The sequence below is a fragment of the Drosophila erecta genome, unplaced genomic scaffold (assembly GCF_003286155.1).
Source record: "Drosophila erecta strain 14021-0224.00,06,07 unplaced genomic scaffold, DereRS2 tig00000000-arrow-pilon, whole genome shotgun sequence".
Classification (NCBI taxonomy): domain Eukaryota; kingdom Metazoa; phylum Arthropoda; class Insecta; order Diptera; family Drosophilidae; genus Drosophila; species Drosophila erecta.
In genome coordinates this window covers 15,352,513-15,489,935 of record NW_020825194.1, presented here as the reverse complement: position 1 = coordinate 15,489,935, position 137,423 = coordinate 15,352,513, and the positions used below count along the sequence as shown (strand labels likewise).

Here is a 137,423-nt window from a genome sequence, read left to right as displayed (position 1 = left end):
CTTTAGCGCAGCTCTTGACACTGATAACACATGTCGTCTGAGAGTCCCAGGTCCGAAGTCCTGGCGCATTAAATGGACAAAGGTTCTGGGGGCTTGACATTCTGCAGCCAGTTAGTCCTGCTGCCACCGTGAGCTCGGTTCATTTCATTTTCAGGTAATTGCGCCATTTAGTTGAGTGCTGTAATTATTCCAATACTCGTACATATATGTAAATGAGTGTTGAATATTAAAAAAGGGGGCCGATACGCCTTTTGAAAAACAAATCAAAAGAACATAAATAGATCATAGATATAGAAAGACAAATCTGTTGAAATTATTCAAGATAATTAACTCTCTATCAATTGTTGAATAAATGAAAATAACATTATTATAAGGCACATTAATATTCAGCTGGAGTCACTGTGCCCCTTACAAACAATTGAGGTCCTTTTCTTTCGGCCTTCCTGTCACATTCTACTCCGCATGTCTGTCCCATCCCCTAGCCCCAGCACCTCGCCCTCGTATCCTGTGCTGTCCATCTGGGAAAGTGTCTCTGTCTTTTCTTTCCCAGCCGCCTTTGTCCCGATGTTGCATTCAGCCGGTATTTACTTTACTCACAGCATTTGCATGGCATTGTGCAGCGCGACTGCGGCTGTAACCTAATTTTGTGCACTTAATTGTTTCATTATGGCGCCGCATCAACAAAAGGCCCGAAACCAAAGGCTGGGAAAGGTGGCCGCGGGGAAGCGGGGAAGCGGGGAAACGGAGAGTGGAAAATGGGAAAATGTCGAAAGAAAATGCTCGGCAAAGTGAAAGAGAAGATTTGAAAATAACGTAACGTGTAATGTGGCTTTGACTTGATTGGCCGGCCTTTTGTTGTCGTTGCAGGGCAACCGCATGCAACCTACTTTGTGCGACCATTGTTTGTTTTTAATTAGCCGCAATAAACGCACTCACTCACACACACGCAACGGAGAGAGGAGACACACACACGTACGTGCAATGGGCGCACTTAAAATAAACAATAGTAAATGGTATTGCACTAAGCAATTCAATTGCAGCCAAGGCCTTGAAACACTTTGTGCACAAAATGCGAGCAGCCTTTCGCTGTTGTATAGGTAATACACTGGACAATACATTTCGAGTGTCTAAATTGGCTATGAATGTGGTACTATCTATGTTGACTATATCATAAAAATATTGGCATACTTCGGTATAATCCATTGACATATAAAATCTTGGTTTAATCTTGGTTTCTTAAAGCTCAACATGTTTATGAATACATTTTACATTTTGAATTCCCAGTGCTTTTTTGCTTTGGTGTACAAGTCCAAATATCAACCCCCTCAAACTCTCCCATCTGTTTGTGCTAATTAACTTGCACAACATGTCCCTAACTTTGAATCCATTTCCATTTAAATGGGCTCTACTCTCTCTTTTCCGAATATGTGTGCGGTCTCAAAATCAAATTAGTCAGACGGCGCGTAGTTGGGTGAAATATAAATCTGCTGATTTACACAGAAATAGGGCCGAAGTCGACCGTTTTTCGTGCCCATAAAAACAAATTAGGCCAAAATGTTAAATAAACAAGTTTCGGCAAACGCGATGACAGCCATAAGCCAGCGGCTGTCGTGGCCTGGCCAAAATTGAGACAAAAGTTATCTTATTAATTCCTTGCCGCATCACACACTCCCCAATGAGTTTTCCCCGCTCAGATTTTCCCGACTTTTCCCTGTCATCACGCCCCACTAAACTCGCCGTTAATACGCACAATCAAATGTGATAAATATAACGGAATATTGTAGCATAATTTTGGGGGCAAGCTAAGCCGACAGAAATAACACTTGAGCAAATATTAGATCAGCCGTGGCTCACAATCTTAGCCTGCTTCTGGCCAACCTCACCATCTCTTCTTCATCTGCTGTCCCTTTCTATTGGGCAAACATACAATTCGTTTTTTCCATTTGCCCGCACAGAGAACCAAACTGAGGATATGCTGAATTGATATACTCGTACGCTTGATTACTATCTACATATATCGTTTCTCTGTTTTTATATTATTATTACAATGTGATGATACCTAAGAACATTTAAGGCGGTTTTCTTATTTAGCAAATGCATTGATATAGTGTATTTTATCAGTGTACCTATTAGCCAGTGTTTGTTGTGCCAATTTCTGTTTTGGCAAAAAAGACGGAAAGGGGGAACGGAAAGTTGGTCGGAGGAGTCATCTATGTATGAGTAATCGCTTTCATGGTTGATGACCGAAATGATTAATGGGTTTCGGCAAATCGAGCCAAGTCCAAGATTAAACGCAACAGTTTCCAGCATTGATCATTTGTTATGGCCCAGCAGAAAAACATCTATACCATTCGCAGGGTTTTTCGAGATGGAATTAAGCTCTTAAATGCTGCCGGTAATCATTTCCAAGGGGAATTTACAAAATGACCAACAGCTTGCAACCACACTCCCCGAAAGTACTTAAAGTTGGCTTGCAAATATTACTAAATTAACTTTAATTTTAAGCATTTTAGTCTTGAAATTTAATATATCGACTTGCACAAATGAGAAACATAATGCCCTCGGGCATCAATCAAAATTTAGCACCAAGATAAACTGTGCACACGGATAATACAATAATAGACAAGCGTACAAATCACACAAAGATCACTTAAACGCTTCTAAATTCACCTGAAATTAATCATGCATTCCCAGCTAGGTTCGAAATCAATTTACTGAATTCATAATTATCAACAAGAGAGTCAGTTCTAGTTGCATTTGAATAATGTATACTTCCGAGACGACAGGCAGGCAAACACGAACGATAGCCATAAACAAGCCAAACCAGCAATGCAAAAATTACTCTTTTTCTGGCCTTCTGAAGCCAGCCGCATTGGCTGCTGTTTTAACAAGCAACTTTTTTCCTGCGTTTCAGTTCATAGCAGTGCCGTTCTGATTCTAATTTTTGTGCTCTTGCTTGGGCCACTGGTTTTGTCATTGTTTTTGGCTTGGCGTTTGCTTCGTTGCTGCTATCTCTGGCCGCAAGGATTAATGGGGTCAATTTGGCCGTGACACGCACCACCCGCCACCCACTGCACAATGGATATCGCAGCTGCAAGTGCAACTGGCTCATAAAAAGTGCACAAGAAAAAATATGATAGTCACATGGTTATTTGCTAGCTCTTGGGCATGGCTTCCGTTATTTTTATTAATATTTTTGTACTGATACAATACTGATTTAAAATAAAATGTTAAGTTATTTGTATCTTTTAAATTAAATAACTAAACGTCAATTTGTTCATACGAAATTTGTTGCGCCTTGTAATCACTTTTAAAGCTGTTAAAAGTAGTAATTATGCAGCAAGAAATATTTAACTTAAAAACGATAATGACTTGGTTTTGATTCTTCCGATTCTCTTAGTGTTTCAACGGGATGCGGATCATTTCTCGCCAGTTCCGAGTGCATTTGGCATCGAGAGCAAAAGCCATGGCAACAAAACAGGGACTCATCCAAAGACAAAGATTCCATTTCAATTTACTATTTTAAATTGCAAACTTTTGCGACAAGTTTAAGCTACCACACACAAATATTCATAGACCCACACACGCACTCGTTTTGGAAAAGGAAAAGCAAACATTCCCCAGTAACACACACACACGCACATCGCCAATAACACGCAACAAGAGGAATGCGAAAAGAAAGTTGAAAAACGAAACGAACCCAACGGAGGACGACAAATTCAACATGTCAGGCATTAGAAAGGGATAGATAGAAATGAAATGAGGAGAAAGAGACGGAAGAGCGGAAGAGAGATGCGGAGCTGTCACGAAGATGAAACTATTATCCACGGAAATTAGCGGGTTCCAATGACAAAAACACATGAAATGCAAAAACTTTCCGCCCTTCGCTTCAAGCTCAATTTCCAAATTGTTGTCGACATTGTTCTTGTTCTTTTCCTAGTTGCCACTGCCGCCTTGTTGTTTTCCCATAAGAGGTTTTGTTTCCTCGTGGAACCCACTAATGCGCATTTAAGTGCGAGTGGGATCTACTAACCAACTAACCAACCAGGAACTTTAAATATTCAGTTGTTCCTAGTAAAACTGCAAGATTAAAATGGAGTGCTTTAAAGATCGGGCTTATCTATTTAATAGATTAAAATGGAGGCTCTTACGTAAAATACTACACACGACATTTTTTATATTGGTATGCATTATCTGTAAAATATTTTCGGAATCCTTAATTCCTAAGGATACCTAGAGTTTTGGCAACTTTATACTTATTCTTTAGCACCTAATGGGTTTTAGTTGTCGGAAATAAATACTATATTTAAATATACTATGTCAAATAAACTCGAAGTCCTCTTTAGGTCACGGCACATATATGACTACCAATAATTTCTGCCGCAATCAATTCTTTCCCTAGTCAACCTCTTAAAGTCGCGTTTTATACATATTTACAAGTATATTTATATGTATCGCATCTGAGTTATTTTGTATCTTTATTTGTGAGTACATCTTAAACGACATGAGAATTGCGCGGAGGGCTGGTTCCGTTTGACTTTGAGGCCATAAAATGGCCATCAGGGAGAAACAAAAAGAGCGGAGGCACATAAAATATGCGTATAATATATGCGCAAAAATAGTTGGGTCATCTAATGGCTGAACCAAGTCCAAGACAAGGATAATTGCGCTAGCCCGAGTTTTTCCTCTGTGCTTTGCATTTTCTATTTGGAAATCCTCAGCCCCAGAAGATACACTCAAAATTTTTACGACCCTAAATGGCATTAAATATCCAAACGAACTTGACGCGTCTTCCTTGGCTACGTGAAGTTCTCAGCTCAACGCTATTTTCCCCCATCGCTTTTCTTTTCGTTTCGTATTCCGTTGGATACATCTGGGTTAGTTTTCTCAGTTGCAAGCCAAAGAGATGTAGGGTTCGGGGAGGAACTCCTTTTATTGCGGGCCATCAAAAAATGTTAAAAGCCCCGATTTCCATGCCCATTGTCTGAGTCCGTAATTGCTTTGGCTTTGGTCCACTGAGTGTCGGCTTAGTGTGGGAGTGAATGCCACTGAGTTTGAGTGAGTGCGCTTCAAGTCTGAGATCCTGCTGTCCTTTTATGCATGCAAACAATTTCATTCTTTACAGGAATTTATTTTATATAGTAGTGCTCAAGCTGAAGAGGTCTTAGAAAAATGCAGAGAAGTCTAACAGTCTGTATATTTATATCCCTTTAATTAATAGGGATCAATAGGAGTCTAAATTATCCCATTATAATAACAAACCGAGCTGGGTGTTATTTTAACTCAAGCAGCAAATGTCTGAAAAAGATAATAAATTATTCAAACAGGTAATATATATCCTACATATGTATATATCCTACTCAAATCGAACTAATTCCCTTAGATATAAAATCAATAGAAACAAATAACGAGATCAGGAATTTGACCAAAGATTTAATAAACATGTTTTAACAGGAGATAAGATGTCATTCTCGTTTAGAGAAAGCTGTGATTGGCCTGAAATCCGTTGGTAATATTTCTGAATTAGTAAAAAATAACCAAATTTTGTTATTTTGTTAAATACGTTAGCAGTACACTGTTGTCTGGGACTAACATAGACAATGTTATAAGAGCTAAGCAGTGCTTGCTTCCACAACAGTTTATGTGCAATAACATTTTCAGAAAGTGTTAAAGTCCAGCTACGCAGTGCAAACATTTTGGAGACTTTTTAGCAGGCACCTCACAGATATCAGTCCTAACTGACTGTTAAACCGGAAGTGCTGTTAAATGTGAATGAAATGTTAAGAAAACTGCTAAAAAATAATCCAAAATAAATTAAAAATGTTTTTAAAAATATTTTGATCAAATTGAAAATGTTTTATAATTATTTTATAATATTTTTTGTAAATACCTTAGAAAGTGGGTTATTTCAGCACTTAACTGCCTTGTAACTTGTCTCGCCTAAATGACCCAGAAACCAGAAAAGTATCGAAGAGAATGTCAGCTACACAGCTACAAAAGAGCGAAGAGCTGCTCTCCTCAGGACACGAACGCGTCTCGAACTCTTGATTGTGTCACGAAGTGCTTAACTTCGTCCTTGATATCGTCAGCATCAGCAGCATCAGAATGCTGCCCTGCGACAATATGTTGGGCTTACTACATGGCTGTTTGACTGACTGGGCCCACAGATTCTTCTTCGGCGAAAGAAGACATGCTCATGACATCAGCGATGGTGTGCTCTCCTGCATCTTCTTCATGCTCTGCCCTCGTGCTTCGTCCTTCTGCCGCAGCGCTGCTCCTGCTCTGCCACTGCCGGAGTCTGAATCGGAATGCTGAGCCGCAGGTTCGCAGAATCGGGGCTTTAGTCTCGAAAAGCCTGCTGTGCGTGCAGGGGTTTTCAACGCGCAAGCACACGCGGCGTATACGCAACACGGCTGTAGAGGTTGTTGCTAAAAAGACGAAAAATTACGGTTAGTTAAATGGAAACAAAAAAGAACCGAAGGAATATATATGTGAGTGCCCAGTTCACGAGAGTGTTTCGGACTTTTTCCATTTTATCGTTTGCCGGCTACCGGCTTTCCGGATGCAATGAACCATGCATTGAACTGTGCGCGCCACGTTGTTGTTGTGTTCACTGGAAAAATTAGTTGTTGAATTCACTAGGCCTACTATGTTCTATTTGAAATGCCTTTTGTTTCAATTAAGAGAAGAGCACTACGTAAATTATATGCTGGGTTTGTAAAGAGATATCGAAAATATATGTAAATATTTTGGATCAGGAATTGTTTGGATGCCAGACATGCAAAATCATTATTGATTATTAATTTTGTATCATTAAAATGTGGTTCATTCTTTAAAAATCAAGAAAAAAGTAAGTGCTTGCTGAAAATCTTTCTTAACTGCTTCAGATTTATTATTAATATGTTACCTTTTGATTAATGGAATTATTGCGATTCCAATCGTTCATACAATATTGTTTTCGGTGCTATTGTAATAGATGTGGGAAAAGGAATCGATTCCAATACGAAATTCTTAACAAGTGAGAAAGAAAGAGGGATTTAACCCTTGCCACTCGAGTTTGGCCTCATCGAATGCTTCTGACATTTTTGGCTGACCCCCAACATTGAGTTTTACTTTTTTTATCGGCAACCGTGTTCACTTGTCTTCTTAAGTGTCGGCAAATTAATTAACATGACAATGACGAAGGTGAATTGCGTGTTTTCAAAATGCTCCAATCAGCTCTCAACAAAACATTACCGCATTTTTAATGCGCCAACCTTTCCTTTACCAAAGTGTCGATGCCTAACGAGTCTCTCAGATTTGCCAAGGCATTCAGAAGTTTTTAATTAGATCCTTTGACAAATTACCGTTCAAAGCACGGCACAATAGCCGGTAATTAAATGTTTATTGTCGGTGTTTTTTGGGCCGACGGGCGTGATTGAAGCTACTGGGTGTGCGGTTTGCAATTGTCGGATTTTATACAAGAGGACAAGTAAGCCACTCAATGATCACTTAATCAGCAGCTAGAAGTCGAAATTAATGAAATAACGGAAACTGTCAGTATATAATTTTAAATAAATTTATGAATAATTTCGCAGATGGATTCAGTAAAAATTAAATGAGTTTAAATACTAATTGATTAATAAACAAACTATGTAACTTCTTTTATCTTTTGTTGAATAAATATCAATTTTTTTAGCAATTAAATTAACATCAACATGACTTTACACAATTTTTCTTTATCATTTCGGAGTTAATTAACGTTAACTGCAATTTATTTAATAAAGTTTAAAGTTACATTCTGGTTATTTAAATTCCTCCTAATCATTGAACCGTATTCATCAATACGTTCACATTTTTTTCGAACTCAAACGCTGAGTTCGTGTCACAACAAAGCACAATTTTCTATATTGCGTTTAGAATATCGAAATCAATATCGCATTAAATTTTCATTTTATGGTTCGTTCCGCTTTGCACTGCCGCAGGACTCGCTTTAAACTTGCGTCCTGGCAACGTGTGGAAGTTCCTTGTCATGCCTTGCTCACTTCCACCACCCCGAACCATTCAGAATTCAGAGTTCTCCCCATTCTCCTGTCGTTTTCATATTTGTCTAGTATTAGGGGTGAGGACTTTCAACTGCTGCTTTCGCCGCTACTGCTGCTGATTCTCCTGGTTCAAGTATAGCCACTTAAACCCTTTTGACAATGTCAGCCATCAGGCTCAGATGATGATGATGGCGATGACGATGACAAAGTGGATGATGATGATGTGGCTCAATTCAAAACAGCCGTCCCACAAGTTCGCCAAAAAGGAAAAAAATATACAAGCAGTCTCCATGCATGGCAAGAACATTAAAAAAAAAAGGGAAAAAACGACAGGTCCAAATGTATCCTCAAAAATGAAAAGACACAGCAAATGGATGATATGTGGATGGTTTCCACTCACTTAGCTTCACTTGAGCGCCGTTGCCTTGGCTTTGAACAGATTTCCAAGCATTCGGCTAATTTATTTTGCCAGCCTAAAACTCATTACCTCATACATTTTTAAAGCAAACAATGTCCGCGTTTTCCAGTGAAATGCACACAAACAATTCCTCAAAACTCAAGTGGGAAATGTCAAGAACGTCGAAGTGAAGGGGCAGGGGCAGAGTGTTTTGCAATAATAATTTATAAATGAACGAATAAAGGGCGCACAGCAGCGGCAGCCAAAGGCAAATAAAAATAAATAAATAAAAATGGCAATGCGGCATAAAATGTGCCGAGAAGCCGAGTTGAGCCTCCATTCCATGCCGTTTTATTTTTCTCTGTTGGTTTGAGCTGAGCAGGCCGGAAATGTAACAGTGACGCGTTTATTTTATTGCGTATACGCGGCGCAGCAAAGTAGGCAACAATTTTGTGGAGTGGGTTTTCGCATGCTTTCTATTTGCTCATGTGTGCGTTCGAATATTACTGGTGTGTGAGCGTGTTGTGGTTGTGTGTGTGAGTGTTATATGGGCGCCGCAGCAGCGGCTTAACTTATTTTCCACAAAATTAAACCATCAAAAATTTGCCAACAACAATGTTGGGGTAATTTATTTGACTCATGTGCTGCTGTTAGCTCGCCTGTTGTTTGGGCATAGGAAGGCACAGCAACAGCAGAATGGAAAAAAGAACACACTTACAACCACTGTCAGAAAATCTGTGCCTCAGCTAATTAAAAATTGAGTTCCTGGAACTCTAGGGCTTCTTGGCATACTTTTTTATTGTTTTATTTATAAAATGGGGGGTGCAAATACCTTTTTTAAAAAAAATAGTAAATGATTGGTCAGTCTTTTCTGAGAGTGTAGGGTTTACACTCTCACAGGGTCCTATCCAAGCCGTTGGCGTTAGTTGTGGCTATGGTTATGTTGGTGACGCTGCCGCAGCCGCAATGGCTAACACGTACACACACAAACGTACAGCAGTGTATGAGTATATAGCAGTACTTGCACACATGCAAGAGACTTTGACCAACTATTCACTTCGTCTTCTTCTAGCGCCCTTTTGTTGAAATTAAATAAACAGTAGGGGCATCGTAACCATTGCCACGCCCCTCTGTCTCCCAAGCGATGATGAATTGATGATAATGCCGCCGGGGACTTAGGCAAAATACGGCACTAAATTTGTCGCTGTTTTTGGAAGGATCATTCATTTTTTGGCTTTATTAACTTGGCTTTGAAAAGAGTTAAGCGTTCGTTTATTTACATACATTTTGGAGGTTTTTTTGGAGCCCGTGTTGCCCAGCGGGCTCGGTTTATTAAGTCTGGAGTGGTGAGCTTTGTTATCCGACTCTCATGCAAGCTCCGCTCAATCCAGGAACACTTTAAGTGCACTGAAAAATATTACCATTATTGCAAATCAAATGGCGAATTATTTAATTCAAAGATATAAAACTTATATTTTTTTTTTAAATAATGAATTGAGAAATATTTGGTAAATGTTACTGATAGGTATATTTTGTTTAAGCTGATCTTTGTTAAGCTAATCTTTCAATGTACTAGACCCGGTCCAAGTTAGCCTTGTTGCCATTGCCGTTGGGCAAAGCACAGCCAATTTCATGCAAAGTTGGATGCGCCCTTATTCCATCCTCCAATGACCGGCTCCACGTCCTTGATGGATGACTTTTGACGCCAGGCAACGTTTGGCGGCCAATTTGATTTGGGCCGCAACGGGGAACAGAAGAGCCCGATCCCATGGCCCCTCGGCAGTGCCTGCAGCTCACAACTGTCGATTTGTCAGATATTTGGCGTGGGACTTCAAGGCGGCCAAAATGACAGGGGGAAGGCGAATGAGCCCAAGTAGCCTGCAGTGTATTACAGATTGGCTTTTGAATTGTTGGCATTCCTGTGTGCTGAAGACAAAGCAATGGCACAAGATGGATGTGCTGGCTAACTGACTGAAAACTGGGCGATAATGCAGCATCTGGGCACGTATAAGGTCCAGAATAAATCTGTGAGCTTATGTACTCAATTTAATTTAAGGAAACTTTTTTTTTAAATTGTTTACAGTGAAGCAATTAGTTTTTTCAGTTCACGAAAGAATTTTTAATTGATAGAGTTCCGCCGCGATTTTAAGCTTGTCCTTACAACCTTTTAAGCATATAAAAGCATAGATCCAAATAGAATAAAGCAGCATTCTTATTCACACTTCCCCATGCATTGGCTCAGCTTTGAGGGCGCTCGCATGGCACAAAGACAATCCGCATGACGTATACGCCGCATGGGTCACGGGTGTCACGGCAACTGAGAACTGGTAAATGTAAGCTGCTAGGTGGGATCTGGTGTGGCATCTGTGCTGGCAGTTTTCGCTTCTACCATCAACCTGCTCTGCATGTCTCGTCTCTCCTATAAGCCAATGCTAAAACAGGCCAAAGCCATCGTCTGAAAGTCTTGCAACGAGACAGACACCAAATTCCGAAAACGCAACCGTATACAGGGATAAAAATTGGGACTTGATTATAACAAATAGGCCCGTTTCGAATGATGTCTTCTTAGGCTCTAAAACGATAAGGGCTTGTGTTTTGCCAAATAACTTTAATTTGTAAATAAATATTAACATTTTACGACATGAACGTATATGATTCACAATTTTAGAAACAAACTATATACATATATACTACCTATTTCCTTCAGAGTCTGAAACTAATAGCCAAATTTTTTTCTTGTGTAACCATAAAGCCATATAGCAACAACGAGAACAGTCACAGCAGCGACGTGGAGCCCACGAACGATAAATCTTTAACGTGGATTTCATGCATGTAAGCCAGCCAAGGACTCTCAGTCACGATATGATGCATGAGCCGAAAGCGGGTTTAATATGTAAACTTCTTAAAAGCGCAGAGTTTTCAGGAACAAAACTGCAGCAGCGTTAATTTGCCCAATAAAATGCAAACAGCCACGAGGAGCAACTAGCAACTAGCGCCGCCATAAATATCATCAGCCACTGAGAGTCGTGGAGCAATGAAACGCGTTTTCCGCGGGAAAACAAAGGAAAAACCAAGGGGGAAAAATCAACAGGGAGAGCACAGCGGGTGGGACGCCGCATTTAGAGACAGTCAAACTGGCAGCCATCGGGCACAGTCCTTCCTGAGACTGGGCTCCTTGCTCTCTTGCTCCTGCCAGCCGACTTCCTGCCGCCGCCTCCTTGAGCCGAGCATTTCCGCTTCTTATCGCGGCAATGTAAACGCGTTTCCGTTTAGGACTCAATCCCAGGCTCATTTCGCAGCATCGGGAAGGGCATTAAACTAGCAGCTCGGCGCTGGATTACAAGTAAATTGGAAAGGATTTGAAGATGAGCCTGCTGCGCCTGCTGGGTGCCCTGCTGCTGGCCACATTCAATGGTGAGTGCACTTGGAGAAAGTATTAATTTGACCCAATATCAAAGATGAAATCATTTCTTAAGAAATGTAATGTAATGCCAAGCAAAGGCTAAGAATATATTGGGTAATAACAAATTATAAAGTATATGACTAAATCCAAACTACAAAAACGTATATTAATGTTCATTTCTATCCTAAATAATGCTTATTTAATTTGACTATTTTGGGAATCTTTAAAGATTTTTTTTTTTTCTGAGTGCTATATAAAGAGCTGTTCGAAATTTATGAACATGATTAACGGTAAGCCCATCCCCACCCCAAAAGTGTCATAAACGCTTGGATTTCACCCGATCTGCGCGATTTATTTGCGCTCACAATTTATTTGCACAACTATTTACGAGCGTTGGCATTGGCAATCATAATAACAGCACAGCACGAGAGCTGTGGCAGCAACGATTCAATATATGTTGCAATTTGCATCGACAACTACAATAAATTTATCTTAAATGAACAAACATTTTTCTTCCAGCTTTGCCGCCTGACTGGCAAATAAAATGCGATATGCCAAAGGCTTATCGTTGCCACAAAAGGCTGTGCCGGCAAAAACAACAATAAGTAATAACCAAAGCTGCACACAAATTACAGCATGGCAAAACCCTCGACAGCACTCACAATGCATTTCAATTTGTTAAAACATTCACTCACTCACATGCTATACGAGGCCAGAAGTACATAAAGATCCCATGAAAACAGTTTGAAAATAACAATAAAAAATGGCAAATTTTCATCATATAAATTGGGGAATTTCGTCAAGCATATTTGTCAAATAATAAACACATGTGTGTTCATAGAGGATTTTCCTTTTCTACTCTACATTTTTGTATTGATGGGAAATAGGAGGGCCAAGATATCTCCAATCAAAATATTCATTTAGAAAATTCAGATCGAATTGCAAGATAATCTATGAGTTGGGCAATCTTGCATTAGATGTCACAATGAGTTTCCTTTCAGCTGGTTCTCTTATTGAAATAGACATCTAATTGACAATTATTTTTGGGCTGTGATGACATGCCCCTCAAGTGTGATTTAGGTTTTACTTTTTCATTTTTTGTTGTTGTAAATTTAAATGTTTTTGCTGATAATTTTAATGAATAGAAACCATTCAATGCATACTGCATAAAAATAAGTCTAAGATAAAAAACAAGTACTTTAAGGAGATCCATAAGATCGACCGAATTTAAATTCCTTTTATTAATTTTTGATATTTATTCTTTTTGCAATGCACGAATGGCTTAATGACCTAAAATAACTCAGATGTGAAGAGATTTTCGGTAGATTATAAAGCCGAACGCAGCGGCTACTGAATCAATACGAAATATTTGCCTGACGAATAAAGTATTTTGATTTCACTTGGCGCGCAAACAGGCACCATAAAAATGTGTCAAATGCAAATTACGTATATAAATAAGAGCAAATATATGAATCAACAAATAAATATGTCGCATCAAGAGATATGTGCGCTGGGCAGGGCACCCGCATCTTTGTGTAAAAGTCAATTTGCTGTCGCCGCCCGAAAGTCGCGAGTGCCATAAATATGGCGAAATGTGCGTGAGACCGCAACGCCGCAGCAAACGCCATATGCGAATAAATAAAAATCGAGCGCAAGAGCGGAAAATGCAAAATAATTGCATATTTATGTGCGCCCGGCCACTGAGCCAAAGGAACTGGCATCTGAAAAGGACGAAAGTCCTGCGAGCTCCGAACGGCCAACTGCGAACTGCGAGCTGCGAGCTGCGAGCTGCAGCCATAAATCCCAAGCGACTTGCCCGCTTTTAATACCGCGAATCCCAACCCGAAATGCGCAAATGTCTGACTGCTCGTAATATTCGCCATACGCCGTCAAAATGCTCGGCCGGAGGCGTAAATTTATTTCAATTAAATAAATATGCATTTGCCGCTCTTTTTGCGCAAGAACCCAGACTTCAAGGACGGATTTATCAATACGTTATGCAAGTCTGGCAACCAGTAAGCTTAAAATAAATCAAGTCTTAAAAATATAAAGCTACGTAAAATAATAATTACTAAACATTATTATTGATTTATTGTATTGATTTCTTCAACACTATACGTAAAACTATTACAAGTTTTCCACAATTGTCCCAATTAATTTGCTGACAATAGGAAATTTTTATGAATGCACTAAAATTTAAAGACCCAGCACAGAACCTTAAATCGTTTTAAAGGATTGCCGTAATTAGTAGAAAATTACAGAGGGTTGATTGCGCAATAATCCACCCCTTTATCACCCTCAAGTAAGGAACACAAAGCCAATGAAATTAACTAAAAATCAGTCAAGAGCATGAATGGCAGCGTTTTATCTGGTCGCTTGTCTTTCGCCCATTATCTTTGCGTTTTGTGCGGCGGAAAAGGAAGCGCATTTGATGATAATAATAATAATAATAACAGCGCCAACACTTGGCCATTGTTTTAGCGGTAGCCAAGCGAAAAAGCAGCAACAACAAGATGACACTTTAATAGCACAAATGCGGAACTAAACAAAAACCAAAATCAACGAAAAATGGGTGTGGAAAGCGACTCCCGCCAGCTGTCATAATGAAACTGTCAAGGACAATAGGGGGCCAGCGGAAATACAAAGTGTACGTGTGCCCCTCTGGAAAAGTTCCACCACGCGCCCCTGAATTTTCCCGGCACCCCCTTTCGCATCCGCCACTTTCCGGTTTCTGCGATAAAAGCGACAAACGAAAATTCTGTCTGACGGGTAGAGGCCATTTATAAGAGCATCAGTTACAATAACACTGCAGGGCGGCCGGACGGCTTGGTCTAAGGGGCGTGGCCCTCACAATAGCCTGGGCCATTGTCATAAATTAAAAATGAGGAAGTGTATGAAAATAAACAAAAAGCCAAGCGGCCCAGCAAGCTAGCCGCAGCGGAAATACAAAAAGCGTTGATAAATAAATTTCTAACAAAACAAACAGCTTCCGCAGAAAAGGAATCCCAAGACTCAAAGTCAGCCCGAAGAGCCCAAGAAAAGATAAGGCGGAAAACGTGTTGGCCAGGTCAAGACTGAACATAATGCAATTGCGCACATTAAAGTATAAAAGAAAAGTTACGTCTCAAAGTAACTGAAAACAAAAATGGTAGAAATAATTAAGACATATTTACAAAGGAAATATACAACTTTCTTGAGTTTCTAAATCGGACATGTATAATTAAATAATATTTGTGCTTATTTCATAATTCAACTTATAATCGGGAACATACTTAAAACGGTATATATTGTTCACCCAATTAAATTATTTTGGCCAACCCCTTAAAGTTGTAGCTTAGGGCAATGCCGACATTCAACGCGAGCCTCAAATTTCAGAGGACGCGTTCCATGTGTCGTAGCACTCGCACTTCGTGCCCCCCATTTCCTGGCCAATTCCTTTCATGCCTCTGCAACAGCATCAGCTACATTGGCCAAGAGAGCCTGGGCGCAGTGGCCAGCAATGTCCAAAGCCGCTGCGGCTTTGATGGAATTTGTGAAAATACTGCACAGGAACCACTAGCCACAAAAAATAAGCGAGTAACTTACATATAAGTCCGACTTGCAAATGCTCTTAGTGGCTGATTGAATTGAAGTCATACAGGTATATGGTGCTTCAGGAAATAACAAATAAGTAGAGCAGTAATAATAAATGTTTAAAGTATATTTTTTTAATAATTTAAGCTTTGAACCCAAGCTAATGATTAAGTCACACACACTTCACGAAGTTTTTTCCCAAACGTAAGTAAATGCAATTCGGTCAGCTCAGATAAGCTGACTCACTTTAATAAATACAACTATAGGGTTCGTTCCTGCCCATCCCCAGACCATTTCGACGACAGTTTCTGTTCTGCTTTTACAACCAGGAGCGTTGACCATATCCCAAACGCTTTATTCTGTATTATGTACGATATTTTGTTTCTATTTTATGCGGCTTATTTGGCTCGCATGCCACGTCCAGTTTTTAGGTTTTCAGACCAGGGTGCAGATCCTCGTGGGGCTTTATTTTGGCTTTCGGCATTTGTTTAAATTAAAGATTATGCACAAGTGAAAAAGTAGCCATGCGAGCGCCAAGAAGGGGAAATATTTGAAATTTAAATATGCCAACCAAGCACGACCTTGGGCCACGTGGCGTATGATGGATTTGGGACCGCATGACGTCAATGGGAGGGAAATCTGTTGTTCGCCCTTTTCACCCGGAACGTGTAAACAAGCAAATGGCTTTAAATTGCTGGCAAGTAGTAACTGTACAATGAGCATAATGGCTGTAATCGCAATAGGGCATTTAGCACTTCATCTTTCCTGCGAGCAGCCTTTGCATATATTTATAATTCATATTCATATTGTTAATTCTCTGGGACACCTACCCCACCCCCTGCAAACCATTTCATCCGTCGCCTAGGGTAGCTGCCATAAAAGCATCATAAACATTTTACAGCAGTTGCAGTTGCTGCAGGAAACTGCCCAGCAAGCGGAAACGGTGCCGCTCCTCAGTGCCACCCTCATAATTGCAGCCAGCCATTTCACATTTTGGCCTAGTCCCGGAAAAAGGGGGGCGTGGCACCGGGAATTAGGATGGCTTTATCGGAGGCAGGCCAACTATGTTAACGTATGTGTGGCTCAGGGATTTTTAAGCTTTCAAGCTGACTGTTTCTTTTTTTTGCCTAATCCGCCTGAAATGTTAAATATCTATTTCGTGTTATAAATATTTCGTGAAACACTCATCAGGAGGATAAACAAAAAAAGCATACTATAAACATTTACCTATTAGCATATAAATACTTTTTAAATTCTACATAGTAAGTTATTATAAGCAATTTGTATATAAGCAATATACATATATACTAGGCTAAGGCCAGTGAAATGTGAAACAACTATAAATAACAACATAATCATCGCTGAATGTATTGTGGTTTTATTAAACAAAATATGTTTATTAAAATAAAAAACCCGCCAATACTATAATGCCATGTTGACCTATTTTTTTATTCTCTCTTTGCTAAATAATACATAAACATATGTATTTATAAAAGTACAGCGATTTTCCGTGTTGCGCATATCTACAGTTTTCTGAGGAGCAAACTTGTTGTTCTTATTTTAAGGTTTTTAAGTTTGCCTTGGGCCAACTTGTAATTGGCCCAATTCCGCGGCAAACAAACTTATGTAACTGCCCTCGCGGCTCACATTGTTCAACTGCTTGTTAGCCTCAGGTGTAAATTACAAATCTGAGCGGCGCATAATGAATGAGGAGGCGCACGGCCCGTGGTGCGGCAAAAGAGGCGACTAAATGAAATGAAATCGCAGTGAAAACGCTTTCATTAAACATGCCAGAATGGGAGGTGCAAAAGTTTTCCCCTCGCCGACGATGTCGTGGCAGACAAAGAAGGCTGAAAGGGCCGGGCCGATGGGAGGGGAAAAGCGCGACAAACTGCGGCCAAGTTGATTAGAAAGCCGAGCAGAAAGTCTCGCCTGGGACTGGCAGGCAGCCTAATGAAAAACTTGGAAATTTACGGTCAACGAGTTGTCAAAGCGGCACCAGTAAAGCTGGGCACAAGTAGGGAAATGTGGGAAAATCGGGGAAAGGGGGCTCGAAGGCTGCCCATAGTTTCAGAAATGCCAAGTCAAACAATTAAGACCAGCCATGTTCGAATGGAATGGGCGACAGGCGGTTTAAATAAATAATTGCCATCGAAATTAAGCAATGGGCCGGGCCGCAGAACAAGGAGAGCCTGCTGATGGCCACCAGGCACAAAAGTTCACTGAAAAAAAATCTCCTCAAACTGGAGCATGAGTCTTAAAGGACTTTTGGGTTCCTTATTTAAGATATGTCTAAATCGAAGCAAATACTTAATTGGTTTAAACCATTTGACAATATTTAATTCATCTTGACTCCCATTTTATTTATTTACTTTTCAGTTTGATCCTCAGTTCGTTGAATATGAATTTGAACTTAAATCCTTTTGTACTGATACTTTATAAATGCAATAAAAAAGGAAAATATGAAATCTCCCACGGGGATCCTGAAGTATTTTCCTATTCACTTCGCGACAGTTTTCCTTATTTAATAACGTGTTTTATTGCCAGTGTGAGTGCTGTAATCTCGCGAGCACCGGGCAGCTGAGCAGCGGAGCCAAAGTGCGAGGACATCGTGGAAGGGACAGTGGAACAGACCAGGACAGGACAGGACGACACGGTAATGCGCGGACACGGAAGCTGGGAGACTGGGACTCGGGCGATAGCAGGAGTAATGACAGGAAGTCCCGATAAAGGAGACAAAGAAAACGCATGCATTAACACAGATAACAGGTCATGGGAAAAAGCCGACTCCGGGGGCATTACATTGCGCCGGAGGAGCCTGGGGGTCAGCTCCGCATAAAGTTCATTAGCGCTGATCAAGAGGCTACATTCACCCATTCGAAAGTTCCGATAGCCGGAGAAATTTAAGCTGGACCGTGGCCAAAAAAAAAGGAGCCCGAGCCCCACATGGCCCATAAAATGCTATGTAAATTTACCACTCATTAATAATGCCCAGCACTCCCTCCAGGAAATGGTTTTGTGGCCGATTCGGCCAAATAGCAACTATTAAATTGCAATCAAATATTGCCCAAATTATAATAGTAGCCACAAAAAACCTTTTAGTCCCCAAAAACCCCAAAAGCGAATGACAAAAGTTAATGCTAATGTGGCCTATGCAAAAATAGACATAGATAAGCACAGCATTTTTAGTGAGGAGTGTCATGAATCGCCTTTTTGGTTACGAAAATCAGAAAGCAGATAAAGTCCTTAAAGGGCTTATAATGCCTGACCATGATAATTATTATAATTTATAATTATAATGAAAATATTATGAATATATTTTCAAAATTCTATGCCTAAATATTTAGCTCTTCTGAATATTTTCTTGCAGATCAAAGGATTTTAATGCCTAGTGGTCCATCAATATAGGGTACCCTTTATCATTTAAATTTGGCACACACCCACATGGGGTCAAAGGCTAATTGCCAGACCCGCACCGTAGATTTCGTGACATGCCCATTGGTCACGTGCTCCTCGCTAGTTGGCACACACATAGCGAAATGGGAGGTGGGACTTGGAATGTGTGCCTGGCATTTTGGCGACCCAATCTTGATGCTATCATCAATTGTCAAATAACCAACTGTGTGAGATTTGCGCACCAGCTGTGGCCAGAAGCGTTGAAGCATTCATGGCCCTGGAAATCAACGAATACGCACACATGTTACACTGTTACGCAGATACACGGGGAAAAATATGTAATATTCCACTAAATAGGTTGGAAAATAGAGTGGGTTGAAATTTAAAACTGAACTCATTTCGTGTGTTATTAATCGTAGATTAAAATTCTTATCAAATTGTGTGACGGACTTAACATTAAATGTACATCAAAACAGGAAATTGAAAATTTTCCCTTTATGTACTTACGCATATAGGAGTTTCCCCTCCGAACAACTCACTTTGTGGGATATTTGTTTTGGTCATACGCTCATTTCGTTCTTGCTGCGAAAATCGAATGAAGGACCCAAAAAAACTCAGGACAACCAGTAAAGGGAAAAGGCAAAAAGGTTCCACTAAACGATTCAGGGATTCAAGCACAGAAATCAAGAGCAGCAGCAGAGTAAACAAACGAAAAGGGGAACCACAAATGTACAACGGACAACAAGCTACCAAAACCGAATCATGGCCAAAGGATCCAGCATCCCCGCCCAAAATTCCCAACTACTGGCCCTCTTTGTACAGCCAAAAAAAAAAGAACCCAACCCAAAAACCCAACCCAACCCAATCTCAAACGACGAGCAACGAGCTGAGCAATCGTAAATCTTCTTATGTGCAGCAGCATTTTAACGATAATTTGCTTTATTGAAGCCGTTTAGATTTGGCTAGCAGAGCGGTCCAGTCTGCAGCGAACCGGACCACAAGTCAAACGACAACTAGAGCGTACCCATGTGTCCAGTCTGGGGCCCAATCTTTACTCCTTCTTATCCTTGGGTACACTGCGAAAAATAGTTCTAATGAAAGGGAAATAGACAACCAAGATAAACCAAGATAGACAACCAGCAAACAAGGCGATAATAATACTGGGTTATTTTAAAATACATCAAATTAATCAATTACATAAACAATTTTTCATGATTCTCGGACTGTTTTCTATCGGTGCAGTATTTGGCATCGCTTCCCCTTTGAATGTTTGAAACGTTTCCGTTTAAATGGTTTTTATAGCAAATTTATGTAGAGGAAAACACTTTTAAGGTTGACCAAAAGGACATACGCAGGAATCCATAAAAATAGCTGGCCAAACACATGCGACCCAGACCCAGCCAAATCGAATCGAATCGGCGCTCCATCCCCCGATTTTGCAGAGGTGTGAACGAAGATTTGCCACTTTTGCCGCTCGTTTGACCGGGCTCTTGGTAGTAACTGGTAACTGGTAACTGGTAAGTGGCGACTGGTAGCCTGGCCTGGTCTCGGGTTCCTGGACCAATATGTGCCATGAATAATGGCCGGGCAAATTGCTCAGCAGCTTTCCAGCTAACTGGATTGCAGCAAATTGCCCAGTTAGCTGCTGCAGTCAGACATGCTGTTAATGTTTTGTCGAGATCACCACCCCCGATGTTGTAAAAATGTTACCACATCATTGGAAGTAATTACTGTGTCATTTGTCAATCGACTCGTATTGGTAGGTGGCCGGCGTTGATTTGTTGGCCCGACAGCTTAACTAATTACATCTTAGCCGTATTAAGTGTGTGTTAAATGTCAGAGGTTAACTGCAAGCTTTTCAATTGATTTCAAAGGCTTACATAACTTGACGGAGTCAAGAAAATAATCTCCTGAACTGCACTGACAGGTTTGGCTGTCATGAAAACATTTTAGGGCCACCTCAACGTGCAATAACTCAATTCGTCAGTATTCGAGCCCATTTAATTAAAATATTTCATTAATTTGTATCACCGTACAGAAGGCCATAAACTCGCTTTATGCCACACACACTCGTATCCACAAACACAGTAATTGTGAAAAATAGCAACGATGCACAAGCAACATAAATTCAGAGCAACAACAAGTAAGCAGAGTTGCATAAGCGAAGATATATGTATTCTTTACTCCGTTTCCAGACTTTTCTTTTTGGCCCGGGCTTTATTTAAATTAATAAATATATTTCAGTTTTACATTAAGCCCAAAATGAAAGGGTTGCTTAAGTGGAGATTCCGAAACAGTTGCAAAAAGGAATGCCAAATTATGATGGAGTGGTATTTGCAGTGGAGATGCTTAAGTAGATTTATTATTTGACGTTTTTATTTTAATGGGAAATACCAAGTAAGTTCCTGCTGCCCTTTTTAGATGCTATTGCACTGTTTTGTTTACACTAGTTTTCCTATGACTACCTGTTTTTGCCTTTTCTTTAACTTGCTGTTGCTTAAGTCGAACTTGCCGTGCAATTCATTCTTTTGTGCAAAGCCACTATGTTTCAATAAGTTTGAGCTCAAGAACTTTAATATTAGGTCTAGAAACTGCCCTTGACTCTCGCCGTCACTTTTCCATGTTGCCGAAGGGGCTGCATTCGTTGCAGATCCTCTGTTTCTGTGTCTATCCTGGTTGGCATTGCTACTGCACTCGAAAAAAAATGTAAAAGAAAATTAATAATTAATGTAAAGAAAAAAATATATATTAAAACAAATATATAAAAATAATCATAAATAATATATTTAATGTTTAGGTAATAAGTTAAAATTCTTCTTCACTTTCTCCCAGTGTACTCTCTGGCTGCTTTGCGCTGAGGGGCGTGCCTGGCATGTGACATTCGCCGGCATAAATGTCAACAACTATGTTATTGTTGTTGGCTTGCTGGCGCTGCTGTGCGCCTCTGTGTGCTCGTGTTGTTGGCGTTGCATGACTGTTGCTCCTAACTGGTTGTTGTTCTTGCTACTGCAGTTGTTGTTATTGTTGTTGCGGCAAGTGTGACGGCGGCTTTGGCTGTCAACAATGGCTGATGCCAACAATGTGACCGTCATGCCGTGGGCACTTCGCAGCGCCAAGACTTTGCCTCTGAGAGCCACTCAAACTTTGCAAAATTCCACCCCACACACAGCTTAGTGTGCTGAGCACACACCCGCGCACACATTGCGTATACGCCGCGTGGTAATTGTAATTATTCTCGCTATTCAGCCAGATTTGTTAAGCCATTAGGCAACAGGTCGACCAGCATCCATATTAATGCCATCGCCCAGCTGAGCATAACGTACTTGGAGCTCGAATGGGGAATTCCGGAATAATTAAATTCATTTATGCGAGATCCCAAGCGTAGCACCAACTTTGGCCATAAAATCCCGAAAATAGCCATAATAATGATAATGATATCAATAACAATGCGCATTACGGGCCAATAGTTGAGTGGGCGCTTCATAAAAACCAGCTGTTAATATTTTTCCATTTTCACATCGATGTATAAATAAACACCACAAAACACAGTACAAAAAAAAAAAGAAAAGGAGGAAAAGAAAAGCAAAGGAAACAAAAGTAAAATGCTTCCATATCACAAAATTATTAAATTTAATATGAAAAATTGAACCCTCCACTTATTGTCAATTGATTCATAAACCATTCGTTTATTGGACTATTTCAATTAGGATTTGCCTTAGGATTTGGTGAATAACAATTTTTCCCAATTCAACTGAACAACTTTCAATGCCAATTTAAACATTTATTCACTGTATTTATACCCCCTTCAATAATATTCGATTAGTCAACCAATTTAATTGGCTACTTCGCCAGATTAATACTTGCATCGATTATATCATCTATTCACATAACAACGCAGAGATTAAACTTCTCCTTTTAAGTGCATGCATATAACACTTTGAAAAGTAATCAAAAATATATGTATTATATTTAATATCCACCACCCAACACGAGCTTAAAGAGATCAATGCAAATCGTTTTGAACCGAATAATGTTTATTTGTACTAGCCACTTGTCCTTTGTTAAATCATTGTAACACAACACAGCTTAAAGTTGATCCTTTCCATTTATCAATGGCAGCTTCTTGAACGACTCTCGCTGGGAAATATGATTTATGTGTCCCGCAGCGCTTGACTACTCGCCTCCCCATTTCGCTCTCCACCCAATTTTCCCACAATTTTCCCGCCCAAGCCAGAGGCCGTTTGAACTGTCGAAAGTCGTAAGTGTTGCCAAAGCAGCTTGCGCTGTTGCTACTAAACGAAATCGAAATCGAATGCCATCGTAATGGCCTTTGGGCAGACAACGGGCATAATTTTACACGCAGACTTTCAGACGAATGGACGAACGGACTTGGGGCCAGCGGCTCGATTGTCTGGCTCAACTTCTTGTTATGGACTGGGGAAAAAAGTAGACAAATTGTAGACATGATATTGATATTTATAAAATAAGTACATCATGAAATAGACTGAAGAGAAAAAATAACTTAGAAAAACGTTGTTAACCTAATATTGATAAGCCTTCAGTAAACTTCTTAGGCTTTGGCTTAGCCGTAAACGAACTACAAGGTAGTTTTCTTCAAGTGCACTCCCCTTATTAACAGGGAGAATGAAATTTTGAAATTATAATGCTATCCGGCCGGGCGGCAAAGTTTTTTAACCATCCATCCAGCCGTCTGATGTCCTGGCGCCGACCCATAAATATAAATTTGATTTTTTATATAGCACTTTGATATGTACGCAGTAGAATCAACACTTTTCGCAAACTTTTCGCATCTCATCTCATTTCATCTCCGGGATTGGGATCCTGTTACAGCTGTTGAAAACTAAATGAAAAACCCACTCAAGTCGTATACGTGGGGATGTGCCAAAGGAAAAGCTTTAAATGCCGCTCAAGTTTCATTTGCATCGTTTCGATTTGCATTAGTGGCCATAAAATATGTTCAAACTTTGGCAGTAAAATCAAATGGTTTAATTTAAAAAGTCGTTAATTTTATTTACTTCAGTTTAATGGCGGCAAATAAATGCAGTTATTGTTTCGCCGCTTCGTCGGATTATCTAAGCAAGTAATTAAATATTCCTTAACGTGGCAAGTAATTGATTTAGGGTATTGACGAGAAGTTCACTCGTTCATTGACTGTCATGTAGTAAAATGTCGCACATATTCAAGGGCAGGGCTATTTATATAAATCAATTAAACTTTCAAAGATCGCACGTGTGTTAATATATATATATATGGGAAAATGCCCAAGGCCACAATGAATTGTGATTCGTCGGCGAACTCAAGCTTTGCATGCCAATTGCCGTGAATTTTGGTTATTTGGCAGAGCTACGACTGCCATTGACAGTGATTTGCGTTTGGCGAAAACTTTTCCGCCATTTCCACCGCCAGAATAGCCGGAAAAATGTTAGAAAAATACTCGGCCCACATGCGTGTTGAGAAAATGTTTGAGGTGTGGGTATAAGTGGTAGTACGGTGGGAGCAAACTTTTTCATTACGCAATTTTTGCCTATGTACGGCACAGTCAGGGACTTTTTTCAAAATCACACTCATATATCCAGCTTTGCTTAAAAACTTTTCTAATTCCATTAACGTTACGCACATGCTCAAGCTCCCCATCGTCCATTCCCCACTTCGTCCAGGCGGTGCTACTGTGGTCGGTGAAGTTTGGCCCCACGTGCACTTGGCACTGGACAAAAGGACTTCACTGAAAAAAACACTTGTGTACGAAGAAAAAACATCTTCTCTGGGGGTATACCTTATTACCATTATGGCTGAAGAAGACGATTATTTTAAAAACAGTTCTCATTTAAACAACAAAGATATCCATCTTATTAATAAACAGCAAGAGCATCCAAACTTCTTATGTTTAATTGAAGCATATTTTATACGTTTTCTTTACAATGCTCTTTTTGCATTATTAATTTTTAATATATCGGGTATTTTTCCTTCAACAATTCTTTAAGTGGCGCATAGAAAAACACAGAGCACATTTTGCGTGACTTTGCAAATTCGGAGAATATTGTTTGGCTCGTTCTCCGCTTTAAAGTGAAAAAACAGGACAACGTCTATAATGAGCCCTAGTTGCGAACAGATTTCCTCCGCCCGCCGAAAATCATTTTCTGTCCGGAGGATAAGTTTGGCTTTGTATTTTGGCGCTTTAAATCTGTGGGGAAAGTTAAGCATTTTTTCCACGTCTCATTTCATTTCTCAGCGCGATTGCCATGGTGAGGGAGTGGATTTTGGGTTCCGCTATAATTTGGCTTAATTTTTGTTAATAATTATTTTCGCATTTTCGGCATTGCTTGTGGTTGATGGCAGGCGGCGTTGCCCGGACGAGGGATCAGAGTTAATTAGTTTGTAATTATTATAAATTGAAGATGAATGCTTGTGGCAAGTTTAATTGGATATTTGATGTTTTTAAATTACGCAAAAATGAGCGTGAAATATTAGCGCCAGCTATCTGGCCAGCCCCAGTCTCTACGAGGGGTAAATTAATTTTTAATGCCTTGGCTTTGTCACTGGGCCCTATATTTATGTTCTGAGCCAAAGCAGCTGCCTTGCGACCGAGCTGCATGCTTTTTGTGTCATCGACCGCGCTGGTGTCACACGTGCCACGCCCCTCCCTACCCAGTACAGTGATACCTGGCGCAATGAAGACGAATATGTAACCGTACTCCTATTACATTGTAAGATATATTTATCTGTAATATCATGTACCAAATATTTGTGTAACCCTTTGATGCTCCACTGTATATTCAAGTGGTGGGGTCTGCATCGCGTTCGGTTTTGTAGAGAGGGCGCCGAACAATTAATCATAATCTCGTGTAGTTGCACAGCCAAGTGCCTGGGCCACGTTCGCAGCAGTTTTTCATAGTAGCGAACAATAAATTTTAGAGCCGCCGGCCGCGTCTTGAGCAGTCATAACTTTGAATCAAGAACGCCACGTAGCCTGGTACACGAACTCCTACTCCTCCGACAACTCCAAGCTGAGGGTGAAAATATGTTTAAATTTTACTTTAGTTTGCCCCAATCCTGTTATTGTATTATCATTTTCCCTATGTGCCACCGAGCCACGTACATTTGTAATAATTTAACATGAAATATGCTCCGGAGGGTGTGGGACTATGATAAAGTCGTTCGCTTTATTTATCCCCCATTGTTAATTCAATAAGGTGGCAATTGCGAGTAACTGCATGCGTGCCGAACTATTTGTCCTCATAAATCTGTTCTAAAGTTTTCATTAGGTAAAGTAAAGACATTTTACTACCGGATTAAGAACTATTATCTTTAAGCTCTTGAAAATGCCATTAGGGCTTTATATTAAATAACAAAAATCTCACTTAAATACAAACAATATTTAATTTCAATTCCTTTAACATTCATCTTCTCTTGCAAAAGAATCCTTTGAAATAATCACGCATAATTGCTTTGCAGTACTCTATCTATAAATTTAACAATTTTGAGTGACGTGTATATTTAATATGTTTTTTGTTTCCCTAAAGCACTTGCACTACACTTTTGCTAAAGATTTTTTGAAAACGCTTTTTCAGTTCCCCTGAGCCGAGAATACGTGTGGTGACCACACTGAGCCCCAAAAGTACTCATCTGTATGCAAAAGTACACAAGTTCGGTTGAAAAACTTGAACCTTTGGTGTTTGTTTTATTGGCAATGATACACACAATTGTTTGTGTGCGAGACAAACTCCATTTTCCTGGTACAGCTTCCATTTCCATTGCCATTTCCATTTTCATCTAGCACTGCCCCTCACCGTCATCCTGTTGTTTTCTTTGGATGCCCAAATTGATTCTATTGGCTTTATTGTGATAAGGTCAAAAGTTAATGTAAATGTTGTGGCCCTGTGCACTGAGACAGTTTGCTGGGGGTTTTGGGTTTCCAAATTAAAACTTCCAACTTTACTATTCTTTTTGATGTGGCCGTAAGGGTCTTTCCCTCTGATAAACTCTGATCAAAGTAAACTGGCACCAGGGAGTCGATCTACGAGGCAGATATGCAACTTGGTAGCACATGAGCTGGTGTCTGACCAAAAAATAAACTAACGGTTCTGCATGTGGCAAGAGTGACAGTTCAGTTGGATTTCGGCTGCTTTGAGCTAGATTACGACAAATTTGAAGTAGCAAAATAATAACTCGTGCTTTGACTTCTGTTTAAGTAATAGGTATTGTACTCTTTAAGGCTTAAGAAAATAATTCATTTCAGTGTTCGTAATCGGAAAGTGTTTTCTTCCAATTATAAATGGACTTAATTTCGATTTTCAAACTTTTTACCATGCATAATTATTAAATAATATTTTTCTCAATATCTTCTTAGTAATTGAAAATTTTAAAACTGACAAAGGTTGACCAACCATAAAAATCCCCTTAATTATTTTCCAAGTTTACTACTCAATAGCCAGCACTTCTTGCACTTTCTACTCTGCAAAGACCTCTGAAGCGGAGTTAAATTTAAAGAGTTAATTTCCTCTTCTCTCATGCCAGACATCCAACCACATACTATTGAAGCAGACTTTTCGGTTTGTGGATGAAGGAGTCAAACTGAGGCAGCTAACTGACAGCAATGCCGTGTCGATGTCAAAAGCATCCATTCTCCACTCAATCCGCCTGAAAACCATTGCTCCATCTCTCCCCACTGAACCATAAAAAGCAATGCCAACTCCTCCTTCCAGATCTCCGGATCTCATCCTTGTGTAGCTGCCGGAGAAGTCTCAGTGGTTGGCTTTGGCAAAGTTTTGTGCGTAACATGAAAAACTTCGATAAATTCACAGTTGAAACAATTACCATGAATTTTATCAAAAATGATACGCGCTGTTCGTATCCGACCATGCAGCAACAATATTTTTTAATGCACTTTGGGGGAAAATGAAACGCAAGAAGGATGCCGAGGCAGCTGCTCGGGATAAAGATCTGTGGGGAAGGGTGGGGCGTAAAGGAAAAGCAGCAGCCCAGTGGAAGCCCAGGAAAAACCATGAGGAAAACCGAGGGAAATGCCTGACAGATAGACCAGGAGCCAGCGTGAAGCTGCCGAGATGCTGCTGCTCCTCCGTAAAATGTAAGCGCAAAATTGCTTGAGAAAACTTTCTCAACTTTTCAGCTAATATTTGACTTTGGCAAAATAAGCAGACGATGAGGAAAAAACAACGCAGCGACATTGCATCGAATGGGAAAAATATATATTTTCTTTAACATTATGCGACGACATTTGCGCTGATGTGAAAGTATCTTATGGATACAGAAATTCCTTTTCCCTCTCTCTTCAAATTCCGCAGCATATGCAGTGGCAGGCCAATGTTTCGTTTCGACATTTATGGCTTTGGTAAAAAAAAAGTTGGTGGAAAAAAGTCCGGAAAATATTTATGCGTTGGCAAAGTTTTCGCCCTAAACGCTGCAATTGAAAATGAACATTAAAATTGATATTGGCCCGCAAGCGGACAACTTTAATAGCTGTCAATTGCAGCCGAGTGAGCAAAGTTTTCTACCTCTTGCTTGACCTTCTTTTTTTACTCGAATTTGTGTAAACTTAATATTTTGTTATTAGTTTTGCAAAAGTGTCCAATGGTTTTTATTCTATTGCAAAACCTCGCTGGCAGCGCGGGAAACTCAAATAGATTTTGAGTAGCTTTTCAGTTTGAGTCGACGTTAAATGAGAAAAGTTTCGTCGAGTGTTTGTTGCAGTTTTCCGTGTAAGTTGGTCGCTACTCCTTCGTGGCAGGTGAAGTATCCTCTTCACTGCCTTTATTTTGATTTTCCTTCCTCTCGTTTTCCAGCCGTTAATGATATTTTGGGCAACAGCTTAACACTTGAACTTATTTAAAAAATCAATGCAAAAGTCGCAATTTAAAACTGATTAAAATAATATGTCCGCTTTATAAAATAATCAGTAAAATATTAAACAGTTTAAATAAAGTTGGTCACTTAAATCAATTTCAAAGTGCTTTGCTTAAGACTTTGGTAAGTCTCTCGAAAAAAAAAAAAGTTGTTGAACAACAATAAGCTTTTAGAACAAATGTGAAGATTGAAATGTGTCAGACTACTGAGCTGTTCTTAAATTTCAATAACTTTTCCAATTGGCACACTTTTCCGTTGGATCCATTTCCACATTTTTAGGCCACCGCATCACACTCGGAACTCTTGGCACCGCCCACTTTACTAATTTTAGTTTTGCAACTTTTTGTTGTCCAAAAAGAACAAACATACAGCCATATATATACACACACACACAATAAATAAACCCCAGCGTCTGTGGAGACCGTAGAAACAAGCAAAACTATGGGACGTGGGAAATCTACTGGTAGCAAACACCACGCCGAAAAAACAAGAGGAAAACTCCGCAAAAAAAATTTTTTAAAAATATAGAAAGAAAAGGAGGAAAATTAAGAGCAAACAAAAAAGGCAAGCGTCGCTCTCGCAGAGCCGAGCATATTGTATTGAGAGTTCGTTTTAATTAAAAGCAAAAGGAACGCCAAGAATGGCAGCGGCAGATTGCGGATTGAAAAGGTTACTGCAGCGCTGAATTTATAAAAATGATTAAAAAAGTTGCAAAATGCAAAATGCAGAAGGCAGAACAAACAATCACAAAAATTGCACAGAACCCAAATAAATTTAAGCAAAACCCGAATTTGTCAGACGGCGAAAATAGCCGCGCGCAAAAGATGGAAAAAAAGAACAAATATTTGAGTGAAAAAGTATAAGCGAAACAGGAGCATAAACAATGCATTGCGGAATATTTGCATTGCGTATACGCCATGTAATAAATAAAAGTGGAATTGGGATATTGGGAATGGGGATGGGAACGGGAATAGGTATCTGGATGGAACTGAGCAAGTGGCTGCTCCTTGAGCCCGACTCTGGAACTTGGCACCGACAGTTTCCAACTGAATGGCCTTACATCCACCGACTAGAGGTGCATTTGCCACAGCTGCCTAGGATCTCTGGCTATCCTATGTTCCACCTTTATCCACTCACTTCATTCGCTTACATCGGCCATTTTATTCTGGCGTTGAATTTCGCTGTCTACTTAGGATCGTATGTCCAATTTGATACGTTTTCAATTTAAATTTATATGTGCCCAGATATTAGTAATATATTTATTTTTTCTTATTTACATTTTATTGTTCAACTTGATATTATATTTTAATTTGAACGATGACAAAAGTGGTTGAACAAATTGTAATACTTGCTATATATTACTCTTGAAATGTTTCATACAACAATTTATTTTGCAAGGGATATCACCCATTCGGTGAGTAAAGTTCTGAGTTTTCTTTAAGTTTTTCCGTGCCATCATCATCGTCATCTTCGTCTGCATTCAACTTGCAGCTCGTTTGTGCCAGTTTTGCTCGTTTACAGGCTTTTACCTGAAACTATTACCTACTTGCCCGCTGAGCTGGTCGATCCCTGCCACGCCCCTATGCCTCTGGACTTTTCTCGCCCTCCATTTTACCCTGACGAGTTTTATTTTGCTACTGCAATCAAGTGTCGAGTCGCTGCATCTTATAGTTGCGAGTATGCAGTTTTTTAGCTGCAGAGCAGCTGCAGAAAGTTGCTCATCTGATTACATATTTATTCGCAATTTATGCATAATTCTATAACAGTTCAGTTCATTCTGGACTGGCTTTAATCAGCGTAAAAGTGAGAGATAACCTCTCGGAATCGAAGGCATGCCAGAAAACAGGCCCTTGGCAATCCATCAAGGCGTATCATGCTCGGGAACCCAAGAACTAAAACCCCACCAATTCCCGAGTGTATAAAACTGTCAGGAGCTCCCATGGACTCTCCACAAAGGAGAAAGAATAACAACATAAAACACTTTACCATCTGATACTCAACGTTAAAGCCCTGCTTTAAGTCCACATATAAACACCACCGAACTATTCGTGAAGCAAAAAAAAAGATGATGTATCTTTTGTTGTTTGCCCAACCTCCGAAAGCCACTAAAAATGTTAACTAAAGTGAAGGAAGAATATATGGCCTGATATGAACAAAAAGAAAAGTAGAAGGAAAGGGAAAGTAAATGTAACCAAGATGAAATGTGCGGAACTCCACCAGCAGCAATAACATGTTGAGCAAAAAATTATGATGGAAATGGGGAGCAGATGGAAATGGGACATGGAAAGCTGAGGCAACTTTGCAGGAGCAGAGGGCATTGACAAGCAGAAAATAGACCTGGCTGTGGCTCAGCATAAAACTAACAAGAAAATTCCGAGCTATGCATTCTATTCAGGGCGTAACGAATCATGTAACGAAGCTCTCACTTTTCGTTTTCTTTAAAATTACGAAGGCCAGCAGAATCTGTCGGAAGCCAAATGAAAATTGAGGAAAGGAAATGCTTTTAACCAAATGCTAATTAAATAGTAACATTTTTGAGGGGCTGAGAATGTTGAAACTCGATGTATTTCAGCATTTGAAATGGCCATTTAGTCCGTTTTTATGGTGATATGAAATTGTTCGATAAGTTTGATTCGTGTTGTTAGGATTTTTCATCAAACGAACTATCTTAAATCCTAATTGAATATAAATTGCAGCCCAGTCCTAGCTTTCTATATTAAGTAACATATTTTTAAGTATTTTTAAAGAACATCCACTGAAATAATGTATCATCAAAAAAAAGTGCCACATGTCAATGTCAACGGCGATGACAAAGATAAATTCTCCCAGCCAGGATATCTTTCAGTTTCCCTGCCCAGCAATAGTCATTACGATTTAAATTTAAAATAGCCCTGGCCTTGCTTTAAATTTTCAATTCTGCTTTGTAAATTTAATGCGCTGTTGAAGAGGAAAAAAGCTAAATGGCGCCAAATTCCGTCCGGCAATCAACTAAATTCAAAGCAAATTGTCCGCACAATGGACCAAATGTCCGCAACGGGACGGCCATCATGAATGTCCTCGAGGATTCGAGGATACGGCAAGCCAACAGCCTAATGCTCATTATTTTGCGCTTGAGAAATTTCTGTCTCGTCACTAATTCATCATTGTTTCGGCACATTAAATCCTTGAACGTCAACGCATTCATTATCTCATCGCATGTGAGTCGAGGGTCCTGAGCCGAATACTCTGCTTTTTGGCCAACTCATCGCCGGGCTCACATGGTCAGCTGTCTGTGCGTCTCTCTGTCTTTCCGTCTGTCTGTCATCGGCGTTTCGTCGCCTGGGCATGCTTGAGTGATATTAACTGACCGACAATCAGTCAAGGGTAACTGGAGCACCAGCGGCCAAGCAAAGTTGGCCGAAAGAGGCTTATGCGAGATTTTGGCCAGTTCCGCCAGCGGAGATAAAGTGGAGCATTCGAGCAGTAGGCAAGTTGATCACAAAAAGCCCTAGTCATGTTTGCAGATATTTTGTATTTAACCCTCTGCTTACCTGTGTGCTATATTTTAGGCATAGTGATCTAATAGGGCACTCCTTCATGCAAGCTTTCTGTAATATATTTGCCTTATATAGAGATCTTATTTCGATTTAAAGTGTCTTAGTAGTATTTTGCGTTTAATAGAAGTTTATGACAGTTAAATGGTTAAACATTAATTTCAAACTCTAAGGAAGTAGTGGATCGATCCCCTTATACTAATCCCTGGCATCGGAAAACTATTTGAACGCTTGCCAACCAGAGGGTTAATACCCCCTTTCAAGGATGCCTGTGCGGCTTGCATGTTAATTGCTTTCCAAGCTAATCGAATTTTTCGCCTGTCATTATGAGTAATGTGTCTAGGATGCACAGTGCGCACATAAAGCAATTTGTCGAGAAGATTGCGCCGAATGGCAAATTGCTCTAAGCGCTCCGCAATTTAAACTATTCGGGCTTAACGACATACGGACATAAACAATAAAATCGTTTAAGTGTAATCCCCCGTCGAATCAGCAAAAAAAGGTATAAAAAATAAAGGTGTATGCGAACCCGACGTAATCATACATGTCATCTGGCCTTAATTTCATATGCAAACAAAACATGATTACAAATGGCAAACGAGCATACAAAAAAAAAACCATTTAACAGAATGGCAAAAAAAGGGTAAAGAAAAAATATTTAACACGATGGCAAAAACTGATAAACAAAGGTATGCAAATATTCAAAATAGCAAATGTCAAATGCCCTTGCGGATAAATGCAAATTATAAACGGAGTTCTACATTCGAACAGTGGAACATTGCCCAATTATGTTTAAGAATTTTGTATTATATTTGTATTGTATTTGTATTTGTGCTAGGACTTGAGATCTAATAAACAAAGTAATCATTTACCCATTCCTTTAGTGCCACAACTGTTAGGTATGCAAACTGTGTCACGCAGCTTAGTTAACTTGGCTCCTTGGGGACGAATATCAACCGTAGTTGTCGTGGCAATAAATTCAGGACATCCTGCGGAGGTGGCCAGAAAAAGTCATATTACATCGCTAATTTATGTAGCACATAAGTTAATTTCTGTTTGTCTGTTATTTGTTGTAATTAGCCGACGTTCAAGCCGTTGTCCCTGGGGCCATTAAAACTCGTCCCTGGCCGCCGGAAAAGCGCCATCCCATAAACAAACGAGAAACTGTTGCTTCCGCCGACAGGGTGTGAAAAAAGGACAGATACTGCTGGATGTATATCCTCGCGAAAGAGATGACCGTGGTCCGGGCTAATTATTTTGTCGGTCAGCCGAAGTTCATAGTTCACATGCCCCAAAAACAGCTGGAGAAAGGGGGAAGAGCGCCACCCACTCGTGGCTGGTCCGTTTATATAATTTTTACTATCTGGCCAAGTAATATAAACTTAATTAATACCCGCGTCGGCCGACGGGTCGGGCATTTGATTCATTGCCTGCATTTGCGAGGCCGGGTTTAAATGCAATAATGGATGTGGCGACGCGGAAAAAAAATAAAAGTAAACGCATTAAAATGTGCCGAGTCTGACCTCTCGCAATGTGAGAAAGCGTAAAGGTCGAGCGACGGGTCAGCGGCGCCCAAAGTCAAAGAATTAACGACGGCGACCCTTTTGGCACCTCTGCCTTTTGAAAAAAAGGTTCTTCGCTCTATACAGCAAGACCAGCTGGGGGAAAATAATTCCAGAGATTTAAGGAACTCGTTTAATTATGTAATTGTTTGCCTGCCAATTGATGTATTCTTAAATGCCCTAAGAACTGTTTAATGACTAAAAAATTAAAAAATGGTGACACAATATTGCAACGTTAAATAATTATACTATCATAACCTAATGCTTAGGGAATGTACTTTTTTATACCCACTGCTGCCGCACATCAGCCGACCGCGAATATTTCGAAATCCAAAGAGAAATCACTTAGCAAACAATGAAATCCACGCGGATAACGAAACAAAATCTATTATTTTAAGTTCTTCATGTGCAGGTAAGCCCGTCCTTCCCCAAATCGAGTCCAAAATTTTCCAGCCATGTGGCAAGCTCGCACTTATCAACAGCTTACCCAATAATGCCCGTGGAATCGGTTTCCGTTCAGGTTGCATTCAGTGCTGGCAGCCTGGCTATAGTTTAGCTAAACGGAAAATGCTGCAACTAGAAAACATAACACATATATTTGACATAGACATGGTTATCAATGATCCTGATTTTGTAATATATAAATACAAAATGCAATAAAAGGTTTTTCAAATATCTGTCTGGGAATAATAGCGCTGTTTTACTAATTGTAAATATATTTGTAAGAATTAGCTGGTATTGATGCTCGTATTGATGATCAAGCTATTTTATAAATATGAGCTTATATCTCAGCTAGCTTCTTTGTAAATTGCACTCTGATGTAAATTAGCCTATAAGAGGCATATATGGAAAATATATTCAATTTCTTTCGCTAATGCTGGCTGCACTGTCTGCTCTGTCGTTGCAGGAATGGCTCCTGTGCCCGCGGAGGGACTGCACCTGTCCAACCTGTCCGTCCCGCGCATTATCGACGTGGCCCAAAAGGCGAAACTCTTCTGCAGCTACGCGATGGGCAATCGGACGCTGAACTCTGTCAAATGGTACAAGGATGGCCTCGAGTTTTTCAGGTGAGCCAACCCGCCGGCCGTGGCTGTGGCCGTAGACCAAATAAAATTGCTCCCACCTTCCCTATCTGGAACTCTTGAGCTCGCCAACCCACCATGAAAATATTTTTCGGCATTCAGTTTGAAATAATAAAATGTCGCCAGGGAGCCCCGGAGATTGGGAGTTGCGAAATGTGCCGGCGCATTCATGCAGATTTTATGGCGCAAATTGAAAACGTCATGAAACTGCAACACTGTCCGCAACAAAGTAAATTCGCACCAACTGCCAAAAAAAAAAAAAAAAAAATTAAAAAAAAATAAAAACAAAAACAAAAAGGAAAAATTGGCAGTGGGCTGGGTGGCTTGAAAGTGTCGCAACTAATTTAAATGCTTAATTGAAATGGATTTTTATGGCTCGCCTGCAATTGCGGCCAGGTGACGCTGCCATATCGGGCCCAAATATGTGCGAAGAGGGCTTTTTATTTAACTGGCTTAATTGTTGCACATTGCATTGCCGCATACAGGTGCGCACATATCCACGTATATCCAGGAAGACCGTAGCCCAGATCCGTGCTCTCCATCCGGGACTTAATCGAGTGTGAAATTTTTAACAAAAGGTGTGTGTTTGGGCATTACAAATCTTTTTTAATGTTTTGGTTATTGATTTTAAAAGCCCCGCTACAAATACGGAGAAGTCAAGGGGCAAAAAGTGTTATTTATGCCAAATATCAGAACCATTTAACGGCTTATGGACTTTGCCAGATGGTCGGACACGCCCATATTGGTGAAAATCCTTTAGTTACTATTACTCAAATCCTTACTTCATTAAACTTAAGAAAAAACTTGTATTCAAAGTTCGTTAAATTTGCCTGATGTTTTTTTGTTGCCCTCAATTCCTTTGTTTTGAAATAAAAACAAGATTTAAATGCGTTTTTTTGTTTAACTAATATTTATAATAACACAGCTTGAATTTAGATTTATTTAGCTCAGAGCCATTTGACAACCACGCCCCCAGCAACGAAGTTCGATGCAAATTTGAAGCGTTTTGGCCACCGCACTCGATTGGTTTGCCCACCAGTTCGAAATGATTGTTTTTGACATATTCGCGGGGGGTGAGGGAAGTGGATGTGGGCGTGGCAGGTCAGGACTATTGACAGAGAAGGGGGCGTATTCTGGGGATGGCCTAGCCAGTAATTTACTGCCGTAGGCAGTTGCCTCTTATCAATTACTCTTTTGTGTGAACGTTTTGATTGTGCGGTCTGCACTCGGCTTCAATTATTCATGTGCATTTGACACTGCGGTTGCTTCCATCTGTAACAAAAAACTCCACAAAGGATACACACGCACTTCGAGTGCAATTCTGAATTTGTTCGACCGTGCTTTTCTATCTGTTAAATTGAGTGTTTACGCCGAACAAATCGACCTAACAATCCATTTGGTTATGGCGTTGACAAAGAAAGCACACAAAGTTCAGGTTTAAATAATGGCCCTTCTGATTAATTTCGCAGTGCACGTTTTGATTAGGAGATTTTCGACAAGCCCAATTATATCATTAGGAATCATTTAATTACAATAATCTGCACTTCATATTTTCTGTGGAATTAAACTTTCTTAAGTTCCATCTCCCCGGGCTCGAATTATCGACACTTCCTTACATTCCCTTAACATTTTCCACAACCCTGAACCAAATTCAACTTCGAAGCAATCTTACCCGCTTTTCCCCAATTGCCACGCTAATTGCTGTAATCAAATGCAAATGCACACATCTATGAATGGAATTTTGAATTTTGAATTTCAATTGGATTGGATTGGATGTGCTCCGAAGACAATACGAAGTTGAGTGGAACTGCATAATATTTATAATAAAATCGACAGCCCTGCCAAATTCTGTATACAATTCGACGAGTGCTGCAGCTGTAGAGAGTGAAAAAAAATATATTTTTTTAGTTTCAGATGATTTCCTCATCAATATTTCATGGTATCGGTTTTGCGCAGCACTCGAGCTCAAGCAGCACTCCACCCCCATCTCTCTCTAACGCCCTCTTGCCACCTCTTTCCTTTCAGATACTCGCCTCTAACACCGCCGACAACAAATTGGTTCCCCGTCAAAGGTGTCACCATCGCCGACGGTTCGCCGCATTGCAATCAATTCATCTGCAACGTGGAGCTGGAGAAGCTCAGTGCCCACTCCTCCGGACAGTACAGGTGCGAGGTGTCCGGCGATGCGCCCGAGTTCAAGCTGATCGATCAGACGGCCAATATGACAGTCGGAGGTAGGTGAACAAAAATTCGGTGCGATCAACACACAGTGGGCGAGGACACTCAAAAACCACATAAAAAATATAGAAAAGGGGAATGTATGTATATGGGGAAAGGCTGTTCTAAAAATGTAACAAAGTTAATTTTCAGGTTATAAAGCTTATTCTTAAATGAACCACAAAACGGAATTTCTTGGCTAGTCATATCTTTATTTGCTAAAATCACAATTTACACCATCACAAAAGCTGATAAATAATCGCTAATTTCCCACTGTCCGCCGCCTTCTGCGTCTGTTATTTTTGTAGCTGTGTTTGATTTATGTTTTGCAACAGAAAGACAACAAATTATGTGCAATTTTGCAAACACTTAATAAAATTATAAATGGTCCTTGCACGGCCAGTAGAATTCGGGGTCGGGAGTTCAGTCACCAACTCCTTTCCATTTATCAATGCCACACCGGCGGAGTGTTCTCCGGGCGGATTGGGGAGGGATTCACGGATTACCGGATACGGATAAATGGGGTGGAGTACGGGGGAGGAGCAGCGGGAGGTGCAGGAGGCGCAATAGGGTCACGAACCTAGAGCAGTAGGCAGTTCAAAAGGGCGTCGCATAAGCGCTGGAAAATTGTGACACGCGTCAGCCATTTGTATGAGTAATGATTGTTAATAAATCCGGGACGAACCATCCCGAAACGCGTACAGCCCGTACAGTGAACACCACGGCCGAATGCCCCGCTGCGCCACCTGCCGCTCTGCTGAACAAATTCAACTCAATTGTGAGTTTTGTACGAATCAATTTATAATCTACAATGCGCGGTCGTTTGCCGTTGTCACGTGCTGGGCCTACCCAACAACAATAACCAGGGTAATGGCACAAAATACAACAAATGTCCCAGGACTAACTCGTTTGTGGCACTTGTAGTTGGGTTTGTTAACGTCAACGGCGCACCGCCGCACCGCCGCACCACCGCACCACCGCACCACCACACCATCGCACCACCGCATCATCGAACCACCAAAAGCCGCTGGCAACGCATCGCCCACCATTTTGATTTCGCTTTGATTGGCAGCGTACATGACGATGATTCCGCCCAGCACCCAACACTCTGCTGTGCACTGAGCAGATAATCATGATTCTTGATTGTATTTCATAATAAAAATATTCAGTTCCTAACCGTCTGTAGGTTCGTTTTACAGACTAAACCACTTATAAAAGAGATGTTGCATCATACTCAAAATACCAGGAAGCGGAATTAAGAACATTGTTCAAAAAATGGGACTTATTCAAATTTTGCGTTGCTTAAAATATTTAATTTAAAATTTAATTAAATATTTATTATTATTTCGTTAAATTTTAAATACTTTGATATTAAGACATTTAAGGACTTTTTTTTAAGATCGATCACTTTTTCTTTTACATGTTAGCCTTTTTTTCTACAGAAAAGATGAAAATTGTGCACTTTGTTTGTCAGCAGGGAAATTCAAAAATATTTTCTAAGTGTGACAATGTCCCTTTCTCCCTTTTCTGTGGTTGATTGCGGCCAAGAGAATTCGTCAGGCAGACAGTCGGAGTTTTGGTCGCTGGGCTGGCTCTACTTTGAAATTCAAATCAATTGATTTCGGCCCAAATGGAAATGGCCTGCTTATGTCTTTTGTTTCTAGTTTCTATGCGGCTCAAAATGATTTATTTGTCGCAATTTCGCCGCTCAGCGATTTGTCTCCTTTTGTAGCCGCCAGTCCTTCACATAGATGCTAAATGGATGGCCCGAGGCCTCGAGTTTCGAGTTTCGAGCTACGAGCTTCATGCTGCGAGCTTGGGTTCGTTTTGTGGGCGGCTTATTTATTGACGTTACTTTAAGAGATATTGATTTGCATAATGCGCACTTAGGCATTTGTTTACGCGTAACAATCAAATTTGAATTCGCATTTTCGTATTTGTATTGCGTCTTTAATTGGATGTTTGGCTGAGGGCAGACTGTTTGTGTGCTCGCTATTTGCATGTCAATTTGACTTTTATCTATTCAGCGTACTTAAATAGACAAAGTAAGCCATGCTCAAGTGGTTGTACATGGAAATCCCAGTGGCTGGATTAAGTGCCAGTCTGCAGGACGAGCTTACTGAAACGTGGATGGTTTTCCCTTTTCCGCCTTTCATTTTCCCCCTCAGCCAGCACACGATCGAATTTCCCTTGCTTTTTGCCACAATACTGCTCGATTATTAGTTGGCATTTATTTATTTCTTTCTGATTTATGGTGATTGATTTGGAATTGTGAAATATTGAAAGAACTGCAGCAGCAAAAGTGCACAGACTGAATCGACATTAAATGGAGTTTCATGAGGGAAATATATCATAATATTAAGGTGTATTTACTGCACAAAGAATTCATTTGTATAGATGGCTTGTTATGGCTTGTTTAAGAAAATAAATAAAATAATAACTTAAAGCGTTATATGTTGTAAAAATTATTACAAAATATATTCCGGTCATTATTTTCCTGTGCATTCTTCCTATCCCTTCTAAAACTAGACAGATACAATCTTTTGCTGAGATAATAAAATAGTCGTAGTGGCTGCGGCGACTGCCATTGGCATGTAACAACGTTAGTGGCCATTTGGTTTCGTCATTTTAATTTATATACATAAAATTAAAAAAAAGAACAGACTGCACCAAAAAACAAAAAAAAAACAAAATACCACGAGGAAAAAGAGCCAAAACAACAAAATAAAGCCAACCAGCCATGGCATCAAACTTCATCAACGAGATAGCGGCAAAGTTTAAAGTCCTCTTTGGGCAGAACAATGTGTTTGTGTGCGGGGAGTGTGAGAAAAGCTGGGAAATGCGGGGAAAGTGTGTGGGAAAGTGTGGTTGAAGGGGGAATTGGATGCACGTAGTTTTAGCTGGTGTCGCCTGTTTTTTGTTTCAATGAAGGCGAAGCTGTTGACAGACCAACAATCGACTTGGGAATTTTGTCACTAAAGTGCCATCGCCATCGTAACCACCTTAAAACTTTGTCACAACAACATCGGCCCAAATGCTCTGCCTCTCGATTTTCAAACAGCCATCACCCCGTACGCTTTGATAATGCCAGAAACAGGGATACCCGGATACTGGGATGCTAGGTCCAGGACTACAGGGGTACAGGGATACAGAAATCCACTGAAACACGGGAACACTAGGACACAGGATCTGGCCAGGGGGCTTGAGGTTTGCTTCAAACTTTTGCCGGGCATATATTTTGTCGCTTAGCTGCGTGCCGTGTGTCATCACACTGATTAACTTTGCCAAGTTTGCACAGCTCAGCAGTGGGCCGGGAAATGTCAGGATACGCCAGGATACACCAGGCTACAGCAGGATATGCCAGGACCTGCCGGTCAACACACACTGGCCATAAAACGGTGACTGAGCCGCACTTAATTACTTCGGAGATTTGCCGCATTTCAAGGGACAAGCTGCTTAGGTTCTTTATTTCCCTCTTTCACTGAAAGAAATTTGTGACGAAAGAAGCGGAAACAACTTCTAAGGCAAATAGTCGATAATTGGGGAAGTTACATTATGAATTTCATTAGGAACATAAGATTATTTGTCTTGACTTAAGTACCCACTATTTGTATAATTACAAAAATCAAACAATTCTTAGCATAAACGTTTATCCAATCATAAATAGGTAATAGCCAAAGAACAGGTTGAATGGTAAATATTCAATTCTCAGTGATTGTGTTCAATCTGCCCCTCTGACATTTGCCATTTAATGAAAGTGGCTTATCATTCGAGGTTAGATTTACCTTTAAAATAAACTCACTCTCGAAAATGGTTACACCTGTTTAGAGTGAAAATCCTGAAAAGTTTTTTTTTTTGCTCCTTTAGCATATCAACAATACAAATTTTGCCCTGAAAGACGGACTTTGCTTTGTATTTCTTGGTTTTCCGAGGGGTTTCCCCCTTCTTTTGGGTGTGTGTATTTTTTCAATCTGGTTTCTGGTGCTTTACTAGCACTCGGGTATACAACATAGCCATTTTTGGTTTATTTACCCTAGTTGATTGCTTTGTTTTCGTTGAATTTTCATTTTTGATGCTTTTGTTTCGCCCGCAATGCAAGTCCCACAATTGGGGGCGGCAAACGGACAAAGGGGGCGAGCCACCAGGCACCAGGCACAACATGGCCGCAATCATCAACTTCAACTCTGAATTCCGTCCATTGGTCCGTCAGTCCTCCAACCCGTAAGTTGTACTTGAAACAGGTCAGAAACTTTCCACCAAAGTGGTTTGTATTAAGTCAATTAAAAAGTTTTCAGTCCTGCTGACTGCCTGACTTCTGATGCCCCACCCACAGGCACTTCCACTTCCAATCCCACTCCCAGTCCCCACCGTCCATTGTCTCTGGAGGCCTTGGAGGTCCTTAGCATATTTCCCAAATTTCCCACAACAACATTCATTTGGATTCGGGATTTGTTGTTGCCATTGTGGTTGGTTTGGTGTGCGGTGAGAGGTGGAGAGGGGGATGGCGAGGGGGCACTCGCCATAAACTAAATTACGCTTGTTTTCATCAAAAAACTTTGTCCTGGGCAATTATTTGTTAAGATTAATTAACACTTCAAATAAATATTTGCTGTTGGCGTGTCAGTAATTGTGCAAGTGCCGGCTGCACTTTCCCATGTAGCATCCATTTCTGTGGCAACTAAGCTCGGATTTCAGCCCGACTTGGGGCTCTCTAATTGGGATAAGTTTGCTGCCCAAATGGCATTATGCATTTGCCGGCATTGTTGGGCACACAAATTTACTTTTGCCACCAGAGATGAGAAACTTTATGCACTTTTTCTAAATGGACAGCCATGCAGTCATGTTAAATCCTAGACCTTTAATTGCAATTGGAACAAAGCGGAGACAACTGACCCTATGTATGCATTCCTGAAACAACTTTTAATTATTATTTAAACTTGTATTTCAGTGCTGCCCAAATTCGATCCGTTCATTTCGGGCGTGCGACATGTGTACAAATATCACGACTATCTCGATGCCAATTGCAGTACGGAATTGTCAAGTCCGATGGCCAAGTTAACGTGGTATATTAATAATAAAACGGTAAGTATGGAAGAAAGTTATTAATAGGAAAGCTTAGCTATTTGGATTTCAGTTTATTATAATAATGGTGCTCATTTTTCCGGGTGTAAAAGTAGGAACCTAATTTTTTATTTGAGGAGCACTTTGGCACAGTCGCTAAGCCCACCTTAGCCCGGCCATCGAACTTGTCCAAATGTTGACAGAGTACTGGGAGAGGTCTGAAAGGCACGCCCGCATGTGGTGCACAATTTGGCTTTTAAACCCATCGCTTTCCCATTTCCATTTCCGCTTCCGTTTGCTTCCGGCCACAGGCACCTGGGCACAGTTTGCAGCCGCAAATCAACGAAGTCTCACGCAACGTGGACGGCTTTCACCTGTTCGCCAGCCACCTGCAGTTGCGACTACACCTGGACGACCAGCGGTTCATCAGCAAGAGCGAAATGCTGGAGCTCCGGTGCACGGCGGACATCATGGGACTGGCAGCCGTCAGGAGGGAGAGCAAGGTGCGGGCTACCATCCTGGCGCTCAAGGATGCCGGCACCAAGCAGCGGCTCACCGAGAACGGATCCTGCATCACGGGCCAACCAGGTGAGTTGGAGAGCAGTTCCACCCAGAAATATCATTGAACGTGGCTTACCTGGGATAAAACATTTTGTTGGGCTTCTGAGAAAGATATTATTTATTTTATTTTTACTTACGTGTATCAAATAGTAACCATGTCTGTTGTGATTTCTAGCTTCCCTGGCCGCCTGGCTCCTGAGCCTTGTCCACATTCTGCGCTGGCAAAGCTCCCAGAGTTAGTGGCTGGCAGTGACTGGCGCTCTGTTTCTGGCCTAAGTATCCAGGATTTGCCTCCAAGTGCACACACTCAACAATTAAGGGAAATAAAATAGACACGCGCGCCAAGTGAAAGGGCATTGGGTGATTCGCAGGATTTCGAGCCAAGTGAAAAGTTAACAAGCCAAGGCAGCAACAGTTGAATTTGTATATAGTCGAAATCGAATTAGTCTAGGTCCGAGCAGGAAGGCCAGCCATTTCCTACATAAGTGTAATGCAACATTTATTTATGTGTGAACAAGCCAACGGAAATGCAAAACCAAAAATTCAACACTGAATGAAAACTATGAAGAATAATTTAATAACTAGGTATATAAACGTAACATTTGCTACCAACTACGATTATATGTCAGAATTATTTCAATAGAGGAGTAAAATTTGAATATCAACAAATTTACACATGAATATTTGAGCACAGAAAAAAGGAACACACACAATCAATGGCAAGTAAACTTAATTATTGTATGTGAATTGTTAATTGTATTAAATGATGTATGGGAAATAAATAAAAAAATTAAAAAACATACATTCTTCATGTTTTAGAACTACTTTATAAAACATACAAAGGTAAGCACGTGTGTAAATATTATACAACCGGAAAACATTCTAAATCCGAACATGATGAGCACACATTTCCACATTTTAACAATGGTTATTTAATATATTGCCTTGGGTACTGCATCTATTTACGTCCAAAAGTGCGAGTCACATACATTTATTACGACTTGAGAGTCCCCTCGGAACAGCATGATATGAGGGTTCCCTTGGCCTCGGAAAGCGTTCCCTGTACTGCAAGCCCAAACTTCCCAATTGGATCTTCGATGGAAAGGCATTCAACACCGGATGGACTTCATTACAAAAGTTACTCTTTTTCCCATCACTTGATTTACTTATATGCCAACAATTCTCACGATTTTTCGGAAGACTCCAGCAGCACCACAAGAAGCTCAAGGCCGTTGAAAGTCGAATCAGGTGCAAGTATTGGGGTAAATCACTTGTTTTCACAGCAGACAAAATTCCTTCGGCCACAAGACCTGTTGGGTTCCAAAGGAGAGCCAGAGCCAGATGGACACCCACTATGTGGAGGATTGTACGTCGAAGTAAATGTTTTTTTGCAGTAATCCTCTGATTTCCGATCATGCAAAGTGGTCCAACTTGAAGTAGATAAATGTGGATGGCAGCAATAAATATAACCGAATTTAAATCAGGATCCTGGCACCTCAATGGCGGCCAAAGTAAGGAAAATATGTAGCTCATTTCGATTAGAACTAGTAGCCCCATGTTACAGATGGTTATGTAAACACTACAACCGTGCATTCTAAATTAACAACAGAAAATTTTAACCTAATAGTTTCTTATATTTCAAAATCAAAGACTAAAAAGGAAAAGAAAACTTTGTTTATAAATTCGATGAAAACCCATGAAGTTTACTTAAGCTTACATTTTAACCAAACCATTAAGTAATTGTTGAAAGAGCTTTCGCCGAATTGATACATTAACAAGTGTACTTTAATATTTTGAGTGCTTTCCGTTTCCTAGAAACTTAGTGGATGCCTATCAGAGCCAAAAAGGAACCTAATCCGAATTCCTGAAAAAGCGGTTGGGACCCCTTAAAAAAACCGCTTATGCCCCTCATTTCCTTTCCCAAAGTCGTTTACCTAACTTATGGCAAACAGATACGAACAAACAAAAACACTGAAAAAATGAAAGGAAAATGCTAACAACGGAAAATTCGATTTAGCACCCCCCGCCAATAAATATAAAACCAAACACTTTACAGGCCAGTGAAAAATACTCAACGCATTAGACTAAATCCGGCCTAAAATATGCAATGGCCAATGGCCGCCGCAGGTAAAAATGACAGCAAAAAATCGGTAGATAAAAGAAAACAAGAACAAAAACTGTCAGGCATTGACCGAAAATTATGCATCAAATTGCCTTGGGCATCGGGAAAAATAACAACGAAATTTGAGCAAACAAAGATAAGTTCCGCCGTCTGTTGGTTTGGGCTCGCCTTGAGTCCCAGCTCCGGATCCGGATACGCCTCTGACCCACTCCATCCATCCATCCAGCCACCAACCCACCCACGATTGGCCGCGGGCACATTAAATGACGGAAGTAAATAAGCTTGACAAATTTCCACTCATCATTTTTGCATTAATTCTGCCTCCTTTCTTGGACGAACCGACAAACCAACAGCCAGGAGACACGGGCACTGCACAAAAAAATCTCCTTTGATTAATCAAAAAATTTACCACTGCCACTGGAATGGGATGAAGCAACAACAACAGGAGGCAATGGTGGCCAAAAGGAAAAAAAAAAACAAGAAGCCAACCCAACAAATTGCCAAAGAGGCGCCGCCGATGCTCGGAGGGATTTTTTGAGTCCAGGACCAGGCGCCAAAGCGAAAACCGCGCTCCTGGAACGGAAAACTCGGAGCAGTTGCTCAGCAATCTGCAGTGAAAAAATAGCATGTGTTCTGGATAACCAAGAAATATTTTATATAATAATCAGTAAAATTTCTTTAAGTAATAGTCTGCAACCGTGTACTATTTACTTTGAGTGAAGCAAACAGAATGATTAACATATTTTACTTAATGTAGTCCACAAATCGAATAGAGCTGCATTGGAACATCGGTTTATATTCACTAGATATAACAATTTTGAAATCAGAAGCGAAACTTCAAATGCGATGCTAAACACCTAATTAAGAAAACATAACACATAGTTTTATTTATTAGTGCACAAGGACTCCATCTCAGCAATGTGCAGATAGAGATGGCAGCAAACGAAGATTTCACAGATTTTTGCACGCGATTTGTCAGCCCGACATTTCCGGCGACATCACCCTGGGCGGGAATTGGATTTGAGGTGTTTTTTATTGCCACTCTTATTGCTTTATTTTTCGGATGCCGCAGTCCAAGTTGATTTAGTAAGTCACGTGGCCGCGTAACTGTAAATTGCCCCATCCGGGGTTTTCACTTTAGGTGTGGGTTCCGTTTTCCAAGTCGTGCGCCACAAAGTGTCATCCTCGCTATGCTGGCTCCCATTTCCCTCGCTTTTCTTTTGCCAGCCAGATGGTTTTCCCTCGAATTTCGCCGAAGAAACACACTCGTTTGACCGCAGGCTCTGCCAAAACACGTACAAAGGAGCAGAGCGAAATTTTAGGATGGGAAAAATTAAAGTTACTCCGCCGCATATATATATAAAATATATTTCAAAGAAACTGCTTGTACGATTATCAGCTTGGAAACATAGTCATGATCCTCGATCTTTAATATACATGTTCGGAATATTAGTGCTATATTGTGCTATATATTAGTGCGGACGAACTATTAGTGCTTTTTCTCTTTCTTTGTCTTCGATACGAATTTCCTGTAAGTAAATTGCAGTAACAATTTGAGAAGCAGCACTAGAATTAGTAGAAGAACTGCAATTAGAGCATATATATCTATATTATTGGCGGCTATGAAGCTCATGTGCACCACAGGACTCTGAAGATGGGCAGCTCCATGGTGCCGGATGACGTACTCCGTCCAGTAGACCACTGATTCCCTAGCAGTCATCGGGCGATCCCTGTACAGGGAGGAGAACGAGGCCACCTTCTCGGAATACTGCGGATTCGACAAGATCTCTAGGATGGCCTCTTGGAACGGCTGCTCCTCCAGAGAGAGAAGACTCAGGGTAAGGCCAAATCCTTGCTTGACCATGACGTCGGCATTTCCGGGCTGATCTCCAAATACGGGCAATGACAGCATTGGCTTTCCGTGATATTGAGCTTCGGTTATGCCGCCCTTTCCGGCATGATTAATGAAAAGCTTTATGTTTGGGTGGGCCAGGATATCGTCCTGTGGAAGCCACTTCGAATAGAGGATGTTATCAGACTTTCCAGGAGTCTTTTCCAGGTCCTCCCACTTCCAGATCACCCTTTGCTTCAGCTTAGACAATACGTTAAACATCTTCACCACCGTGTCTGGATTTATATGGCTTCCTTTCACGTTGGAACCCAAGGACAACAGAATACCGCCATCCGTGGCATTACCCAGGAATGCGGCCATATTTTGGGGCAAGGGATGCGGCGTGTCCTTTACTTGTATGCCTCCGATCTCAATGGCAGCAGGAACATTTGGTCGGATTGGCCCCTCACTCGGTGCGTGGGAGGCGAAGAAAATCAACGAGGTGTTCTTCAGCAGTTCGGAGTAGTCGGGCATCGTGGGATCATCGCCGAATAGTTCCCTAGAAATCGTAATTGTCGTAACTATACTAACAAAGAATGTTAGACTATCAAGCTTCCCACTTACTTGTACAATCTCTTACTACGCCGCTCGGTAAGTACATTGAAAATTCCGAAGAAGAGGCTGGAACTGTAACCAGCCAAGCGCTGCCGGAAGGTCATGCCTTTGCCTTTCTCGACGGAATCGCTAATAGAGGGCACATAGGCGACCTCAAGAGGGTTGCCGATCAAAGGGTTCAACAGTTGATTGGGAGGCATTGTGGCAACGACGATTACAGGTGCGTTCACTTTCTTGGCGAATCCGAGCTGGTAATCGTTCATGAAGTATCCAGAGAGAACCACGTCGAACTTGTTGTCCCTATTAAGGTACAGATCACGAACACGGTCGTCCTTGAGGGCACCAGCCATCTTATCGAACATAAAGTCCATCTGACTCGTCATGCGGAGCATGGACAGGATCATGTTGCTATTGTCACTCTTCGACATCGCTCCAATGATGTCACTCATTTGCTGGGCCTCCTCTTTGGTCAGTGGCACCGTGATCACTTTAATGTTTTTGTGGTTGACCACTGGCTTCAGCACCGTGATCACCGTCACATTGTGCCCCTTCTCCGCAAGAACTTTAGCCGTGCTCATTTGGATGATCAAATGCGAGGGACTTAGGCTGGGAAAGACACCCAAAATATTTGCACCGTGGCAGCCACCTAAAGCACAGATGGCGGTCGCCATGAGCAGATAGAGACCTGACTTGTGAACCATTTCGGTGGAACTTTTGCCGTATACTGATAGAGGAAACCTCTGGCAATACCTTATATTTGTACTTGGATTGCCGCTGACTTCGGATGACCATCCAGTTTGCCACCGATAAGTGAGTCGTGCTTTCCGCATTGTTGTGATAGGTTGTTTAATAAAACATTTCACAACCATATCAGCTATTTCTCTAAGGTTTAAATGTGCGCGGATCGATAGTGGGTCCCTTATCGCGCCAAACATTTGCTAATCGGTGTCTGTTGAAGCACTAGGAGTTCCGCCTTATCTTATTACTGTTTGGGGTCCGTTTGATAACGATCTGCTTTTATAAAAATCAAGTTCAACGCTTATTTACTATATGGTGGGACAACATTTTTATTCGCATTTTCTACCGATATTCCAGAAAATTATGAAATTTCTCTTTCGCACTTCCAACAGCTGAGTAACGGGGAACTCGACTATAGCATTCCATCTATTTTTTTTTAATTTTTCTGATGTATGTATGATGTTGTAGAAATTCGAAAAAATTAAGTAATGCTCCAAGGCTGAAGTTCTAAACTCCATAACTCAACTTATCTTAATCGGATATATCTCTAAAAGTTTCTGGCACAATACTCTAAAGAAATTTCCATTCAAATTTAAAAATTTTTTTTGTAATTATACCCGTTTAACTGAAGTGTATAAGATTTAAAAAAGTAATTATTAGCCACATACTATAGCTACGGTGGGTATTTAGAAGGCCTTCATGGCTGAGCTCAGCACTAGATGCACCTTGCAATTTCGGCAAAGAAAATGTTTTAAATTAAATGAAAACACGTAAACGACTCCGCTATCCGCCGGAATCTCGGGGTGGCTCCCATGTAGTTTCAGGCAAATGAAACGAAAGCAAAAACAACCGCATAAGAGTCGCTTCACAGGTGGTAACATATAGAATTGTTTTTCTTCCACTTCTATCGAAATTCCTTGATTAATTTCTTCCTTCCGAAAACTGGCTTATATCCCCGCCAGTTTCGCAATTTAAAGCAAGATTTTAATTTAAGTTCAACATGCGTGTTCCCATTTGAATTTGCGTTAGCTCGGTGTGTGTTTTTATTTAACCAGTTTACAATTGGCCCGATCATGGACATCCGTCTCTCCAACCAATTCGCCTAATGGCCAGTGACACTGATTTAAATTAAATATTTGGACAAACCGGCTGTGTCACTCTGTCAGCACGGATTCAAATAAATATAAGCACGGTTTCACATTGTAGATGCTGCTATCAATTTCCGCCTTTTTCGATTTTTTTGACTTTTTAGGTTTTCATTTTAAATCAAGCGTTCTCGCTGTAGTCAGTTGGTCGACTATCAGATATCCCACTGCAGTTATCTCGACGCTCATAGGGATAGACGGACACCATATGTTCTCTGGTAATGATCTTAGTCATGAATGTAGGGTCAGAAACTTACTTTTTAACGGATCTATTAAACCCTTTACCTAACTACTATATAACAAAGAAGATTTTATAGCGACCGATTAGACTGCATTTGGAAAAATCGAGAAAGCCCACACAATGTAAACAAATATATTAAAAAATACCCAAACTCAGTCTCTTAGTCACTGTGCAAAATAAGTCAAGTTGGGAGTCCTTTTTTGGAAAGGATTTGCTAGTGAAATCATTGATTTTACATTTTGAAAACGGGCTGTCAGTCAAAGCTTTGCGAAGTCATGATTCCTGGCTCATGACAAGGCCCCAAACCTGACATGCGTTCAACGCGATGATGGCAATTTAAGCTTGCAGGGAATCCCTATATCAGCGCTCCACTCTTCGGCTTACCATTCCTATGTTTGGGTTCCTGCATCAATAGAAGAAAGCCATAGAACACACATTAAGTTATAATTGATAGCCGCTCATCATTTCATCTTGTTGTACATATACACTTTTAAATTCTCGTTACTCTTACTGTGAATGAGTACATGTCCGTCCGTTTGAAAGTCGAGAGCTAGGGAACTAACAGTGCTAGCAAACAAAAATGAATGAAGATTCAAGTAATGCCTAGTTTATAAAAATGAACGGTTTCCTTACTGCTGTGATTAGAGACTCCTAATATATCACTACTTAAAGTACATTTTTGCAGTGCATGTTTTGTTTTAATTAATAGGCAAGCGTCGAAGGTGTGCGATGGAAAAAATCCTTTTGTGATTTCACTGAAAGAATTTCCAAAGGCAGTTGTCGTCTTGTCCAACGATTGTTAACTGTTAGCACTTGGGGGGAACTACAGTAGAGTGGGTGGAAAACTGGATGTGGGTGGATGGTTATTGGGCAGGCTGTTTTTCGCAATGCCTGCCGTATCATTGACATATTGTTACTATCGGCCATGCCAAGTGTTCTTGGGTCCCTGCGTCTGTCAAAATGTCGCGTCACGATTCCCGATCCTGCTGGAGGCAATCGAAATTGCCAATCCATATCCCATCCCCCCTGTTGTCCTGCTTTTGCCAGGATATGGCGCCCATAAAGCCTTTGGCTTTACGCTGGGCATTAAGTGGACTTATAATTAAACGATTTGCTCATTTAATCGCGTCCGTTTATCGTCCACTGAACGAGCATGAAAACGTATTTCACTTCGCTGCAGGACATTTGCGTGGCTGTCGATGGTCGTGTGTTATGTGCCTGTTTGTTGCAGTTAATGTTGTTGTCATTCCTGATTCGCATTGGCCACTAGCCGGAAGATAAGGCGCCGGGAATAATTGAGAGCTCAAACAAAAGTTTAAAGGTTTTTAACAATATAGTATCCTTAAATTGCACAACTAAAATAACTAGTCATTCGAAATTCATAGCTAAATAACGCAATGATCACTGCTAATTCACCTCTAAGTATTCCGAATCAAATTGACTGGAAAGCGCACCGTATGCTGTTAACTCACTGGAGCTACCACCACTTAAACCAAAATCGAAACAACAACATACCAATTAACTTCCGCAAAAAACGAGTAGACAGGAAGAGAACTTTCGAAATGTCAAATAGGATGTGCGACCTTCGAGCACGGGTAATATCCCACATGGGTACCATTTAAGCAATCTGTCATATGCCCGCCAAGATGCTTAACTTTTCCCCCCGCGATTCGCCGCTTTTCCTGCTCCTTTTTTATGACAGGACACGACAAGCGAGCGACAATAACAACGATAACAGGAACAGGAAAAATAAATGGGCAACCAAAGAGGCGTGCGAAAATGCTGGAAAACCTTATATCATACACTTGGGGAAAATAATTAGAAAATTAAAAACGTCCTTATCTTACGTTATACTTCATGTAAAAAATAAAATATTTAAAATAACTATGGAAAAAAACATAATATCATTTATTGTATATCTGACAATATCGGAGAAAGTATAACTATTTGTTATATGTTGCTAGTTTCAGTTGCTGTATCTCTTCCTTAACAGTTTTTCTAATGTTTTAAAATATTTTTAATATTTTTATAATAATATTTTAAATATTTCGAGTGCCTAAAAGGCCTATGGAAAAGTGGATGAGACGTAGCCGTGTAGTTATAAAAATTGTTATCTTAAAGCTTCTGTCAGTTCGCTGGCATTCCCCTCCAGGTTCTCCGGCTGTCTGCTGATGAAAACGAAGTTGACAATACGAATGAGTTTCTTATAACAACAGCCGGAAAAGGAAAGGAAAAGGAAAAGCGAGTGGAGGGGCGGATACAAAATGAAGCGGCAGCAAAAAGTGCGAACGTGCCGCCAAAAAAAAATTGGGTGGGTGGTACTCCAGTAAACTGGAGAATCGAAATGGAAACTTTTGGCTCTTGGCTCAGATTGAGCTCTTTTGGTTTGTCCAAGACTCTAGGATAGTAAATCTAGAAAAAAATGACAGCACACGAAATGGCTTTTTGTCCGTGTTTTATCTTTTCCCTGAGTTTTAGCCACGGTTTAATAAATCAAAATTACGTTACTTTCGGTTTCACTCACCATGTTTTAAACTTTGTTAAAAGAAAAATGTGTATTTTTTAAAGTATAATTTAATGTTATTATCAATATATTTATCAACATTAAATTATTTAAATTGAATTGGAATGAAATCACTTTTACCACGTGTAAAAAGAAAAATAAAATTAAAACGCCAAATGTTAAAGTTATGTGCACCCTTTAAATTTCACCGTTTTAAAATGATGACAAAAGTTGAAGATCGAAAATTGGCAGCATAGCAGCAATTTTGTTTATGACAGTTATTACACATGTTGATTGCCTCTTCTCGGATAAAAAACCAGCAGCCAAAATCGTTTCCACATTTTTCGCTTATCCCTAAAATGAAAATAAACTGCCGAGACATTTTTGAGCTCTCTTGGCGGTCTTTCCAACTTTAAACAATTGTTACAAAGCACTGGTTTTGGCCTTAAGAGGGTGAACAAAAAATTAGAATTGTTGGGAAATCAAGGTTGACCCAAGTATAAACAGAGAATGGTTTTAAAATGAAGCATTAAAATCTATTTATTTCACAATTTGACTGAATGTTGAATGCCCTTTAAATCAAATTATCAAAATCTTTGACGGATTTCTTGATTGCCAATTTCACTGTTACATAAAGGCATGAATTGCGTCAATCAACAGAAATCAAATCTTATTGTGCTCTCAATAATTAAATCATTTACTAGGTAAGTGGACACAAATATCGAATGAATCGTAATTAAAAGTAGCCAAATCATGGTAGCCAAATTAGTTTTCATATTCAGCAATTGGTTAAAAATTTCCCTCTTGAGGAAAATTATAGGAGTTTTAAATTGAATTAGGGTGAGCTTTTACGATTGAAAACTTAGTTTTGATTATTGCATATAAAAATAAAGGGACTACTTACATAGAAGGTATATCTAATAGTATGATTAGTTCAGACTTACATTAAAAATTCCATCTTTGTAACAATACAGTAATCTTTGGATTATTTTCTTACTACCCCGCACTTTGTTAGGTTAGCCAGTCGAGATTGATTTTGTGGCGGATCCTCTTTCTTGGGTAAGCCCAAAATAGCATCACGTTTTAAATTGCTGCTTATCAAAACATGTCCCGAACTGTAATCTGTTTCACCAGTCGCGCGCCCGCCTAACTGCCACCCACAATCGCCACCCACAATCGCCACCCACCTGTCCGCCCCACCCACCTGGCTAAGAATTTTTCCGGTGGAGGCCACGACCAAGATCAGGAAACGAGAAAAGCGGTAACCTCGAGTGAGCAGCGGCGCCGAAGCGTAAAATGAGTGAAAGCAGGTTGGAGGTAAAAACGCAACCGGCAACGCAAACTGACACATCATTTATATATATGTAGGATATGCACTTGGGAAAAAATGTACAAATCCAGCGGATCTAATAAAAATGGTCCAATAAGTTAGCATTGCAATTACTAGAATTACTAATTATATGTGGGTATAAGGAGTTCAACAGAAATTAACGCCTCTCCGTTCTCTGTTCAATATCGCGTCCATTGCATTTCCCAGTGTACTTTTAAAAATACGAGGGCATATGTAAATTGAAACGGAAGGACCGCCCTCCGAATGAGGCCGACCCTGAGATGGATTTGGATTTGGAGTGCGAGGCTGAGACGACGGGCTCTGTTATCAGCGGTGGGCATAAAAAATGTACATTAGCACGAATGACTAAGCGGGATGGAGGAGCAGCCAAGGATCCATAGCCAGGAAGTGCTCCGCGTGGAGACACACCCACATAAATCGGGAAACACCTCCCGGAATGCCAGAGAGCGCGGGCAATCTCTGCTCATTCGCATCCAAAGCAATCTGTCATCCGTGCCTGAAATGTTGCCGGTTCCATAAATTCGTGACACTTTTTTACCGAATTTATTACTCAAAATAAATCGCGAGCTGTCTGGCGCTACACATGCTGATATGCTCATTTGGTATTCATTAGAGCCAAGCCCGGCGTTACCTTTTGGCCAAGTTAATTAATTGAGCGCATAGATTGGCTGGCTTTGCCGGTGTCATTGCAAAACGAGTTCTCCAGAGCTCTCAGCTCCAAATGAATTGGTTTTCCTTCCTCTTTGCCACCCACTGTTTCCTGTTTCCTTTTGCTCCCCTGGTTTTCCCTTTTCAACTCGGGGTGGTGTTGATTTTTGAAATTGTTTGGCATTTGAGTGGCAAAGTGCTCCCGATTGGCAATGGCTGCCAATTCTCCACCAAGGCATCCCAATGGGGCAGGCAAATGGCTGAAAGAGCACAGGTCAAGGGGCAAAGAAGCCACAAGCGATGGAGCGATTCACAGACAAAACATCCGGAATCATTTGAAAACTAGGTGATGGCGAGAAATGTGCACTGCACTTCTAAGCAAAACTTTATTCGATTGTTCCGCAGGATTGGCATCTCACCTGCACTGTTGTAGTTTTGACTTACCTATTTGCAACAGGTATATTAGAAGTTATAGTAATTGAAGCTCTTAATCCAATACAAATATAAATACTATACCATTTTTAAAGCCTGTATTAGACTTGCTTATAAAGATGTTATTTGAGATACATCCTACACTTGCAGCAATAGCTCCAAAATTAAGGAGACAGTCGCCCAAATCCAATCTATGTTCCCCAAAACACTGGCAATCCCAAGCTCCGGTTTTCTGCTCTTCCAGAAATCCTTTCCGTTTCCGCCATTCGCTCCTTATGCGCATTACGTATACGCAGCGTGGCCGGACGAGTCATAAGTTAGGTCATCATTATGGATAAACGCAATGTATGTGGGTTTTATGTACTTAACACTTCAGCTCAGCGCCCTGCGATGCGATGGCACTGAGTCCAGGCGTTTTAGGCGGAGGAAGGGCGCTGCGAAATGGGGGCGGGGTCAGGAAAGGCGACACATCACATCAACGTCGAGGTCGAGCAGATGAGCAATTTATCTCGCAGCTGTTTACTGTTTCACCCCAATACGCTTGGCTAAAGCCACTTATGCCCATGCCAACAAATGCGGGTGTATGTGTGATTTATGTGTGTGTGCTGTAAATACATAAACACATAAAAACCTCAAATAAAAAAAGGGAATAAAGGCTGTTTGCGTCGAGCGGACCTTTAAATGCCCTAACTCTTATTCTGGGCAGAAATCGAAAGTACAAAAAAGTATCTTGAGCAAGTAATAATATTCTCTGACTTTGGTGTGTGGCTGATATTTTATTTAATCAATAAGTATTTGTATATTGCAACAAATATCTATATATTTCAACAAGTTAGAATATTAGATATTAGCACCAGATATATCATCTTTATAATAGTTAGCATGAAAACCATGTAAAACATTTACTTACAAAGCAATAAGTTTAAAAGCCGTCGGGTCGTTGTGTATTTATTGTTTAAAAATTAACCCACTGCACTGAAAAACTAAATTAAAATACCCTTTCGAAGTGCGTTAAAGGCGTGAGAAAAACTGTAGGAGGACTCGGGCGACGGAGTGTCCTTGCGGCTGGCACACGTATTAAATGAGCAAAATGTGCGGGGTGCCGCCGGAGGGCGTCTCTTGCAGGGAAAGTGAAATTAAAAACTAAGTCCTCTTCTGGAAAAAAGGGGGCGTGGTCGTCAATTGACAGCGGGCAGCATGGATTCTGTAGCGCCCACCCATCCTAAACTGTTTGCATTTCATTTGCAAAGAAAAAAGCATTAAAAGGCAGTTGCGATGGCAGTTGCGAGGGCAGATTATGAATTACACGAATTACATATAATGCCATTACATACTGCGACAATAGTGTAAACTAATAATTGATGCATTTTCAAAGAAAACAATTTACAAAATAAGATCTAATAAAAGTTATATTTGTTAGGGAAGTTTTTATTCATTTAAGTGATCCATTGACCCTCGCCAGTTTTTGCAGTCACTGCTCGTGTCCTTCGCAAACACATGGCTTGGGCTGGAGAGGGGGTGTGGTTGCTATCTTAAGCATGCTAAATGCAACAACCTCAGAACCGCCACCCCCTGCTACGCCCCTCCCCGCACCCCTCGCCCCACGCCCCCCATCAGTGGGACCAACCGGCTTCTTTATGCGAATCGCACGCTCGTTGACGTCTGTGTGTTTGTTTGTTTGTTTGCCTGGCTGTTTGTTCTGTTGCCTGTTTTTAGCCATTGCTTTTATAAGCGCAAAGTGCTCTTCATTATGCGCATCAAGTGAAAGGATAAGTGCAGCGCACACACTCGCTGCCATAGAAATATTTATACATGTGTGCAAGATGCTTTTTATGATCCTGAATTGCGAGTAAAAATTCCACTGAAAAATTACCCCAAAATTGCACAACGCACATTTAATCGGTTATGTGCTGGAGCGAAGGGGTGTTGGGGTGGCTTGAGCAAACAATTCCGATCAAAATATGAAATGTTGGGTTTTAATTTGCGAGCAACTGACAAGGCTGCCTTTGGGGCCAAATCACCTTGCTAATGGCTTACGTTTAGCAGCTGCACCTGCATTTCAAGTCGCTACCAAATTGAATTGCACTTGGCTGCAGCAGTACCGTGTTTTCTTTGAAGCTAATTAAAATAGTCGACTCATTCATTGTGTTGGCTTAAATATAATGATATCTTTCGCACTAGTTATACATTTGGAAGGAATTATACTTACTCAGTCTCAGTGCAATTTCGCTTTCCGTCAAACGCTGATTATGCCGCCAGCCGGCTTCTCTTCCCACACACAATTTGAGATCCGACGACGTCCAACACCTTAATTAAGCCAAATTGCACTAACAAATCCATAAATAATGAGACCAGTACTCACACACACCTGAGAGGATGAAGGCCGCGGCGCAGTCTTCAATTACGATTAGTTTGCCGCGGGTTGGTGGAGGCGGAGTGAGGAGCGGGTAGCGGGGAGCGGGGAAGGGGCAAATTGCACAGTAGGAGCATAATTGAATCGCAGGACATTCGCAGCGCACAAAGCTCAGCCTTGACTGAGTTATGGCCCCATTCGATTAGAGGGCCGAGAACGTTTAATTGAAATTCAAGATACGACCAGCACCGCAGACAATGCAAAATGGCTGCACTGAGAGGAAAGCACTGCAAGCACCAGACACCAATACGTTATGTTAGCCAATACTTACTTGTCTTGAAGTGGGAATATTCTCGCAGTGCTGCAAATTTAATTTTTATGGCCTCCGTGTGTTTGTGCGCTGGTGGGCGTGTCAATAATCCGACTTAGGATCGCCGCCCATGCCGAAGACCCGATTACCACACATCGATGGTTGTAGCCGCATAAAGTGGGCCAACAAAGGGGACCAGGACTGTGAACTGAGGCTTGTGGAATGGGCAGCTCTGTGGTCTGAGTAGCAGGATCCCGGCCAAGTGACAGGCTTGTAAGAGTCGTTGGGTCGTTGGCAAATCGATTGCTCGATTGCTCGTCAGGGTCAACTGGCAGGCCTGACAGCGCTTAGCTTATGGCCCCCAAATCGGTCGGCATTCCGGCTCCGGCTCCAGCTCCGTCTCCGGGCTCCTTCGATTTTCTACGGCTTTAAATTATGTTAGACATGGCAGTGGGCCTAAAAGGGGCTGCGAAAGCAGCGACGCAAAAAAAATAAAACAAGAAAAGGAGGAGAGAGATTTGAATTTTGCACACAATTTTCTCAGCTGACAAAGTCGTTTTGGTTGTCGTTTTTGGGGTTAACAAAGTCTTTTGCCTAGTTTTTTGGCACACTTTTGCCCGGTTGCCATTGACAGGCAGACAAAAGGCCTTTGACACCTTTTTGTATGTGCTCAAACGAACGACTCTGTTTTTCCTTGCCAACGGGAGTGGCAAATTATAATGCAAATGTCTGTCTATTTAAAGAAAGCCATTCGCATGCCTGAATCGCATATAAAAACAGCGTATTAAAATCGTAAAATAAAGAATTGTTAGCATATCTTCGATTTTCAAAATAGCTTTAAATTATCCCACAAACCTTTTTGGAAATGGCCGACCTAAATAAACGCCAAATTCAATGTAAAAATATTAAATTGCAATTGTTTTAATAAACCTGACATAAAATATATTTCTTCACCATATCGCAGACAATTATGAAACCAAATTGTGTCTAAATTGATTGTAGTTGCATTGTTTAAAACCTATTTGTTTCATACAAAATTTAATGAGGAAGCAAAAAACCTTTCAATATTATTGTGTTGTAGCAAAGGGCCAATTAAATGCTAGCATTTCGCCACTCAATTTATGCGCATAAATATTATTTTTTATGTTTTTGTTCCGCCAAAACATGTGTAGCTACCATGGGATGCAAGCCCTACATGCGAATATGTAAATGTAACTCGTCTAAAAGAAAACAATCATTTCGCCATAATAAGCACTAAATATGCAGGACACACCCATACGCAGAAGTTCGCTTTACCTGGGAAAATCGTTCGCCGCAACTCGTATTGATAAATATTAGTTAAAATAAGAATAAATTTATGTGCGAGTGTGTGCCACGGTTAGCGTTTGGTAAACATAACGAGCTGAGTAAATTGATTGCATGACGCAATGAAGCGCGTCCTGTAAAACCACTTAAAACATGCCTCAGTACATGCCATAAACCCCAAGGCGGAAGATTCTCTCGCGAAGGATGTGGGTGCACACATCCCCTGGCCAACGAAGGCTCCACCCCTTATTTGATGCCAAAGGAGCCGCAGTTCCCCAAACCGCTCAAATACACATGCAAAACCGGCAAACATTTAACCAGGGGCTATGGAATTCGATAAATATCGACAAAGTTTGGCGCTTATTGGCGCTCGGCAGCCTCGAGGACCAGGACTCGAGTCTTCCAGACGGCAACACGGTGGGAGTTTATTAGCAACAGGATGTGGGAACTCACTGGATGCCAGTCCGCTGAATGATACCGCTGCACAGTGGAGAAAATCGCACGAAATGTTATAAAAATGCATGGAACTAACAGGCGTAACAAACATATTACGTTTGCATTCGCTTTTTCTATACTATTTCAAAATGAATAAATTTAAATATTATTTAATTTGTAAGGAAGATACAAATCTTTAAAATATTGTGAGAACTCTAATTCAGCTTAATATGTTCCTTCTTTGTTTTTGTATTCTTAAATACTCGGGTTTCCGAAGCTTGGGCCCACTGTACTTTCGAACGTATGAATGGAGCTAGCGGAAAAAAGGCGCAACTTTCGCATAAATATGCATTCCGAGCTCCACATTCTTCTCATCTCCAACCCACTTATCCCAGCTCCAGGACTCTGCCGAGTTCAATTACTCGCGTTTTCCACCTCCCTGAAATGTCGTGGCCCTCGGGGATTATCGCTTACATTTTCAGTCAAGTGCGTTCGTTTATTGTTCGAATGTGGGTTCGCTTCTGCTCGGTGCACTGCAAAAAATTCTATACTCGATTACAACATGATATCATGATATCCCTTACCAAATGAAAGCTGTTCGTTGCATACACGTAGATCATAAATCCAACTAAATGATTTTTTAAATTAATGAATGAAATCCATAAAGACCACTCGGTTTTTCTCTGTGTCTTAATTCGGTTCTCACTCCCATCAAATACGACTATATGGTGGGAAATTGTTTCGCGATTTTAGGGCGTGGCGATGGGAGGGGGCGTGTCTAGAAAGCGGCGCGATTTTGAGGTGGAAGCCCTTGACTTTTATGACGTAAAAGTGAAAGGCGAGTTGTCGTCGCGACGTTCGTTGATTTGAAAATGTCATAGGCTCTAGATATGCACACACAATCAAATGTATCTGCAAACACATATTTGCATGTACGGATTTGCTGGAGGGTGCCCGTATAAGTAGACTTACGAGTATGAGTTATGCGAGTAATGTTCATATTTTCAAAGAGCATAAATACAGGAATATATCTTTTCATATGTATGTAAATTGGAAAAAAATTGCACACTTGTATTTTGTTTATGTAATAGGAAGTATAAGAAATGAGACAGGCCCGCATTACATTAATAATTTCCCTCAAAAAAGGAAGCAATTTGCATTTCCTTTCTGTTCCGCCAAATTGTTGCCATCAATTCAATGAACTTTCAATGCGGATTTAAATGTATGTAAAGGGAATCCACACGCAAGTAGGAAAGTGTCTTTTTCTATGGATACTAATTTTCTTAGAATTGGTAAATCGGTTTACGTGTCTTACTGAAATGCTTAAACTCGTTGAACAACATAATTATACGATGTAGAAAAACGTTGAATAGGCTTCGAATCTGACACAAATTAGGATATCAAAGTAATAAAGAACACACAATAACCTACTTGCATTTTTAAGGAAGTCACACACATTTTTTCGCTTTTTTTCGAAGGTCAATACTCTATTTGTATAGCAAAAATATTGGGTCCGTCATGTCAGAGATTTTTCATTTTCAATTGTTTTGCCGCTGTTCCTGCTATGAATTTTTTTCGGCTTTGTCAGATGAGAGGCGTGACATTAGCAGCTGTCGTCACCGGGGGGCTTCGTTTTGGGGCGACAGTGCAACATGAAACCCAAGGCAGACCCCCTTTGCTTACTTTCACCCCGAACTTTCACCCTTCGTTCGGCTATCTCCTGCTGATGGATCACATGCAACTGCCATTGTGTTTGGCTTTTTCATCGCGGTACAGATTTCCTTTTTCGCCGATTTTTTGTTGCTTGTGACAACAATTTGTTTTAAAGCAGCCAGCAGACAGCGTAAACTTTTTAATTAATATAAAATATGAAACGTTGCCATATTCGCCAGCATCCCCAACATTTCCCAAAATCAGAAACCTACTTGGAACTCACATGGGCAAATGGGCCTAACTGGGGGAAAGTGAAATGAGGCAGAATGAGGCTTGTTAAAAGTTTTAATTAAATTGATTGTCGCTTCTTTGTCTCCATTTTTCCATACTTTTCGTTATGTCAAAGGCACTGTCAACGTTTCCCTAAATACGTCGCTATTGGAAGGTAATTGCAATATTCGAACAATTTTAAAGGATTAAAAGTTGTGAGGCACAAAGTTGGAGGCACAAATAAACAAAATCTGACGAGAAATAAAAAATGTTCGGGAAATTTAAATTAATCATTAGCATTGCCAAATGTCAGAAGCTTTCTTCATGCCATATAAGTGAATATAATAACGAATTATATATAATTAATTCATTTAAACAGCCACAACTTCGCCCAAAATGTTAACTTATTGACTTGCAATTAAGGCGACGGAATCCCACTAGTCAAGTGGCCAAAAGTACATGCCTGCAAGCAGGACACCGACGGCGTTGACATTCCGACCATCTGCCGAGAAGCCAAGTCCTGTCGCCCGCAGGCGGCGCTCCCAAGTGGGCGTGGCCAGCATGACTCCAGCCGACTGTCGCTCCGTTTAATGTAGTTGTAAATGCATAATGAGCCGCTCAGAGTGCCCTACCAGCGATGAGCCGGTGATTTTTTAAAGCGGTTTAATGTGCGCGAAACACTTTTTCCTACAGCGAGCTCTATATACATTCTTGATTTTACTTTAACGGCAACATGGCGTACAGATTTTTGTTGCGATTGGCTCGTCCTTTTTTTATTGACTGCTTTTATATTATTATTTAAAAATTAATTATACGCCACGTTGGCTCGTTGGGGTTTTTGCCGCATTACTTCGTCGCGTTTTTACCGCTCGATTCAGTTTTTAATTTATATATAATATATTGACTTGCCGCTACCCGACACCACCTGGGCATACTCGTTTATTAAAAAATAGTTAACGCGTATTAATTTATATTTACTTTGCCGTCTCTTAGTCCGTCCCTGCGTCTCTGATAATTTTGATGGCACAATTAAGGCTTTAAAGTATATACGCCCGAATCCATCGTTAAGCCCCTATTTTCCGGCTATTACTTATTGATTTGTATCCTCTTTTCTTCCTCTAACAAATTGCAATTCATTTATCTATATTTAGTCGACCAAAACTAATGCAAATTAGCATTGCTTTAATAGTTCGAGTTAGAGTACCTCCTATTCCCCAATCCCCCTTATTTCTCGTCCAGTTTGACATTTCCGGCACGCCGGAAAGACCAAGACCAAATCCAAGACCGAGTCCAAGTGAGATCGTGTACGCGAGACTCATAAAATTGTTGGCCATTCAAACGTTTCTGTGCCGGACCAGCCATTGAAAAATAAAACGCGGCCAGCAAAGGCTAATAGAAAGAGACGACTGGTCGGGCGTAGAAAGAGATAGGAGGCATGACAGAAGCGCATCGAAAATAGAGAAAAATCAAGCGGATGGCTGGAATTTCATACTGTTGGCATGGCAGAAGTGTGAGTGCGTTATCCTTTGACAAGGAACATTATGTGCGAGCTCCTCTCCATCGTCCTTTGTACCTTCCGGCTGGGTGGCCAAGTCGATGTGTTGGCCATTTTATTATATTTGCTCTCAGACATTTTTGCCCTAATACGAAAATGGGATTTTAGGATATAAAAATTATGATAGATTACCGTTTCGCTCCCACACAGCCAACCACCATCCTCCACCCACCACCCACCAATTGCATTTTTTTGCAATCGCCGCACACACTCACTACCCTCGCGTTTGTCTACACTGATAAATTTATTCTTCAGGTCCAGCACATTCCATTGTTCACTTAAAACATAATAAAACCGCAATGTTTCTATTTGAAATCAGCAGAAAAGAACTTGTGGATACATGTCTGCCATATAGTAAATTAATACTCATGGAGTTTTAGTAGTTTAATTTTCTTAGTGTTATCCCCGTCACATGCAACTTCGTGAAAATTGCGCTGGCTTAGCTGGGAAAATCATTTGATGATAAAAGTGGCCCTCAATTGCCTTGTTGCTTGTTGCACGTTGCTGAATCTCCCCTCATATCGTTGTTATTAAATTGAAATGGCAGAAAGTTGAAAAAGCAATATGTGCAAAACATGGTTGAACTGAGCATGTGAAAAATACTGGACCTGAGAAAGCAGCTGACACACCTCTAAAATAACAATCGCAGTTTGATTGGCACATTATAAAATGGAATATTATAAAATAAGATTTGATTTTATTTTCTAGCGCAGTTAACAAACTTTCATAAATAAATTGACCTACCAATTAATAATTGAACGAATGGCCTAAACGAAATATTGTTAGTATCATAAAAGCAATTTTATTTCACATTTTTATTTTCTTGCTGCTTAGTGACGAAAGATAGGGCTTTAAATATTTATTTCTATATTACATATCTTTTTTCAGTAGCATACATAGCGGATATTTCTAGAACTACAGCTGGCGCCACCTGTTATTTTTTATGAACACTTTAACGCACACAAAGCTTTTGAGCTTCTTTAACATTAACAGTAATTTTTGGTAATCCTAGGCTTCATAATACTGTTAAATTATCAATAAACAATAAACAATAACTTATCAATCAATAAACTTATTATTTGCTAGCTGCGCAAGCTCGTTTAAAAAAAATAGAGGCTCTCGACAACAGCACTCTGTTTTGTTTTATTTGAATACAGAATTATAATAAGTTAATTACACGTAGACATATCAGCCACATCTACAACAGCTCGTTGGCGCCATCTACTATTTTTTTTAACAAACTATCGCGCGCAGTTTTGAATTATTAACAGTAATGTTATGTTTTAAGATACTAATGATATTAAAATGAAATAAATTTATATGTTTCTAACATTTCAAAATGAAGTGATATTAAACAAAAATATGGAGTCTATGTGGTTTATTTAAATTCCTGTACTATCGCTTGAATAATCGTAGCTATTTTTGGTCTCTTGATTAAAATATTTTCGTGGTAACTTTAGCATTGAAATTGTATAAACTAGTTAGAAAGAATAGAATTTTTTATAAACAGCGAAGGTTAATGTGGTTTTCAAAATACATGATAAGTTAATAATAATATTACGACATTCTTTGTTAGTTTTATATGCTCGATTTATTTCTGCAATTCAAAAATTCTCCCTCATAGGTTGATAAAACCAATACTTGTCCGTATTGCTTGCCGATATGTACCCACATTATTATAATTCATTTTTGTTGTTTAATGCACATGAAGTTTTATTTGCTGACTTAACTGAAATTACATTTGACCCTGACAACAATTGAAATCGTGTTGCAACTTTTTATACGACACTTTCGCAAATTTTAGACAATAAACACAGACCGACACTTGCACAATAAATTCAGTAAAGCAATCCAAGCACAGTAATTAATGTGTGTCATATTTGCACAATCGAACAAAATCTTCAAACATTCGTGCAATATAAATTCTGACTTCAACATACGCAAGTGTATTAAAGCAATCTAATTGAAATACGAGTGCCACCCAGGCGACAAATGGAGCAGCGGTGAAATCATTAGGTGATAAAAACGGAGTCAAAAGATCAGAGTCAATACCGACTGCCGAGTTCCCTACATTATCGTTTCAGATCAGTGCATTTAAAATGACCCGGAATTCAATGCATTCATCAATTTTTCTTCGGTTGCCAAGTGCAGCCGACTGGGACGCGATGGTCAGCCATCGAGTTGCCTTCTCCTACAGCTGAAATTATTATTATTTTTTAATTGGCCAGCAACAAATTGCTTCATGCATTTGAGTGAGCCGCCCAGAGGTCACTGCGATTAACCAACCGCTCAGGTTTTGTGCGACTCCGAATGAAGTACGACTCAACGGCAAAGCTTCTCTAAGGCTGCAACGATTAATCAAATACGGTGAACCCTCCAAGTGTAGGACATCTTAGATTGCAATGGGAATGCAAGGAAATTCACTTTTGTACAGCATAACAGGGTCATTAAAAAGATCATGAACTCATTTCAGGTTCAAATCATCTTACTACGAGAAATAAAATTGAAAATTGCTACGAATTACGACAGCCTTCGTATTATTTCTATTAGATGTGGTCCTTCTTAGCGAGGTGCCACTGTAGCCGTCTGGGGCCTCCCGAAGTGACTCAGCCGGTGGAGCAAATGTCGCGTGCTGCCTGCGTGCGGGTGCGAGCGGGAGGGCAGTAGCGGACAGTCTCCTTCTCCCTCTCCTTTGGGCCGCTCGCTAACAAGTGGCCTCCGGTGTTCGCAGAGCCGCGATTCCAGCGCGGGTTCAGTTTTTGATTTAGTTTCAGGCGGTTCGGAGTTGCCAAGTCAAGCGCAATTGCCCAAAAAAGGCACATATCATTTTATATATTAACTGCTTTGAATAATTTTGGTGAAACATCGCGTGGTCAAGCGGACTGAGTTAATTTTCGCGTACGAAAAGTTCCCAACTTTTTCGGTGACAAAATAATTACCTATATCTATTTAACTGGAGTTAATTAAACTAGAACTTAAGCCCCAAAATGGGTAATTCCAGTTCCATTTGCGCCGATCGCAATGTCATAACAAATTTCGATGAAAATGGGTAAGCAATGCAATGGAAAAGTGAACAAACTAAAGCTGAGTTCAAGCAATTGGCAAAAGAGGATTTCGAAAATGCGAGAGTTGGTTAAAGAGTTTGTGACGACTAGAACGCAGCCTTTTTCGTAATTTATTTTCTTATTTTATTTTAACTAAAAAGTAATACCTAAATGATTAGGAAATATTTTTTTTAAATAAATTACTTATACAAAAAACCTAAAAAATTTTAAGCCACAAAAGAAAACACAAAATAAATTAAATTATTTTTTTTTGTCGGTTCCTAAAATATATTTTAGTAGAGCCCTTACTTGCACTTATCAGTTTTTCTAGTGCAACACGAAACCAAGCCGTCGCCCACAACCACGCCCCTTCATTAATGTGTTTCTCGAGGTGTCATTAGTGTTCAATGATGCGTTTTACTAGGTTTTATCAACGATTTACAGGCGACTCGTCGGCGTTTCGATAAAAAAAAATAACTCCTGACACACGCCATCGATAAAAAATCTGAGCACTACCTCCTTAATTAACGATTTTCGAAGTAAAAATGAAAAAAGTTGGAGCGACAGGTGTGTTTTGCTCACGAAGGTACTTGGAAAAAAAGCTTAAGTAAATTGTTAATATTTATGAAGGTTGCTCGGACACACTACACACACATGTGTGATGTATTCCAATTTATACGCATGCCGTGTTTTACTTTCAATTTTTGTGTAATAATTGAATATATCAGACAGACATCCGCTCAAAAGCGGAACGGGCCCACCGGGCGTATGAGTGACTCAAGTGCAAAGTGGGGCGGCATCTGAGGCGATTCGGGACACCGAAGGTTAAGGTTAGGGTTTCTGCCTTGAGCCGTCTCTTTAAATAATTTATACTTAATCGTATGTCACAAGCGCAGGAGGAAATTTCGTGTAAAAGGCCATTGTTGGCTTGTATTTAAACTAATAAGCTGTAAAACAAAAGGTTCAGTTCACTTACTCCATGTGAAGCATGCTATTTGTACGTAAGTTTACAAAAAATCAAAGCTACTGTTCTTAAATAATATTAGATACGAAATTGCTGGCTTTGCACTACTAGTCTAATTTGAATACTATTATTTCGACCGCTGCTGTTCTCACGGAAACTTTTGACAGCACACGCCGCATGGCAATGTTTTCCAGGTCCCAGACAAATGATTAGATGGTAATGATCGTTGTTTAATGGCGTTTATATGTGCAGATAGTGTTTGCACCTTTCTTATCAGTCAGCTGATACGCCTCACCCAACTAATCAGAGAGAAAGAGATAAAGAGCGCGGCAAAACAAAACAAAATCGCAAAGTGTAAATTGTAAAAGAGATAAGTGTGTCGGCAGCAAAACAAATCGAATATTGCGGCTCAGTTTAGCACGAAAGCTGCAGCAACGCAGACAAAAGACACATACTCAGTGAGATAATTGTCGGAAAGTCAATATCATAAGTATATTATATAGAGGACTTTAAAGAGCATCGCCATGCACTCGATCCTACGACGCTGTTCCGGAATCAGAAAAACCTTTGGACTGTGAGTCGAATATGAAAATTTGCGAATAATAAGTATAATCTGGTGCCATACGACTGGACCACGGATCAAGAGGGTGTGTTTCTGGATCGGCGATAATCAGTGTCACTTTGCCACGGCTTATCGGTTCCCATCTGGAAGGCCTGTCTGCGATGCATCACCTCATCGGGTTCACTGGGGCTTAATAAAGCGCCTGCATATGACCATTTATACACATATGTACATATAAGCGCATTTCAAGGGTTCTGAGTACGTTGATAAGGAAGCTGAATCGAAGAATACCCTTAGCTAACAAGCCCCCCATACGACTCAGAGATTAAAATACATATTATTAAAAAAATGTTAGTACATAAAGTAGGTGCAGTCCAGTTAAAATGTTAGCAATGATTCCCCCCGAAAGGGTATCTGAAAGTCGGCAACCAAGCGGATTGTTATTGTCACTCCCGCATTGACATTCATTCACACCCGATGCGCTCAGTGTTTTTCCTTTAATTGAATTATAGAGAGCATATCTCGCATGCCGCCAGCACAAGCACAATTCCGCATTGTGCACTCTCCGCAGTTGGCCCGCTCCCAGTCTCACTTCCGCTCCCACTCTCATCCACCCACTGACTCCCCGTTTCGTTTGCTCTCTCTCTCTCTCTGTTTCTCCCTCAGCACGCCGGTATATCCCACAGCCAACAATTCCCAAAGTCCTTCCAATGGGCAAATAACGCCTCTGCACACACACAGTCGCGACAAAGAGCGCGAGCAGGGCTACTACACGAAGAGCAACAACAACAACATAAATGAGAGAGAGAGCCAGAGCTGTTGTAGTAGCAGTAGTCGTGTGTGTAAAAATCATACGACTACAACGACAACCACACTCGAATACGAACTTTCCAATTTCGCAAAACTAACGACACGAATCACAACGCAAAGTGCCGCCGAAGTCGCCACATCGCCGCATACGGATACGGACACGGACAGGTACAGGGATACGGATACGGATCAGGGTAATATACCTATAGCAAACGATTTGGAACTGCCCAAGGGTTTGCCGTTATCCTCGCGACATCACTGGAATCAGCTGCAGAGCAGTTTGCACGCCCTCCACCACCAACAACAACAACAGCAACAGCAACTACGTTCGTATAGTTCCACTAGCCACACAAATTTGGAGGACAAGATGAGCAAGCCCGCTCCGAATCTGAATGAATACGAGCACCGCGATCGCCTGGGCCTTTGGGGCACTGGTGACAATGAGGTGATCGGCAGCATCTCCGGATTTGACCGACTTTATGACAAGCGCTACTCAAAGGTGAGTTCCACACGTAGTAAGTCGCCCGGTTCCATGGGCTCCAGTGGAAAAATACCAGGCAAAGGTTTTAGGGTGGGTTCGCATTCGGGTTTGTTTTTTTGCTTCCCATGCTGAAAGGGGCGCGCATTCGACCAAACTCGGCGAATTTTGTTAGAGCACAGTGTTTGGGTAAATATTTAGAGGTAGATTTTTAGTTATAGGGCTTTAGGAGTCCTCTATATGGTCCAGAATTTAAGAACATAAGGCGCTTTATTTCAGGGGATATATCTGTAAGATATTTACAAATAATATAGAATTGTAAGTTATAGGAAGTAAAGCTATGAAAGTGAGTTTTTATGTAGGAATTTGTTCTCAAAAATTTTAGAAGAGAAACAAACATTATAGAACCACAAGTCTGCTGCTGCTCCTTGTTCTTGAAAAGTTGTGTATTTTTTGTAGGCCACCTGCTATTTTTACCGCAAGCACGAGAATAAAAAATTCCAAATCATAAATACATAAAGAACTATTAAGCGGAAACGTCAGCTGCCGAATTCAGAGCAAAAAAAGATACTTTTTGGCAGTGGCTTCATTTTTCGGCAAGTGGTGTGGGTGACCTTTAGATGACATAGCGAGTGAAAGGGACAGCAAATAGCACACGCGCCACTCTGGAAGACCAAAGCTCATTGTTTTTGTTGTTTTTTTTTTTGGTTTTTTTTCATTTTTATATGGTGCCACAGGCGATGAAAATCGATAGTCCAACTTTTATAATTGAGGCAATTAAGTGTCTGTCAAATGACAAAATTGCACGGTATGAAATAGTTCACATGAATAGGGCATGCAGATTTCGTTTACAAATTTATCTCAGATTGCATTTTCAAGTTCAATGCTTGTGCATTTTTCAGCTTGCATTGGCTTCTACGCTTCTGCCCACAGAGACATGAATGAGCTAATGCACGAGTTGTTTCAGAAAATATAATATTAGAGAGCATTTCCCAGAGAGAGGGCGCATGAGCTTTGAGTTTGTTTATTTTGAGCACATGCACTGAAAAAACAAGCGTTTTCATTTGCATTTGCAGTTTTAAATCTCCAAAAAAATGACAAGTTTCACCGATATTACAGTTTAAAATGCTATAAATCAAGCACTTAAAATGCTATATCAAAACCAATTACGTCATTTCTAATAAAGACGAGGTGCTACCATTATTTTGCCCTGTGTGGCACCCAAAAGGGGCAATCTATTTGGTATTGTAAACAGAAGCTCCACTGAGAATAATGAAGAGGGCCTCCAAAGTGGTGTTTTCCCATAACAACCAAGTAGCTTTCGTCGACTTACGTCAGGCCACAATCACACGAAGAGACTTCAAATTAATAATTTAGCAAGAAATTATCTCAGGGACTTCCTTATCGAGTAGAGGCTGGCATTTGTGTACTACAGATTATTATTACTCCTTACACGTTGCCAACAAATGACTTGTGACTTATTTATCTGAACCTCCCTCCCCGAACAGCTGAGGTTTGTTTTGAATTCCCCATGGAAAGTTTTCAAGTTCTTATCTTTTTAAATAAAATAAAATACAAAAATAAAGCAAAACAAAATCCAAATCCAAGTCGGACCAGACCGCAAAAACTGACCTACATGCAGTCATAAATTTAACTCTGTTTCGAACCACAGAAATAAACAACCGAATGACGATAATCCCCGCAGAAACGCTTGGTATCAGCGCTATATATGCACATATACATTAAATATTTATCTGTGTTTGTCCACACTATATGCAGCTAGCGAAAAGAATTTTATTCGCTCTTTTTTCCCCAGGGTCTTTGTTGTTATTTATTGCCGCTCTAAGGAAATTAAAAATTTAAACAAATTCAGCGGTCAATGTGCCGAAAGAGCAGCGAGCCTGAAAGTTGTTGAAATAGTTGGATATTTTCATTGTTTACCCAATGATTTATAGGTACCTATTGTTTATATTGGCAACTAACGAAAGAATAGTATGTAGTGTGCTTGTCAATTGCTATTAATGGCTTAAATGCTTTGAAATGGGTAGCATTATTGATTTGAATTCACGTTACTTTTAGATAACCAGTTTTAGCAAACCCTGTGCTTAAAATTTCTCAAAGATTACTCGCATCTTTGCACGGTGACTCATGTATTTCCGAGCCAAAACTATGTCGCTTTGAGGAGCAGCCTGATTCAGTGGCACATTTCATCCTGTCATCATTCCACATCCTTTGACCCACAAAAGACCAGCGTTTCACCTGCTGGGAAGCAGAAAAACCCCCTTCATCAGCTCACCTCTGCCAGGGAAACAATCAGCTGAGATTGCCTGTGTTGTCTGTGTCTACTCGAGCTGATTGAAGCGACGCTTTCGTCATCCCAATCGTATGCAAAGTTCAGAGACAGACTCCCGTTGATAGCCAGCCGACTATGGCTAATCATTAAGCCATAGCTTAATTATGATCACGATCATGGTGATCATGATGATCGAACTGGTCGCGCCAGACAGTGCAAAAAAATAAAACCAGCTAATTTTTATTTTTTTTTTTCGTTTTGGCTGTGGCTCCGACTTTTGTCGGTTTTCGTTTATTTTTGCTTTCTTGCAATGCCATGCGAAATGTGTATGCGTAATTTCGGAGTTGCCCATTACGTATACGCATGTCGGGATTCGATGCACAGCTATGGACTAATTGGTACCCTTTTTTCAGTAACATAACAAGAAAAGCTAAACAAACATCACTTCAAAATATATAATATATAATAATATAATATAAAATAATATAATATAATAATATATATGTACTTACGTCAAGACTTGAAAGGTGATGAAGATGAAGCAACCATAGTTCGGTTCATCTGAGTTTCCGGGGTTTTATAGGTGTGTGGCAAGCTCGGGTGCTGGAGCAATTGCTGGGGGCATGAATACATGAATATAAGTAAAAGATAAAGGCGGTGGAGAATGGGGCTTACTTGTTGCCAGGCGGTTGGAAAACACTTTCGCACGCTTATCGACGGTAGTGAGTCGCTTTCAATGTCAACGGTGTCGTTCTCTCGATATTTTTTTTCATACAAGTATGTATGTATTTCACCAGCCCACCGATGACGTAGACACACGATAATGGTGAAGTTCGAGGCGATTCTGGCTGTAAACAATTGTTTATGGGGATCACTTCAGTGTTTATTGTCCAAACAGCCCGTTCAGAGCTAATTGAATTTGATGCGTATGTATGACTTCCTCTTTAAGGCTTAAGCCTTTATTAGTTTCAGTTTTATTGGTGGAATTTTAGTTGGCATAGCTGCAAATATAATGATGTTTGATCGGAATCTGCTGGATTGCCCTTAAAAACAGTAATAATATTCATGGTAGTCATCATACTGAGGATAACATACTTAATGCATATCACCATGAATAAGCGCTATTTAACTTAATTTTGGTCAGTTTTGAAATTCATTTTTAGAGCTGAATAGTTTTTTTCTTGGGAAACGAAAATTTGACAAACTAAATATGTATTATTGCGTGATCGAAACGAAGGAAATTAATTTAAAGCGACGATAAATGATGGACGACCTAGCAAGTATAATTTGCTATAATAACTTTATGCCAGATATAAACGAAATATTCAATTTAGTGAAAAAAAAACCCGCAGGCTTACACAACATATAAATTAGCTGCTTTATGATCGATAGTTTGACAATAAAAATGTGCATAAGTTATAGCGTTAAATCAAATGTCCCAAGAAGCTTACAATAGAGTCATTACGAAAACGTCTGTGTGGGCACGATTTGAAAACAGTGGCATTTGCAAAGTTACTAAAAGCACGAGTAACTATTTCCTAATGTGCATATTAGCAGGTACATCCGTAGTTTAAAAACCACATAATCCAGCGTGATTTGCGTTTGAATGCCAACTTGCACGTATTTTTTATCTAATGCTGCGGACCCAGTCGAAAGTTGCCAGCAACGCCCCCAACATAAACCCCGGTTGTTTTGTCCATTTCGATAATAACCGCAGCAATTACGGAGCAAAAACTTTCAAAATCTAGTACTAGCTGTGCGTGTGAAACGAGGCCAGCGCTGAGTCACTTCCCCCTCAAAAAAATGGTGCTTTAATTAAAGCTGCGATTGCAAATCGCATTTCAAGCGACTGGGCGCTAGAGAACGACTTTGAACTTGCTGCTCGATTAGTGAAATCGAGGGATCTATCTCCTCGGATCTGCGAAGGTCGGGTGATAACTGCTTCTGTCTCGGTGGCCAGTTCCCGTCGCATTCTCTATATAAGTAGGGGCGCGTGCCTGGGAATTCAAGTCCCCGATTAGCGGGAGCAAACTTTTCCACCATTCCGCTTTTGTTTGTTTTGTTTGGGAGGTTTTATAATCGTGTTCTTAGGCGATCAGGCCATGTCAAAGGAAAATTTTACGAATCTTGATCGTTAAGTGTACATATTTATAGAAGTTATTGCTAGTATTAGATACTAATGCATATTCGTTTTGATTCTAGGGTCTGGCTTTCACACACGAGGAGCGCCAGCAGTTGGGCATCCATGGCCTACTGCCCTACGTGGTCCGGGAGCCCAGTGAGCAGGTGGAGCACTGTCGCTCTCTGCTGGGGCGACTGGAGCAGGATCTCGACAAGTACATGTACCTGATCAGCCTGTCGGAGAGGAACGAGCGGCTCTTCTACAAAGTGCTCAGCTCAGACATCGCCTCAATGATGCCTCTGGTGTACACGCCCACCGTGGGATTGGCCTGCCAGCGCTACAGCTTGATCCACCAGAACGCCAAGGGCATGTTCATATCCATCAAGGACAAGGGACACATCTACGACGTGCTGAAGAACTGGCCGGAATCGGATGTTCGTGCCATTGTCGTCACGGACGGTGAGCGCATCCTGGGATTGGGCGATCTGGGCGCCAATGGCATGGGAATACCCGTGGGCAAACTGTCCCTGTATACGGCCTTGGCGGGCATTAAGCCATCGCAGTGCCTGCCCATCACCTTGGATGTCGGCACCAATACCGAATCCCTGCTGGAGGATCCCCTGTACATCGGTCTGCGCGAACGCAGAGCCACTGGAGATCTGTACGATGAATTCATCGATGAGTTCATGCACGCCTGCGTCCGCCGCTTTGGCCAAAACTGCCTTATCCAGTTCGAGGACTTTGCCAACGCGAATGCCTTCAGGCTGTTGTCCAAGTACCGGGACTCTTTCTGCACCTTCAACGACGATATTCAAGGAACCGCCTCGGTGGCCGTGGCTGGACTACTGGCTTCCCTGAAGATTAAGAAGACCCAGCTGAAGGATAACACGCTGTTGTTCCTGGGCGCCGGAGAAGCGGCTCTGGGTATTGCCAACCTGTGCCTGATGGCCATGAAGGCGGAGGGTCTCACCGAGGAGGAGGCCAAGGCCCGCATCTGGATGGTGGATAGGTAGGTCAATATATTTGCCAAAATTCATCCAGATACTGATAGATGCTTTCTCTTTAGCCGTGGTGCCATCACCCGCGATCGCCCAAAGGGCGGACTCACCGAACACAAGCTGCACTTTGCCCAGCTGCACGAGCCCATTGATACTTTGGCAGAGGCGGTGCGCAAGGTGCGTCCAAATGTGCTGATTGGAGCAGCTGCGCAGGGCGGAGCCTTCAACCAGGAGATCCTCGAGCTGATGGCCGATATCAACGAAACGCCCATCATCTTTGCACTGTCCAATCCGACCAGCAAGGCGGAGTGCACCGCCGAGGAAGCGTACACGTACACCAAGGGGCGCTGCATCTTCGCCAGCGGATCGCCCTTTCCTCCCGTGACTTACAACAACAAGAAGTTCTACCCGGGTCAGGGCAACAACTCCTACATTTTCCCTGGCGTGGCACTGGGTGTTCTGTGTGCCGGCATGCTGAACATTCCCGAGCAGGTATTCTTGGTCGCCGCCGAGCGCTTGGCGGAGCTGGTCTCCAAGGATGACTTGAGCAAGGGCAGTTTGTATCCACCACTCAACTCGATTGTCAGCTGTTCGATGGCCATTGCCGAAAAGATTGTGGAGTATGCCTACAAGAACGGATTGGCCACCATTCGCCCGGAGCCGGTCAATAAGCTGGCGTTCATCAAGGCCCAGATGTACGATCTGGACTATCCGCGATCCGTGCCCGCCACCTATAAGATGTAGATGATGAACCGATGAAGATCCATTCCGCCTACCCCCAGAAACCAAAAGGAGTGGCCATCACAGATATTCATATTTGGCAAGGACGGCGAGCAGTAACCATGTTATTTATTTTATAATGTCGCAACATTTGTCGTCTAGCATATATTCAAATTTGTATCGCGGCTAATTAACCCCCCACTATCCAACTATCCACCAACCACATCCCTCTCCGCACCAAAATAGGTGATTATAAAACAACTAAAATGGAATGTCATCAGCCTGCGGCGCGCGGTATTGTGTAATGCTATGTAAATGGGATATTGATCTATAGATATGTAAACAAATTTTATGTAATCTGAACAACACAAACTATTATAAGGATATATACAAGAAATAAAGAAAAATAAGCCAAATGTATGTTGTGAAGTTCAAAAGGTTCTACAAAGAAGTTAAAGATACAATTCATTGCGGCTTGGGCGCGATTTACGTGCGGTTTTGGCACGGCTTGTAAGCGATTTCAGCGCGGCTTGCACGCGATTTAAACTGGTGTTTCATGCAATGCGATTGGAGTGCAATGCGTAGCTTTTTGGGAACGGCTTGGATTTCTTTTTAAATTTAAACTTTGTGACTTTGAATTTTGGTCTTCTTTGGTCGCTTTACAATGCCCATGGAATAAAAAGACGAGTATGCTGAAGATTTGATGCCGGGAAATCGCGATGCAGTGTACACAGGATTTCAGTGGGAACAAAATGAATTGTATATTTAAAACTAATCTTAGGACGGTCACACTGACCCCGCGACGTTTCGTTTTTGTTAATTTCAGTTTTGACAAGTATCTATTAGGAAATAATATTTAAACATAAAAGTGACCCTTGCAATGGCATTTTCGCAGTCGTTCGACTTCGGAAACAGCACCTTGATGGCGCTGGAGAAGGGTATGCAAGCGGACGAAAAGGAGAACGCACAGCCGGGAAATAGAAACATCCAAGACCAAAGTACTGGTCAGAACTTAAAGAGCGAAAGCCAGGACAATTACTCGGAGTTTTTCCGGGACGAGTTCTCCTATGAAGTGAACCAGGCCAAAAAGCCGGCGGAACAATCAGGGCTCAATGTGTCCGTGGCCAAACTGCATCTAGCAGATGCTTTCCATCAGGATTATGGTGATGAGAGCAGCTCATCCGCTTTGAATGCCCAAGTCATCACAGAGAATATGTTTGACAGCGAGGACACAGACGCGGATGCAGTGCCCAATCTGGACGAGAGCAGCTTTCTGTGTCCTCCGCAGGATGTAGAGGCTTCCAAACAGCTGTTGGAGGACCTTCTGCTCAGCCGTTCCATCCTAGCCAAGCAGGGAGTCTACCACGAGATCTCGCAAATCACGCAGAACCTGAGCAGCATGTCGCCCAACCAACTACGAGTGTCGCCCAACTCTTCGAGGATCCGCGAAGCGGTGCCCGAGAGAACAGCCAAGCCACCTGACCTCAACTCCCATAAGCCAATAAGCGCGTGGAATCTGCCCCTTAGCATTCAGGAGGAGTATAAGAAGAAGGGTGTCGTCCAGATGTTCGACTGGCAAGTGGAGTGTCTCTGCAAGCCAAGAGTGCTTTTCGAGCACTGCAACCTGGTGTATTCCGCACCCACGTCGGCGGGAAAGACATTAGTTAGTGAGATATTGCTGCTAAAAACCGTGCTAGAGCGCGGTAAAAAGGCGCTGCTCATACTGCCCTTCATCTCGGTGGTGCGCGAGAAAATGTTTTACCTTCAGGATCTGCTCACGCCGGCTGGGTACCGCGTGGAGGGATTCTACGGCGGCTATACACCACCAGGAGGCTTTGAGAGCCTTCATGTGGCCATTTGCACAATTGAGAAGGCCAACTCCATTGTGAACAAACTGATGGAGCAGGGTAAACTGGAAACCATAGGCACGGTGGTGGTCGACGAAGTGCATCTCATCTCGGATAAGGGGCGCGGCTATATTCTCGAGCTTCTGCTAGCCAAGATCCTCTACATGTCTCGTCGCAGCGCACTGCAGATCCAGGTGATCACCATGTCGGCCACACTAGAGAATGTGGAACTGCTGAAAAGCTGGCTGGACGCCGAGTTGTACATCACAAACTACCGGCCTGTTGCTCTGAAGGAAATGATTAAGGTGGGCGAAAAAATCTATGACAACCATCTAAGGATTATTCGTGATGTGTCCGAGCAAAAGGAAATTAAACAAGCCCTGGCAAACGATTCCGATGATGTGGCACTTCTCTGCATAGAGACGTTGCTGGAGGGCTGCTCCGTAATCGTGTTTTGCCCCTCGAAGGATTGGTGCGAGAACCTGGCCGTTCAATTGGCCACCGCAATGCACGGTATTATAAAGTCTGGATCAGAGCTGGGCCTACGATTGCGGACAAATCTGAATCCGAGGGCCATCGAAGAAGTAAAGCAACAACTAAGGGATATTCCCACAGGTGGGATCAGTCAATTGGATAGTTTACATCCCTATTCCTGATAAAATGGATTTCCTTTACCTTAGGTCTCGATGGGGTAATGTCAAAGGCGGTCACTTACGCCTGTGCATTTCATCATGCCGGCCTAACTACGGAAGAGCGCGACATTGTAGAAGCCTCTTTTAAGGCGGGAGCACTGAAGGTGCTAGTCGCCACCAGCACACTGAGTTCGGGAGTAAATCTGCCCGCTCGGCGGGTGCTGATACGCTCGCCATTATTCTGTGGTAAACAAATGAGTTCCCTAACGTACCGTCAGATGATCGGACGAGCTGGGCGCACGGGAAAGGATACGCTGGGCGAGTCTATTGTCATCTGCACGGAGAGTACTGCCCGAATGGGAAGGGATCTGGTAACAGCGCAGCTTCAGCCCATTACTTCCTGTCTGGAAATGGACGGAAGCGTAAGTATCCAAGCAAATAGCCAGATCAAATAAAATTAGCGTCCCATTTTCCAGACCCATTTGAAACGCGCTCTGCTCGAGGTAATTTCTTCTGGTGTGGCGAGCACTAAGCAAGACATTGACTGCTTCGTGAATTGTACCCTGCTGAGTGCCCAGAAGGCCTTCCAAGCAAAGGATAAACCCCTAGATGAGGACTCAGACTCCCACTACATTAACGATGCCCTCGACTTCCTTGTGGAGTACGAGTTCGTTCGCCTACAAAGGGACGAGGAAGAGGAGACAACATCCTATGTGGCCACTCGTCTTGGTGCCGCCTGTCTGGCTTCCTCTATGCCGCCCACTGACGGTCTCATCCTTTTTGCGGAACTCCAGAAATCTCGGCGCTGCTTCGTCCTAGAGTCCGAGCTGCATGCTGTTTACCTAGTAACGCCCTACTCTGTCTGCTACCAACTGCAAGACCTCGACTGGCTGATTTACCTGGATATGTGGGAAAAGTTAAGCCCGGCCATGAAAAAAGTAGGCGAACTGGTTGGGGTCAAGGAGGCCTTTCTCGTGAAGGCGATGCGTGGTCAAACGAAACTGGACTACAAGCAAATGCAAGTGCATAAACGGTATGAGACCTTTTTGAAAAGATTAAATACGTAACTAATTCTCCTTACATGCATTACAGTTTCTACACAGCTCTGGCTCTGCAGGAACTGGTTAACGAGACCCCCATAAACGTTGTGGTGCACAAGTTTAAGTGTCACCGTGGAATGCTACAGAGCCTGCAGCAAATGGCATCAACCTTCGCTGGCATAGTTACTGCTTTCTGCAACTCCCTGCAGTGGTCTACACTTGCCCTGATCGTATCCCAGTTTAAAGATCGTCTCTTCTTCGGCATTCACAGGGATCTTATCGATCTAATGCGGCTACCCGATCTGTCGCAGAAACGAGCTCGTGCTCTCTTTGATGCTGGACTCACCAGTTTGGTAGAGCTGGCGGGCGCAGATGTCCTAGAATTGGAGAAAGTGCTCTTTAACTCACTCAGCTTCGACTCTGCAAAGCAACACGACGACGAGAATGCGGAGGAGGCGGCCAAGCGAAATGTAGTGAGGAACTTCTTTATCACAGGCAAAGCGGGGATGACAGTGAGCGAAGCTGCGAAACTATTAATTGGAGAAGCTCGGAAGTTCGTCCAGCACGAGATCGGAGTGGGTATCATCAAATGGTCCCAAACTCAGGTGGGCGTGAACGAAAGCTCGAAATCAATAAACAATGGCGGGGAGGTAGACTTTCACATGTCAATTGAGGAGGAGCAGCCGCCGCCATTAAAAAGGAAATTGTCCAGCGAAGAAAATGGCACAACCGGAGATGCCTATTCGCAAAAGATTCCGAGACTTCAAACACTTGTGGAGGGTGCCAATAATCCACAGAGAGGCTATACAGTTGATACCCCCCATTGTAATAAAAATATTGCTAGTCAAAGGGAGAAAGAAGAAACAGCTAAAGCACTTAATCAGCAAAGTATTTTGGACAAGATGAACCCCATTGTTCCTAAATTCCAAAATGGGCAAAATCAGTCTCAAGGGAATTCTAGGACACACCGGGAAAACCGAAACCTGATTACCAATCCCCTGAAAAATTCTGAAACGTTGAATAAGAACAACGTTTATATTAGTTCAGGACCTGCATTGGAAAAGGCACAACCCATCATAGTTGATAAGGCCCAAGAATTGTCTGCCATCCACAGACAAGATTCTAAGATTGAGAAGGAAAACAATCCAGCAGCTCCGATGTGTACTCCACAATTAGCTAATGAAGAAAAGCCCAGCACCAGTCAAACTGCCCGTAAGGAGCTGCTTAAAATGGAAATGGCCGAACGGCGCAGGATCGCTTTAATGAAGATTCAGCAACGCGCCAAAAAGGATAACCAGTCTATAGATCCCCCTATACAGGCGCCAAGGTCTGCCTCACTTTCAAGTCCTGTTAATAGAACACCCGCTAAGAAAAGGACACAATCGGAAAAGCCAAACAAAAGAATGAACACTGCTGTCGAGAGCAATAATCAACTTCCACGCAGAAGTCCACGAAATCACATACAGTCTCCCATATCCACTGCAAATCGCACTGCATCAAGGAAGGCATCCACCGTAGAGGAGGATTTGTTCATGGCAGACGATTCCTTTATGCTGAACACCGGTCTGGCCGCTGCCCTCACGGCCGCCGAAAGCAAAGTTTATTCTTCTGCGGAGGCGGACGTGATACCTAGTTCGCAACCCATGGAACTGGAGGTGATCGGTGCACTGACGCCACATGCATCCAGACTGATGCGCTCCTACCAGTTGCGTTCACAGCGCTTGCAAAGTCCCAGCCCTACTCCGCGAGGTGAAATCTTAATGGATTCGGAAGGAAATAACTCATCCAGTCTAGCGTCTTCTATGGAAATCACGGACATGTCTATGGATAAGTCAACAATGGAAAATCCTTTACATCTGAATTCCTCACACATTATGAGCTGTTCAAAAGTCGATGAAACTGCCTTAAGTTTCTCTAGTATACATATAATTAATGTGTGTGGCCACCGTCAGTTGTTTCAAGCTGCTGTCATGGAGCTCAATGAAGCCACGAGTTTTGGATTTAGCGTTGGCCTGCAGGCGCAAGCGGGAAGACAGAAGCCCCTAATTGGAGCCAACCTGTTGATCAATCAAGTTGCGGCGGCCGAGCAGCGGGAGGCGGCTGCCAGAGAACAGGTGCTATTTCAAGTGGACGACAGCAACTTTATCTCTGGTGTGTCTTTCTCTCTGGCGGACAATGTTGCCTACTATATGAATATGCAAAATGATGGCCGTGCAACTGGCCAGGGAGTGCCCACCATTCTAAAGGTGCAGGAACTGTGCAAGCTTTTAGCTCGAAAAGATCTCACGCTAGTCATGCACGACGGAAAGGAGCAGCTTAAGATGCTGCTCAAAGCGATTCCGCAGCTTCAAAAAATCAGCGCCAAACTGGAGGATCCCAAGGTGGCAAACTGGCTGCTGCAGCCAGACAGAACAATGAGTTTTGCCGATATGGTATGCTATTGAGCATATTTTTCGCTTTTTCCTTCTAATTCTTGGTTCTGCACTGCAGTGTCGGACATTCGCTCCAGAGTGCACTGCCCTTGCTGATATCTGTGGCAGTGGTCGTGGTTATAGCAGCTACGGGCTCGATAGCGCCAGTGCTATTCTTCCGAAGATTAGGACGTCGATCGAAGCCTGTGTAACGGTGCACATACTCAAGGGACAGACTGAGAACCTTGGAAGGATTGGCTCTGGTCAGTTGCTGAAGTTTTTCCACGGTAAGTTCATGTTGATTCATGTAGCAAGTGCCAATAACAAGAATCCCTTTGTAGATTTAGAAATGCCCCTTCAATTGACTCTGTGTCATATGGAGTTTGTGGGCTTTCCAGCCCAGCAGCAGCTACTACAACAGCTCTATCAGAAAATGGTGGCCGTTGTAAGGAAACTGGAGACAAAGATATTCGAGCAGCATGGTTCCCGTTTCAATCTCGGCTCGTCACAAGCTGTGGCCAAGGTGCTGGGACTCCACAGAAAAATAAACGGACGAGTGACCACCTCGCGCCAGGTGCTCGAGAAGTTGAACACGCCCATTTCGCATATGATACTGGGTTACCGAAAGCTGGCTGGGCTTTTGGCCAAAAGCATTCAGCCTCTGTTGAAATGCTGCCAGGCAGACAGAATTCATGGCCAGAGCATTACATATACGGCAACGGGTCGTATTTCCATGGCTGAGCCGAACCTGCAAAATGTGGCAAAGGAATTCTGCATACAGGTGGGCTCTGATGCGGTCAACATATCCTGTCGGTTGCCGTTCATGCTCAAGGATGAGGACCGATGTCTTTTATCGGCTGACTTCTGTCAGCTGGAGATGCGAATCCTTGCCCACCTCTCGCAGGATAAGGGTCTGCTGAAGGTTATGAACTCATCGCAGGACCTGTTTATCGCAATTGCGGCGCATTGGAACAAAATAGAGGAGTCCGAGGTGTCGCAGAACCTCCGCAACAGCACTAAGCAGGTTTGCTACGGAATCGTCTACGGCATGGGCATGCGTTCCCTGGCCGAGTCGTTGAACTGCAGCGAGGAGGAGGCTCGGTTGATATCCGAGCAGTTCCACCAGGCGTACACGGGTATTCGAGAGTACACCATGAGGGTGGTCAAGTTCGCACGCAACCAGGGATTTGTGGAGACTATTACTGGGCGTCGTCGCTATTTGGACAACATCAATAGTGATCAGGAGCATTTGAAAAGTATTTGTCGTCAAAACGGTTGTGCTATTCATTTAAACATCCCATTCTTCCACAGATCAGGCCGAGCGCCAGGCCATTAACTCCACCATCCAAGGATCAGCTGCGGATATCGCAAAGAGCGCTATTTTGAAGATGGAAAAGAACCTTGAACGTTATCGCGATAAGCTGGGCTTGGGCGATAAATCAGTTGACTTGGTAATGCACCTACATGACGAACTCATCTTCGAGGTGCCAGCGGCAAAGTCCAAAAAAATAGCAAAAGTCCTTAGCGTCACCATGCAGAACTGCGTGAAACTTACCGTGCCCCTCCAAGTTAAGCTGAGGATTGGACGCAGTTGGGGTGAATTACAAGATTTCAAGGAGTAGACTGTTTATATACCTGTTTATACGTAGAGTTAATTATACCATTTTATAGAATTTGTAATCAATTTGAATAAAGACTGAATGTTTTAGGACTGCTTTGCCTGCCACTCTGTCCAGGATCCGGCATAAGCTTTGGCACTGCAATCGATTAATAAATAAAGTTACAAAACTTATACTACACACTTCAACATTATGCATACTTGGTGAAGCCCAGGGTGCTGGCCAGATTAGCCGCCCGGGCAGCGCGTCCGCCCGCCTTGCAGGAGAAGATCAGGACCGCATCGACGGCCGGCTTTTCGCGTCCATAGTTCTGAGCGAAGACCTCGTCCGGCAAGTTCAGAGCCTTCTCCAATTCAGTCACTGGAATTGAGAAATAGGTATGTCCATTAAGCTGGTAATCCATGGACTTTGGCGCTCCTCACGTGGAATGTTGATGCTAGCGGGCAGGACACCCGTCTCCTTCAGCTCCGACTCGTTGCGCACATCGAACAGGTACTTCTCCGGGTGATTTGGAATGTCCTTCACTTCCTCGTAGGTGGCCATATCGGTAATTTTTAAGAAACTTTATTAAACTCAAAATTTAGCCGGCTTGAGGTGTGACCACTGATCGACAGACTAAATATACCAGCGGGATAGGAAAATATACCAAAATCAGTTAGTTACCAACTTTGGATTTTACAAAAAGTAACCGATTCATTTTTGAAATGACAGCCCCATATATTTTCAAACTTCGGCTACTGGGTATATTCAAAAATTGTATTTGTTATATTAGCACTAAAATAATTAACCACCAACTCGCATTCAAAACAGACATTTCCAAAATAGTTTTATTTTATTCTTTTATACAATTTAAAAATTTGATTTCACTTCACATTTAATAATATTCAAGAATTTGCTAATTACAAAATAGTCGAAGCACAGGCAGTAAATTGCACGATTCTATTTCATGTGGCCTGCCTTGCGGGAGCATTTTAAACAATTAATAATATTTCAAAATAAATACAGGAAATACCCACGATCCGTCCGTCGATTGTAAATTTCAATATAACAAAAATACATTTATTGTGTATCAAAAGTGGTACGATTGCAAATTAATGGCCCTTCAAGCTGCACATCGACATTAACCTAGATATTGTATACAGTTTAACTCATGCTTTTTCATTGGCATTAAACAATTGCTTCTCCACTCTACGCTTTCCTTAAGTCAACGACAACAATTGGGCGCTCAACACACACTCCTTGTCTTATTCCACTAGGCTGCTACATTACATCTTGCTTTACAATCGATTATCCAAAAATATGCTATGTTTGTGTAAATTCTACGAATTTATGATTGATATCTCATACGGTCATACGGTATACGGTGCAATGCTTGCCGCTTGTGTGTTTTAATACCCAGTTTAGCGCGGTCACAACGAGTATAGTACATATAAAAAGGCAGTCGCCTGCACTCTGGTTGAAAATCAAACGAATCGAACTTAGTGCATTTTAGGAGTTGGTCTCTAGGTGACATCAGTGTATGTGGTTTGGGAATTGTGAGGTGTGTGTTACAGGACACTAGTCATAGCGCTTCGACGGCGGTACTAAGTGCTCCGGCAGCACGGTGGGCAGCTCGCAGCCTTCCAGCTTGACGTTGATTAAGTGCAAGGCCAGCGCGAACTCGTCAGAGTCCAGGAACCCATCGCCATCGACATCCGACAGCTTCCAGATCTTGCTGAGCACCGAGTTGGGCAGTTTCGATTTGATGAGCTCCTGCTTGGCAGCTGTAAGTGGAGAATGGTCATTAGCATTTTCGACTTTCTCTTTGAGGCAAAACAAAGACATGGCCACTTACTTGCACCGGATATCTTGCCATCGACTGGTCCCAGTCCATTGAAGATGCCATCTGTGCGGGGCTTGTCCTTGTTGCAGATCCACTCGTGCTCTCCGTAGCCGGCGTCGATGCCCTCGCCCTTCATGTAGCCAAATGGTGAGACATGGTCGTCGATGACTCCCTCGAAGGCACCACCTGTGGATGAGGTGATAAAGGGATGAAGGGTCAGTGTGGCGTTTGATACTCTGTGTGCGCCATAAATTTGCATTTATTAAGCATGTAATCTAAGTTGATCGGTGCGTCGCCGTGCACAAACATTCAATTTGAGGCAATTAAAACCTTCAGATCGTTTTGGCTCCAATTGACGTCGCCGCCACCGCCGCCGTTGCCGCTGCAACTGTTCCGTGACCAGGCCGAACTGACCGACTTAAGCATGTACTTTCCCGGCTACTTTAACTGGCAATTGTGCTGCGGTGCATTCTGGGGGGCAATTGAGATGGGCGGTGCAGGTTGCCAAGTGCGATCTCAATTCATTTTTGAAGTTGCTCAATTCGTTTGCGGCCTCTTGCAATTGAAAAGGGCCCTCCGGGTGGCATGACTTGGCATGACACTGGCTTATAGAAACAACTACTGTGGGTGCTTACGGCCGTATCTGTCCCTGTCCCTGCCTCTGGTTCGACCTCCTCCTCATTTTCAGTTTCAGGATCAGGATCTGGCTTGGTTTCTAGCTCAGAGCCAGAGTCAAGCTCCAGCCCTGCCGGAGGTACAGACTGCGTATCTGGACCGGGATCGGCATCCTTATCGCTCTCGATATTGCCCACCCGACTAGTGCAACTGCTGAAAAGGCGGAGCTGTTGCTGGCGCAGATTTTGCAGCCAGCGATCGAAGCGCTCCGCAAACTGCTGCCGCTGCGAACCGGGGGTCAGAAGAGCTGGCTCCTCGGCCACATCGAAATCGTCGTCGGAGTCCTCTTGGGTATGCAAGAAATAGAGAGAGAGATGGTTGACAGAGGAGCACATCGGCTGAGTGCGGCAGTGCGACTCGGACGTGGAAATCAAACCGAGATTAATTAGTGGGCCAATGGCGAAAACGAAAAGTACGAAGAACCAAAAGAACGGGAACAGAAGAACTGATTTCTGCAAGATCGTGTCAGATATGTGTACAACTATTTAGCGACATACTGCTAAACATGTGATGCCGACCCCCATGTTCAGATGTGCTGTGATGGTGACGGTGACGGTTACGGTGATGGTGGAGGAAGTGACTCAAGGCAGGAAGAAGCCGTCAACCTGGGCAAGTGCGATCGCGGTGGCACGGTCCAGATAAGTCCCATATGGTATGGAGTGTCAATTCCATTGGCAAATCAACCGAAACTATGAAGACACTTATCTCGCTGTTGGACTAGCCAATTCAATTATCCAAGACAATACAACGGAAACGCTAGGAAATAAAAGCCAACTGTGCAGCGAACGCAACGAAAATAAAATCAGAGATACAGATACATTCACTCACTCGCCCATGCACTAATTCAGAGCCCCGAGTTCTTGACTTTGATTTCGATTCGCTTTATCAACGCATTCCGCCTCCCTTTTTCAGGGGTACATCCATCGAAATTCCTTCTGGTGTAATAATAAACGAGAAGTTCATTCACTTGTCGGTTCAATTTTAGGGGCAATCGAATTTTACCCAGTGTATCGAGTGTCGAGGTGACTGAGAGTGCGGATGACACATGCGGCGAAGCATTGATCGACCATGACATCAGTCGATCCCAAATCGTATTATGCTTAGATTTACCCCAGTGAAACGTACATATATAAATATACATATACTCGTATATGTATGTGGAATGCTTTCGAGCAAGGTCATGTGAAATGCGCTAATAGTTAAATTAAAAGGCCACTCAAGTGATCCGCAAACCAAAAGGCAAACTATAAAGATCAGACAATGGCATTGTGGCGACTGGATTGCTCCCGAGCCATATATCATAGAGTAAAATGCTTTCTTCCTGCACTTAGCGCTAGTTCATCTGAATTCCGTGGGCCCCTTCGTGGAATTCACCGGCGGATTAGGCGGAGGATGAGCCACTTAGTGCCACACGCCCCAAGTCAGAATCGGAGAAGCACAAATTGATACGCGGCCTCAGGTTGCCAACGCCAGCAAAAAAGAACAAATATCCGACTGCAACCGGTTCGGTTTACAGATGATATGTACGTACATATAGTACATATATCATCGCCAGAGGTGGGTTGGGATGATGGGTGATGGGTTGAGCAGGGATCGTCTGGGCCTGGGCATGGGGATTATTCTGGGGGTTGTTTGGTCAGCTGGCCGCATGATAAATGCACCGGACAATCTGTACTCGAAGGCAGCCCATATTGGAATGCCAAGTTTTATTATTTACTTTTCCCATCTCAAATTGCTTTGCCTATTAAGAGATAATTATTTTCGGTTTCCTTGTCTGGCGGTTCTGTGTACTGAATTAATCCAATCACACGCCTTTCGCTTTTAGTTTTGTAGCGTTCGTTTTGGGAATGAAGCACTGGCATGATAAGGAGCATTAATAAATGGAAAGCCCATTGGAAACTGCTGACAGAGCCCACTACTCGCCCGATAAAAAGGTTTTTGCATGCAAAACAAATGACTACATAAATGAGCAATCAAATTAGTTAGTGGCTTTTTGTATAAGTTGCTCGCACAACAAGCTATGATCCCCAAAGCTGAATATAATTACAAGCTGTACGGTGGACAACCTTTGAGCCGCTCATAATATATACACTACTTCTGATAATTCCGGCTTTTATTGTTTGAAATATGCCTAAAATTTGCTAGTGGCCACAAGCCACAAGTTGTTGCCTAATTACGCTGCCTACTTTAAGCAGATAAACGTAATAAGCATACTTGCTGCTGGAAATTAGAGCAGTGCTAGTGATAGAAAACCGAGACATGCCCAGACTTTTGTGGACTGATAAGACATGACTTGACGATGGAACGCTGACTCGACCTTACATTGATTTTTATCTAATAACCTGCACTCCGGCACTCCGGCTAACTACAAATTGCCTAGCAACCCGATAAGGGTTGACAAACAAGCCCCTTTGGCTCGACCCACTAACGAATGCATGGGGGAATGCGAACAGGTGCGCGGCTGCACGGCAATAGGGTATGTAACTGGGCCTTGAACTCGGGGCCACGCACGAAGGTCGGAGGTCACTGTAGCAGGGTAGGCCGGTGGAGCAGTCAGCTTGCATCGGATTGAGTTGCTGGCACTGACTTAGAATGCAATGCGACTGGCGCCTCTAGTCTCTGATTAAATGAGTTACTGGCCCCGCCCCCCTTTTCCTCTGATGCTCGTCATTTAAACTCGATTATTTTGCTGGGCGTTTTGGCTCGGCATCGAGTGCGTGGTATTCGTCATGGTTGCCTGGATGCGTCTGCTCCGGAGAGCCAGCTCCGGTTCAGCCACTGGGTACTCGAGTGTGAAATATTTATCATGCCCAACTGTACGCCTGGTTTTATTTTCTTTCTTCCCCTCGCCGATGACTCATGTCCCAGTTAGAACGAACCCTGTGCTTCAAGCTATCGGTATTTTCCAATGATTACATCATAACCACGAATCTTATCAGGTCGTAGGGAGAAAACAGTCAGTTTGGTTCAGTTCTAGGCATGACGAAAGCAAGGCGTTAATTATAGACTCATATGTGAGTAGTATTATTTTTGGGTGCCACGCCCCGCCTGCCACTGGCGCCCACTTTCCAGTGCAAAGCAGTCCGGCCAGCACATTTGCCAGCCGAGTATTTGCAAGAGATACGAAATTACGTGGTTCTGGGCGCAATTCGCTACCACCTCGATGTTGAGTTTGGCACAGAAAGTGCGTGTGTGTTCCCTAAGCGCTAAGCTGACACCGACTTTTTGCTGGCCTTATCAGTTTTTGGTGCTTATCACTTTGTTTATATAGCTCAAATATGTTTCGCGTATAGTATAGGGTTTATATATAGTCGTTGCGAGGCATTGCATAATTTGCCAGCCAGCGAAGAGAGGAATCTGTGCATGTGGGACAGGGAAAGGCTTCGATTCTTGGATCGCTCCCAGTGGTTTTGTTTTTCGCTGGCAATCGTAATTGTAATTGTAATTGTATCCGATAAATACGATTGGCTGCGGTCTAGCTGTAGCTCTGGCTTATACTTTGGCCGTATCTGAAGCCGAGCCGCTCACTCCGCTTGGCAAAACTCGTTTTCTTTGGATTTTGGCCCGGCTGGAAATCTGGGTTAACTGGCGCATTTTTCTCGCGCGCATGCGCAATATTTCGGTGCGATGGGAAAGCGAAAACGCCAGCGAAATGGCCGCGGAAAATCAAGAGATTTCTCGAGATCAAGTGCAGCGTGACTAAGGCGGCAAAGCGGTGCTTTATCATTCACTCTCTTGGGGACTTACCCTTGACTATTGGGTCCGCGACCATGGTCATCTCCTCCTGGGGAATCATCTCCATCAGTCGTGCAATGTCCTTGGCCAGCATGTTGTCCACTATGTCCAGCAGATGGGGCTTGAGGGAGTGGAACTTTGTGAAGTCCTGGTGCTGCAGGACCTCTTGCATCTTCTTGATGTCGGGGAAGTCGCCCGGGGAAATGGAGTGCTCGCGCTGGATGCGATCGTACACCTGGCCAAGGTTCTTGATCAGGTCCTTCTTCTTGCTGTCCTTGCCGAACACAGAGGGCATGTCCTTGCGCAGCTCGGCGATGATGAAGGCATGCACCTTGGCCAGGCGTGCCCGCTTGATCAGATCGTTCAGCTTGCGCAGGGCGGCGTTACGTGGCAGGGACTGCAGATCCCTGAACAGGTCCTGTTCTTCGTCCTCGAACAGCCGTCGGTTGGCGTCGAAGCGCAGGGGCTGGTCCCAGAAGGAGCCGATGTACACGCGCGCCACCTCCGGCGTCTGCAGCACCTTGCCCAGCGACCACATCAATGCTCCGTACACCCGCATCAGTTGCTGGTGGTCAATCATGTCGGCTTTGTTCAGGATGATTCGGATTTTGTCGTCGTGCCCCTTGAGCGCCTCGATCGATCGCCGGAACTCGTCCGAGATGTCCAGCTTGTGGGCGTCAAACAGCAGGATGATGCGGTCCACGCGCTCCGCGAACCACTCCAGCACTCCGGTGAAGTCGTAGCCCCTGTCGATGCGCTGCTTCTCGCCGGACAGGATTCCGGGCGTGTCCACGATGGAGATGGCATTCAGCACCGGCGAGGCCACGCTGCTGCACTGGAAGCGATTCAGGAAGGCGTTGCCGTACTTGGACAGCGGCCGGAACTGCTTCTTGGGGTCTACGACTAGGGCGTTGCCCGGAATCACGCCCTCCTTGTCGTCGTACATCACGGCGATGAATCGGTCCGTTGTCGGCTCCGGACCAATTCTAATGCCCGGAAAGTCGCGCTCCAGCAGGTAACGAATGAAGGTCGTCTTGCCCGTGGAGTACTGACCCACCAGCAGGATCATTGGCTTCGCATCGAAGTCCGGATCCTCGAGCTTTGGCGAGTGAAAATCGTGGAACTGGTAGTGCTCCTCCAGCGGCAGCAGCTTGCTCCGGTAGATCTTCTTCAGCTCGCCGATCACATTCTCCACCACCTCCTGGGTGTTCTTCTCGCGCTTCAGAAAGCTAAACATTTCGCAAGACTCTAATATTAGCCACCGAAATAAGAGGGGAAATTGGATTCGGATTCGGAATGGGAATCAGAATCGGAATTGGAATCGGGGGACGCGGCCGAATACGTTGTTGTGCTGGCGCGGATATCACGGAAGCGACGACGACGGCAGTTATATTATGTGTCTACACTCGATTGTCGCGCTGCGCTGGGACGTGTGGCAAAGTGATTCACGCGCGTACGTATACGTATTATTTTTGGAATACGACTTTTTTCGATCCAGATAGCGGACCAATCAGCATGACCGTGCCAATGGCAACAAAGAAATACCACACAGCCCTCAAATAAATACTGTAATATACCAAAAGCGTGCGAGAATAACCAAATCGTGTTGTCCATAGCTGTATAAGATCGTCTTATGCATGGAAATGATTCGCTTATATTGTTCGATTTAAAACACATTGTCATTGTCACTGACAATCACTTTGATGTGGTCACTTAATTCAAAAATTATTTAGCAAATATTAATTAGGGTTGTTGATAATACATCAAAATATCAATATATCGATATTTTTTTTCTAAAAATTTTATATTTATATCGTGATACATTCTTCAGGCTTTATTTAAGACAATTTTTACTACTCACTTTAAAGACCTGACTATTTCACTCACTAATATAATTATGACAAAATAATAGATTATTATTTAATTACTTACAGCTCGAGAATAATTTAGTAGCACTTTGTATACGAATAAGCATAAAAATATATATCCCTTTCAGTGTAGGGTAATCAATTTCTTAACAAGAATTTTATATTGTATTTTAAATATTTTTTATGAATAAATATTTTAAAATAAATATTATAACATTTCAAACACTTGTATGAATAACATTTGCCTGGTTATTTGTTCAAGAGGGATGCCAATGTGATATTGCAAGTAATCACACTTAAGAATAAACAGGAATTCCAGAAGGTGACAAACGATCGTTTGGTTTTCGGTAGCAACCTGCTGCTGATTATGATCGCCTGGTAATTCAATCCGAAAAATCTATAATTTGCCAAAGAAATTAACATTTTGCAGGCAAAATTGTGAGATTTTTCGGTTTAAATTATTAGGCGATCATAATTTCAAACACTTGTATAAATAACACTTACCTGGTTATTTGTTCAAGAGGGATGCCAATGTGATCTTGCAAGTAATCAGGAACGCATACACTACTACACATACACTACATTCACTGCTCGACCGGTAAGAAAGATGACTTGGAATATTTTGTGACTCTAAATTAGAAGACATGCCTTACAGCCCTCACGAGAACCAGTTGGGAATTATAGGGCTATGGACACGAAAAATCTACAATTTGCAAAAAAAATATTTACACTTTGTGGGCAAAGTTGAAAGATTTTTCGGTTTGAATTACCAGGCGCACAGGAATTCCAGAAGGTGACCAACGATCGTTTGGTTTTCGGTAGCAACCTGCTGCTGATTATGATCGCCTGGTAATTCAATCCGAAAACTTTACAATTTGCCATAAATATTTACATTTTGTAGGCAAAATTGTGACATTTTTCGTTTTAAATTACCAGGCGACCAGGAATTCCAGAAGGTGGCCGACGATCGTTTGGTTTTCGGTAGCAACCTGATGCTGATTATGACCAAACACACATATGTACATACATATGTACATACATACATACATACATACATACATACATACATACATACATACATACATACATACATACATACATACATACATACATACATACATACATACATACCCATAAAATGTAAATATTTATGGTAAATTGTAGATTTTTCGGTTTGAATTACCAGGCGCACAGGAATTCCAGAAGGTGACCAACGATCGTTTGGTTTTCGGTAGCAACCTGCTGCTGATTATGGTCGCCTGGTAATTTAATCCGAAAAATCTACAATTTACCATAAATATTTACATTTTGTGGGCATGTATGTATGTATATATATATATGTATGTATGTATGTATGTACGTATGTATGTATGTATGTATGTATGTATGTATGTATGTATGTATGTATGTATGTATGTATGTATGTATGTATGTATGTATGTATGTATCTATGTATCTATGTATCTATGTATGTATGTATGTATGTATGTATGTATGTATGTATGTATGTATGTATGTATGTATGTATGTATGTATGTATGTATGCATACGTGTATGTTGTGTAATCTCACAATTTTGCCTACAAAATGTAAATATTTATGGCAAATTGTAGATTTTTCGAATTGAATTACCAGGCGATCATAATCAGCAGCAAGTTGCTACCGAAAACCAAACGATCTTTGGTCACCTTCTGGAATTCCTGTTCGCCTGGTAATTTAAACCGAAAAATCTCACAAGTTTGCCTGCAAAATGTTAATTTTTTTTATGTATGTATGTATGTATGTATGTATGTATGTATATATATATATATATGTATGTATGTATGTATGTATGTATGTATGTATGTATGTATATATATATATATATATGTATGTATGTATGTATGTATATATATATATGTGTATGTATGTATGTATGTATGTATGTATGTACATGTGTATGTTGTGTAATCTCACAATTTTGTCTACAAAATGTAAATATTTATGGCAAATTGTAGATTTTTCGAATTGAATTACCAGGCGATCATAATCAGCAGCAAGTTGCTACCGAAAACCAAACAATCTTTGGTCACCTTCTGGAATTCTCGTTCGCCTGGTAATTCAAACCGAAAAATCTTACAATTTTGCCTGCAAAATGTTAATTTCTTTGGCAAATTGTAGATTTTTCGGATTGAATTACCAGGCGATCATAATCAGCAGCAAGTTACTACCGAAAACCAAACGATCGTTGGTCACCTTCTGGAATTCCTGTTCGCCTGGTAATTTAAACCGAAAAATCTTTCAATTTTGCCCACAAAGTGTAAATATTTTTTTTGCAAATTGTAGATTTTTCGTGTCCATAGCCCTATAATTCCCAACTGGTTCTCGTGAGGGCTGTAAGGCATGTCTTCTAATTTAGAGTCACAAAATATTCCAAGTCATCTTTCTTACCGGTCGAGCAGTGAATGTAGTGTATGTGTAGTAGTGTATGCGTTCTTGATTACTTTCAAGATCACATTGGCATCCCTCTTGAACAAATAACCAGGCAAGTATTATTTATACAAGTGTTTGAAATTATGATCTCATAATAATTCAAACCGAAAAATCTCACAATTTTGCCTGCAAAATGTTAATTTTTTGGTCGAATTGTAGATTTTTCGGATTTAATTACCAGGCGATCATAATCAGCAGCAAGTTGCTACCGAAAACCAAACGATCTTTGGTCACCTTTTGGAATTCCTGTTCGCCTGGTAATTTAAACCGAAAAATCTCACAAGTTTGCCTGCAAAATGTTAATTTTTTGGTCGAATTGTAGATTTTTCGGATTTAATTACCAGGCGATCATAATCAGCAGCAAGTTGCTACCGAAAACCAAACGATCGTTGGTCACCTTCTGGAATTCTTGTTCGCCTGGTAATTCAAACCGAAAAATCTTTCAATTTTGCCCACAAAGTGTAAATATTTATGGCAAATTGTAGATTTTTCGTGTCCTATAGCCCTATAATTCCCAACTAGTTCTAGTGAGGACAGTAAGGCATGTCTTCTAATTTAGAGTCCCAAATTATTACAAGTAATCTTTCTTACCGGTCGAGCAGTGAGTGTAGTGTATGTGTAGTAGGGTTGTTGATAATATATCAAAATATCAATTTGATTTGCATATTATTTTATATAAATATTTTTTTTTGACATTTTATATTTATATCGTGATATTGTTTTTGCCCAAATGTTGATATTGCGATATTTTTTTGATATTTTTCCTTCGGTCACTCTGATTTCCAAAGCGATACCGGGTAAAAGTGATCGTGTTAAAATGACCATAAGGTACCTGATCACTCCGGGTAGCTCAGTGCCTGCAGAGCGGTTGGCGTCCGCTATAAAATGTGTAGTCTGTGACGCACGAAGCCGAATGACTGACACACATATAACACAACGCTTCTTCCTAAAATCACTTAACTCGAAGTATTGGAAATAAGTAGTATTAATTTATATAAACACAATCTGTATTATTATCTGTATTAGATATTGAATAACCAGTTAAATGGGAAACATGAAGTTAATAAGAAACATTTATATTTTTATTTTGGGGAAAAAACCAATTTTATTTAAATAAAAAATTTTTTTATTTTTTTTGATAAAAAAATATCATTGATACGATATTTCTTTAATATCACGATATCCCTAATATTAATTGAAAGAAACACAAATACGGACACGCTGCAATACGGCGCCTATCGATAACGGTCCACATTTGCGCGGCGGTACTTATCGAATTCAAATTTTATAAGTATTGTATTGCTCACCTGTCGCCCGCTTCTGGGCGTGGCATCTTGCTTTATTAGTGATCAAAGAAAACGTTAAATTTACGGGCCTTCCAAAATATACACAACAAACAATAAAACAACTGGCACCAAGCACTTATCTGTTAAATCTGTGCTTTGACACTAAAACGCGGTTGGCATTATCAATGTATACAAATTTGATTTTTTGTAGTAAAAATTCGTATATACAATGGGGCAGGCAAGAATATATAAAACTCTGAGGCTACGCCGTTTATAAAAATTGAGCTTAAGCTTCAGGGTTTCAGAAGTTCCACATCTGAGTGAGGAACGGCCGGATCCATGCCAAAATTCATCTTCATAATGTCGCAGAACACGGACAGGAATATGAATGCATCTATAAAGTGGTTGATGGCGAAGCCCCGCTTTCGATCCTTAGTATTATGCATATTGATAAGGGACTGAATGACCAGCAAAAGTCCAGCAGCCACCTGTTTGCGAAGGTAAGAGGATCAATACATTCATTTATTTCACTTTACAACTTAAGTTTGCATTAGCCTTAAACTACATATATTGGTATAAGTTATAAGTGTAAATCGTTGGATTTCTATCGTAAATCGTAGTTTCTAGGGTGTCTTTTCATGCTGATCGAGGAGTCGGAGCGGCTGCGACGAGTACTCTATGCCGAAACCGGATATGATAACGTTCACCACGGATATTATGAACACGACCACCAAAATGACATCGTTCAGGATCACCGCTGCCGTCTGATCCTGCTGCCTGTTTATGTTGAGACTGCCGATGACCACAAACAGAATGCCCACCAAAAGCTGTCGAAATGTACGGGGAATGCATTAAATCCAAAAGCGAAAGACGATCCCTCTAGGACCCTTCTAATCCCACCCTCTAGTCCTAGTTGTTCAGAAAGTCGCCTTGTGGCGGGGGCAGTCGACTGTCAAAGGCCGAGATAAACAGATTTATCATGGTCGTGAAAAAGGCGAAGCCCGTGCGCACATGGTTAATGATATTGGCCGACTGGTGAAACTCCGGCTGGTGCAGCCGGCAATCCCGCAGCAAGCTCAGGGACAAGCTCAGCACGCCCGACAGGACCTACACAGAGAAAAACATAGTCATTTCAGTTCCATGTTGTCATGGGAATCAAACCAATTCCTGCTGAGACACTCAAAATGTGATGGATTTCATAATGATACTCATTTATGTTTTTCTCTGTGCCTGACACTTAGAGAATAGGGATCTACAGTATTTGTTTGCCTACCTGCATTACTATGGATAGGCTGATTAGGATCAGCATCAGCTTGTAGAACTGGTGCTGTTCGCCGACTTGGAGGATATACTTCAGCTGGGAGGCATTGGCGGTCAGCAGGGCGATGTCCAACATGCCCTGGGCGATCGTCTTCTTGGTGGCATACCTGTTGGCATCCATTGCCTTCATCTAAAACACAAGGGATATACATGAGTACTTGAGCTCAGGACACGAAATCGTCAAAACCGAAGGATACATTTTTGAGGAAAGTGGTCATGGTGGCGGTGCAACAGTCAGGTTGAAAGTGAATGAATCTGAAGGTTCGATTTAAAAGTAGTTCCTTATCTATTGCCATTTGTGTCAGATCTTGTGCCGATAAGAAAACAGAACACCACTGCTCCAAGTAATGAAAAAAAGCGTACAAATAGCTTACATTGGGGGCAAGGGTTACAAATACAAATGTGCACAATAAGAGGAGAGAATAGGATCAAACACCAATTTAGTACCTGCCAAGCATTTTTTACCGGCTTCTGTAAGGAAACAAAAGATTCAGCCATACTGCAAGGATAATTACTATAAAAGGATGCATGATGTGCCGTGAAATTCCCATAACAATTACAAAATCAATAGGAGGACAAACAACCGGGTGGACGTGAAATGCTTTTCGCACAGCTCATCAGAGCTTTAAGGTGCATAAGGCAAACGAGTCGGGCACATATCATTTTCGAATTGCACGAACAGCCGGAACAAAGACAACAACAGCGGCAATTACCCGGACTGGCAATTACGGATGGGATAGGATGGAAATGGGGACATGGTGAGGTGTCTCATTCGCGCGAATAAATAAATAATTCAAGACCAGGAATATATGGTTAAGATCAAGGTCGGTGCGGTGGGTGCTCTGAATATGAATACCACTGAAGTTGGAATCTGGATTTTATATATGTATTTTGACTTACCTCATTTTCGTTAACCCGCTCCAAACCTGATGCCATTATGAATGAATCTTTGGTTTTGTTTTCAATTGAAGCTTTGCTTTTCGCCACACACCACTGCACTTTGGATTAGTTTTCAGCCCAGACAAAAGAACTCACGAAAACATTCAATTCCAGTTGCTTCGCTTTTCGTTGTCTCCTCAAATTGGCAACTAATTGTTGGTGTTTGGAGCGGCGTTGTCGTGGAGACGGTTTCCGACACAACCAAGCGATTTAACAACTGACGTCGAACTGAATTCAGAAATCCAGCCCAGAGAGCACTACCCGATTCGTAGACTTGGCCAGAAAGAGAGTGCTCCAAGCTGGAAAGAGTGTTTTTGAGTATCCGTGACTAATGGCAGGGGATGAAAATTTATTTATTAAATTCTGCAAGTTCTGTATGGCGCACAGGCTACATCCTTTTATATGTCTTCAATGATATTATGATTTTGTTCTGTATAATATATATTCTGTACCTTTTCTTATTTTGGTTTGTATCAGCCTGCTTACACGTAGGCTTGGAGTGATCTATTTAAGTTTTTAACAGCAGTACAATTTACACATAGCTTTGGTTCGCAGTTAAAAGAAAGAAATTTAAATATATTTTGTTGGCAGACCTTTTTGAAGAAGAATCATGGAATTTCCCATACCAGAGGCGCAGTACTGGGACGTTTCGAAGAAGTCCCAGAAAGATCGCCAGATGATTCGTAAATTCGTGCCCGAGGCTGTCGACCTCGCCACCATAAGTCGTGCGGAGATCTACAGGATTGACACCTTCTATTTGGAGTGCCAGAAGTACCGGGACCATTATCGTGACCCCTACGGCAAGGTGCACTGTCCGGCATTCTTCCACTTACACAAGGGCAAGTGCGGAATCAAGCTGGACCAGAGCGTAATCAAGATGACACAGGCGATTGCTGGAAATGTGGACCGACAGCCCATAGTGTTTCCCCTCATTCCAAATAAGAGCATGTTTTTAGGGGGTAGCATTCCAATGGGCTCACAAACAGCCCAGGTTGGCGTCACCAGCTATCTCAGATGAAGAAACTCGGTAGACTTTTTTACAGCATTAAAGCGCAAGTACGTGCTAATGTTACTGCGCAAGAGTACAAAAGTGTTTCGAATAAGAAGATATTACTATCTGCCAAATATACAATAGCTTGTTGCAATTACTTGATTTATTTTTATGGGTTAGCCTGGGAAATAATCATCCGCATGTGAAATATAAATTTTAGTACTTTATTTTCTAGGCTGGGAAAGCAGTTTCAATAAATAGCATTTTAAATACTTTGCGCCCTTGATGCGTAAAACATACACATTAGTTTTCAATTTCTGGGGTACTTGATGTTAGCTGACACAAGGATTTGATATACATTTTAATTAGCCTTTTACAAATGGCGTTTAAGCTAATAAACACACTAAAAAGTCTTTCTGTGCACGGCTTTCTGTCCTTCCTCCTCGTATTCCCGCTTGGAGATCCACATTTTCTTGAAAGTATCGAGCGAAGCTAAAATCGATCCACCCATCCATGTGGAGTATAGACGTTCCTGAGGCGCGGCGATCTGTAATTCGTGAGTTTTAGAACTGTGACAATCCACTATCTTTTGAAAAAAAAACAATTACCCTAATCTTGAGATCCTTAGCCGAGTGTTTCTTCAGTTCGGACAACAGACGGTCGCCGAATCCCTTGAAGAGCGTGGATCCGCCGGAAAGCACGATGTTCTGGTAGAGCATTTTCCTGAGATCCATATCTGACTTTTCGATGGAGTACATCAGGACGTCGTGAATGCCCTCACACTCCTCGCCCAGCAGATCGGGCCGGAAGAGCACCTCCGGCGCCCTAAAGCGTGCAGGTCCAATCTCGAAGGTCTTGCCGTCGGGCAGCTTGTAGGCAAACTTCTCGGTCTCCACGGTCTCCTCCTTCTGCGGATTGGTGGCCAGATAGCAGACCTTCTCCTTGATGGAGCGCACAATCTCAAATTCGGCAGTCGACCGGAAGTTGAAGCCCTCCCGGCGGATGAGTGTCTTCAGGTAGCGCGTAACATCGCGCCCGGCGATGTCCACGCGCATAATACTGTGAGGCATGGCGAATCCCTCGTAGATAGGAACCGCATGCGTCACACCGTCACCGGAGTCTAGCACTACGCCTGTCACACGTCCGGTGGCGTAGCTGCAAGAGTATGGTTAGATGAAATCGATAGGGGCAGTTCGGGGGATTGCTATGCTTACAGACTGAGCACCGCCTGCATGGACACAAAAAGCGCAGGTGCATTGATGCCTTCAAAGAAGTACTCGGCTGCCTTTTCTCGGTTGCGGCGCGGGTTAAGCGGGGCCTCGGTCAGGAGCACGGGATGATCCTCCGTGAAGGTGGCCAGTTGTTCCTGGTTATTACCATTTAAAACGATTAGTAAGGATAATGGAACAGCTTTACACACTTTACTTTGCTGTAAATGTAGCTCCATATCCGCTCCATGTCATTCCAATCGGTGACAATGCCGTGCTCCATGGGGTACCGAATGCTGAGCAGGCCACGGTGCTCTTCCGCCTTGGGTCCAACGAATATGTCGCCCTCCAGCGCACCAGCCATCACTCGGACATGCTTGGGCCGGCCAATGCTGCAGGAGAAGGCATTAGTTCGAGGGGCTTAAGGTTCGTGAGTGGTTCACAACACTTACTAATTGGGAAACCTGCATTTTGGAATGTGCTCACCAGCAAAGCCGGCTTTGATCACACCGGAGCCCTGTAAAAAGTGATGTGAAATACATTTAGATAGCTGCGTCAACTTATTTCATTACAAATTTAACGTGCAAACAGAGGGAAATCTGAATTGTCGACATGGAATCCTTTAGTGTGCCGGAGGTGGACATGATGACCGTGTCAAAGAACTCGCAATACGAGCGGGAGTCGCTCCTAAAGTTCGCCCCGCCAGTTGGGCTGACCAACATCAGCTACGGCAGCATGTACAAGGTGGACTCTTTCTATTTGGAGTGCCAAAAGTATCGGGATCAATTCCGCGATCCCTACAATAAGCTATTGCGCCCCAAGCTGTTCAGCACATACAGGGGCAAGTGTGGCGTTAAGATAAACCCCGAACTGGAGCGTTTGAAGCGACCTGCTGCCTCCCATGTGGAGTCCATTCCAGTGGTGTATCCCATAGAGTACGGCCGGCAAATGGACTTCGACAGAGGCTTCCAGATGGAGGGACGCAACAGCAGGGACTCGCCCACCTCCCGTAGGTATCCGTGTGTGCGTGTGTTGGGCAGGTAAAGGGATTCCATGCACACACTAAAAACCAAATTCCCCGTTTCCATTGGGTTCACTTCCAAATTGAACCATCCCTGGCGTTTGCGGAGTTCTTCTTTCTGGGATTAGTCATGTTGGCCATTTGAAGACGGCTTGAAAAGCTCACTGACAAAGGGACGGGCGGTAGGTGATGTCACTGTTTGCTGGCTAAAACTCTGGGAACCCGAGTTCTGGACAAAGATGCCCGGATTTAGTAGACCCCACTTCAACTTACGTTATCTATGACGACGGGCTGGTTGACGACGACATCATAAGGCTCCATTTTGTGCGTTTATCAAAATTTGCAAATTTTCTATTAAATAGTTGGTCAACGGGGTGACCGTAGGTGGCTTGCAGAAATAAACAGCATGTAAAAATATACCAAGGCAAATACTCAACATTTGACATGGTGGTGGTTTTCAAAAATTTGGTAATATACTTTTTTTTACTTTTATTTACCATTTTTCGAATTAGCAGAAAATGAATAAGAAATTTCATTTATAATTTAATTTTTGATAATAAAGGATAATTCTTAAAACGAAAATCATGTAAGCTACAATGTAAAATCAGAACTTTACATGCCGGTATATTCATGTGTGGTATATTTTAGCGGTGGTATTCCGCAATGGTCTAACTGAGGTCATACTGATCACACTGGATGAAATGGCCGAGGCGAATTTGGATAAAAAACCGGAGGTGAAGCCTCCGCCGGGCCTTAAGGCTATCATAGACCACCTAGGGCAGGTGTACCCCAACCAGCCCAACCCGCTACAGGTGACCACACTGCTCAAGTACTGGCTGGGCGGGCAGGATCCGTTGGACTACATTAGCATGTACAACTATCCTGGAGATGTGGACAGGAACATACCGCCGCATTGGCACTACATCAGTTTCGGACTCAGCGACCTTCACGGCGACGAGCGAGTTCACTTGCGCGAGGAGGGCGTCACTCGGTCGGGAATGGGATTCGAGCTGACCTTTCGTCTGGCCAAGACGGAAGTGGAGCTAAAGCAGCAGATTGAGAGCCCAGAGAAGCCCCAAAGACCGCCAACCTGGCCGGCGAACCTGTTGCAAGCCATCGGACGATACTGTTTTCAAACAGGCAACGGGCTGTGCTTCGGGGACAACATCCCGTGGCGCAAGAGCCTGGACGGCGGTACCACCTCCAAGCTACAAAGCCTGCTCGTCGCCCAGGACCCGCAGTTGGGCTGCATCGACACTCCCACGGGCACTGTGGACTTCTGCCAAATCGTCGGCGTCTTTGAGGATGAACTTGAGCAGGCATCGCGTTGGAATGGTCGCGGCGTGCTTAACTTCCTTCGCCAAGATATGCAAACTGGCGGAGACTGGCTCGTCACTAACATGGATCGCCCGACGAGCGTATTCGAGCTGTTTCCCGAGACTCTCCTTAACTTGCAGGACGACCTGGAAAAGCAAGGTTCCGATCTGGCCGGCGTTAACGCAGATTTTACGTTCCGTGAGCTGAAACCTACCAAGGAGGTAAAAGAAGAGGTGGACTTCCAGGCGCTAAGCGAGAAGTGCGCCAACGACGAAAACAACCGGCAAATGACGGAGACGCAAATGAAGCGTGAGGAACCGAGCTTTCCACAGTCCATGTCGATGAGCAGCAATTCGCTGCACAAGTCCTGTCCCCTGGACTTTCAGGCGCAGGCACCAAACTGTATTTCACTGGACGGCATTGAAATTACCCTCGCACCTGGTGTGGCCAAGTACCTGCTACTGGCCATCAAGGATCGCATCCGACATGGGCGGCACTTTACCTTCAAGGCTCAGCACCTAGCGCTAACGTTGGTGGCAGAATCTGTGACCGGCTCGGCTGTCACAGTGAACGAACCCTACGGCGTGCTGGGTTACTGGATTCAGGTACTAGTACCGGACGAACTGGTGCCGCGCCTGTTGGAAGACTTTCGCAGCGCGGGCTTAGACGATAAATGCGAGCCCAAGGAGCGGTTGGAGCTCGCGTGGCCCGACAAGAATCTGAAGCTGATCATCGACCAGCCGGAACCTGTGCTGCCCAATGTTCTGCCTATGTCCCTCGACGGTGCTCCTTTGAAAATGTGACGGTGCCAAGTTCTTAGCTAGTAGTTATTTAAATTAATCGAATTGAATCTTCCACTAACAAGTAAGTTTTACATTTATACTCTAATCTCATCTAACACAATGCACGTGGCCTTTGCTCCTTTGCCGGAGTCCAGTCAAAATATACAAAAACATACCCGAAACCACTCGACGGGCCTTTGATCGGAATATGAAAAGAGGAAGCGCCGGCGCCAGGAGCGAACAATTCGCCGGATGAGTTGAGTTGGGGTCAGGCTGTTGAGCAGTGGCACAATTCTTCTTTGGTGGCTGCGGCGGATATGGCCACTTGCCGGCAGTGGAAGTCGTCGCCACCAACTAAACCACCAATTGATGGTACTGCGCAGTGGACAGTGGAATGCTTCAGTTTCTAATTCTGGGAATTGATCAATTAGAAGAGCATTCAATTCGAGCACAAAATCCCGCCCCTGAACATGTGATTGTGCGCGGAACTGGACCTGGAGGAGCTGCATCATCCGCCTGGCTGGGAATCTCTTGCCGCACCATTTGTTTGTGCGTTGCCTAGGTGAATTTTTGTTTACCGCAGAGAACAGCGACCGTCGTGGTTCACGCTCTGCTTTTCTGATTAGTCGCCCCTCAAGTGAGCGAGCGATTTTTTGCAAAAACGGCTCGTGGAAAATAATTCAGTTTTCTTCATTCCGCCGCCGACGACGCAAGCGTTCGGTTGTGTGCTTGCTCGAAAGTTTTCCACCGACCACTCAACACTCTGGACTCGCGCTCGAGTCGGATTCGTCGGATTCCCAGAGTCTTCAAGTGAATCGCACGCGAATTCAGCGACTGGAGTTCCTGCTCACAAGTATGTAGAGGAGGCTTCAAGAAGTCGACTTGGAGTTCGCCCAAGAACCGTCGGTTGCATAAGGGCCAACCCATCGACTGGTGACCTTCGATTTAGGCAGTGACCCCCCTAGGGATTGGGCACCGCATTGTCATAAAGCGGGCACGTGCACTACGTTGATAGCGCGAACTTCTGAGATAGCCGCCAAAAACGAAAGCGGTTTCAATTGTATTTCTTTATTTTTCTATAATTCTGGCGAGCGGCTCGCGTTACATTGACTTTTCGCTGTGTTGGTGCGGTTTTTCGGCTGCCCCGGGGCGGGAAAAAGAAACGTTTGCAGAACGGAACGCTGCAGTGAACCGTAGACCCAAAGTGCACTCGACAAGGGCATGCATAATCGAAAAATGCGACGAATTTCAGTTATCGCTTGTAATGCAATCTGTGTTCTGCGCAGCTTTAAAAGTGTATTACAATGTTGCTGACCAGATACTAAGAAGGGAAATTGGACTCGGAATCGAGCATGTTTCCACGATAGCTCGGTGTTCGTAACCTGAAAGCTATGTAGCTATGATATTTTCTTTGGATATTAATTTGAACCTGTTAGCTCATGAAACCATATATTGTTATGGTTCTTCGTTTACTGAGCTTGCAATTTAATCCAATTTAAATTTTTAGTTTGCTAACTATGGTGCTTATAATGTGACTAGAAGTGTATAGAACAAAAGGGTAAATTACTTAAAGATGCATCTTAACTTATTTGAAATATTTCAAGCCCAAATCATTATAATTCCCTCAGCTTATCTCTAGATAGACCTCTAGGCAGATCTTCCCTAGTAACTCTCCCTCAAGATCTTGCACTTCGTGCCTTTGTCTCCCATTTAGTTGGGCTCTGGATCCCCTAGACAATGTAAACTGCATTTTCATTTGCCGGAGGTGCAAATAGCGATAAACGTGTCCAAATATTTGGCCAGCCAATTCTGTCAGTCTGCGATTATTTTCCGGGATGGCGAAACGCGAGTGGCATTTCGGCTGGCGGTAGTCAACAGCATATTTGGGTGCAATGTGGCTGACTGATTACGGAGTGCACTCCACAGATCTATTCCTCTCAAACACAATGTATATTTGCAGGCAGCACTCCGAACCCAATCGTAGCTATCAGCAGCCATGGCTGAGAATGAGCCGCTGAACGACCTGCAGAGCCAGGTGAATGGTCGCATCCTGCCCGCCAATGGACACACTGCACCTGCGACCAACGGCCTGGTGCATGCGAATGGCAAGGATGCGTTGAAGCCGCCTGCGTCGGCTCAGAACGGGAACGCGAACGGGACACACATCGAGGCGCCCTGCTGCCGGGACATACATGGCAAGGAGCCACCGGACGGAGGAGCCCGCGCCTGGCTGGTCATGGTGAGCGCCTTCCTCTGCAACGGCATCATCTTCGGGTTCATCAACACCTACGGCGTGATCCATTCGCTGCTGACGGGTAGGCTCACAAAGCTCGGCGATCCGGAGGCATCCAGCAAAGCGGGTAAGTGTGCCACGGGTGATGGGTATGGGGATGTTTCCCCATCCCCGAATGCGAAAGCAATTTGTCCATAATCCCTTCAGCCCCTGGCGAATGAATTCAGAATTTATGGACGGCTGCTGCCGGCGTTGATTGTAATTATGCAGGCATGGCAAATGAGATTAAATGGGAACTGGGCAGTTGTTTTTGCGACTATTATCTATTTTGCACGGACCTCCTTTGCAACCTCTAATGAACAAATCATATTTTATGGCCTTTTATTGCGGACCAGAGGTCCTCAAACTTTGATTCGAAAAAGCCTACAAGTTCTGACTTGCATTCCATAGCATCCACAGTCATAGATTGTGCTATCACCACTTGGAAATACTTTGATAATATAAAATAAGATACATATTTCATATTTCCGAATTGAAATTTGATAAGGTGTTGACGCACTTAGCATTCAGCTTTACTTTGCCCATTTTTATTTACTTTTATTAATATTTATTTCGAATCTAACGCTCATTGGCGTCTCCCATCCGTCTCTTGGGTTCAATAAAACGTTGTAGTACGTAGTACGAAGTGGCGATATAGGAATCCAACGTACCGACGTCAAGTGAATTAAATTGCTAAAAGTTGATTGGATCACAAAGCATTATTCAACAGACTTCGAGTGCGAAGAGCACGAAGACAGCGACGTCGTGATTCGCGGGAGTCGCATAGAGTTGGAGCGGAAAATTCGGAGGACGGAGGGTTCTCCGCCAGAAGTGCATAATTTTTTGGCAGCTCAGCTGGAGCACGGAAAATAGCCATCCCTAACCAGAAACAACTGCTTCTCCGAGCAGAGTTCACTGCATTTGTCAAGGTTTTGCTGCTTGGCCTGCATTACGCATACGCGGCGTTGGACGGCAAAACATTGGGGGCACGGCCGGCGCTTTTAAGACGAGCTGGGCGTGTTGGCCAAGCTGGCCGGCAGAAGACGAATGCCACCCGCCAGTGACCCAGTTACTTGGTCGGCTGACGGCGCTGCGACGGGGAAGACCCTCAACTGCTCCGCCTGACAGCGATCCTCCTCCAAACGGCAGCTAGATGCATTCATCTGGGGCTAAGGCTAGAGCTAAGCTAAGACTGGCTGCCAGTTCAGTTCCGCAATATGATTAAAACCTGACGTAATCCGAACCCGAGCCCGAGCCCGAGCTCTTGTGTGCCATATTTTGCCCCTCCACCCACTTTTATCGCGGTGTCGATTCGTCAATTAATTGTCAGCCTCTGTCAATTACACACCTCCATAGGCACATCAGCGCGACTTAGTGGAGCTTAATAGGCGCTTGTCGGCCCATTGGTTCATCCGTGTGGATCGGAGGTCAAGATCAATCAACCAATCGAGTGCCAATCTTGGTGCTACCCCTTGGTGCAATCGCCCGGCAGATTGCGTCAGATATTGCATGAAAACGCATCGGGTTGCCGTCTAACTATGAATATGAGGCGTACTATAAATATGTCGATCTATTTTCGCCAGACGCCGCAGGAACCATGTAACCCGGCAGATTCCCCTTCCGTTCGCATTCCTTTTTAGATTTTTGGCACCGGCCATTCGGCTATTATCTAATGACTCTCCTCGCCATTGACTGGCTGTGCAGAGCGAGAGAATCGTCGCCGTCTCTATCTGTGGCATTGACATTGCTCTGGCTGGCTCTGGCTGGCTCTTGCCGAGATTGCGGCAGATTCATTCTGCGCATGTGGGCGAGAGTTACGTGCCATCTCACGGCCCCATTCCTCAGTGGGACGTGTCTCAGCGAACGGTCAATAGATATCCATGCGGCACCCGGAGTGGGTCAAGTTCTATTTTGGGTTAATGCGCTGCACTTTCTGTTCTATTTCTCCCATATACTCGTATTATTTGTGAGATTTAAGATATTTGAATAGTGTATACATATTGTATCTCAAAGTATTTTGAACGACTTTGGCAAACGTGATTTAAATGAATTAAACATATTTTCGGACTTAAAGTCAAGGGAGGTTAGCTTATGAATGGTGCGCATTGCCATTAAAAAGCCATTTCTAGCACTTCAGAACGTAGATTGTGACTACGAATTGGAGGGGACACGCGAACAGAATCGAGTGCTTATCTCTAGTTCCGGCGCACGATAGTATTTGAAATTCGTCGCGATTGGATCTACAAATCCGCTTCGAAGGGTCATCGACTTATAATTGCGTGCTATAAAAATAATCTGAATAGTTACGCATAAAGCAGCAATGGCTTTGGAGCGCTACCTGCTCCGGTCCACTGTCCATGTCCCAGACAATGGTCCAATGGCGCTGGAGAGGCTGCAGCTGCACATCTGCCAGAGAAGCGCACCTTATCACAGCATTTGATCATGCTCGCAGGCGGGGAACAAAGAATTAACCCAATTCTGTCAGTCGGACATCAATTTGAAGTGCCAAAGTGGAACAAGCGAAAGTGTTTACGCAACGAAAACAGTTGCACTTCCCCACTTCTGTTTGCAGAGTTCAGCGGAAAATTATTGACGACGAAAGTCGAATCTTTGAGCGGCGTGCGACAAGATGCATTTGGTCCTCGATCCCGCCAACCGCCGGCGGATCGGGTTTCCAGTCGGGCATCCACCTGGAAGTTGCAATGAAACACCTGGGACTGCGGCCAATATCCAGACATGGGTTGCATGGCCGCACTTCATAATCGACCGCAAGTGCGTGAGATTCGATTTGTCAATTGAAATTGGTCCGAATGAGTCGAGCAGACAGTTGGTCAGCATGTTTGGGACTCGACAGTTGCCTTATCACGCCCACAGCAAATAATTGATCAGGAAATCATTAAAAGATAAAATAAATATAAATATTCTGGACCTACACAAATATAAACATTTCTTTCGCCAACACTTCTTTAGATAAGCAAGAAAAGTAAATTCTTTTTGACTCGAGAGATGGCAAATCGTCCTCATTGCAGCACATATATTCAAATATTAATCTACATATTTTTTATATTCTTTACTTAAGATGAAGGTATTTTAAATATCAACAGCGATTTAAAATGATGTCGAAATTGAGCAATATTTAAGGAAGCACACCTGGATTTCACATAGCTTCTTGATTTCACACAGATTACTTTATCTGATATCTAAAATACTTTTATACGTGCGCAGAAATTGAATCATTGGGGAAATATTATTTATTCGTTGCATTCCCCATTTTTTTTCAGCTCTGATTGGAGCCCTGGCCATCGGCACCACATTCCTCTTCTCCACAATGGCTGGCTGCCTGACCGACAAGATTGGACTGAGGCTGACCACATTCGCCGGCGGAGTCCTCTCTGCAGGAGGACTGCTGCTGTCCTCCTTCTGCACGGAGAACATCGGCGCCCTGTACTTCACCTACGGGATCATGTTTGGCCTGGGCGCCGCCCTGGCCTACACGCCCACACTGGCCATCCTGGGCCATTACTTCAAGCGCTACCTGGGCAAGGTGAGTGGCTTCGTGACCGCCGGCTCCAGCGTTTTCACTGTGATACTGCCGCCCTGTCTGGACAAGCTCCTGGGCAGCTATGGTCTCGAGGGTACCCTGCGGGTAAGTGGTAGATGTATGTTCTCTACTTGCTAATATATTGATGGCTTTTTTTGATTTTGCAGATAATGAGCCTCGTTTCCGCCTTCATTATACTCTGCTCCTTCGTGTACAAGCCACTGCATCCGCCACCGGAGCCGCCAAAGAAGAAGCCCGGCAGGTCGCGCATCAATCTCTTCATGCGCTCCATAATCAACGTGGAGATCTGGAAGCGCAAACGCTTCGTCATCTGGGCTCTTTGTGTGCCGCTCGCCCTGTTCGGCTACTTCGTGCCCTATGTGCACATGATGCAGTTCGTGAAAACCACATTTCCCGGCGAGGATGTCAACCTGCCGGTCATGTGCATCGGCATAACCTCCGGCATCGGGCGTCTGATTTTCGGCGTCATTGCTGATATGCCGGGTGTAAATCGCATGTACCTGCAACAGCTGTCCTTGGTGTCCATTGGCCTGGTCACCTTGCTGCTACCGCTCACCAACTCGTATGTTACCCTCGTCTCCTTCACCCTGGTTATGGGGCTCTTTGACGGCTGCTTCATTTCTCTGCTGGGCCCAATCGCCTACGAGATCTGTGGCCCCTCGGGTGCCACACAGGCCATCGGCTTTCTGCTTGGCCTCAGCTCCATTCCGCTGACAGTGGGCCCTCCGGTGGCGGGCATGATCTTCGACAGCACGAACTCCTACACATTGCCGCTGATCCTCGCTGGACTGCCCCCGCTGCTCGGCTCCTCGCTTTTATTCCTCATTAAATGCGTCAAGGAGGAGGAGAACGGGGTCAGTGCACCGCGAGCGGTGGTCCTGGCCAATGGAGACATCGAGATTGCCGGCAACGGCCATTATCGGTCTGCTGGTAAGTTTTTGATCCTTTACGTTTGAGAGAAATTAAAATTGTTAGCGGCTTACTGATTTTATAATGCACTTGATTTGTACATTCTTTACAGGCACCAAGTCCAGTGCACCGCTGATGGGTGCCACCAAAGGTGTCAATGGAACCGCAACAGCATCCCCAACTATCCAGAGCAATGGACACGTGGACAACGGAACTGGTTCGTACCCCGACTCACCTTGGCCTAGCCCCACTCGCATCTCAGACTCCGCCGCCTGCGACCACACTAACCCGGGCACTCTGCTGCCCAGCTGCTCACACACCGCCCTGCTGTGCGGGACTCCTGGCGCTAGCAAGTCCCTGCCCCTGAGCGACGACCCCAAGAGGCGTCGCTATAGCTACTCCATCTACTAACCCACTCACTGCCTAGTTGCTAGCTGCTAGAGCTTCTCTGCTTGCTGCCTGTTGTACTCTGCCTTCCTGGTGTGGATCGAGTTTGTAATCGAATAGCATGACTAAGACGCACTTCTGTCCACTCCACATTCCGAGCACCTTGTTTCTAACCCTGCACCTGCATCCCTTGCACCCCCAGCACCCCAACACCCCTAAGCCCATTCCCATAGTACCCAATTGCTTTGTAGATCGTAAGCCTCATCGACTTGGACCCGCTGTAAATAAATGCTAGCTTATGTCGCATACTGTTTGCTGAGTGTTTCGGAGTCATCGCATGGCCAGGCTCGAATCGTTCCACCAGAAAACCCGCTCAACTCTATTATCCTGTACATCTTTCAGGGAAACTCGCCGTGACCAACGGATCGGCGTCGTAGGGAGGCACAGTCGTCGCACTAACTCAAAATTCCACAAAACTTTCGAAACAAATTGAAAAGTTCTGCCATTTTCCGCTGTAATCTCGTCGTCGGAGCCCACAGCTTAGCAAGCGCAAAGTCGAGGTGTTCATTCTTTATAGAGACCATATCTACCGCACATGTTTCCAAGCATATGCCTTCATCAGATCGGTTGAGAGGCCTTTGCGCTTTCCTATCCTTCATACGTGCATAATATACCTAGGCTAAGAACAATTTGAAAACCAAATGAAAGTAATATTTTAAATTTGAATAAATAATACACAGAATAGGAGTCCGTTAAGTTTTATTTGTTCGGTTAACTCCGTGTTAAGAAACATATTGAAGCAAGTACTCTATCGATGAAGTCAAGAATGCAGATCTCGTTCCGGGCACTGATTTACCACAATATTAAAATATTGGGTTACTTTTTAAACTCGCTTCGCTTCCGACGGGGTATCTAATAGTCGAGCCACTCGACCATAGCGTTTTATGTTATTTTTAAGTTGTATTTATTATCAAATGTATTTCGCTTTTTTCGAAAACTCGTCGATTTTCTAAAACTTCGACTATTTGAACGCTTTTTCGTTAAAAAAAAGTTAGCTTGTTGCTTCAGTGAATTCGTTCTTTAAATCAAAATTGTTTTCGGATCGCACAAGTTTTCTGTTTATACAAAAAACATGCACAGTTTCTACATGCACAGAAAATGCATACTAATTTTATATTTTAACGCGATCGAAGAGAGATCAAGTTTTGCCGCCATTAAAAAGTATCTACAAAAAGTTACGCATCTTGTTTTTCTAATGCAATGGAATTAACCCTACCATAATCAAATATTTGTGTCATCGCACTTTACCACCTGAGATTGTTCGGTGGTTGTTTTGTACAACGCAATTATTAGCGCCCCCCCCTGATTGGAATCGATCAGTGACGTAGTGCATCGTGGTTGGCCAATTCGTATGCCCAATTCTTGAAGCGTGCGGAGCATGTCACGACTGGCTATTAGTCAAATTTATAGCTATTTGTATGCGCAACCCCCCATGTCGAGTCCTAATAAAAAACGGCGCGCTATGTGCGGTTCAATGGGTCTCCACCCGTAGCCCCGTGGCCTCTTCTCTCCTGGGAGGAGGAGAGTCAACCAGGTCGATTGCTGAGCTCTACGCGTGACAACAAATCGATCGATGGAGTCCCAAACCTGTCAACACGTCCGGATATAAAAAGTCGATTGACTGAAAATTGGCTAATCAAACTGTTCGCGCACTTCAAACCGATCGGTCGAAAATTGTTAGGAAACGGATTATATTATTGGATATCGTATATTGCCTAAGGATTAATCATGCTGACCTGGACCCTGTGGTGTGGATTGCTGTTCCTGCTCTGGTTCTACTTTCTGTGGAGCAGGCGCAGATTTTATCTGCTCACGCTCAAGATACCGGGACCACTTGGATATCCCATTCTGGGCATGGCTCACTGGCTGATGCGCAGGGAAGGTGCCATAGATGGGATTATTGTGTTGGTCGGGAGTAATAATATTAGTGTCCGTGCGCAGATATCCTGAATGCATTCGGCTGCTTTCTGGACAAGCACGGTCCGACCATCTACTCCTGGCTGGGGCCCATTCCCTTCATGATTGTCAGTGACCCCCAAGTGGTGCAGGATATCTTCACATCGCCGCACTGCGTCAACAAGGGTATTATCTACAAGGCGGTGGACGATGGAGTCGGACTTGGATTATTCAGCTTGAAGGGTGTGTGTCCATGGAATTGAGTGTGTCAGTTACTTAATTGTGGATTTGTGTAGATCCCCGGTGGAGCATCCATCGAAAGCTGCTGAATCCCGCCTTTGGCCACAAGGTTCTACTCAGTTTCCTGCCCATTTTCAACCGAGAGACGGCCCTTCTGCTGAACCAGCTGGAGCCATTAAAGGACGACGGAGAGAAGGATCTCATTCCACTGCTGCAGAGCTTCACCCTGGGAATAGCCACCCGTGAGTAAAGAAGAATGTTGTTTGATTTGTAGAAAACTCATAAGTTGTTGCTGTCACGTTTATAGTTTGCTTATAAACATTACCAAAAATGAATGCCACTTCTTGCTCTCACTTGCTACATTTCCGCTGCAGCGTTTCTAGCATTATTCAAATTCGATTTGATTAAAAACATTCTACTATTTCATATGAAATCAGAAACCACCATGGGCAGCGATGTGAAGGACGAGGATAACTTCAGGAGCAATTCCTTACTGGGGCGATATCAATGGTGAGTGTTGAGTCGGAATCGGATGGCATCTATCCATTAATAGCATCCTGGAAACCATGACAGATATGTGCTTCTCCCCGTGGCTCAATAGCCGATTTTTCCGCCAGCTGGCTGGAATAGAATCTCACTACTACCAGGCCAAAACTGAAATTCGCCACTTCATTCGGAAGGTGAGGACTACCAGCCATTCCCTCCACTAATTCAGTTATTAATCTCTTAACCCCTTCAGATAATTGAAAGGAAGTTGGCCGCGGACGAAATGGGAACGTTACCCGCCATCCAATCCAATGATAAGAACATATTTCTTAACCTGGCCACAGATTTGATGAGACGAGGAGCGTTTACCCTGAAAAATGTTGAGGACGAGTCAAACATAATCGTTTTTGGAGCATTTGAGACCACCGCTAATGCAGTGTACTACACCCTGATGTTGCTGGCGATGTTTCCCGAATATCAGGAGAGGGCCTTTGAGGAAATAAAAACGATATTCCCCAACACCGGAGACTTTGATGTGTCCTACGCGGAAACCCAGCAGATGGTGTACCTGGATCTGATCCTCAACGAATCAATGCGAGTGATACCCCCGGTTCCAGTTGTATCCCGCCAAACGTCGCAGGACCTGAAGCTGTCCAACGGCATAGTGGTTCCTAAAGGGATCCAGATCGCCATCGACATTTATCACATGCACAGAAGCAAAAAGATCTGGGGCCCAGATGCAGAAACGTTCAACCCAGATCATTTTTTGCCCCACAATATCCAGGACAAACATCCGTACGCCTATATACCCTTCACCAAGGGAATTAGAAATTGCATAGGTAAGCGATTGTACATGGCATTTGTTTGACTATATAATTATTATTACATTTTTATTAGGTTGGAGATATGCCTTGATATCGGCTAAAGTTACATTAGCCAAGTTATTGAGGAATTATAGGTTTAGAACGAGTTTTCCGTTCGAAGATCTTTACTTCGTTGAAGATATAACCATGAAGTTAAAATCTGTGCCGCTGTTGGAGCTCCAAAAGAGAAATTAAATGTTTATAGAACTAAGTGATTTTAAATAGATTAATAAAAGTTGTTGAAAGAATGCGTTCTGTGAATTAAACCAATATTTAAAAGGATTTTCCTAATTTAGCTAATAACATTTCCTATCTGTTTTATTGATTTTTCTTTGAATTTACATTGAGTGGTCCATTTGGTCCATTTTTTAAAATTATAATGTGGTCCGTGCTGACTTCTATAGATAAAAGGTTTGAAAAAAAATTGTTCTACTTTTTTTCCAATATTGTTAAACGCGATTTTCGTGTTTCATTAATTCGAATTCAAAAAATACTAGAAAAAATACTGTGCGGATTTCCGAAAACGACGATCACACTATCACATTGCATCAAAAGTCGGGCACACGAATTGAAGCATAAACAAACGATGTTGCTCACCGATGTCTTGGAATTGAACAAAACGGAGCTGTTCGCAAAGATCCGCGATGGGTTGCCCGTGGTGCAAAGAACGCAGAACTTGCTGGACTGCAAGGACGACCTGCTGTTTGCCTGGGACGCGAAAGATAGCTGCCTGCTCGTGCGCAACTGGCGGTCATCGCTGGCGGCAGAGGTGAAAGTCAAGTTTCAGACACTGATTCCTTCGAGCTTGGTCACCATCGAGGTGGACCACGTGCTGGCCTCCAACGAGGGCTCCCTAGTGGCACTCAGTGGACAGCGCGGCGTTACCATCATGGAGTTGCCCCGACGCTGGGGTCCCGATGGATGCTACAAAGACGCCAAGCCCATGATCACCTGCCGCACGTTCGGCCTGGACACCCAGCTTTTCCTCAACAACCCGCTACTAGAAGTGCGCCAGGTCCGCTGGCATCCGCACTCCGTGTCGGACTCCACGCTGCTCGTACTGCTCAACAACAACACAATTCGAGTGTACAATCACTCCAAGTTGCGCTACGTGTGGCAGGTGGGTCCATCGGTGCTTCGAAGTGGAGCCAATAACTCGCTCTGCGACTTCGGCGAGGTAGCCGTAGACTTTGACATCGCTCCTGCTGTAAAGCCACGTGACACTGAATCAGAAACAGCCGGGAAGAACGAAACCACTCTGGATAAGAGCAACATAACCCTTATAGCGACTAAATCGCTGCCAAAGCAGGAGAGGATAGAGTGGCCCATGGTTGTGCTCCGCGAGAATGGAAATATATACATATTAATGACCGGCCTGGACTCGGAGAAAACCCGCTTGCAGGGCCCCATCACCATAACGCCCCAGGCGCATGACAATTATGGTCTGGAGTCTTGTTCTCTCATGATTATCCCGTCGCTTCCGCCGACCATGGTTATAGCTGAGTCTAACGGAAAGCTTCACCATGCTCTGCTAATGGAGGCGGAGGCTACTGAGCATTCGTTCAACGAGGTTGACGAGTTTGTGTTAATTGAACCCGCCGAATACGTTGTACATGTACTAGAAACTGTGGAACTTGAGTTGGGAATAGCATCCGGTACTGGAGAAGGAGCAGAAGTCTACCACTGTCCCATATATTTAAAACGGGATCTGATCAATGAGCTGCGCTACTTTGCCTACCACAACGCAGGAGTTCATGCCATTACGGTAAACTTTATCTCAGAACTGCAACGTTACTTGGAGAGCGAGTACCATGAAGATCGGCTAGAGCTGGCGGCCTCCTCACGTGCAGAGTACATTCTGTGCACAAAATTCGACTCCAGTGGTACTGTGAATGCAGTCTTTGGACTTGCCCTATTGCAAATTCCTGCCGGTATAGTTCTACTTCTGGGCAGCGGCCAGGTTATAAGTCTTAAGCTGGTCATTGATGCTCAGCTGCTGGTTACACCCAATGAGAATAAGCAAGTTGGCCTGGAAGTGTCGCAGCAGGAAAGTGGGCCATCATTTGTCGATACCATTAAATCACTGTTGCAACGTAGTGTTAACCAGCCAATCTTGGCGGATAAACTTTCCTCGCCATCCGCCCAGGAGAGCTACGAACTGCTTAACCAGGCCATCGAGGTGCTTCGCGAGCAGTACCTTAAACGACATGACCTTGTGCGCGCCGCCTTTGCCCGCCACATCAACCAGATCCAGCTAAAGAAGGAACAACAGCTGCAGGAGATCCAAGACTTGGAGCAGGAACGCGAACTGATCAGCGAGCGGGCCCACAAGCTTGCCGAGCGCTTCGAGGAGATCAGCTACAACCAGGAGCTCCTCGTCCGCAAGTGCAACGCACTGATGCAGAAGGCCAATGCCTCACTACCCAATAGTGTGGTGGCGGAACGTGAGTTCTCCCAGGAGGTGATTCGACTTAATAAGGTCACTCAAGGCCTGGCCGCTGGATTGGAGAGTGCTAAGAAGACGCTTAACAAGCAGCGCTATCACATCGCCATGAGTCAAGAGGACCTCAAGAAGAACGCGTACGAACTGCCGGAGAAACAGCACCGCACTATCACCGAGATACTCACCCAGCTAACCGGGGAGATCGATCGCCAGATCGTCGACGTCAAGCGCATAAATAAAATCGTTGGCGTCTAAACTAGGATTGGAAAGCGCCCTATTAATAATAAACATGTCGATTAAGTCCTATTTTTGCTAGCTCGCTTTTGTTTTCTATTCGATGACATTTTATTGAGCATACGTCAGCGGTGTCTGCTAGACGATCCTTCAAGTAGAGACCACAAAAACCTCGTAAAAACAACATGAGTATTGGGCTGAAAAGTCTATTACAGTAAAATCCACTTTTGACGTACTGGTGCAAATTCTGGACTAAAGTCTCAATTACAATACAAGGCAGACAAATTTACATTATAATGGTATTTTCATAATAGTAGTTGATTTTATATATATCATAATTTAGGAATAATAATGTGCTATAAAATCAGAGTAGTACTGCAGGAACATAGTTTTCTAACTTTGAGCTTCACTGTTATAAGAATACCGCCAACTTTTCCAGTATGAGAATAAGAATCGCACTTCGATCGTTACTCATTTTTCCATCAAAGCAGAACCCATTGAAAACGTAATGGAAAAGCATTTGCAAGGCTAATGACACTTGCCCCAAGAATTGAGGGTTTCGATAGCTTTTGCGTTTTAGTGGCAGTCTGAAGCGAAGTTCGGCGGACGAGAGATGACGTTGATACTACTGGCCGCCCTGTCGAACATCTACACCGGGATGTTCAACTACGTGAAGGCCAAATTCCCGTTCGTGATCGAGGCCGCCATGGTGACCCTGTGCTTTGGCTCCATCGTGGGTCGATTCTGCATACTGGTTTAGGAGAAAGCTGAGAAGACTCGAGACTGTGCGAATCGAAGGAACTTTATATTTATATGGATGTGTCTTGTGGTCTATGTGAATACAACTAAAAACTTAAACCTAAACCTTTGGCTTCTCGATCAGGTGGATGTAGAAGGCGGGGTTCTTCACCTGGCTCATCTCCTTGAAGTCACCATACAACTGGTGCTTGGCCTTGGCGGAGAAGATCTCGGCGAGAATCTCCTGGAAGCGTTTCAGCTCGTGGGGATAGTAGGACAGACGGAACTCGCTGGTCAGCTTGTTACCAGCGATCAGGTAGTCCATGGACACCAGGGCGGGCTTGCCGCAGTAGAAGAGCACGGATGTCTTGATGTCCGCCGTGTGACTCGTCTGCAATTAGTCGCAAGTCATCATTGGATTATTGGATTAATTGACTCGAAAGATGTGTAACTGATAAGGCGAGTGATGATTATGATGTGTTATTTAGGGTTCACAAACAAGATCATCCGTTCTTATCGCCACGATGATGCGACAATATTGGGCTATTTTGACAGAATGTGGCATTCAAATAATTTTTAATTGAGAAGATGATTTGGTAGAATTTGTACAACCGACTATAGGAGGTATGAACTACACACTTATTGGTTCACATTAGTTAAGTTCTTAAATGATAGTCCAGCTCATAAATAGAAAAGTAGAACTTACATTGTAGTAGATACTCTTGGCAGGCGTTGCTCCAGTTTCCAGGATATTGTCGTAGTTGCGATGATCGATGAGCAGGACGCCTCCAGGCTTGAGGCACTTTTCGAAATTGCCAATGGCCTGTTTGTGCTCCCGCTGATCCCCGAAACCATCCATCAAGTGGGCAAAGGAGTTGCCCAGGCAAATGACGGCATCGAAACCATCCTGAATGTGCTCCTGGATGTCGTCGTACAGAGTCAACCAGTTAGCTTCCTCAATGACTGCAGGATTAGTAAAATAACAAGAATATATTAGGTTATTAGCTAGGGTTATTGGTCATCCACCAACTTACCCCACTTATCGAAGGCAGCTTCCTTTCGGCGAGCCCAGCGCTCCTTGAGAGCGTACTTCAACATCTTATCAGAGGCATCCACGGACACAACCTCGAAGCCCTCCTCCACAAGCATCTGGGAGTCCACACTAAAATAAAAAAATTGTAGAATATAGTACACACTAGATTCACAGGGCATAAGTCTATGATAGTAGCTATTTAAAGAATTCATTGATTAAATATATTGTTTGTATACCATAGTTCAGATGTCTACGATTTAACAACTAAGGACTTATTTTCTAAGGTATGTGAGGATGACTTCGCATCTTACCCCGTTCCACAGGCCACGTCCAGGACACGCTTGCATCCCTTATTGCGCAGCATGTCGATCAGGAAGTTCTTGTAGTTGTCCGTGCGAGAGTTCTTGTCCCCGATGAAGATTTCCCAGACCTTGGCGGCCTTGCCATCGGCGTACTGATCCCGGACTCCTTCGGCGGAGATGCCATCGGATCGTGCAACGAACACACTGTCGGCGGAGGTGGTCATCTCTGGTGGTCAGCACTGGTCGGCGTATTGCAATCGAATAATTTGCCGTTCCACCATCACGTTCCTCGTCGGCTTTCCGGGCAGTCAGAAGCCAACAGCTGGCGCTCCCCCAAAGTGCCGACTTAGGCCACATAGCAGTTCGTAATCTTATCAGTACCGCCCACTTGACGTCTGACCCATGGGCGGGATGACGGCTGGAGCTTCAACATCTGTTCCCGACGGAACGTGTTCTCGCCGGCGGGCTTTCGCTTTTCTGGCAGGCTGCTGACCCTGACCCTCCGGTTCTGATTAGGAGTCAGCGATCGCATCCCCTGGTCAAAATAGAATGACGAAGCAAATAGTTAAGCATGTCAGTTTACAGTGAAATCTGTAATACCTGTAAAAATCATAGATATTATTAGATCCTTTCGGTTCCAATCTGTGTTGCGTCACTCATCATACATGGTTATTATATTTAACCACAAATATTGTATGAGATTCGTAATAAAAGCTATAAAAGAGGTGCTCTGATTAGTATTCACTGTACGTCGCACAAGCTCAATTAGTTCTATATTTTCCTTTAAGTTTCCCAAATCACTGTTTACTATATTTGAGATACGAGTCATTTCCGACTCAATAGCCACATATAAAATATTGGAAATTGCTAAATCATCCGCGACTTACGTAAACCCCATGTCTAGAAACAGAGATTTCTTGTTGAGTATATATGTTTTTATTTTAAATAGTATTTATAAATATTGCACTGCTTTAAATAACTGGAACATTTCTGTGCCCAAAAGATTGGTCATTATATTGCACCTTGATACGGATACGATCTTAGAGATAAAGTCTCACTGAATTTCCTATAGGGGGTACTTAAAGCTAAATATGATTACGTTTCCCAAGACAATTGATCATACATAATATAATGGTAATCATGAAAATCGTCTTGGGAAACATAAGCCGTTTGAGGAAGTAAAGTATTTCCTTTAGATGTAAGCTTACGAACTATGTACATCTTATCAGAATCAGCTTCTAGTGTCAGATCCCACATCCTGGTCTATGGCAAGTATCCCAGCGAGTCCTCCAGAGAGGCGCTGACCGCCCGCATCGACTGATAGCTGCCCATGCGGCTCCTGCTGGCGCTGCTGCGAATGGAGGCGGCCTTCGCCTCCATGGCCTTTAGGTTCGCCAACAGATTGTCGGCGCTTCCTCCGCCCGCCAATCCCATGCCCTTGCCCAGAGGCATAGGCGGTGGGAGGCCTCCACCCAAGCGATCCGTGCTGAAGGATTCGCGGGTGCGGAACGTGGACCTTCTGGAGGAGGCGTGCGATCGGCAGCTCCCATTGCCAATCCGCGATCCCGGACCCTTTGCTGGGCACAGGCTCTTAATGTCCGTCGTCTGGCTGAGCTTCATGTCCGCAAAGACCGCCGCCGCCTCCACGCTCTTCTTCACGCTGAGTGCCTCATGCGGCTGCACCGGCTGACCGCTTCCGCTGATGCTGAAGAGCTCGTAGTCCAGGCCCAGCTTCTCCGCAGACTTTCCCTTGCGTGCCCCACCAGCTCCTGCGTTTCCTGGGCGGGATTTGCGCTGCTGTTGCGACAGTGAATCCTCGCTGATGGCCGCTGCCGCCGCGGATCGCTGACGATGATGGGTCCGCTTGCAGTAGCACTTGCTGGCGCTCACACAGCTGTCGGAGTCACAGGATGTGGTGGTCTCCGTGTGCGAGTTGTTGGCCGAGTCCCGTTCCATCGAGCTGGCCGGCTCCTCCTCCACCATGGAGCAGTAGCACTTGTCGTCCGAGCGGCAAGAGATCAACGAGTGCCGGTTGTTGACTGCAGTTCCAGCTGCACTGGGGGGCAGGACAGCGCCGTTCGAGGGCTTCCGGGTGGGTGAGGCCAGGGCCATGGTCCGTTCGTTCTTCTGGCGCAGCTTGTGGTTCAGGTGCTCCGTGCGCAGGCTGCAGTAGCAGCGATCGGCGGAGGCGCAGGCGCAGGACTCGGAGTCGTAGCTGCACTCCGAGCAGGACACGTATCTGCGGGATATAACAAATGAGTTTAGATGCAGTTGAAAACACTGGGAATAGGATACGCAGTCCATGGCATATCATACGATCTACTTGAAATCAGTTTTAAATAAATTGCAAGTGAAATATGCTGCACTGGGTAACATACCCACTGCTGCTGTTCCGATTGAGTCCTTGGGTGTGCTCGTTCCGCACCACGGAGACATCGGAGCCGCTGGTGGCCGCCCTATTCCGCTGGTGCTGCTGCTGGGCGTGGCTGTGGCTGTGGGTGATGGGCGGCCCGATGATGATGGGCGAACTGATCCTGGGCTTGCCCTTGCTGTCCAGGGTGGACTCCTTCACCTCCGGCTTGGCCAACTTGCCGCGGCATGATCGAAATTGGCCCAATTGGAGAACCTTCTTTAGACTCTTCGTGCCGAAAAAACTCGTCTTCACCTTCTTCTATAAAATGGAAAATGTATTACTTGGACCATCCTGATTTCATACGCCAAAAGGAGACCCACCTGTGAGCCACTGACACTAGCCTTGCGCTTCTGCTTCTTTTTCTTCTGGCGCCTCATGATGTTCTTGGAGCGCTGGAAGAGTTCGTCCTGGGTCAGTGTGACTGCTAGCTTCAGCAGGAACTCCTTGTATATGGGCTTCAGATCGTTAAAGGACATGCCGTCGGCGTCGATGATGGCGTACAGGATGTCGTCCAGCGAGTGCAGGTTCTCGTGAAGGCGAAATTCGTTAAACAGTTCGCTGAAACCAAGTGGGGAACTAGAAGCACAATGCAAGCGATGCCAATCAACCAGACCAAACCTTCTCCCCCATATTGCAAAAAGTTTGCCACCCGTGCCCATGGGCCAGATGCAGTGGCGCGATGCGCCAGTTGCACCTGACCACCAGACTGGTGGCAATACTCACCCTCCTCCGCCGCCGCCTCCGCCACCCAGTTTGCCGGAATGGCGTCTCGCTGCCCGTGACTTGTAGCGCGTCAATCCTCCGGTGTTGAGAAAGCTGCCGGATCTGGGTATGGCCACACGCGTGAGGATGTCCCCGTTGGCGGGAGCCACATCGACAGCGGCAGATAGTTCCGTTCCCACCGAAGACTTCTTGCCGTGTTGGGCGCTTTGATGCAGCCGGTTCACATGGCCATTGCCACACACTAAGCTGCCATTTCTGGATGGCCCTCCTCCTCCACCGCCGCTTCTGTGATTACCCAAACCAGGAACCGTGGTGGGAACCGGAGGAGCCCGCTTAGACTTGTGGGACTTGCGCCTGCGCTCCTCCGTTGATGTTTCCAACTCGGCGGTCTCGTTAATGACATTACTGTGTGAGCTTAGGGAGCTATTGGACACCCGCTTCTTTCGACCGGAACGGGATGGAGCACCACCGGCACTACCCCGGAAGGAGCTGCGTCGTCCGGAGGCACTGGGCACAATCTGCGACCGGGACAGGTAGTTCGAGCTGGCCAATGCCGAGCTGCTGGCGATGCTGATGCAGCTGACTCCGTTCTGTTGACGCGGTGCCCTCCGCTGGGTGCTCCGCCGGGAACTGCTGCTCACGTGCGCCATCAGACTCTGGTAGAGCGTGGCCGCGATCACGATGGCGTCTTCCGTGCTCTTGCAGATGAATCCATGGCACTCGAGCACCTTGGGCGAACTGGCCGACCGCATTACCACCGCAAAAATGGGCGCGTGTACATGGATGCTGTGCTCCACCGCCAGCTGCTCGCTGGAGCTGTAAATGTAACATAAAATATGATTTATTGTTTTATTATTTCTAGTCTTCTAGAAAAAATCTTCAATCTGTTTGAGTAAATATAATATACTGTCAAGAATCAGTGCCCCAATAAAAAGTACGAGATCTCACCTGAGTGGCTGGAACAGGGCAGTCTTGTCGATATTCTCTGGATCGGTGATCAGTGGCAGAAAGGCGGCACCACCATCATCATCGGATATGACGAACTTCACCGCCGACCACACGGCAATGTTGTGGAAGGGCGTTATGTGGGCCTCGTTCTCCTCCGGAACAGTCGCTCCATTTGAGATGGCCAGAGCGCTGATCTTCACTCTCAGTCCGGTGGCACAAATATCCAGCGATCCGGAGTTGAGCTTCTGTTGGATGGAACCAGGATATTAAGTGCCAGTTGGGCAAGAGGATAATTTAGAGCCATTCATACCTTCTTGGTCACCTCACTGAGGTACAGCTGACGCAGTGGCTCCTGCAGACCCTGCAGACTGGTCACCTTGTCCTTCAGTGGCAGCGATCCCAGGCAGGTGACATCGAAGCTGCTGGTCGCGTCCTTGGCCACGTCCGTGAACAGCTGCTCGATCTGGGCCTGCACACTGTTGCTGATCCGCTGCACGTCCTTCTTGGCCGCCTCGGCCAGCACCTTGGCCGACTGCCCCTGACCCTGACCCATTCCCTGCTGGTTGTCCTGCAGGAAGCTGCTCAGGGAGCGGGGCGTGTCGCCCGAGGTGCTGGCCAACTCACTGCGCCCATACATGATGATGGAGCGGGTGCGATGCGATCCCCGTGGATCGTCAAGGCGACTGCTTCGCATGGATCTGGAGAAGGATTCAAGAATTAGATGATTATTGGAAGTCAAATCGAAGTAAATAGAGAACTTCAAAAGTAAATAAAATAATATATACTTCATTTTGGATTGCTATAAGTATTTCATTGCTTCTCTAATACCATTTTCTACATATCCATAGTACTAGCTGAAGAATTTCTAAGCTCGTTTAATTCCAGTATTTCGATTGATATAATCAAACTATTTTGTTAGCCAAAACGATGCGAAAGTTATTTGGCTATCAGAAGAATAAATGTCTAATTTCATTTTCTCAAAAACTCATAATTTAGAATGTCATCTAGATCATCGATTAGATTGAAAAGTTGATGGATTCCGCTTTTAATTTTATTGCCGTTCTCCAGTCAACACGTTGAGTGCTTAAATCGAGAAAACGGTTCCATTTTTGTGAAAGTTTGACTGATTAACGCAAAAGCAAGCCGAGATTAGCATATTCGACGAGCCGCGGAGTTTGAGTCCAAGTGTCAGCTATTTGTGAAGTTGCTGGCTGGAAGCCCATATGGCCACATCCTGCTGACCAGGTCAGAGCCAGAGCCAAAAGTGAAGAGAGGTTGCCGGGATAGAGGCGTCTTGGAGGCCATTGGCCAAGTGCCGAATACCGAATGCAGCTTAAGGTGTTCCCAATTCAAGCCATTCCGTTTACCGCTAGCTGACATAAAATCGGAAATGCCTATTTCCATAGAACGTCTTGAGTTTTGAATGGGAATGAAGATGAGTGGAGCTGAGTGGGGCTCGGTGTAGACCGGTGGGAGCTGGTGTGGGGAGCTCATGGTTTTCTTTCTCAATCAATTTAGTATCTCGTCCGCCGGCGAATGTGTGTCGCCGATGAATATTTGTTTATTCAAAGAGCAAGTGTCGCTCTATCTTTGGATGGCCCCTCTTCGGATTCGGAATCTGCTCCATCGGACAATATAGTTTTTAATTTTGGAACTAACTGTAGCTTTATGCTGGTTATGGAAATGCCAAACGGTAAACGAAATATCTCCCGAAACTAGTTTTTGTATCTGTAACTTGTGAGTCGCGGCTTCGAGAACGAAAGTGTTGGGTGGTCAGCAGTGGAAATGAGAGGCTAATTGATTTGTTTTGCTTAGAGATGGAGAGCGAGGCTAATGGCCCAACAAAACACACCTCCCCAGGCTATTTGCTCCCAATTACAAAATTTCACCCCGACACTATGACCAAAATATCCAAACACATCCAAAACTCACCTGGAATCGTCAAACATGAGATCGATCTTCAGTTTGTAGATTGAGTTTCGGCTGACACTCGAATTGTTTTCGAGCTGGTCGCCGTCCAGGAGCCGAAAGCCGGAGGAGTTGCTATTGCTGTTGCTGCCGGCGGCGGGCTTGCCACGGGTGCGGACCGAGTTCATTTTGGGCACAGCCACCGCGGTTTGGGAGTCCACCTTGCAGGTGACCATCCTCCTCCTCTTTCCTGGGGGGCTGGACGTGCTAAACACCCGCGGAATGCCGCAGCTGCGGATGCAAATCGCACTGTTTCACTGACTGCTTATTATTGGCTTTTAACTTGATTTCTTTGTTGGTTTATTTTGGCGGCGATGAAACCAGCAATTTGTGAGCAATTAGCGGCGAATGCAATCCGTTTAGGCGCATTGAACGTTAATTTCCAACATGTTAGCGAATCACACAGGGTATGAGATATTAAGTACACTGTAAGATACCCGGCGAAGATGTTGCATTTGCATGGCGTGCTCCACTGGGGCCATCATTCAATCATCGCACTGGAGCCGGCTCATTAATTAGCTGCAAGCAAAACTAAAAACCGACAGACTTTAGCATTATTAGATTTAGGCACAGGCCCCCAAAACTGTTGGCCATCATTCACGAGTAGGAAAAGGTATTGCAAAATCTTTTTTAATAATGTATGATTCGAGATTTTAGGTTTTCCAGTTTCGTTTTTAGTTTTTAGTTTTTACACCGTTTCGGCTGATAAATTGCCCAATGAAATGCGATTGTTGTATCGGAAAAATGCTGGTTGCTATTTACAGCCACGCACTACGGAGTGGGATTCGAGCTGCATCTATGAGATACTTTCACTGCAGAAATATTCGCGGTAATTAGCAAATGCCACACAATCACATACACACAAACACACACACACACTCGAATGAGCCAATTTGAAATGCCATTTACTTGTGCCTTATTGAACTTCAACTCCACTGCACCACATCGTTACTCGAAAAAACACGGCCCAATCCGGTCAAATACTGGTCTATCTTTTGGTAATCCGCATCGGCAATCCAAGTGCTGTAACTGGGCTCCGAAACCGGGCTAAGTCCGTCCGAGTTCGTTGAATGCCACACGGCGACTAAAACGGGCTCAAAACGTCGAAGTAGTTGGCTAAAAGCTAAAGAGTCAGTGGCAGAGAAAGAAAAGAAAGAGCGGGCCATATTAACAACAATATCATCTCTGGCGCAAGTGGGCAGTACGAGCACAATGAGAATGCCTTTGTGTATCGCGGAATATGGAATATATATGATGGCCAAATGGCAAAACTGTTTTTCTTTTGGCCAAAGTGACGAACGACAGAGCGGGTCGAGTGCCACAATCACTTGCCCAATATCGGAGCATTATGTGTGCGGCTTAACATTTGCATACCACCGATGTGAATGTCGCAAAGTCAACTTTGGGCAATGCACCATTGAGGGTTTGAACCCAATGTCAGTCTCCCACAAAATGGCCCGAACCGCGGGCAAATTGCAATTAAACCCAGTGGTGTCGCGACTTCGAGTGGGACTCCCGAGTGCCGGTGGCCCGGGTTTTGCCATTTGCGCAAGCGCAGAAGCTGTGACGGATTAGGGGATTCCAGGGGCAGGTGGAGAGCGTGGATAGATGGTTGATGGTTGGATAGCCAGGGGAAGGGTAACCAGCGGGCTGCAGCAGTGAAGGCATTTTCGAAATCAATGACCGTGGTCAAGTCTTACGATAATTGGAGCTGCCCGCGGCCTCTTTCGCTCCATCGTAAAATGCATTTAATTTTTCACTTTGTGCCGAGCTGAAATCGCCTGGGCGCAGTTGGAAATTGAGAATAGCTTCGCCAAGAATGAACAAGAGATCCCAAGCAGAAGAATAGTTTCGGGTAATAAGCGTAATAATTCATATGCATGCAAAGTCATTACATGCTTGATCTTAAATTTGCATTTCAAATTTTGCAAATTAGAATAGACAAAAAGATAGATAGATAGATAGATAGATAGATAGATAGATAGATAGATAGATAGATAGATAGATAGTGTCATGAATGCGGGGATGTATGCATGATGGGTTTTATGATCTTTGGCTGGGCTACCGAAATGAAATCAACACATTACCATCGCATTTAAATCAAGTTGATTTCAATTAAAACTCCGTTTCCATTTCACTTATAAAACACTTTAGAGCCAGCCGCCGTAAAAATCTATCTATCTATTTGCATTAAACTTTCCATTTTCCATCCAAGATTTTAAATTTGATGGCCTTTTGATCGGCTGTGTTTGTTTCTCGAGTGTTGACAACGTTTTCGGTTTATTCATGAGCTAACTGTAACAAGTAATTAAATGTGGTCCATCTGAAACAAAACGAAAAATGCAAAGCGGCCTAATTTGCCCTTTTGTTGTTCAGACTCTGGCCAGAAATCTCTCTTATGGCTTTTCTCGACCCCAAAGGGCTAAGAGCCTTCCATCTGTGCCTGGTTTCGTTTTCTACGGATGTCACATAGAGAAGCAGTTAAAAAAGATACAAATAATTAATTTTGTTTTCATTTCAAAGAACCCAAACACGAACCTGCCCCTTGTCATTTTCGCTTTCAACGGTTTCTGTCCACTTAAATGCAGGTAGAATTTTCCTTTGTGCGTCGCCAGCTTTTACTTTTAAGAGAATTTTCATTTGGCAGTTAAATCCGTTAACTGCACGCATCTGAAGGGGGTTGTGGTGTTGATGGGTGATGTGATTTATTTAACAAATAACATCATACTACCGTGATCATCACTTTCTCTATTCAATTCACCAGGCAGTGTTTTAGCCGTAGTTTTTCGTAGTTTCGGTGTCTGTTTTAAGGTTTCTTGAGTTTCTTGTGCAGCGGCAGCTATTTCAGAAATTAGTCGTATTTTTTTCTGCTCAGCGCCAGCCCGCCGAAGCTTGAAGATACAGATAGACTAGATACAACCGGAGGGTTGAGCTGGAATTGCAAGTTGGAGGTTGGGAGTTGGGTGCTCCGAGAGATACGCTTGATTCCTTCGCGCTCGTCTTGTGCCCAGCATTGCGTATCTGACATGCGCAGGCAGTGAGAGAAAATGCGACTAGCTAAGTAGCCCATTAGAGTGGCTATAAAGTGTAAGCACAACCAGCAGTTGGCCAGGCAGAGAACTTTTCCCCACAGTGTAGATGGTGGACAAGTTCTGCAAATTATTCAAATCATTTGCACAAAAACATTGCGCAATTAAAGTCTCATGACTTTCCCTTAGACTTAAGGCCCAGACATAATCGCTCTGCGAGACTTTCTTTGTAGAATCGTGGCCCCTCTTCCACTCCACTTTGGTGAACTGCTCCAAGCTCCCAGCTCCCAGCTCGATGAGACTCCATTCATTCATTAGCCAGCCGGCTGGCAGTTGCGTCACGAACCAGAGTCCGAAATGAGTCTTGAAAAGTACACGACAATTGTCACATTGTGCTACTCATTACGCCATTTCTCCGCCCGCCCGACCCACACTCATTACACTCATCCGTGCCACAATAGCGATTCACTTTTCACGTGCCGGAGCGGTTTGATTTCGATGTTGATGCCAGCGGGTGGTTAAAAGGAAATTAATTTCGCGCTTTTTTAAACGCCTTTGTTAAATTTGCAGTATCACTTGGACACTTTGCTTTACGATCTGGCTACGTGACTTGACCAAGATCACGACCACTGACCCTAAGTAGTGTGGATTTCACATCCTAAGCTACTCATTAAGATGTTAAACACTCGGTTTATATAATTGGCCATCATCAGTGGATTTCCTTGTTTACATTGTCACTTGTTTTGCTTGCAAACATAGCTTTCTTCATTGGCACTTGGGAAAGTGATAAGATGGCATGCACTTTATGAATATTAAATCAAAGGAACTCAGCTACTCCCCAGGTTGCCAAAGAAGGTCAACTTTGATTTTGCAAAAACGGCGTTTATATGCATGCGTACTATAAACTCCTTTTAAATGAAGGCTAATATCTTTTGGAATGGTCGTTATGGATACTTTACCGCACAATGCCCTATCCACAAGGAGATGGTAAGGTGCATTATGCCGCAGATAATGAAATCCGACAAAGAAATTGCCCAAAAGAGCGTGACGCGTGGCGCTGCTCATGAACTCTGGGCCATAAATTGCCATAAGCATTTGCATTTGCATACCGCATGGCCACTGTTCACGGCTTAAAGCCCCTGGATTTGGACCTTTAGCGGTAACTGGTCACGAAAATTCTGATGGAAATTCTTTTTGGCAGCTCGAAATGTGGTTTGCTCGTTTTAATTGGCCGACTCGGCAAGTTTTTTCCCCTACCAGTACCAGAAGCGGGTGCTAAATGGCACTCACTCATCTTTGGTCAGCTGAGTTCAAATGGCGCGTGCTCTGTGGGTCAGCTTTCCGCCCATGATCATGCTGACGCCTCCAACGGGAGGCCAGAGTGGCCATTACGTACCCGCATTGACACCATCTGATTGCCGGCTAACAGTGCTCATTGTGGCCCAGTGCCGTTCCTCCTCGAGATTAGATCGTAATGCTTGGCTCTGACCAGATAATTGCCTTCTTGTCATTTATCGCGTTCGCAGGGAAAGTTTGCACTTCTCGGTAGTTCGAGAAAATAGATTTTCTTTATTGCTATTCATAATTACGGGGTGCGATACCACTGACCATTAAGGTCGCTGGCTAAATTAAGGGCCACTAGCTTCTGCCTGTGGATTAATGTAATTGTTTCTATATTTGGATATACCAACTGTCTGGACGCCCCAGCGCGTTAATAATATTCAAACGCTAGTACTCAAACACTGAGAAAAATTAATCGATTTGTTATTTCAATTATAGGTTACACATTTGAAGCCACATATTTCCGAATCCCCAACACTTAATTCTACATAATTTTAAAGGTAATTAAAAAGTTACAATTGGACTAGCCAAACTTATATAATTGGTAATATGCACGCACTGACAAAAAAGAATCAAATCCATGGTTTCATTAATGTTTGTACTTCATCAAACTTTTTTGAATTTCATATCTTTACATGATATGCTAGAAAAATTAAACAGACCACAGATACTAAAGGTATGAACTCCAAGGGACTGTGCCCATTCTCTTTTTTTTTTTCAAAATATTAATAAAATAATATAATTATACCTACTATATAGAAATCGTAAACCTCGCATTTATGTGTAACATTCTTGTCTACCCTGCTGTGAGAACAAATTTAACCCCCTTTCAGCAAAATATATGATTGTCCCGCAGATATTTACACCATGATGGATTGCCTACTGTTATAAGACCGCCAATCGATTCAATGTACAACCTTGTACTGCATTAGAATGGTTCATTAGCACATTCTAGCGTCCCGATAAAGAGATTGTTTGATAGCGGTAAACTGGTGATTGGAAATGGCTCAACGCACGATTATAGCCGCATCCAACGCAGAACAGACGTGTCTGTGAGTCGGAGATCCAGTCGAGGAGTTATGGCTGTGACCCACCTTCAGAAGTGGAAACGAGTCGGATCGCAACTGAAATAAACTGCGCATCGATGCTCCAGTTTCTGAACCGCGGACCTGTCACGCAGCCCCATGGCGAGGAGAAAATCTGAAAATAATTGCTAGAAAAGCCGAGAGATCCCTCCTAGAAAGAAGCGCGCGCGGACAACAATTGCGGCCAGCCGCTGGTAAGTAGGAAGCCTGAACGAGTTTAGCAGGAAAAATGGCTTGTCGATCTTGATTCGAATGTCGTCGCCATGGAATGGATGCCCAAGAAGCTACCAACGCTTCCACAGCTGCAGAGGCCGTAAATCCCGCTAATCGAATAAGCGTATGCCGCTTCGCTAACAAGGCTTATATGGTGCGGTTGTCAACGCACACACCTCAAGTCCTTGTCCAGTTTTTATGAGCCGTTCTTGGCCAGGAGAATGTCGAGGCCTTAGTTTGTTCTTCGGGTAATTAGGATCAAATCAGAGAATTTAATTGGCAGGAACAGCAATAATTGCACAAATCACTCAACAACGCAAAGTTGTATAGTAGGTTAGACCAAAAGCCTGCGCTTACATGTCGTTTGAGTAATATTGGAATATTTCAGTCTTTTTATTTATGACCCCTTACCTTCATTGGCTGTTCCTCAACACATACACATCGTATACTAAATCACTTTACACTTGCCAGATCTTAAATTACTAAATGTCGCTCTTGATTTAACCGAGCAATAGAAGAAGCAAAACTTTCTTCGCCAGACCCGCAATCAAAGTACGAATTCTGCTTATTTTTCCAATGACTCGGTCACGTTCCTATTCTTCAGTAGGCGACAACACTTTCGTTCGTTCGTAATTTGCATTTTCCAGCCGAGAAAATGGTGTGGAAACTCAGCAGCCGAGCCAGCGACCGGAGTGCGCGAAGTCAATAACGAGACTAACTGCGGCTGGCCAATTTGATGGCTCCCAAAGCCGAGCTCAAGATGCACAGGCCGCAAAAGAGACAGCAACAGGAGCAGAGAAAGAGACGGGGATGGTGCAGTAGCCGGCGCAGTGGCCAGTTTTGTTTTGGCTCTTGCGCATGCGTGATGTTGGCCAAACAAAAGTGCTGACATCTGACGACTGACGGCAGCAGTGGATTAGCCAAAAGTTTGGCCAGCTGTCGGAGCCTGCGGCGTCTGGTGATCCTAAGTACGACACTAATGATGCCAATTTGCCACTCTTAAGTCAACAGAAGCCAACAGTAGTTTGTTAACTAAGTAACTCTTCCCTTTCGCTAAAAAAGCCAGGAAGCACTTGAGAAGGATGATTACAAAGGGATGCTACAAATGATTTCTCTTAACAGGAAATGGTAAGAATACATAAGTTCACTTATTATTAGCCACAAGGATTTGCAAATTATACAAAAACAATGCTTTGATTAATGCAACGCACACCTATCCGTCAAATAATGTAATTTGTAATGTAAACAAAAAAAAAAATTAAGGTAGTAATCATTTTGAATATAGGAAGCTGATTTATATTTCTTATTTAGTACTACAGTTAAGAAAATACACCTTAAGAACTTTATTGACTCATTTCGTTGATCGATCATTAACCTGGTTTAATCAAATTCCTACAAGACACACATATCATGCCTAGTTACACAGTACCATTTCTTATTTGCACGACACCATGCCACTCAAATGCAACATATCCTCGCTTTTTTGGAGCAGGTCAGGTCAAATTTGCTCCGCCCGTCCACCTTGACTCGATCTGGAGGCCCAGTTTCCAGTGCCAAAAAGTGGAAAAACCTGCGTGGACAGTGGCCCAAATAGCCGCGTGCCCATTCGCAAGGCAAATCTCTGACTTTGGCCAATATTCAAGTGCACCGTTAGACAGACGATGGCGTTGCGGTCGCGGCTGCAGCTCCAAGCCACCCGGGCCAAATTAATTCATGTTTCGGCCAAGCCGTCGATAACTTTGGCCGCGCATATTCATGCCAACCAACTCGGATGCCCGGCCAGCTCCATAGCATCATCCGAAAGGAAACTGGTTCCCTGGCTCCCTGACTCCCTGGCCGAAAAATGGGACAATCTGTTAGTAAGAACAAGTGTCAGGTTCTGTAGCAACCCACAAAAGATGAAGTTTTCCAGCGGGCGACGCATCTCAACTTCTTTGTGCTTAGAGAAACTGGGCCAGGCGATCTGTTCTAGTTTAATTCTGGGGGTCTTAGCTGAAAAGCTGAAATGTGCCACAGATGGATGAGCCCGTGGAATACCATTTACCGTAAACGGACGGGCTCCTGGCATACCATAACCCATTTAAGATCGGACTTTGTCAATCCCAAGTCGCCTGCCTGGTGCTGCCAGGTGCTGAACTGGATTTGACAGCCATTGGAGCCATTTTGAAAGCAATTCGAGGGGGGATTACCCTCGTTGAATAATAACTAACCTAAAGAAATCCTCATTACGAACACAAGTAGGTTGAGTAATCTCTGATGTGCTAATCCGATCCACTGGCAGATGCTGCCAGACAGACAGCTATATTATATCAGCTTACCATTAATTCTGACTTGTTCTATTGAGGTCATTGACTTGATCAAGCGATAAAGTGTTAAAGCTGCAACGATTTTTGAGGAGAATTAAAGAGAAACCTTGAATTATTATAATTGGGTCAAAACTGAAATTTCCTCAACAAGGAAGTGCCGTGTTGAACTAAGGCCACAATTTAATTGTAAATTAGATATGGTAATCACAGTCACAACAAAAATTTGGCTCCAAGTGGCAATTTATAGAGGCGATATTTCGATTTTAGTCAAAAAAAAAATCGTATATTATATTCCAAAGAATAATTTATAAACAAGTTGTTGAAAATGCCAAAATGACAACACTGCGGCCCATCATACTTTCATGATAGAGCAGTAAAGTATGCTACAAAAAATTTAACAACTACTCAAAGACCTCGTGTAAAATGCTAGTTAACATGTAGAATTCATGTATAATAAAGCCCGACAATCCTCAAGAAAAATATGTACAGGTATATCTGGCGCAATTCTCTAAAAATCTGCATTTAAATTTGGAGAATCATTTTTTTTTTAAATTCTTTTGATGTTATTGATGTTGTAGAAATTCAAAAAAATTAAAAAATGTCCCAAGGCTGAAGTTCTAAACTCCATAACTCAACTTGTCTTAATCGGATTTTGAAGTGTCATACCTTAAAATGTTTCGGGCGCAATTCTCTAAAATGGCGTTTGTTGCGTTTGTTTGAACTGAAGTCCATTAAATCGTATTTTCCAAATTATATTTAGAAAAATATACAACGTTATTTCTTAAGTATAAAGACAATGCTCGTATTAATGTAAACAAGTTTAACATATTTTTGGTCGACTTATTCGTAGTCGATATATTATATTATACATTTCATATTACGTATTTGGTTTAAGTAAACACCATTCCTAAACGGGGAACTCGGTGGCAGGGTGCGACTTTATTCGATCAAAACTGGATGCTTAGGGCCAAATGACGATACTAAAATACTAACAGTTGCAGTTATTGATTGGTTCGATTTCTTGTTAGTCCCAGATTCTCTCTTAAAATTTGCATAGCTAACTAAATCTACATAATTACAGACAGTGTACACTAAAAGCTCTGGTCCTTAGGATCGCGAGGGTATAATCGCTGAAAGGATGATCATGAGTCCCAGTACTATCAGTGGACTCGTTGAGTGACCACAGTTTCCTCCGGCGGTCGCCGAGCGGTACTCATCCTCCGGCAGATACTCCCGAATGTGACGCGTTTGGTTCATCATCCAGTAGAAGGCCCGCATGTTGCCCAGGCGCTTCAGTTCGTCCCCAATATCGTTCCGGATCTTGGCATTGTACTCATTCAGGAGACGCTTCTCCGCGGCACTGAGGAGCGTACTGTCGATGAGCTTGGGCTCATAGGGCACCATGGTGACGTCCCGGAATGCAAGGAAGCGTGCTCCGCTGGGATGTGTGTGGCCAGTGTCCACCACCTCGAGCACGTTTTTCAGACGAACCCCGAAGTCATCGCGTTTATAGTAACCGGATTCTATAGTACAAATCTGGATAAGCTGAGTCACTTGGATAAGTACCAGAATAACTCACCGCTAGAGAAGAAGTAGCCCTGCTTAAAGTGGAAGCTGCTGTTTTTGCCATAGGAAACTGATATGGGAGCTGTTGTGAAGGGAAAGAATCTTATAATATATGTAAATCGTATAATAATGGAACACATCTACTCACGTTCTTCCACCGACCCAAAGGATCCAATGCCATGACCTGTGGCCTGCGGGAAGTCAGTCATGTCCTTCCAAACCATGCTGCGCACCAGGGCGTCCACCTCGGAAGGCTTCAGATCGGACGGAAACTTCAGTTGTGCCAGGTGCAGAATTCCAGCCAGAACATTTGTATAGGCCTTCTTCATCTCGTGCGTGGGCTCACCAAAAATGAATGTGCGCGACACGTCCGTGGTGCCCTCCAGATACTGACCACCAGACTCGATGACCAGCAGACTCTGGTCGGAGACCTCGATGTTGGTCACATTGCTGGAGATGTAGTAGGGCAGGGCGGAGTGTTCTCCATACGCCACAACAGTTCGCAGGGACAGTCCCTTGGCGTGCTTCTGCGACAGACGCCACAGCTCCACCTCGTACTTGATCTTCTCCTCGGTCCACTGTTCGGTGTGGAACCTGGTCTCCATGTTGCTCATGGCCTCGCAAATGGCGGCCCCGTCCCGGATGTGTGCCCTTCTCATTCCGACTTGTTCATCGGAGTTTTTCTGTGCCCGCATGAAGATAATGGGTGAGATCTCCCAGACGACAATTTTGCCTGGCATGGAGGTGTATATCGCTTCCGACGCTCCAAGATCCTGTACACAAGGTGCGGGTACAAGGACGCGCTTCCAGATCTGAACATAGGTTCGAATGTCACTCCAGATCTGATTGTACTCCTTAATTCTGCAACGATTCAAATTAGTATATATTGGTTACAACTTATATTTAGTGCTTACTTTACGCAGTCTTCATTGAAGCAGTCTGTGCGCAGATGAAGGTCAATGGACAGACTAATCTTGGCATGGTCCACATAGAAGAATATATCATCCTGACTGACTACGGCGTACGACTGTTGGCGAAATGGAATTTACCAATAGAATCTATGCTAAAAGAACTGAGCCCACCTTGACCACGGGAGTATAGGGAATGTCCGTGCCCCGAATGTTGAGCAAATAGGCAATCTCGGTCAGCGATGTGACCACCATGGCATCGCAACCCAGCTGGGCCAGTCGCCTTCTCAACTCCTTGACCTTGTCCTGCCAACTTTCGCCGGCGAACTGCTTCTCGTGCACCTTTATCACCTGGTTCCCGGGCGTCTCCGGTCGCTCTTCGCCCCAAATGTGATCCACCAGATTGGTGTTTATTCTGACCAGCTTTAAGAACTTGTCCTCCAGCTCACGCTCCCACTGAACCCAAAGGTCATGGGGCACCAGATGGGGATCGGCACCCACTCGCTTGTCGATGTGAACATGGCTACCCAGCCAGTCGGCCACTGTGACATTCCCGCTGGTCAGATAGATCTCCCAGTCGCACTCCAGCTCTCCATCCGCTTGCTGGGCATATCTGTTCTCCACCCATACGGCTGCACCATGACTGGTCACGGCTGCAAAGGCGCGTACTCCAGAGAACCCGGACAGATATCGCAATCTCTGATCTCGCAGCGCCACCTCCTGGTTGAGATGCTCATCCGTGGAGGGCAGTATGTAGCCATAGATCTCTGGCCCCTGCAGCGTGGCCCTTATCTGCATTTGCTCGCGCATCGCCATCAGACGATTGTGATAAACACTCATGGGCTGGATCTGCAAATGCCAGGTAAAGGTAAAAGGTAAATAAAAAGATATTTATATACCCAAATAGCCAAAACTCACATGTTTGCCCTTGCGGTACTGGCAAATCTCGCGATGATAGCCTTTCGGCTTCTCCGCAGCCACAAAGCCCACGACTGCAAAAAAACCAAGAAGGCCATAAAAAATGAAAGGAAATATTTGCAAGTCGTAAAAGATGTTGATAAATAAAATTTAAATTGTTGTCATTAGTAGCCAAATTCGTTATGCTTATTTATTAATGGCCAAACTAGCGATCCCAAAATAGCATCAAGTGCGTCACGGTGTCGGACAAATTTCCCACGCTCGCTAAACGGCCATGCGACCCGACTTTTACTATATAGTGTGGTATATATTCGCCCAAGTGAGGCACAGCAGCATGTCCGTAGTGACAGGCCGAATATTCGCTTGAATTTCACTTTCAGTGGACCACCTGCCAAAAACCCCCCAAGTTGAGTCAACGCTGCGTATGCGTAATGGAAATTCTGCTCGGCCTGGTGTGGGTTTCCAATCCAACCATAAGGCAGAGCAGTGATTGGGATGTCAAGGCAGGGAGACAGCCCAGCTGACAAGTGAATGAACGAGTGTCGGCATTTTGAGCAGCTTTTCAAGCACGATTTGTCAAAGTTTTGTGAATATATTTTGAAAAAAAAGAATGCGAGTGTTTGCCATACAGACCAAGGCGAAAAGCATATATGTTCAATAGATTTATTAAGACACAACCGGCGCAAATGAAAGCCAAAAATGTAGTAATTAAGGGTATAGAGATTATGGAATGCAGCGTGCTACATACATTTCCATAACCATAAACAATTATTCATGCCTTCAGATATTTGCCATTAAAACAATAAATCTTTATGGTTCGCAGATTTCGCATTTGTAACCAATTTGTTAAGGGCATTCCATCTTCGTCATGATATCAGATATATATTCTTGTTTATCTTTCATCGTTTGTTTAAGTGGAAATATTTGGGAATTAATTTTCTTGTTAATAGCCGCATACTCATCTCCTCCGCCTTAGTTTATGTGATCTAAAAGAAATATACGAATGGCGGGCAAACATCCAGTTGACACAGCTGATTTGGCATTTATAAAAATAAACATTATGCCATTTGGCGATCGCATACTTTCGTGACGCACTGTGCCCAACAAACCGCGGAATTCTAATCGAAGGCTAAAATGGCAGGGGGTAAAAGGAATTCAAGTTCCTGGGGCCATGTGCGAAACGCTTTTCGTTTACACAACCGGCCAAAAATACTGTAAATCGATCAAAAGTCCATAAAATCAGCATCGCTCCGCCGTAAAAATAACATGGTAATAGGTGGTCGTACTCACCCAGCAAGATGCTCAGCACCAAGCGCCAAATCCATTTGGCTGTCGTCATTGTTTTTATTTGCACTTAAGTTTCCCGCGATGTACTAGTCCGCAGTCCGCAGTCCGTTTTCCGTATTCCGTGGATCTTGGCCCAGAAGTGAGGGAATTGTTTTTGTTTGCCCGAATAGGCTCTTCCTGCCTTCTGCACTTTTGCGGATTGTTGCTTTTTCGCGGATTATTTTTCTTTTTTCTTTTGGAGTAAACAAATCAAATGGTTGCAATTAATGATCTGAGCTAGGAGCGAGATCGGCTGAATGGCAGGGAACTGCGATGGGGGGCTCTTCTACTGGCCATTTGTCTGAACGATGCACTTTTCCGGTTAATGACCGGTACGTGGCACATGTTGCACCTAGCTGTCCGGGGCGGAGTGGCACATACATGTGCCAGTCCGAAGCTAAAGGGTGTTGGCCTCGCCCGGCGCTTTCTTCTAATTGATATGCCGTGTGCCGTCTGACCAACTTCTAGTCCCTGGTGTAATAACTCATCTGCTGGCGACATATGTATAAATAGCCATGATATCAGCCCGCTTAGGAATTTATAACTTCCGCTATTCGCGGGCTGCCTTTGAATTCGGTTTTCCTTTTTGGAACACACCAATTTGGCAACTATTCTGTTTGGGCTTCTGTTCCGAAGCTTAACAAAATATTCATTTAATTGCCGCCTTAATTAACCATGCGTAAAGCCAAACGAATCGGTCCAATCATGCTGGAAATGAACAACCAAAGCCAAAAAGCGTGGGTGGGATTGCTAGTTCCGAACTTTAAAACTAACCCTACAGAGCATCTATAAAAGGGCAGCAACTTTAAACTGGTTGGCAAACGCACAGATGGCAGTCAAAACTGATTGAATGTGATTGGGAAACATTTGAAGACATCTATATCGCGTGCCAAACTGTCAATAAAACGCAGTGCTCAATTGCTTTGCCATTTGTGTGCCAAAGCAATTTCCATTAACATATTTCTAAGTGACCAAGAAATGGTTTTAATTTCGATGTCGTCTCACTTGTTTCATTTTCAATTGAGCGATTGAAAAACAATTTTACCGCCTGGGCGTTACTCGACTATTAGAGGTAATTTGTGGCTGCTACCATTGTTCACATTGCTATTTTATTGTCTCGGTACTGGCGACAGATATGGCGAATCAAACGCCCCACATCCCAAACCCATTCCCATTCACATACATAAGTAGTACAACCACATTGTGCAATCCAGCCACCGCAATGAATATGGCTTGCGAAAGGCCATTGAAAGGCATCGGAAATAGTGACATTAAATAAAAGTTAAGCAAATTCGCAAGTTGTGGGCGCTGCTATGTTCATATGTACATATGCATGTTCGTGAAAGTGGCAAGTGTCCCTGTAATCCGCCTCCGGCTGGCAATTATACGCTTGACTTTGGCACCAAAACGAGATGATGCTCTAGTTATCGCACTGCTTGATATTTGTACGAGTATTTGCATGTGCATGTGCTGCCAAGTCGCAAGATGACAGAGTGGATTTGGGCCCATAATGTGCATCCAGTGCCAACTGGCCGACTGCCCTTAAATCTTTGTTATATCACTGCACATCCAGTGGGAAGCCCCCGCCATTTGGGGGAATGCAACACCTGCCCTCGAGCTATATTCGGCCTTTTGTTTACATTTCTAATTGGGGAACATTTGTGAATTGGGAGCGAGGTGGTCTCATTTGTTTTTCTTCAACTGCACCGCATTTCATTTCGATTTCACCGCTTTGGCGGTCACGGCAAGATGCCGCTGACTCACACAGAGCACATTGCTTGAGCATAGTTGCCAAAAAAAATACAAGAACCTCCGCGAGCATTTACAAGACCTACCAGATTATTTTGTACTCTATATGTAGGGAGGTGATTTCAAAAATTGAATTGAATTCTGCGCCAGTGCGCACCTTGGGCGTCACGAAGCGCCAGAAACAAATTCAAAATATATTTCACGGCACTTGCAATAGACTGCACATTAATAACGCTTGGCCCACTGCGCGTATGGGTGACGTGCTGACAACGTTGCGTATACGCAGCGTATATCACCGCGTTTGCACAGCCGTTCGAAACAGCAGCGGAATA

At 43.2% G+C, this 137,423-nt stretch overlaps 18 protein-coding genes and 1 long non-coding RNA gene across 33 annotated transcripts; 11 read left to right on the top strand and 8 right to left on the bottom strand.

The window, feature by feature from the left end:
- Positions 1–6,308: 6,308 nt before the first annotated feature.
- Positions 6,309–11,556, top strand: LOC113563733. 2 transcript variants are annotated; one of them, XR_003407598.1, is made up of 3 exons: positions 6,309–6,491; positions 11,174–11,253; positions 11,336–11,556. It is a non-coding gene; the product is annotated as an uncharacterized LOC113563733 (long non-coding RNA). The 2 variants fall into 2 exon arrangements; XR_003407597.1 differs by having other exon boundaries at positions 11,331–11,555.
- Positions 11,557–11,822: 266 nt separating this feature from the next.
- On the top strand, positions 11,823–42,939 carry LOC6553710. Its single transcript, XM_026975873.1, has 6 exons — positions 11,823–11,835; positions 34,678–34,837; positions 36,878–37,086; positions 42,018–42,151; positions 42,442–42,718; positions 42,867–42,939. Exons 2-6 carry the CDS (start codon positions 34,680–34,682, stop codon positions 42,929–42,931), a joined length of 843 nt encoding a protein of 280 aa, XP_026831674.1. The 5' UTR covers positions 11,823–11,835; positions 34,678–34,679; the 3' UTR covers positions 42,932–42,939.
- Positions 42,940–46,165: 3,226 nt separating this feature from the next.
- LOC6553711 (UDP-glucuronosyltransferase 2B2) lies at positions 46,166–47,974 on the bottom strand. The gene is made up of 2 exons (XM_001980319.3): positions 47,269–47,974; positions 46,166–47,203 (listed from the first exon to the last, which is right to left on the bottom strand). The coding sequence occupies exons 1-2, from the start codon at positions 47,958–47,960 to the stop codon at positions 46,303–46,305; spliced, it is 1,593 nt and encodes a 530-aa protein (XP_001980355.1). The 5' UTR covers positions 47,961–47,974; the 3' UTR covers positions 46,166–46,302.
- Positions 47,975–64,900: 16,926 nt separating this feature from the next.
- On the top strand, positions 64,901–74,605 carry LOC6553712 (NADP-dependent malic enzyme). Of its 2 annotated transcripts, none has more exons than XM_001980320.3 (4): positions 64,901–65,247; positions 67,435–68,077; positions 72,552–73,480; positions 73,538–74,605. In XM_001980320.3, the coding sequence occupies exons 1-4, from the start codon at positions 65,186–65,188 to the stop codon at positions 74,211–74,213; spliced, it is 2,310 nt and encodes a 769-aa protein (XP_001980356.1). In that variant the 5' UTR covers positions 64,901–65,185; the 3' UTR covers positions 74,214–74,605. The 2 variants fall into 2 exon arrangements, with proteins under 2 accessions (XP_001980356.1, XP_015009868.1); XM_015154382.2 differs by lacking the exon at positions 64,901–65,247 and adding an exon at positions 66,587–66,780.
- A 363-nt stretch (positions 74,606–74,968) lies between these two features.
- On the top strand, positions 74,969–81,748 carry LOC6553713 (DNA polymerase theta). The gene is made up of 7 exons (XM_001980321.3): positions 74,969–76,651; positions 76,717–77,090; positions 77,145–77,701; positions 77,761–80,140; positions 80,199–80,406; positions 80,461–81,375; positions 81,431–81,748. The coding sequence occupies exons 1-7, from the start codon at positions 75,070–75,072 to the stop codon at positions 81,739–81,741; spliced, it is 6,327 nt and encodes a 2,108-aa protein (XP_001980357.3). The 5' UTR covers positions 74,969–75,069; the 3' UTR covers positions 81,742–81,748.
- Positions 81,739–82,399, bottom strand: LOC6553714 (rhodanese domain-containing protein CG4456). Its single transcript, XM_001980322.3, has 3 exons — positions 82,161–82,399; positions 81,939–82,098; positions 81,739–81,876 (listed from the first exon to the last, which is right to left on the bottom strand). Exons 1-3 carry the CDS (start codon positions 82,279–82,281, stop codon positions 81,825–81,827), a joined length of 333 nt encoding a protein of 110 aa, XP_001980358.1. The 5' UTR covers positions 82,282–82,399; the 3' UTR covers positions 81,739–81,824.
- A 376-nt stretch (positions 82,400–82,775) lies between these two features.
- LOC6553741 (EH domain-containing protein 1) lies at positions 82,776–89,534 on the bottom strand. Its single transcript, XM_026977372.1, has 3 exons — positions 87,983–89,534; positions 83,573–83,746; positions 82,776–83,501 (listed from the first exon to the last, which is right to left on the bottom strand). The coding sequence occupies exons 1-3, from the start codon at positions 89,205–89,207 to the stop codon at positions 83,296–83,298; spliced, it is 1,605 nt and encodes a 534-aa protein (XP_026833173.1). The 5' UTR covers positions 89,208–89,534; the 3' UTR covers positions 82,776–83,295.
- A 4,243-nt stretch (positions 89,535–93,777) lies between these two features.
- LOC6553742 (ninjurin-2) lies at positions 93,778–96,085 on the bottom strand. 8 transcript variants are annotated; one of them, XM_015154609.2, is made up of 4 exons: positions 95,816–96,085; positions 94,869–95,045; positions 94,496–94,702; positions 94,087–94,422 (listed from the first exon to the last, which is right to left on the bottom strand). In XM_015154609.2, exons 1-3 carry the CDS (start codon positions 95,849–95,851, stop codon positions 94,505–94,507), a joined length of 411 nt encoding a protein of 136 aa, XP_015010095.1. In that variant the 5' UTR covers positions 95,852–96,085; the 3' UTR covers positions 94,087–94,422; positions 94,496–94,504. The 8 variants fall into 8 exon arrangements, with proteins under 8 accessions (XP_015010096.1, XP_026833491.1, XP_015010095.1 ...); XM_026977672.1 differs by lacking the exon at positions 95,816–96,085 and adding an exon at positions 95,113–95,166; XM_015154610.2 differs by lacking the exons at positions 94,087–94,422; positions 94,496–94,702 and adding an exon at positions 93,778–94,083.
- Positions 96,086–96,183: 98 nt separating this feature from the next.
- LOC6553743 lies at positions 96,184–97,002 on the top strand. Its single transcript, XM_001980325.3, has one exon. The coding sequence runs from the start codon at positions 96,465–96,467 to the stop codon at positions 96,870–96,872; it is 408 nt and encodes a 135-aa protein (XP_001980361.1). The 5' UTR covers positions 96,184–96,464; the 3' UTR covers positions 96,873–97,002.
- A 51-nt stretch (positions 97,003–97,053) lies between these two features.
- LOC6553744 (actin-related protein 1) lies at positions 97,054–99,514 on the bottom strand. Its single transcript, XM_001980326.3, has 6 exons — positions 99,348–99,514; positions 98,506–98,570; positions 98,271–98,445; positions 98,060–98,211; positions 97,454–98,000; positions 97,054–97,392 (listed from the first exon to the last, which is right to left on the bottom strand). Exons 1-6 carry the CDS (start codon positions 99,393–99,395, stop codon positions 97,249–97,251), a joined length of 1,131 nt encoding a protein of 376 aa, XP_001980362.1. The 5' UTR covers positions 99,396–99,514; the 3' UTR covers positions 97,054–97,248.
- On the top strand, positions 98,579–99,478 carry LOC6553745. Its single transcript, XM_001980327.3, has one exon. The coding sequence runs from the start codon at positions 98,666–98,668 to the stop codon at positions 99,095–99,097; it is 432 nt and encodes a 143-aa protein (XP_001980363.1). The 5' UTR covers positions 98,579–98,665; the 3' UTR covers positions 99,098–99,478.
- A 218-nt stretch (positions 99,515–99,732) lies between the features above and the next one.
- On the top strand, positions 99,733–101,358 carry LOC6553746 (suppressor of fused homolog). Its single transcript, XM_001980328.3, has one exon. The coding sequence runs from the start codon at positions 99,776–99,778 to the stop codon at positions 101,192–101,194; it is 1,419 nt and encodes a 472-aa protein (XP_001980364.1). The 5' UTR covers positions 99,733–99,775; the 3' UTR covers positions 101,195–101,358.
- On the top strand, positions 101,223–109,044 carry LOC6553747 (monocarboxylate transporter 10). Of its 5 annotated transcripts, XM_001980329.3 has the most exons (6): positions 101,406–102,026; positions 103,134–103,533; positions 106,727–107,091; positions 107,154–107,937; positions 108,029–108,133; positions 108,706–109,044. In XM_001980329.3, exons 2-6 carry the CDS (start codon positions 103,170–103,172, stop codon positions 108,738–108,740), a joined length of 1,653 nt encoding a protein of 550 aa, XP_001980365.1. In that variant the 5' UTR covers positions 101,406–102,026; positions 103,134–103,169; the 3' UTR covers positions 108,741–109,044. The 5 variants fall into 5 exon arrangements, with proteins under 5 accessions (XP_026838116.1, XP_001980365.1, XP_026838109.1 ...); XM_026982315.1 differs by lacking the exons at positions 101,406–102,026; positions 108,706–109,044 and adding an exon at positions 101,223–101,255 and having other exon boundaries at positions 108,029–108,569; XM_026982308.1 differs by lacking the exon at positions 108,706–109,044 and having other exon boundaries at positions 108,029–108,696.
- A 936-nt stretch (positions 109,045–109,980) lies between these two features.
- On the top strand, positions 109,981–112,096 carry LOC6553748 (probable cytochrome P450 313a4). The gene is made up of 7 exons (XM_001980330.3): positions 109,981–110,245; positions 110,305–110,502; positions 110,556–110,741; positions 110,937–111,009; positions 111,053–111,179; positions 111,239–111,824; positions 111,883–112,096. Exons 1-7 carry the CDS (start codon positions 110,092–110,094, stop codon positions 112,041–112,043), a joined length of 1,485 nt encoding a protein of 494 aa, XP_001980366.1. The 5' UTR covers positions 109,981–110,091; the 3' UTR covers positions 112,044–112,096.
- Positions 112,097–112,360: 264 nt separating this feature from the next.
- Positions 112,361–114,819, top strand: LOC6553636 (nuclear pore complex protein Nup88). Its single transcript, XM_001980331.3, has one exon. It carries the CDS (start codon positions 112,435–112,437, stop codon positions 114,544–114,546), a length of 2,112 nt encoding a protein of 703 aa, XP_001980367.1. The 5' UTR covers positions 112,361–112,434; the 3' UTR covers positions 114,547–114,819.
- A 43-nt stretch (positions 114,820–114,862) lies between these two features.
- On the top strand, positions 114,863–115,389 carry LOC26526482. Its single transcript, XM_015155003.2, has one exon. The coding sequence runs from the start codon at positions 115,139–115,141 to the stop codon at positions 115,283–115,285; it is 147 nt and encodes a 48-aa protein (XP_015010489.1). The 5' UTR covers positions 114,863–115,138; the 3' UTR covers positions 115,286–115,389.
- LOC6553637 (glycine N-methyltransferase) lies at positions 115,307–116,866 on the bottom strand. The gene is made up of 4 exons (XM_001980332.3): positions 116,608–116,866; positions 116,298–116,425; positions 115,970–116,226; positions 115,307–115,654 (listed from the first exon to the last, which is right to left on the bottom strand). Exons 1-4 carry the CDS (start codon positions 116,820–116,822, stop codon positions 115,385–115,387), a joined length of 870 nt encoding a protein of 289 aa, XP_001980368.1. The 5' UTR covers positions 116,823–116,866; the 3' UTR covers positions 115,307–115,384.
- Positions 116,867–117,515: 649 nt separating this feature from the next.
- LOC6553639 lies at positions 117,516–129,038 on the bottom strand. Of its 2 annotated transcripts, none has more exons than XM_001980334.3 (8): positions 128,730–129,038; positions 122,615–123,181; positions 120,993–121,380; positions 120,683–120,927; positions 119,735–120,550; positions 119,332–119,587; positions 118,977–119,269; positions 117,516–118,837 (listed from the first exon to the last, which is right to left on the bottom strand). In XM_001980334.3, the coding sequence occupies exons 2-8, from the start codon at positions 122,824–122,826 to the stop codon at positions 117,862–117,864; spliced, it is 3,186 nt and encodes a 1,061-aa protein (XP_001980370.2). In that variant the 5' UTR covers positions 122,827–123,181; positions 128,730–129,038; the 3' UTR covers positions 117,516–117,861. The 2 variants fall into 2 exon arrangements, with proteins under 2 accessions (XP_001980370.2, XP_026839798.1); XM_026983997.1 differs by lacking the exon at positions 128,730–129,038 and adding an exon at positions 123,560–123,766.
- Positions 129,039–131,544: 2,506 nt separating this feature from the next.
- LOC6553640 (xaa-Pro aminopeptidase 2) lies at positions 131,545–135,562 on the bottom strand. The gene is made up of 7 exons (XM_001980335.3): positions 135,307–135,562; positions 134,017–134,090; positions 133,273–133,947; positions 133,105–133,217; positions 132,339–133,051; positions 132,204–132,272; positions 131,545–132,147 (listed from the first exon to the last, which is right to left on the bottom strand). The coding sequence occupies exons 1-7, from the start codon at positions 135,353–135,355 to the stop codon at positions 131,732–131,734; spliced, it is 2,109 nt and encodes a 702-aa protein (XP_001980371.1). The 5' UTR covers positions 135,356–135,562; the 3' UTR covers positions 131,545–131,731.
- Between the last annotated feature and the right edge of the window lie 1,861 nt (positions 135,563–137,423).

What these genes read in the sequence shown, in the direction of transcription:
- LOC6553640 (XM_001980335.3), bottom strand. Translation starts at nt 135,355, where the DNA reads ATGACGACAGCCAAATGGATTTGGCGCTTGGTGCTGAGCATCTTGCTG. An exon ending in CCTATACTCCCGTGGTCAAG is followed by an intron (nt 133,218 to 133,272) that starts GTGGGCTCAGTT and finishes TTTCGCCAACAG; the next exon opens with TCGTACGCCGTAGTCAGTCA. An exon ending in CTTTGGGTCGGTGGAAGAAC is followed by an intron (nt 132,273 to 132,338) that starts GTGAGTAGATGT and finishes CCTTCACAACAG; the next exon opens with CTCCCATATCAGTTTCCTAT.
- LOC26526482 (XM_015155003.2), top strand. Translation starts at nt 115,139, where the DNA reads ATGACGTTGATACTACTGGCCGCCCTGTCGAACATCTACACCGGGATG.
- LOC6553639 (XM_001980334.3), bottom strand. Translation starts at nt 122,826, where the DNA reads ATGGTCACCTGCAAGGTGGACTCCCAAACCGCGGTGGCTGTGCCCAAA. An exon ending in GGAGGCGGCGGCGGAGGAGG is followed by an intron (nt 119,588 to 119,734) that starts GTGAGTATTGCC and finishes TTGTGCTTCTAG; the next exon opens with TTCCCCACTTGGTTTCAGCG. An exon ending in AATCGGAACAGCAGCAGTGG is followed by an intron (nt 118,838 to 118,976) that starts GTATGTTACCCA and finishes TATATCCCGCAG; the next exon opens with ATACGTGTCCTGCTCGGAGT.
- LOC6553712 (XM_001980320.3), top strand. Translation starts at nt 65,186, where the DNA reads ATGGGTAATTCCAGTTCCATTTGCGCCGATCGCAATGTCATAACAAAT. An exon ending in ACAAATTTCGATGAAAATGG is followed by an intron (nt 65,248 to 67,434) that starts GTAAGCAATGCA and finishes TTTCTCCCTCAG; the next exon opens with CACGCCGGTATATCCCACAG. An exon ending in CGCATCTGGATGGTGGATAG is followed by an intron (nt 73,481 to 73,537) that starts GTAGGTCAATAT and finishes CTTTCTCTTTAG; the next exon opens with CCGTGGTGCCATCACCCGCG.
- LOC6553748 (XM_001980330.3), top strand. Translation starts at nt 110,092, where the DNA reads ATGCTGACCTGGACCCTGTGGTGTGGATTGCTGTTCCTGCTCTGGTTC. An exon ending in CTGGCTGATGCGCAGGGAAG is followed by an intron (nt 110,246 to 110,304) that starts GTGCCATAGATG and finishes GTCCGTGCGCAG; the next exon opens with ATATCCTGAATGCATTCGGC. An exon ending in TTCGCCACTTCATTCGGAAG is followed by an intron (nt 111,180 to 111,238) that starts GTGAGGACTACC and finishes TAACCCCTTCAG; the next exon opens with ATAATTGAAAGGAAGTTGGC.
- LOC6553636 (XM_001980331.3), top strand. Translation starts at nt 112,435, where the DNA reads ATGTTGCTCACCGATGTCTTGGAATTGAACAAAACGGAGCTGTTCGCA.
- LOC6553743 (XM_001980325.3), top strand. Translation starts at nt 96,465, where the DNA reads ATGGAATTTCCCATACCAGAGGCGCAGTACTGGGACGTTTCGAAGAAG.
- LOC6553741 (XM_026977372.1), bottom strand. Translation starts at nt 89,207, where the DNA reads ATGTTTAGCTTTCTGAAGCGCGAGAAGAACACCCAGGAGGTGGTGGAG. An exon ending in CGCGGACCCAATAGTCAAGG is followed by an intron (nt 83,747 to 87,982) that starts GTAAGTCCCCAA and finishes CCTCATCCACAG; the next exon opens with GTGGTGCCTTCGAGGGAGTC. An exon ending in TGGCAAGATATCCGGTGCAA is followed by an intron (nt 83,502 to 83,572) that starts GTAAGTGGCCAT and finishes CTCCACTTACAG; the next exon opens with CTGCCAAGCAGGAGCTCATC.
- LOC6553742 (XM_001980324.3), bottom strand. Translation starts at nt 95,851, where the DNA reads ATGGCATCAGGTTTGGAGCGGGTTAACGAAAATGAG. An exon ending in AGCGGGTTAACGAAAATGAG is followed by an intron (nt 95,046 to 95,815) that starts GTAAGTCAAAAT and finishes CTTGTGTTTTAG; the next exon opens with ATGAAGGCAATGGATGCCAA. An exon ending in GCCTATCCATAGTAATGCAG is followed by an intron (nt 94,423 to 94,868) that starts GTAGGCAAACAA and finishes ACATTTCGACAG; the next exon opens with CTTTTGGTGGGCATTCTGTT.
- LOC6553711 (XM_001980319.3), bottom strand. Translation starts at nt 47,960, where the DNA reads ATGGTTCACAAGTCAGGTCTCTATCTGCTCATGGCGACCGCCATCTGT. An exon ending in CGTAGTAAGAGATTGTACAA is followed by an intron (nt 47,204 to 47,268) that starts GTAAGTGGGAAG and finishes TACGATTTCTAG; the next exon opens with GGAACTATTCGGCGATGATC.
- LOC6553744 (XM_001980326.3), bottom strand. Translation starts at nt 99,395, where the DNA reads ATGGAGCCTTATGATGTCGTCGTCAACCAGCCCGTCGTCATAGATAAC. An exon ending in GGAGCTACATTTACAGCAAA is followed by an intron (nt 98,212 to 98,270) that starts GTAAAGTGTGTA and finishes GGTAATAACCAG; the next exon opens with GAACAACTGGCCACCTTCAC. An exon ending in ATGCAGGCGGTGCTCAGTCT is followed by an intron (nt 98,001 to 98,059) that starts GTAAGCATAGCA and finishes ATACTCTTGCAG; the next exon opens with CTACGCCACCGGACGTGTGA.
- LOC6553745 (XM_001980327.3), top strand. Translation starts at nt 98,666, where the DNA reads ATGGAATCCTTTAGTGTGCCGGAGGTGGACATGATGACCGTGTCAAAG.
- LOC6553747 (XM_026982308.1), top strand. Translation starts at nt 103,170, where the DNA reads ATGGCTGAGAATGAGCCGCTGAACGACCTGCAGAGCCAGGTGAATGGT. An exon ending in GTCTCGAGGGTACCCTGCGG is followed by an intron (nt 107,092 to 107,153) that starts GTAAGTGGTAGA and finishes TTGATTTTGCAG; the next exon opens with ATAATGAGCCTCGTTTCCGC. An exon ending in CGGCCATTATCGGTCTGCTG is followed by an intron (nt 107,938 to 108,028) that starts GTAAGTTTTTGA and finishes CATTCTTTACAG; the next exon opens with GCACCAAGTCCAGTGCACCG.
- LOC6553637 (XM_001980332.3), bottom strand. Translation starts at nt 116,822, where the DNA reads ATGACCACCTCCGCCGACAGTGTGTTCGTTGCACGATCCGATGGCATC. An exon ending in GACGTGGCCTGTGGAACGGG is followed by an intron (nt 116,426 to 116,607) that starts GTAAGATGCGAA and finishes TTTTTATTTTAG; the next exon opens with TGTGGACTCCCAGATGCTTG. An exon ending in AGCTGCCTTCGATAAGTGGG is followed by an intron (nt 116,227 to 116,297) that starts GTAAGTTGGTGG and finishes CTAATCCTGCAG; the next exon opens with TCATTGAGGAAGCTAACTGG.
- LOC6553710 (XM_026975873.1), top strand. Translation starts at nt 34,680, where the DNA reads ATGGCTCCTGTGCCCGCGGAGGGACTGCACCTGTCCAACCTGTCCGTC. An exon ending in GATGGCCTCGAGTTTTTCAG is followed by an intron (nt 34,838 to 36,877) that starts GTGAGCCAACCC and finishes CTTTCCTTTCAG; the next exon opens with ATACTCGCCTCTAACACCGC. An exon ending in CTGCATCACGGGCCAACCAG is followed by an intron (nt 42,719 to 42,866) that starts GTGAGTTGGAGA and finishes TGTGATTTCTAG; the next exon opens with CTTCCCTGGCCGCCTGGCTC.
- LOC6553713 (XM_001980321.3), top strand. Translation starts at nt 75,070, where the DNA reads ATGGCATTTTCGCAGTCGTTCGACTTCGGAAACAGCACCTTGATGGCG. An exon ending in CAATGAGTTTTGCCGATATG is followed by an intron (nt 80,141 to 80,198) that starts GTATGCTATTGA and finishes TCTGCACTGCAG; the next exon opens with TGTCGGACATTCGCTCCAGA. An exon ending in TGATCAGGAGCATTTGAAAA is followed by an intron (nt 81,376 to 81,430) that starts GTATTTGTCGTC and finishes ATTCTTCCACAG; the next exon opens with ATCAGGCCGAGCGCCAGGCC.
- LOC6553746 (XM_001980328.3), top strand. Translation starts at nt 99,776, where the DNA reads ATGGCCGAGGCGAATTTGGATAAAAAACCGGAGGTGAAGCCTCCGCCG.
- LOC6553714 (XM_001980322.3), bottom strand. Translation starts at nt 82,281, where the DNA reads ATGGCCACCTACGAGGAAGTGAAGGACATTCCAAATCACCCGGAGAAG. An exon ending in CGCTAGCATCAACATTCCAC is followed by an intron (nt 82,099 to 82,160) that starts GTGAGGAGCGCC and finishes TCTCAATTCCAG; the next exon opens with TGACTGAATTGGAGAAGGCT. An exon ending in AGCACCCTGGGCTTCACCAA is followed by an intron (nt 81,877 to 81,938) that starts GTATGCATAATG and finishes AATCGATTGCAG; the next exon opens with TGCCAAAGCTTATGCCGGAT.